The sequence below is a fragment of the Chroicocephalus ridibundus genome, chromosome 1, assembly GCF_963924245.1.
Source record: "Chroicocephalus ridibundus chromosome 1, bChrRid1.1, whole genome shotgun sequence".
Taxonomy (NCBI): domain Eukaryota; kingdom Metazoa; phylum Chordata; class Aves; order Charadriiformes; family Laridae; genus Chroicocephalus; species Chroicocephalus ridibundus.
Window position 1 is genome coordinate 62,909,465 of NC_086284.1, and position 143,742 is coordinate 63,053,206.

At 40.7% G+C, this 143,742-nt stretch overlaps 4 protein-coding genes across 13 annotated transcripts; 3 read left to right on the forward strand and 1 right to left on the reverse strand.

Moving 5' to 3' along the window:
• The first annotated feature begins 351 nt into the window (after positions 1 to 351).
• On the forward strand, positions 352 to 14,960 carry BIVM (basic, immunoglobulin-like variable motif containing). 3 transcript variants are annotated; one of them, XM_063337297.1, is made up of 11 exons: positions 352 to 487; positions 1,775 to 2,377; positions 3,843 to 3,969; positions 4,637 to 4,732; positions 4,839 to 4,943; positions 6,854 to 6,948; positions 8,187 to 8,319; positions 9,481 to 9,552; positions 10,436 to 10,519; positions 12,443 to 12,539; positions 13,457 to 14,960. In XM_063337297.1, the coding sequence occupies exons 2-11, from the start codon at positions 1,888 to 1,890 to the stop codon at positions 13,745 to 13,747; spliced, it is 1,590 nt and encodes a 529-aa protein (XP_063193367.1). In that variant the 5' UTR covers positions 352 to 487; positions 1,775 to 1,887; the 3' UTR covers positions 13,748 to 14,960. The 3 variants fall into 3 exon arrangements, with proteins under 3 accessions (XP_063193367.1, XP_063193388.1, XP_063193379.1); XM_063337309.1 differs by having other exon boundaries at positions 357 to 487; positions 1,879 to 2,377; XM_063337318.1 differs by lacking the exon at positions 9,481 to 9,552.
• An 806-nt stretch (positions 14,961 to 15,766) lies between these two features.
• ERCC5 (ERCC excision repair 5, endonuclease) lies at positions 15,767 to 30,490 on the forward strand. 2 transcript variants are annotated; one of them, XM_063337276.1, is made up of 17 exons: positions 15,767 to 15,891; positions 16,253 to 16,373; positions 17,013 to 17,188; positions 17,702 to 17,817; positions 17,916 to 18,005; positions 18,804 to 18,864; positions 19,784 to 19,927; positions 20,856 to 21,063; positions 21,340 to 22,290; positions 22,696 to 22,928; positions 23,305 to 23,424; positions 24,115 to 24,328; positions 26,123 to 26,267; positions 26,529 to 26,651; positions 27,123 to 27,323; positions 28,252 to 28,336; positions 29,672 to 30,490. In XM_063337276.1, the coding sequence occupies exons 2-17, from the start codon at positions 16,286 to 16,288 to the stop codon at positions 30,224 to 30,226; spliced, it is 3,510 nt and encodes a 1,169-aa protein (XP_063193346.1). In that variant the 5' UTR covers positions 15,767 to 15,891; positions 16,253 to 16,285; the 3' UTR covers positions 30,227 to 30,490. The 2 variants fall into 2 exon arrangements, with proteins under 2 accessions (XP_063193346.1, XP_063193354.1); XM_063337284.1 differs by lacking the exon at positions 26,529 to 26,651 and having other exon boundaries at positions 29,672 to 30,350.
• Positions 30,491 to 32,030: 1,540 nt separating this feature from the next.
• LOC134516758 (protein-lysine methyltransferase METTL21E-like) lies at positions 32,031 to 51,802 on the forward strand. 7 transcript variants are annotated; one of them, XM_063337326.1, is made up of 6 exons: positions 32,031 to 32,229; positions 33,963 to 34,047; positions 43,930 to 44,004; positions 46,623 to 46,780; positions 49,307 to 49,424; positions 50,337 to 51,802. In XM_063337326.1, the coding sequence occupies exons 2-6, from the start codon at positions 33,978 to 33,980 to the stop codon at positions 50,759 to 50,761; spliced, it is 846 nt and encodes a 281-aa protein (XP_063193396.1). In that variant the 5' UTR covers positions 32,031 to 32,229; positions 33,963 to 33,977; the 3' UTR covers positions 50,762 to 51,802. The 7 variants fall into 7 exon arrangements, with proteins under 7 accessions (XP_063193396.1, XP_063193445.1, XP_063193424.1 ...); XM_063337375.1 differs by having other exon boundaries at positions 32,034 to 32,229; positions 33,963 to 34,022; positions 43,930 to 44,008; XM_063337336.1 differs by lacking the exon at positions 32,031 to 32,229 and adding an exon at positions 32,928 to 33,023.
• A 63,776-nt stretch (positions 51,803 to 115,578) lies between these two features.
• On the reverse strand, positions 115,579 to 126,970 carry SLC10A2 (solute carrier family 10 member 2). Its single transcript, XM_063346356.1, has 6 exons — positions 126,462 to 126,970; positions 123,257 to 123,375; positions 122,036 to 122,124; positions 119,730 to 119,905; positions 118,727 to 118,884; positions 115,579 to 117,622 (listed from the first exon to the last, which is right to left on the reverse strand). Exons 1-6 carry the CDS (start codon positions 126,881 to 126,883, stop codon positions 117,489 to 117,491), a joined length of 1,098 nt encoding a protein of 365 aa, XP_063202426.1. The 5' UTR covers positions 126,884 to 126,970; the 3' UTR covers positions 115,579 to 117,488.
• Positions 126,971 to 143,742: the final 16,772 nt, after the last annotated feature.

A 143,742-nucleotide genomic window follows, 5' to 3' on the forward strand; every position in this document is an offset into this window, starting at 1 on the left:
GGGGGGACGCAACCATGCCCCCAGCGCCACGCCGAACTCGACCCACAACTTGCCCCCGCCCCATCCCCGACCTGCTCCTCCCTCCCCCGCCGGCGGGCCAGCAGCGGGCGAGCCCACGAGGGCGCAGACGGGGGGGGACGCGCGCGCGCACACACACGGCCACAGAGGTGCTTCTCACGGCGCCGAGGCGCAGCCGCCGCCTCGCCGGGACACGCGCGACCGGTTCCTCCGAGACAGCGTGAGGGCCCGCAGCGGGGAGCACAGGCCGGGGCCACGGCCGGGCCGCCCCGCGCCCGCTCCCCCCCCCGTCGGCTGCGGGAGTTGGTGCGGGCCGGCGGCGGCGCTGAGGAGGCGGGGGGCGGCGGGGGCGCAGGTGAGCCCGCCGCGTGGCTCCCGCCCCCGCCCTCTGGTGCGCCGTGTCTGTTTCCGGCGCGCTCGCGTCCCCGCTCCGCCGCCGGGGGAGGCGACGCAGGCGGGCGCCGCGCAGGTAACGGGCCGGGAGCGCGGGCCGCGCCGCGCAGCAGCCGCCGTTCCCCTCCCCACACCGCCGCCGGCCCTCGCAGGCGCCGGGGAAGGGAGCAGGCCCACCCTCCCGGCCAGCCGCGAGCCCTACCCCCAGCCCGGGGCTGTTCACTCTGGAACCGACCGGCGGCGGCGCCGGGGGGGTGGAGCCGGGCCGAGGCCCCGATTGGCACCGCCCCAACCCTGCCGCCCCTCCCCGGTGCTGAGGCCGGGTGTGTGGGCCTCCCCGGTGTGGGCGAGTCCTGGGGGAGCTGGGGAGAGCGGGTCCTGCCGGCGCTGCTCGGCGGAGTCGGGGCCGGGCGCCGCTTGGCTGCCTCCGTGGCCGGCAGTTGCGGAGTGCGTGCGTGTGTTTTCCCGTTGCCTTGTAATCGTTCAAGTAGAGCCCGGCTCGCGTTCGGTTGGAAGGCCCGCTTTTGGCGGAGGAGGATTGGCGCGCTGTCGGTTCGGTTCGGTGACCAGAAGTCGAGTGTCGCAGGAGGAGGCTCTCAAGTGGAGCTCCTGCCTGCCAGGTTTCCCATCTGTGTCTTCGCACCGCAGACATGCAAGCTGCTGAGATGATGGAGAATGCATACTGTCAATTTGCTTTTCAAAAACAGATCATTAAAGCCAAGCCAGCCTTCTAAATTTGTTTTTTGATAGTTCTTAGCTACCATAAACAAAATCTGACGCGTTTCTTTCTCATATCATAAAAATAAAAGGGAACCCTCAACAGCCGTGCAAGGAAAGCAGTGGAACAGATTGAGGGTAGTGTTGTCAACTTACAATCAGCAGAAGTAATAGTTACTGTAATTTTTTGTAAGCTTGAATTCCACTCACAGCAAAAGTATGCAGGATTCTTCAGAATTAAGTGACTTTAAGTTGCTGTTTCTGACTTATTAATTTGCATAAATTATTTTGTGCTCCGCATACGCAAGGTATTGTGACTACAAAGAAACAGAAGTGATCAACCATAACTGTGTAAATGTAGGAAGGTGTTTGGTTTGGGTGGTTTTTTTCCCCCACTCCTGTATTGGTTTACAAGTCTACTTGTGATGCCTTAATCATGGTATCACTGTGGTGTATGCTGTTGGCACCTCACAAATAATAAAAAGTGCTGTTTGAAGAATTCTGGAGGTGCTTAGGAAAAGACATGGTGTATGGTGTAGTGTATCTTAAAAGGTATTTCAGCTTTTATTGGATATGAGTTCAAAAATAAGCTTTGTGTGTTTTACGTTGATAGAGACACCTGTACTAACTTCTTAATTTCTTTCAGGTACCTCGTGGGTAGCTTGCAGAGGCAATGGAAGCAATGATGCAAACTCTGTTGTAATTAAAACGTAAAGAAAAAATATTTTTATCTGTACCATACTCTTTCAGTATCATTCAATGCCTAACATTTCAGAAGATGAAAAGGAGAATGGTTCTGGAAATAATGGAAACACTGAAAACAAACCCGGGAAAGAATCCCCAGAAGCTTCTCTTCACGATCCGGTGAAGCCATACTGCGTGTCAGACGCCTCCACTGCATCCTTGGTGTCTAGGGGAGATGGGCATTATCCATGGGGATGCCCTGTGACTCATACACGAGAGAAATTTTATACCATCTGCTCAGACTATGCTTTTTTAAATAGAGTAACATCTATTTGTAAAAGCCAAAGTGCTTCAGTTAGTGCCTGTCTGTCAGGCAGCGCTGCCTTAAATGTTGGAAATACCACACCGAGCTTACTCAGCATTCAAACTGGTGCTTCAGAGATAATCTACAGTGAAGATACTAACTTGGAAAGCTTACCTGGTGATCTTGGAAAGCTTCCACTGGCATGGGAAATCGACAAATCGGAGTTCAATGGCATGACGACAAATCTGAAGAACAAAGCAGGTGAGGTGGTGAAGATTTGATAATGTGATAGGAAAAGGCTTCATGTTCACAACCTGTTCGTGGAGGGGGCTGCTCAGCACAGGTATCTCTTGAGGAAGTGCTATAGATGAGCCTGCACGTCATTTCAAACAATTTGCTCATCAGGACAGGAGAGGTGTAGGAGGCGTGAAAGTCAAGTGTAGCTGCCTGGGGAAGTGGCCCTAAACCAAGGCTGGCTCCTGCTTAACTGTGTGTGGTTTTTTGGGGTATTGTTTGGGATGGCTTCTGGTTTGCGTATGTTTGTGTTTTCTTTTTTTTTTCCCCGCTTGGGTTTTTGTGGTCTTTTTTTCTTTCTTTTCAGTAGGAAAGTGCACTGTGCAGTCGTTACTTTTATCTGTTAAGTACAGGTCTGTCACTTGCAGAAATGTTTCAAGGTACTTCAAAAATGTATTTTGCAATTAAAGATATGTTTTGTTTATGACAAGAAGTAAATTAAACCAGTACAGTTACCTAGGAAAGCAACTGGTTTCTGTAACAGAATTGTATTTATTTTGATTTGCTAGATCTAGACAGTGTTAGGGAGCCCATTTCTTTAAAACTGGCTTTTTTGCTGCCTCCTATGTTCTCTCTCTGCCTAGTCACTGTGAATCAAGCACTTGCATACACACTTGGTTTTCTTTGTCGTGTAATCCCTCTGCTTATCTAGAGAGGGCTATAAATTTTTTTCTTAATGGCTTGGCTAGCTAGTCAAATTGCTGTTTTCTGTACCTTAGTATAAGACCAGTTTAGCAAAACTTAAAGACGTGTCTGGTAAGTTGCTGTTTTCTTTTCATGTGTACATGTAGTGTCCTTAAATAAAAATATGAAACAAATGATAATATCTTACAGGATGGGCATTTTTGCTAAAATATATGTAGTATATTTCATTTGGATATGATGGTTTCAAAATGGGACAGAAATACTCCTGCTCTAGCATATGGCCCAACTCTTCTTTTTCCACTGCCTCAGTGGCTTACAAAAAGGAAAAGACCTTGGTGGGTATATTATTATTACTGTATTTGCATATAAGCTTTCATCAGAAAGTGTAGCTAGTTACAGAGTTTGGCTGTGGAAAAACAAGTGTTTCATTATATTTCGCTGTGCATTTAATGTTGGAGATGGGAAGTCCATGTTGGTCTGAGAGTCTTATTTCTGGGATGAATGATTTAACGCATTAGAATAATCAGATTAACTGCTCTCGCTAAGCAGTCGGGCAGGTCATCATTAATTCTATTCAGATGTTTATGGAGCTAATGGCAGCTTTACAAACCTGTTGACAGACTTGATTATGTATTTGAGCTTTTTCCTTCAATTAATGTTTAGCTCCAGTTTGCATTTACTGACACAATCAGCATCTCTATTTGAGGTGTATGCTATTACTAAAAATATTTAAGAAGAAAGATTTGAAAGGTAAAATAGGCATTCGTTTCTGAAATTTGTTTTGCAGGCAACATGAAGAAACAAGCGGCAAAGAAAAAATCTGTTGACAAAAAAAGCAAACAATACAGGGAGTGTCCTCAGCGTTCTGCTCTTGAAGATGTGAAGGAGAGGAAAGTGTTGGACCTCCGGAGATGGTAGTATTTATTAATTGTATTTAAAATTATTCCCATACAGTTTCTTGGTAAACACTGTTGCTGGTTATCTGATTTCAAACTTCTTTATGTCTTCATACTTTTTTTTTTTTAGTAGAAATGGGGATATGTTAATCGTACATACACTAAATCTCACACTTTCTACAAGGGGAATGAGAGCTTCCTTCCCACCTGTTGAAACTATAAACCCATTTTTCTTTCTAAACATTTCTTTCAATAAGAATTTTTTTTTGTGGGGGTTCATTGATAAAAAAGAATGCAAATTCATTAGCATGGTCAGGCAAAAAGTAACCTTAAACATAGTACTGCTATTTCTGACTCCTGATTTTTCTTTTCACTGCATAATACTTGATCAGAATCCGTCAGTTCTATACAACCTATATCATATGCATATAGTTCACTAAATTCACTTACTTTACTGAATACAGTAGTATCTGACAAACTTAAAGGAATTGATTAATGTATGTGCTGCCCCCCCCCCTTTTTTTTTCTTTTCCTAAAGAATGCACTTTTTTATATACAGGTGACATAAAAACATTTAATATAAAATGGCACTTCAGTGGCTTGGCATACAGAAAAGTAGTTCAGCTTGCTCCTGTAATTCAATCAAGAATGCTGACTAATGTGTTTGGGATTTTGTTTGTTTTAGGTATTGTGTTAGCCGACCTCAATACAAGACTTCCTGTGGAATTTCATCGTTAGTGTCTTGCTGGAATTTCTTATATAGTACACTAGGAGCTGGAAGGTAAGTCACACATAGACCGCTTTGCCTCCAGAGAGTCTAAAATGTGTTGCTAATTACTTGATTAAACAATACTTTTTTTTCCCTTTTTTTTTTTTTCCTTCCCCAGTTTACCACCTATTACTCAAGAAGAAGCTTTGCATATACTGGGCTTTCAGCCCCCATTTGAGGAGATTAGGTTTGGTCCCTTCACTGGAAATACTACTTTAATGAGGTATGCTTGGTCCTTTTGGTGCAGCTAAACTGTTAACGTATGCAAAAATAATATAGAGAGATATAACAAGAGATAGAACGTTCAAAAATACAGTAGTAGTTCATTTATTTGAAAATAAAAAAGTGTCTGACACACGTTAATCCTCTTAAGTTTTAGAATAATGTAGCATACCTGGGTACTCTGACAGTGCCCAAAGAAACTTTTCAAAGAGTGTTTTGCACTAGCCATTTTGTATAGTGCCAATTTGCTACACAGATGAGGTGAATGTGAAATTCTATTTGATATTTGGTTCCGTTTGTTTAATGGTTATATAATACTCTAATTAATCCAGTCTCCTGGTCAGGAAATTTTTTCTTTACCCTAATTTTCCAGCTTTTGAGAATGTGTGTTAAATGCTTGTTAATGTCACTGAAACAGCCTGAAAAGGCAATTGATATACTAGTAGCTTTATGTAAAGAATAATTTCAGAGTTGAAAATGAGGTAGAGTGCTGCACCTCCGCTGCAGTGACCTGTTCAGGAGGAGGAGGGGCAAAAAAACCCCAACAAACTCCCCAAAAAAACCAAACTAAAAAAAAAAACGGGGCTGAAGTCAGAGAACACCTGAACTTGCAAATTCTGTTTCATTTCTGCTCTGCTGTTTCGTGATCTTGATGAATTTGTTCTGAAATCTTTGTTGTGTGTTTTGTTTTGTGTGGATTTTTTTTTTTTTAATTCAACTCATAAGGAATTTTAGGATTAAACAGGGCCAGGAACATATTGTAATGAGTGTTGAACATCTTGACAGGGCTTTGGTGTGTTACCCTTCTGTGAGATTTAAAAATTTTGCGCTGTTCTTGACTGTTTTCATGAGTTGCATCTGATATAGTTAGTATTTTTTGAAGGCAATATATAGGGCTCGGCACAGAATGCAGGTGCTGGATTTGAAAATGTGGCAGCAATCTGTTCTTCGATGGTAGCATACTGGCTAGATCATTGAAGAGTGTTATGAAAACTTCCTTTTATGCCTTAGGAGATGTGGATCTAGGTTTTATATCCCTTTATGAGTGTGTCAGGGTATAGCAACCCTTATAGACAAAGGTGATAAAATGTTCTGTCTCTTTACGTCAACAGTCTTTATAGATGAAAGTTAAATTTGTAATTCTTCTTCCTCTTCCTCTGTGAATGCCTTATGCGCTGCAGAAAAGTTACCCCTTACTACGTTTTTTTTCTGCCTGGTCAAATAATTTTTAAGTACTCAGACTGGAAAACAGGAGGGCTGAGAGCCAACGCCATCACCTGTCATGGCTTTACGATTGAGGTATCTTCAGAGATGTGAATTTGAACCTTCTAATGTGGAAAAGTAATATCTGAGACAAAATCTTCTTTGTGGACCTCTCCTTACTGCTGCTGTGAGGAGTTGCAGTAAGGGACTCCTGTAATGCTTGGGTGTTGTGAAGCTTATGTGACAAAGCCTAACACGATATGCAGAAAATCTCACTTGAAGGGTCCTGCCTTTTGGTGTCTTAGAAGATTCCCTTCGTGTAGCTTTCAAATCATGGTTGAAGCTTGGCACTTCAGCATTTTAATGTCTTTCTAAAGGGTGAGTAACTGAAAGCTCAAGGTGACTGGACTGAGCACAATAGAACCAACATTTCAAATCTAGCCCTTTGGTTATTACGTATGTATGTGGGGTCTGAAAAAGCAAAATGAAGGGGGCAGCTTTAAGTATTAATTTATCTCTCTAGGATATGTTAAGTTTTGTTTGCTATTAGGGTACCATGGTCACTTACAATCTATATACTAACGTCGTAGGTACTTAGTAGCACACAGAGGCTTTTTTCTAAACTGTCAAGCAAAGGAAAAGCAGGAGGAGAGAAAATTGCATTTAATAACTCTTGAGTTACTACAATCTTTAAGCTTATTTTTTCAGATGGTTTAGGCAAATAAACGATCACTTCCGTATCAAGGGATGCTCATATGTTCTGTATAAACCTCACGGGAAGAACAAGACAGCTGGAGAAACTGGTATGTAGCTAATCCTAAAGCATTAATCTTACAGTATATAAACTGAAAAAAATCCTACAATGTGTAGCATTTGACAGGACAAATTCTGTAAGTAGTCCTTTCAGTTTGAAATAAGCTATCAAATAGCTCCAAATCGCCTGACTTTTCTGGTTTTACTTGATTTCTTATTTTGCTAAAACTTTCATTTGTACTTTTATTTTGATAAAATATATTCTGTGCCTATATATTGTGCTATTAGAGATCTGGAATTGTAAGGTATCCAGGAGGATGCTGCACTTTAAGTTCTGTGTTGGTATCCTGGAAGATCTGTATTAAATCTGTATTAAAAACTTGTATAAAAATTTAGAATGTACAGCACAAAAGTACTAATGTATCTAACAAATGTTTTATGCTTTTAAAAAATGCAGTTTTAAGGTTAGTAATCTCATGCATTCTGCCTGACTTTGACTCTAAACATTAGATGAATATTTAGTTTATGAAGCTGCATTTTAATGCCTACTTTTAAGTGTGCTACCTAAAGAAAAATTATACCTTTATACACAGTTTATTAGCCTTTGGTATAGTCTGGGTAATTATTTTCTAACTGGAGGGTTCTTTAAAAGGATAAAACCATACTGAAAAGTTTTTGGGGAAATCACTAAAGTGGAAATTTTTTGTTGTTGTTCTTGGTATCTCATTTGAGAATTCTGTCACGTTTTAGAGCCTTTTCTAGTCTTTTCCTGGAACTGAGCGCTGCAGTCAAATTACAAAATATTGTATGCCCAAATATGGAATGCATTCCTGAGAGTAGGAAGCTCATGATACCAAAACGTTTGAAAGTGTTGATACTACATCAGTATTATCATTGATGTGCCACATCTGACTTGGTGCAGTGGGACTGCGTTGTGTTGCACCATGTATTTCCTAGGTTAAGAGATATTTTTGGTGTTTTTTTTTTTGTTTTTGCAGAACAGGTGATTTTTTAATATGACTTTGATCTAAATACAATGCATACTTTATATTGCATTTCCCTAGTACAGACTGTGTGGCAGATGTTATATTTTTTTTCTGTACCAGGCAGGAAATTAATTACAAAGAAGTTTGAAATCAAAACTGTATTTTGTGCATGCCTGTCAGGTCATGTCCTCTAATTTAAAAAGCAGTGTAACTATTTTATGTTATCAAGTAGGTCTTTTCTTGCTTAATATGTTATGCAAGATCCAAAGTGCTCAGTACTGTAACCTGGTCTTTCTTTGTAGCTGCAGGGGCCCTTGCAAAGTTAACTCGTGGACTAAAAGATGAATCAATGGCCTACATCTACCATTGCCAAAACCATTATTTTTGCCCAATTGGATTTGAAGCAACCCCAGTAAAAGCTAGTAAAGCGTACAGGTAAGATACTGTGTTTATGCTTATTTCAGTGGAGGAAACGTACAGAAAAAATTACTGCAAGTTGATACCACTTTTCGCCCTAAATAACATGAGCAAAAGAAGACAATCCCTGACAAAATTAGCAGATACTGATAGAGGGGAGTGCCAGACAGTGGAAAGAGTAGGTCCCTGGTGTAAGGTGAGCCTTAGTCTTGCAATGTGCCTACCAAGCCGTCTGCCTTTTGGCTGCGTTGAAGATGGAGAGTCACGTCAAGCAATGGAGAGTGCTAGCTCTGCTTTTAGAGTTCAAAATGGTAATTGTGTGGAGGTAATAAAGCGTAATCATCAACATCTAATTTGTTCCCAGTGTGACACTGTGACCATGTGGATAATGAAAGCTTTAGTATGTAAACAAAAGAATATAGAAGTTTTTTATTAAGACTGTATTCACTGACATGAGTGTGAGTGAGTGAGAAGTGCGTGAGAAGAACTTGGAAAATATGCCTCAAACAGAAGTCCCAACACATCAGTCTACTTAAATTTAGCAAAAGGTTAATGGCTTGCTTACTTGATCTTATTTAAGGTTAAGGCTTACTAAGTAAGAAACTGCACTGGGAGAGCAAAGTAAAAAAAAATAAAATAAAAAAAATAAAAATAATTTGTTTACTAGATTGAAAATGCAGTTTGAGAAATAATATGGTCTAGTGTGTGGAAACTTAACATGCCTTATATCTAGTTTGAGTTTATATTGTTTAGTGATGACTGAGAGCAGAAATGTCAATACTTTACCCATGGTTGAAATGGATTCTTAGTCACTAGTGATGTTATTTTTCAGTCAGTATTAGATTTTCTTCCTAAAAACAGATCTCTTCTAACAGTGTACCATGAAGTAGTGAGCTTTTATAGCCTTATTTTTGACTGGAGGTCAGACAGAAGAGCATCCTGTTCTCTTCGTATCTTCTAATATCTGGGGAAAATTATGTTTAAGTTTGAGAAGCACTGTCAATAGATTCTGCAGTAGTTCTAGTTTGCCTGTTTTTGCATTCTAGTTACAAAATAGAGCTTTTCTTTAAAAATCAAGCTAAGACTATTTAAGTTCCAAAAGAAATGGGTAGATAGGTTGCTAGGCTGAGCTTAGGAGACAGTTCCTAGGTCACCCACAGACTTCCTGTATGATCTTAGGTTGCTGGATTTGGACTCGGGAGACCTGGGTTCAGTTCCCAGTTCAACCACAGACTTCCAGTGTGACTTTAGGTAAGTCAATTAATCTATCCTGTGCCTTGGTTTCCCATCTGTACAATGATGGCGTACCTTGTTATCTTAACAGGGAATTATAAGTAAACAAATCATTATAGGCAGTGAGGCCATATGCTGTCTAATTCCCTAAACAGAAAAATCTCGGGTTTTGTTACAGTAGAAACTGAAATAGTCTTTCACGGGGTAATTTTACACAGGAAGTCACAGAACAGTCCTCTGTATGTCATCGGTCTGTCTTGATGGCTGTCACAAATTTTCCCCTGAGAAGGTTACTGCAGGTTTTGAGTTTCTTAGAAGTTTCTCACAAACTTGAACAAGTATAATTTGAGCTTGTGGTGGTGTTTTTGTTTTGGTTTTTTTTTTTTTTTTTAAATATGTGGTACTAGATGCTTAGGAGGAAGGGATTGAAGTGACCATTGTTTTTACATGGGTTACCCTACAGATGCTAGTAACAACTGTCAGCTGGGGTGTAGTTTAAAAATAGTAGGAGAGGATCTTTCCTGACTCTGTTATAGACATCATGGATAGGGAGGAAGATGTTTGTTCCACCTTCATGTGGCTTTCCACAACTCTTATTTCCATTGTTATGTATATATTTATATTTGCATCTTACACTAGACTGCCTCTCATCCAAGAAACACTATTTTTTTAGGAAGATCTGTCTTTTTCCCCAAATAATAAGCAATAGCTTCTATCTTGCTTCCAGGCCTTGTGAAACAAAAAGTTTCCCTGTATGCAATTGCAAACAATATTTATAGAGCAGGAGGAAACAATTTTGAATGTTGGAAAAATCCTAAAAGGAACAATAGAATGTTAATCTCTCTTTTTCTTTTTAGTATGCACAATAAATCTTACTAGGATTGTATCTTCTATTGAACAGAGGTCGTGGCTTGCAGCAAGAAGTAGAATATTGGATCTTAATTGGAGAGCCGAGCAGAAAACATCCAACAATACACTGTAAAAGGTATGTTACTTAGGAAGAATATAAAAAAATATGTTTTCTTTCAAAACAACTTGTATTTCTCTACTGAGAGTCACCAGGTGACTCTTTGGTTCTTTTAAATGAATATACTATAGTTCTAACAGAAGCTGGCGCTTTAGTGAGAAGCTTCATGTTTTGACCTCAAGGCTGTCTCTACAGTTTTATATCACGTGGCAGGACACATGTGGGCTGCTCTGAAAGTCAAAGCCCGTTTCTCCTGTTTGAGTGTGACACAGCTCATGTTAGTCAGGAAGAAAAAGACACCTCAGCTGCCTGCGATTATGCCAGTTGTGACTTACAAGCCGAATGAACCTTGGAGGAGCTTACGCTGCAGTTGAGGGTGTTCACAGGCTTGTCTGGGTGTGTACAGGATATTATGCTGCTACCAAGATCTCCTAGCCCAGATGCAAGGTACAGCCTGTACTCTGCTGTGTTATTACTTTATCTATGCATTAAAACAACACATTTATGATGTCTGGCTCATATGAAGTTGGTGTCTAAAACTAGGCATACAGACAAGGAGAGTTAGAGGGCACTATGTAGAAATTTCATCAATCAGCTATACTTGTCATGATAAATTAATAGAACAGCTTTCTCAGTTTTACTTGACTTATGAGTTCATAATGCTTAATATTAATTTCTGAAATGAGAACAGTGCAAAAGAACAGTATTTCTCAAGAAACCAATTCTGTGGACAAAACATAAGCTTCTCTGACACCCCCAAGTTAATTGTGGAGAGATTTTTTCTTGATAAAACAGCTGTGAAAAAAATAATAAAAAAAATCACACAACTTCTGCTTTATTTCATCTTCTTTATTCTCTGATTATTTTGAAAAATTCTTTCAAAGTCCTTATCTGATGGTTTCATAGCCAGTCAGATCTAAACCAGTACCTAAACCCCAGCTATTTTTTTTTCTGTTTTGATTTGTCAGTGATTTGACTGTCAATAACTGCAAATAGCTGCATATTTTGGACTAATGAGATTAAGTGCAACAAAATAAAAATCACATTATGCATGTGGATGCTGCACTGAGAAATGGCGTACTGTACATCCCACTAACAGAATTTTGTCCTGTGGTATATAAACTACAAATGGCACAGGAAAAGGTTTCTGAATATAGAATACAAACCTTTGTAATATTACTTTTTTGATTGTGGAGACATTCTTCCTCCTGCTACGGTCCCAGTGAGAGCTAGCAGAAAGTTCTGTGCTTAAGGCAGGAGGGAAAAGGTGGGGGTGGAAATGGATTTTCTGAATTTGGAGGGTGGTGTTAAACAGTTAATTAGACATTGACAGAAATTAAATGTTTAGGCTTAAAGAGGTCTGAAATATGGGGATATTTGTTTCAGTTGGGCTAGAAGGAGCTGTGAAATTCTGAAGAGCTGAGTGAATGGGGAATGATTAAATTGATAGTTTATTACGGATGGAATTAAATAAAATGGAGTAGCAAGTTATGGTGAGAATTGTCTGGTAAAAAGAGATTTAGTGGGCGAAAAAAAACCCCAAGGGTTTGAACAGAATAATATAAAAGGGTAAGAGACGATTAAATAAGTAAAAGCTAGTGTTTCTTCTTGCCTAAGCCACACTTTGCTTCTTCCTTTCACAAACTGATGAATTGGTAAGGGTAAGCAATGCAATTAATGACTCATGGTTCTCTCTCTCATTTTGGAAAGTGTTTGCCAAGAGCAGGAATAATCACCAAGTGCTTGGATTAAAAGTGACGCTTTTATATCTAGCTTGATGTCTCTAATACTGAGGCTTTTATATCTTTACATGTTTAGCTTTAAATCACTGGTAAGACTATTTAAAGCTGCAGATCTGTATTTGCATGCGTGTGTACATGAGCCTTAGTGGTGCTGAGGCTTCGTGAATGTCAGCTGAGTAGTAATGATCTTATTCTGTAGGTGGGCAGATATTGTCACTGACCTAAACACCCAAAATCCAGAATATCTAGATATTCGACACCTAGAGAGAGGATTGCAGCATCGAAAAACAAAGAAGGTAGGTAAACTTACTTAGATGGGAGGAAATTCATAGTAGATTTTTGTCGAACTTATTCATCCTTCAGCACTGTAAGATAACTTCACTGAAAGAAATTTGTTATCAAGTGTTGCTAAAGATAAAAAACAAATGTACCAGAGTCCTTTATATTTACTTGCAGGACAAGATACAATACAGCAGTAGCCTGGCATATGCTAGGATGAACCAAGGTATCTGTGTGTACAGTATATTTGGTCACAATGTTTAACCTTGCTGCTTAAAATGTAGGTGCAGCAAGTATAGAAATACCCTACAGACAAATTACAGACATCCTTTTGGTGCATGGCCTTCTAGTGACATATAAGCAGGAAAGAAAGTACAGTAGAGCATCAAACATAAAAGAACGCATGTATATTTGTTGTGTGGACTTACTGTCAATATATACAGCTTCCATTCCTATAGATAAGACTATATCTCGTGGGTAGGGATGTATTTTTGATTTGCAGATTGAAAGTCTATGAGAAATAATAGGCTGAAGAGATGATTTCAGATGTGGAGACCCTGTGGAAGACTGTCAGCAAGATGAGAAGGGACCAAAAGAGATAGCTTGTGTCAAAGTGGCTGGAGAGTAAAAAAGACTAGCAGAAGACAAGTTATACTAGCCCATGAAAGTTAAAAAGGATAGCTTAAAAAGATGAGAAAGGAGGCAGTAATTGAATCTGGAAAACAATAAAAATTGATTGAGCTGAGTTGTTTGTTTGTGGATATGGCTTTTTGGTGGTGGGGTTTTTTTTTGTGTGTGTGTTGGTACAGGGTTGGGTTTTTTTTATTTTTTTTTGAAGAATTCTGTTACCTGACAAGATGTTCATTTCAAATATCCATGTATGTTAGAAAGGTGCCTGTGTGCATTTAACAAAGAACCTTTTTACTTTGATTAGGTTGGAGGAAATCTTCATTGCATCATTGCCTTTCAGAGACTTAATTGGCAAAGATTTGGTCCTTGGAATTTTCCATTTGGAAATGTTAGACAGAATAAACAATCTCAAACACAAGGACAAGGAATTTCCAAATCTGAGAGTGAAGACAATATTTCTAAGAAACAACATGGGCGACTTGGTCGATCTTTCAGTGCTGGCTTTCATCAAGAATCTACGTGGAAGAAATCTAATCTTCGTGAGAGGAGGAACAGTGGGTATCAGAGTTATAATGATTATGATGGAAATGATTAAAATTAACTTTAGATAATAGAGTTGACATATTAAAGTTAGTTTTAATCAAGGCATATTAGGGATCTTTAGTCCTAGAATACATATGACTAGAAATTATGGTATAAGATATAGCTTCATAATTATTAAGTAAATCTGATGATACATTTGCAATGGATGAGATCTGATGTATAAAATGACAGATAAGCACAGATTATTGTACCTTTGCAATCAAAAGTAAATATGACAGCAAAATCAATCATTTCTTTTGAAATAATTGTACTATGTCCTGATCTGTGAAAACAAAAGAACAGATTGAAATTAGTCAATGTAATAAACAGACTTCATTGAAAACACAGTATTCAAAAGCATGAAAACTTATGATATGACTTTATGAAAAGGGTTACTCTGCAAATGGTGTAGGGTTAAAAGTAGACATTGATTTCCTTTTTAACACTCCATTTTATTAAGGCTGCCCATATCCAGTGAAAAGGAAAAAAAATTATATAGGTTAGAAAACCATGGCAGACTTACGAAGTGAATGTACATTCTCCATTTAGTTCCCAGTAGACTTCTGTCAGTCAGATAATCATATTTTGTCAAGCAGGTCTCAGTTTGTTTTCCTGTAGCTGGATGCCTGTTTTAGGCTGAGAGGAATTGCCTGTGGCAGGGAAAGTTTGAGGATGGACCGTCTTTATTGCTTTTGCTCTGTGGGTACAGTGGCTGAATTCTTACCCTGGAGCCTCTTGAGAGCATGGACTCCCTTAACGTAAGCTTGTGAAACTCAGTATAAAAAAGCTGCATTTATCATTAGCCAAATGAGCTAGCTGAACACTGCGTTCTGTTGGCAGTTCTTCTCCTTGTTCAGTCTTAAAACCTCTGTCATTTTTCTGCTGCTCTTTTCGTTTTGTATGAAGGGTATGCAAGTGCCGAAAATTGCTGGCAGCCCTGATGATATACCTCTCAGCCAGCAAAACAATTCAAGCTGTTTCAGGTGTCCACGTGCAGTCTCTTTTTCTTTTTTTCCCTGATGTGAAATTTATCCACTTGTTTGCCCAAACACATCTGAACAGTTGTAACTTTCTGTGTACAAATGTTCATACCTGCTCAAGGATTAATTTTTTTGACATAAAAAGATTTGTCATGGAATGCAGGGGTTTTGTATAGGTTGCTGCTTTTGTTAACCAAAAATGGGAGACTTTTAGACTTTTGTTCATTCAATAAAATTTGTTTTCTATTTTGTTGTTTGCTTTTCATTTGTCTTGGGAATGGTGACCCTATGTTTAGTGAAGGTTTTCAGGAAAGTAGGTAAGCCAAGGATCAGAATTGCAATTCCTGTTTAGCGAAATAATCCTGGAGGTAGGATCTCTTTAAGCCTATGCAGCCACTGTGACTTTAACTTCTAGTATGTAATTTCTCAAAGTCTGCAGGCTGATAGCTGAACAAACTCCATAGGTTTGGAAAACTTATTTTCCGGATTAACTACTTTCAGGCTTTATATTTGCAAGCTGAATTTGGGCTGAGGACTGGAATTTCTTTAGCATAGCTGAGCTGTGTTCTTTCGGCTACTTCAGGCTTGCAGTGAGTTATGTAAATGCCTTTTAAGTTTTGCTTAATGATGATCGTTGCCTCGAGGAACAGGGAATTTCCTCTCTGACAGTAGCCTGCTGCCCTTCTTAAGTAGGGATTCCCAGCTGGGAGGTGGGTGCAGTGAGGGGGATGTGGTGGGAGCAGAGCGGCGAGAGCACAGAGTTGCAAGGAAGATCACATTTGGGGGGGTGAAGAAAACACGACGTTTTTCTGGTGTTGGTACCTCGCTCTCCACAGGGCAGCCGAGGAACCCACAGATGGCCGCCGGCCTCCTCGCTGGCATCAGGCATCAGCGGGGTCCGTCCGCCTGGGGTTGCCCGCGGGGGCCCATCGAGAAGGGGGGCGGGAACCTCAGAGCACGATGCCGGGGCGAGCGGGTCAGTCCGGCCGGGATCCAGCGCCCGCCTCCGCCCCGCCAACTGCTCTTCCCGTCGGGCCGCGGGGCGGGGCGGGGCCGGCGCATGCGCAGCCTGCGCGGGGAGGCCGCGGGGCTGTCAGGGGCTCGGAGGCCTGAGGCGGCCCGTCCCAGTTCCCGTCCCCCCGCCGGGCTCCCACCCGCTCCGCGCCCTCCGCCTCAGGTGAGTCCCGCTCCCCTGCCCTCCCTCGGTCGGTGCGGCCCCGCGGGTGTCCCCGGGGCGGGAGGGGCTTGTCTGAGCCGGTGGCGGTCTCCGCTGACAGGGGAGTCGAGGCTCCCCAGACCTGTCCGGTGGCCGGCCGGCGAGCTGCTGTAACGCTGCGCTTGAGCGGAATTTTTTAAAGTTGGGGTTTTTTTTCGCGTACTGAAAGCTGAGGGAATGCTCCGGAACTGGCCCGGGCGGCCGCCGGGTGGCGGGGCTCCTTTCCCCTTTCCTTCTGTTTGCAGTGATAACGCGTCCTCGTTAATAAAGCATACGTGGGCTTTTATAGCTTTTGGGTTATTCCTTCTTTCGTCCCTCGTAGGTTCTTTACTCTTGGAGTAGCTGAGAAGGGACAATGGGAGTTCAGGGACTTTGGAAACTGCTTGAATGCGCTGGGAGGCCAATAAACCCAGAAACGCTAGAAGGGAAAATTCTTGCTGTCGGTATCCTTTGAAAGTAAAGCTGAGGAACCAAGTTTGTGTGGGAGGTTATTCTATATCACTTATTTCTGTGTGATTTATGGTACTTTGCTTTTTTTTATTATTTTAAATCATGACAATATTGCAATAAGTAGATTTTATGCTTTATAGTATGTGGAATGCTAAGCTCTCTATGTTTGTTTGGGGTTTTTTTTATGTTTTAAAAGAGAGATTTTTAAAATAGGTTCCTTACACAAGTGTTGGGCTATAGGATTTTGTGCTTTGTAAATAAATGTGCTGGTGTCAGTAGGACTATAAGATGAAAAAGTTTTAAATACTTTTGTATCAGCTTTCCTATCATACATACTTGGTTAAATGCTGGAAAGACGTGGAAAGAAGTTACCCTCCATTTATTTGTAAAAATAACTGGGGAGGTACTAATTGCTGCACAGTTGTTTCAACTCTACTTTTTGTCCAGGGTCGTAGGGGCAAGAATTTATTCTTCTCTGAAGTTTTCAAGTATTTGGATAACCTTGGCTTCGATAAGCGAAGCCTTGGAACAGTAAGCAAAAGCCACTCAGTCAAATATGTGTGTTTTATAGAAACTATTAATATGGTATACGTGTAAGATAGCACACTTTTTCCTCTTAACGGTTCTTTAAGATATCAGTATTTGGTTGAACCAAGCAATAAAGGGAGCCAGAGATCGTCGTGGTAATTCCGTACAAAATGCTCACCTCCTCACTCTGTTTCATCGACTGTGCAAGTTACTGTTTTTCCGAATTCGGCCTGTCTTTGTTTTTGATGGAGAGGCACCGCTTCTGAAGAGACAAACCTTGGTAAGTACCTTTGCCGAGTCATTGCAATGCCAGATAGGATACCTCTGCTGATACGAAGTAGCCATTTTCCGTTTCCTTCTTCCTGTGCTTATGCTTCTGAGCCATGAGGATGGAGGGCTTGGAGTGCACTGCTGTGCAGCTGCTCTTTGCAGTCCCAGTCTTGGTTAGCTGTTGGACCGTGAAGCAGCTGCCTTTTGATATATGCAGGTTTGATTTGCATAGAAACCAGATTGCAGGGAGGTAGATGAAGGCGTAAGTCTGGGCCTTGCTCCAGAATGGACCTGAACGCAACTCTTGCAAGCATTTGTACCCAGAAACTAGAAACTGTTCCTGAGTCCCACAGAGGAAACTGACATAGAGAGATTTAGAGGATCTGAAGGCTCTGTCCCCATTGATGTAGGGTGAGTTAGAAGTTGCTCGTAGACTCAGCATACAGATTAATAACTTTAATTCACTGGATAAGTATCTACAGCATCCAGCAAAATCTAGTTGGTGTTAATCTTATTTTCACAGGCTAAGCGAAGACAAAGAAAGGAAATTGCTATCAGTGATTCCAGGAAAACTACAGAGAAACTCTTGAAAACGTTTCTGAAGAGACAAGTTATCAAAACTGCTCTTACAGGCAAAAGGCAAGAATATAAATTATTTTCCCCTTATTTATAAGTGGCAGTTAAGTTTTTGTGTAGCTATTAATCACGGTTCTGGTTTTTTTTTTTCTTTCCCTAAGCAATGAAGCTTTCCCCAGTATTACACAAGTTCGAAGAGAAGAAATTGATGATATGTATGTATTGCCTTCTTTAGATGAAGAGAAGAACAGGTAGGTAAAATTAAGAAAAATAGCTTAAATGGCTATAATAAACTCAGATAAAAGTATAAGCCACATTTTTTGATGCTGCTGAAAGGCCTTTGGCTTGTGAGACTCCATAATATATGAAGTACATTTCTTTAATATTTTATTTCAGTTTCTTTTTGGTGAGTTTACTTTAGAGCTGTGGATACAGAAGCCTTCTAGTTATTTATGGGAAAGTAACAGAAGCAGCTTTCTGCCCACAGATTAAATGTCTGCACGGGATTCGTGTTTAAGGACGAAAGTGCTGCCTCAGTCTCTGTGGCCATATCTATACAACTGAATGGAAGTGATTGTTCAAGTTTGGGTAGCTGGCGTGTGGCAGCTTGATTCTGGTTTGTGTCCTCTCATTCAGTAGTGTAGATGTGTTCAGCAGAAGTAGGCTTTCTACGTACTTGTCAAGCTTGTGACATATCTAAGTAACACTGAGGGGGGAATGTGGAGCTATCTATTAGGTTACTCTTTTCACGTCTTATATATACTTTTATATACCTTAAATGCTGACCAAATAAGAATCGGGTAATGGTTTAAACAGCAACAGTTGTCTCAGTCTAGTTTTAACTGAGATACGTCTGCTGCCTTGTGTTCTCTTCAGATCCTTTTGACTTGTGTATGTATTTCTATGTGTGTGCATGTATGTGTGTGTATATTTATCTGTGAATTTTTGTACTTATCAGTGAAGGGATGACTAAAGTCCCTTTGCTTAAAATAGGAATTTTATTTTCCTAGTTAAATATCTACATCTTTTTTTTTCTCTTTGATTTTTAGCTCAGAGGAGGAAGAAGAAAAAGAATGGGAAGCGAGAATGACCCAAAAACAGATGTTGCAGGTAAGTGCAGCCTAATTGCCCTGTTACTGTGAACAATCCTGTCGTTTACGTGCTATGCTTAAAAAACAAACAAAAAGGTTAAAAAAAAAAGTGTTTGGAGGTGTAGGTCTTACTATAGCATTACTTATGAAGTGAACAAGTTAATTTTAAGTACTCAATGAATTCCTACTAATGAGGAAATCCGAATGCAATTTTCTTCACTAAAGTCCATCAGAATAGGAATTTCCTATGGTATAATTTTTTCTTTATCTTCTGACTACTTTCTCTGGACACGTGGAAAAGAAATTGTTTTTTGTAATGATATAAGTGAGATGTATGCATTTGTGCGCATGCGTGTGCACTTATAGGACAGCATATTCAACAAAACTCCCACGCTTCTCCAAATATGAATTGATGTTGAAGCACTTTGATCCTTGAGTCTTCATATATAAATTCTATATTCTCTTCTGATGTGCTGATTTCATGGGAAGAGGAGAAATATATAACGGAAGAAGAAGGTGTAATCAATAATAAAACTTTCTCTGCTTTCATCAAAGTAAAAAAAAAAAACAGGTAAAAGAAAACCTCTTGGAAATACTGTTTATCTTTGAAGTACTCATTCAGAAGGAGAACCTCTTTGGAAGGATAAAATCAGACTAGCTGAGGCTGTAGGACCTGCTTCTGTGATTAATACTAAATATCTTTTTGTAAAAAGAATAAAACCAAGTTTCTTACATAGTGTACGTCAATAACTATGTACCTTATTAGGTAGTAGTTACCTTTTTGGGTTTGTTAACTGTTTCCTTCACAGTATAGGAAATAGCAACGAAGATTTTTGTGTGGTCTTTTGTTGTTGTTTGAAATGATGCTCTAAATATTTTATTGTTCTTGCTGTGCTGTAATATAAAATACATGTTTATGTAGTTTTCCATTTTTATAGGAGGAGTTATGTGAAAATCCTCATTCTGTAGATATTGAATCGGAAGATTTCAACAACCTGCCTCCAGAAATAAAACATGAGATCTTGACTGATATGAAAGAATTTACAAAGCGAAAAAGAACGTTATTTGAAGCAATGCCAGAGGTAATATTTTAAAATAGTTTTCAAGGCATCAGAATAGAGATATTGCCATTAATGCAGATGAAGACTAGATGAGAGTATCACATCTGGAAAGTTTTACCCTCAGGCCTGTTTAATAAGAGACATTACATTGAGGGGAAAAAACCCAATGAGATAATGACTCTTAACAGAGCCATCCTGTGTGCGTGTTTAGAGTCCTATCTCTTGATTTCCACTAAAATTGGCAGAACTAATTCAGTTTGGTAAGAATGGAAAAAAAGCCATGCTGTGTCTCATGTCTCTTCATCAGTACGCTCAAGATTCCAGTTGCAAGAACATACTACTGGTGTGGGTAAACCAGGCAGAATGAATGCAGCTTGAATTCCAAATGCTCGGGTTGTTAGGGGAGCTGGCAGCTGGGGAAAGGCTTGTGTAACTTAGGCAGATATGTTACTAAAGCCATTCATAGACAATCAGGGAATCCTGCAGTGCACTTCTACAATAGCTTTTCAAAGCACAGTTAGATTTTTTTAAAGCACAATACATGTCAGATCAAATTATAGTTTGTGCCCAAGTATGAGCTGAGAACCATCATCTAAAAACTGTCCACATGTGGATTCTGTTACAATTGTATGGTTTTTAAGATGGGGACCAGGCCCACAGCCAGCTAAGTTTTGTTGGTCACATCATTGAGATCTCATTATATCTAGCCAGTATTCAGAACTACTTAATGGTACCTTTTAGAATTGTTGTGTGTTACTGGGCTAGTGTTGCTGTCACTAGAGAGCGCAGCAGTCAGTAAAAGACAGATGTTACCAGCTTAAAGGAAACTCTTAAAAGGCTCTATAGAGCATTGTAAATAAACTTGCTTAAAAGGTGCAGCTAGTGGCATTTTATTTAAATTGACTTGGTTGTTTTATTGTTTTTTTTTGTTTGTTTGTTTTTTTTTAAGGAGTCCAATGACTTTTCCCAGTACCAGCTTAGGGGTTTACTTAAGAAAAGCAACCTCAATCGGTGCATAGAAAATGTACAAAAAGAATTGAACCAACAGCACTCAGGTGAAATCAAAACACAGTATGAAAATGAAGGTGGTTTTGTGAAAGAAGTGGAAACTAGGAGGGTAGTCTCTGAAGATACTTCTCACTATATCCTTATAAAAGGTGTGTCAGGTCTTAATTTTGTAAAACCATTCATTCAGTGTGTGCCATCTGCAGCTGTCAGTTTTAAGAAAAACCTGAAAATTGTTTACAGGCGCATGTAGCCGATACTTTGTACGAAATATGCATTACTGTTAGACATAATTAACTGATCTATAGATACGTAGAAAATTAGTTTATTAATCTTTAAGTAATGATGTTCAGTATGTAAAATGGAATATTAGTGTAAAGCAGTTTTTTACTAAAAAAAAATTAAACGAACAAAAAACTTTTTTTCAGGAATTCAAACAAAAGAAGCTACAAGTAGAGACTTGGAAACTACTGCAGGACCCTCATCAAAAATGCTTGAATTTACTAAATTGAAGAAGATCAATGAATCTCCTGCTAACACAAAGCTTGTTACATCTGACAAGTTGCAGACAGAGAAAGATAACAATGTGGTGACAGCACCACCCTCTCCTCGGACTTTGCTTGCTATCCAGGCAGCTATTATAGAAAGCAGCTCAGAAGAAGAACTGGGGGATAAAGATACAGGACGACAGAATGTGGACCAAACTGTAACAGAGGAAGGCAGTGTGTCTCCCAGAACATTATGGGCAATTCAGCAAGCTCTGAGTGGTGATGATACAAGGGAGGAAGCTGTTACTCTTAGAACAGATGGAGTGCTACCAGAAAGATCAGAAGTGAAGGATTTTCTGCTTAGTAGCTCAGATGAGGAAGATGAGATTCCTGAAATTACAGAAGGAAAAAAAATACCTATATCTGCAATTCATTCGTCAGACCAAGTGATTATGCAAGACGCTAAGTTTGAACAACAGAGTCAGGAATTGAAAAAAAATCTTATTACACCCAAGGACACCAGTATAGCCAGAACTGAAAATTATTCTTGTATTCATGATACTGGAAAAGTCAAAGAAGATGTAGACGAAGAAGATAATGGTGCCAAAATGGATTTAAATTCTTTGGGAGTTAAGGATGTAAACTTGTGCATGCAGAAGCCAAGCTGTTCCCCTGTAAAAACTAGTATAGGGGCTTTGATTCGTGCTGAAACAACAGACCTTTCTAAAAATGAGGAGAACTTGACAAGTTCTGAAAATACAGAGGAAGTAATTTCACAAACAGGAGAGAATGTATCTGAGGTACAAAAGGATATTAGATATTTTGCAGAAGCAAAAGGTCCTGAGGAGGAAAAGGAAGGAATATCACAATCTGAAGACAGTGATTCTGATGGTATGTGCTTTTTAATGGTGTAAAAAGATAAGAAAATAGGACCTTATAGTACTTGTAGTCAGTTGAAGTTAACCTTTTCTCCTTATAAGAAATGCTTTAAAATACACCTATTCCTACGTATGTACGAGGTGTGAAGAAGATCTGATCTATGTTTTCCCCTTGGTGTTAGCTTTGTCATTGAAACCTGAGAATACAATACGGAGAGTCAGGAAAACGTGCTGTTATGTACGTTGAACTTACCTGGTGTATTAAGGGTCAACCACGTGATTTCTGTAATTTCACAATCCTTGTATCTATTTACTGCATATAGAAAAAAAAAAAATCACTGCCCAAGTTAAAAATGCATACAAATACTTCTCTTTAAACAAGCAGCAGGAAGCTGAAGTCTTTATTTTCCTTTAATAGGAAGCTTTATTGAAGTGGATAGTGAAATCAGCAATGAGGCTGAGTTTCCTACTAAATATGATGAAAAACTGGGTGATGAAACAGAACTTCCAGAAGTGGAGACAGACAACCATGATATTGTCACTCAGGACTTGCTGGAGGAGTCTGATGAAGTGCAGTTGGCAAACGATCAGAATGTTGAAAGAGAAGATGATGGTAAAGATGCAGCAGATGAGTGGCAAGACATCAGTTTGGTAACTCCTTGTTTTGAGCTAATAATGAAGTGTTCTGTCCCCAAGTAGTTTTTAAGGGAAACTATTGGACAGCTTGTTACTGTTTCATTGCTTTCTCATATATGTATTTAATTCTGTGGGAACTGATTTTTCTTTAAAGCTGATGGTTAACCATAATCTCTCTGAAATCAGAGGGAAACTGTAAAGTTTTAGTGCTCTGATGAATAGGCCTATCTCTGGTCTTATAGTTTACGGCATTAGAGAAGCTATGACAATTTCCAAATGTGACGTAATGGAGCGTATACTACTAGAATAATTATGATTGGAGACTTAGTGCTTTACTTTTCAGCAATTCAGGTATACTTAGATATGATGAAAATCTTGTTTTATGTTTCAGGAAGAACTGGAAGAATTAGAAAATGACCTTTCTGCTGAGCAGAATATGCTTCAGGCTCAAAAACAGCAGCAGGAACGTGTTGCTGCTTCCGTAACAGGACAGATGTTCTTGGAAAGCCAGGTAGTATTTGTTGAAACATTTTGATTTGATATAGGATGATGTGGTTTCCCCCTTCATCCCAGTCAAACATTTTCTCAAAAACTGCTAGTAACTTTGCTTAATTATAGATGGGGAATATTTAACTGAGGTTAAATGATGTATTCCTTAAAAGAAAATTGTGTAAAATGCATCAAAATACTTGTATATCAAAACACCATCCAAAGGATGACTAGTCTGCCCACTGTTTCCTGCTTGATGTGAATGTTTCTGATATGCTTTCATACCACTTTCTGAGCTAACGTGATGACTGGTTGGTGGTGTTTTGGTTTTTTTGGTTGTTTTTAACCTGCATGTTTATGTCATGGAGCCCACATAATTGTAATGCATGGACTTTTCTCCATGTTAAAGTAGTAGTTACAGAAAGCACAATAATTAAGTATGCTTGTGTAATTAAGATAGCAGATTCTCTAACTGGGTAGTAATAATGTGATCAAGTAGTGCTTGACTTATGTGGCACTGTCTGCCTGAGAGGAGTAAGTGGGTTTTCCCCCTTGACTTAACTGTGCTTGGTGCTCGTTAGCAGAAATTTAGATTAGCTATGAAATATTAAATACCTCCCGAGTATGAATCTAGTAGTTCTGAGTCAAGTGGAAGTATAATAGAAGTTCATTTTTCGGATGAAAAATGAAGTAATTTCTCTCTGTCCTACAGGAGCTTCTCCGTCTGTTTGGCATTCCATATATTGAAGCTCCGATGGAGGCAGAGGCACAGTGTGCTATATTGGACCTTACTGATCAGACCTCTGGGACAATCACCGATGATAGTGATGTTTGGTTATTTGGCGCACGACATGTTTATAAAAACTTCTTCAGTCAAAACAAATACGTGGAATATTATCAGTATGTTGATTTTCAAAACCAGCTAGGTAAGCCTCTGGTATTGATTTGTTAGATACAGTCTTTAGTAAGACAGTGCTGCCGTGTATCTATCTGAAGTTGTATTTTGTACAGAATTTTGTGTTTCTGTTATTACTACGCCTGTTCTTTAGAGAATCTCTGAAGGCATTCAGTTGGATTGCTGTTTTTACTGCCAGGTGACCCCTCTGAATTTGCAGCTGTTAGTTAGACTTGCGTTCAATACACTGAGTTAGTGTGATGGTCATCAAAGCTGGAGTAACTACAGTACCAGTTTCTGGGTAAATGTCAGCATGGCTTTTCTGAGGTGGTAGGAAAATTATATTCTGATGCCATCAAATTTGTAGTCTTCTGGAAATGGAAGTTAATTTTGGACATATTGACACATAATGTGTTAGAAAAGGATCCAGCATATGTATATGCTCTGTAAAAGGTTTTTATTTACTTAATAACAGCTTTGTTCTTCTTTCAGATTGCTTTTGTACCAGTCTAATCAAATTGTTGCTAATTATGTTGAACTATTAAACTTCAGTGTTTTGTAGTGTATTAAGGGAAATATGAGCCAACTTTAAGTTTTTCTTATGCCTTGTTTAAGCAGAGCTTTGTTAATGTCAGTTTTGACATTTTCAAATTTGAGAGAGACTATAGATTTTTGAAATAATATTTTAATGTCTTCAACATGTAAAATTTCATGGGGTTATGTGGTGAAAAATACGTTTTCGGTTTCTTCTTCAGCAAATTCAATGAAACTTTTCCCTACTTATACCTACTTAGGTATGCTACTGTAGCTTACTTGGAAAGGATTGCTGTAAAAGCATGAGTGTGATTTTTTTTTTTTTTTTTTTTTCCAAGCTGTTATTAATGTCATAAACTAGAGCTTTTATTTATTTGTTTATTGGGGAAGAATAGTAACCATCAGTCTTCATGTCACATTCCTCCACAGTCTTGTACTTCTATTCCTTTTCCATGTGTTGCACAATTCTTCTTTCTTGACAGTTGATGGATATCCTGGCTAGCATGCTGATGGTCTCACTGTGTGCGCTTAGACATGCGTCCCTCCTTTTCTCCACTGATTTTTTTTTTTTAATATTTTTTTATTATTGTTTTTTAAATCTAAACTCCTGAGGCTAGTCACTGGAAATCACAGAATGGTTTGGGTTGGAAGGGACCTTAAAGACCATCTAGTTCCAATCCGTCCCCCTGCCGTGGGCAGGGACACTTCCCACTAGACCAGGCTGCTCAAAGCCTCATCCAGCGTACCAAGTAGAAGTGGTCAGCTGAGTTCTTTCTGACTGTTTCAGGGGCTCTTTTGGTCTGCTTAGTAACTGCACTGGCACAAAGCAAAAGGCTTCCAGTTTGGGAACACTTTTAAGAAGCGGAGGCATTGATGTTAGGGACTAGAATTCAAACAATGTTTTTATTTTTGATTTGGGGGTTATTAAATTCAGGTCAGCATTAGATGAGAACAGGACAGTAACTGGAGAAATATATGTAAAATAATATCTCTTAGCTCTTAGAAACCCAGAATTTCCCAATGGTCTTTACACTGTAACATTTTAATTTTGGCAAGATGTATTTGCCAAGTTAGCCCAACTACTGGTGCTTGAGCTAGCAGTAGCATATTGACACAGCTCCAGAATATAATTTAGCAAATACTGATGTTGAATTAAATGTAACTTTATGTAGAGTTAATGCCCTTGTGTTCTTTTGGTTTTTGCCTTTCAGATAATATATTTTTTTAAATTTGTAGGAGAACAGATGCTGAATCCACTGGTTTTATTTGGTTTATGCATTTTCTTTTATAGGGTTGGATCGAAGCAAGCTAATTAATTTGGCGTACTTGCTTGGAAGTGACTACACTGAGGGCATCCCAAATGTTGGCTTTGTAACAGCGATGGAGATTTTAAATGAATTTCCTGGGCATGGCTTGGAACCTCTCTTAAAATTCGCGTATGCTTCATTGTATTTTGCTTTTTTGTGTCTCCATAATATGAATATTAGTGAATCTACTTTTCTGCTGCTTAAGCATAAAACAAAACATATGGCTATCATTAATGAGATTAAGTTAACTGTAAAATATGTGACTCCATTATATCACTATTTGAAATGGCAGGTAAATAAGGTGACATGTTGATACAGCAATTACAGTGAGACTAATGAAGACAATAGAACAGCTGTAGAACTGTGCGACTGCCTTTGAGTTCATTGCAGAGCTGGATCCGTAGTGGAGTGGAGGTTTATTCTCCCTGATTTTGTGAGAAGGTGCTGTAGCTTGCTCATAGAGAAAAGAGACTTGATGAGTGAGGAATGGATGACCTGGAAAGAAACAGACAGGTAGGCTGTGGCAGAGAACAAGATTTGAAGAGGGCCAAGCCAGTTGTATTGGCAATGGCGAGGATGGTTAGAAATCTTTTTTTCTGTTTTTTATTTATTTATTTATTTTTTTGTTTGTTTTTTGTTCTTGCATACCAAAAAGCCTCCAAAAATTATCATAATGTGTGGAACATTCTCCCCGAGTGAGGCTGAATCCTCCCCAGGTGAGGCCTTCTGTTTAGCAGTTTATGGGGAATCCAGGTGATTGCTGCTGTGGCTTACAGTGGCTGCATTTACTGTGTGTGTTTTGTCTTTTCTACTTTCAGATTGTATGCCCCTCTGGCCATTTCTTATTTGGAAATTTCCTACCTCATCTCACGTAGTAACTCAACTAGGGACGCTAATTGAGGCTAATTGAAATTAGCGTAGTGGCTCTTGATATTCCAAATTATATTTTAGGGAGGTAAATGAATACTTTCCTCTGTTTTTCAGTGAGTGGTGGAATGAGGCTCAGAAGAATAAGAAATTGAGACCTAATCCACGTGATACCAAAGTCAAGAAGAAACTGCGGGAGCTGCAGCTTTCTTCAGGTTTCCCAAATCCAGCAGTGGCAGAAGCGTACCTGAAGCCTGTAGTGGATGAGACAAGGGGTTCATTCGTCTGGGGGAAGCCTGATGTGGAGCAGATCAGAGAATATCCTTTTACTCCATGTCAGGATTTGTTAGCTAAAAGTACTCGGGTCAAAGTTCATAAGGCTAGTTATTAAGTCAGTAACAGACTGTCAAATTCTTAACATCTCATTTGTTGGAGGGGTGGCCCCCTGCCCTGTCTGCGTACGCTCTCCTATAAGGGTACCAGCTCTGGAATGGAAGGGAATGCAGCCGTGCATGTGTGGCGCTCAGGGCTGCTCTGCCCTCCTGAGGGCACAGGCTGCTTCACTTTGCACGCGAAGAGAGTCTCACAGCTGGACTGACTGGTTTGCTGTGATGTTACATTTCTGTAACTGTGCTGTGCCTATTTCTAGACATAGGGCAGGATTGTTTGTGCACTCCTGATGTATGTTTCCCATCTTTCACAAGTAAGTTTTAAAACCTAGTCAGAAACGGTGATTCAGTCTGTGCTTTATCCCTAGTTATCCACTGCATTTCTTGCAATAAAGTCTTTTTCTTGCATCCCTTGCAGCTTGAGCTGCAGTGAATTGTTGAAAAGTAGATGGCAATGCATGCAGAGCTAATGGTGTTTTAAACAGTAAATGAAACTTCCAGTGTGTGCAAGTGTAAAAATAAGGTTTACTTATAGGTATTTTGTCTTATGGCAGCACTGTGTAGCCAAAATGAGTTCTGTCTTCACTGAGACACGCTTTTGGAAATGTTGACATTAGAGAAAAAGTTCTGTAACTAATAGAGACATAACAACGTGATTAAGATGTGTAGCGTAATACTGCAGCCATCCACAGAAGTCAGCTGTAATAACTTAGAGTATGTTCTCTGGTTTTCTAGTAGAAAGAGCTTTGAAGTAGAGTAACTTTTCTTCAGCCGTTGTTTATTTGAGGAATTTTCAGTTTGTGTGTTTACAAAATACTAGTAATATCCATTTTGTAAAGTTCCTTAACTTTCTGCACATTCTGTCAGAATCACTTTGGCTGGACCAGGACAAAGATAGATGAAATCCTTTTGCCTGTGATAAAACAGCTGAACTTGCAGCAGGTAAAGTATAAAACTATGTATGGTTTAAGTGTAACTGGAAAATTTTAAGAGAAGCATTTAAAAATGAACAGCAAAGCTTTAATCTAAAGTACATTTCTCAAAAGCTGAGATTTGGCCAATTTTTTTTTCCTCTTAATATATATATTTAAAAGTCATTAAACTTACTTCTCTAGATTTCATTTCTGTGTGATTTGGGTGTGCTGTGAGGAACTCTACATAATTCCAATTGTTGGTTTCAAGTTTTAGTATCTTTCGAGCACCTATCTCTAGTCCAGGTTGCTGTTTGTTCTGGACGCATCTGAAACTGCAGGTACATCAAGCACCTTTAGTACTTCTAAAAGACAGCATGCCCTCTCTAAAAATGATTTATAAAAATGTCCCTGAAATTTTGGTGAAGTGAGAGTGACTATTTGGTACCATCCGTCTCCTTTGAGGAGGAGTGCAGACTGAACCATTGAGCAAGTGCCTATTAATATTATTACTCTAATTTTCTAAATAAATGTTGTGTCAACGTTAATAAAACTTAAAAGTGAATAGAGTTGCATGCTGTCATACTGTGAAAGTCAGTTGTAAAACTGACCAGCTAAGGTCAGATTCTTTTCTCCTTTTGCCGTAAGCAAGGTAGATAGGCGGTCTTAAATGAGTGTTCTAGGTTCTCTCTGTCACTTAAAGTAGTGAACGGTACCAAACCCCCTAGTTAAATCCACATATTTTTAGGTTGACTGGAATATCCTTTGGCAGCATCTGTCTCTCCTAGACAATTTTAGGGAGAATACAGAGAACTAGCTTAGTCTGTACAGCAAGCTTAGCTGTGGTTAAATGCCACAGACCTGTTTTCCGTGACTACATCTACTCTTAAATCTTTATACTGTAGCAGCATGTGTTACAATAAACTTGAGTCAAATGACAGCATTTTGCTGCGGTAGCACATGCAAATGTAAAGTGCACTTAACAACATTTGCTTAGTAAACATTCTGTTGTTTTAACAGCTTGAATCTAAGGATGTGTTTGTAAGGACATACTTAGGAGCGCTACAGAGATTCTCTGTATTAGGGTTGAAAATAGCAACATATGTCTAAGCAGCAGCACAGTGTTTGGAAGCTTTCACTGGAGTTCGCAAATTATTTAGTTTCTGTAAAGATTCTTGGTACATAATTTATAATTAAGTATAGGTATTACTATAATCATCTTATTTTTCACATGTATTTGCATGCATATTAATTTCATTAGTCCTTTGTCCTGCTTTAATTTGGGATGCTTTATAATATAGCTGAGATAACTGAATTCCCATCACAAAAACATTCAGAGGTGTTTTCTCTGTTTTATTTTTGATAGACTCAGCTTCGAATTGATTCATTCTTCAGGCTAGCACAGCATGAAAAACAAGCCATTAAAAGTCAGAGGCTGCGCAGAGCTGTGACTTGTCTGAAGAGAAAAGAACAAGAAGCCGCTGATGAAATTCGGGAGGCCACTGCTGTTACGGAGACTGAATTTAAACAGCATGAGCAAAGGAAAGGGGAAAGTACTGCAGGCTGCGCAAACCATCAAGCTGTGGCAACAGAAGTCCAAAGTGGAAAGAGAAGAAAACATTCAGATTCCAGAAAAGAACATTTGTATGGAGGTGGTTTTATTGGGAGTTTGCATCTTTCAGAAACTTCTAGTGACTCCTCAGTAGAGGAATCGGAAAGCAGAGATTTAGGCAAAAGCAAAAAGAGGAAAAATGTCTCTGCAATGGAGACAGCAGACTATAAAGAGAAAAAGGGGTGCAGTAGCTCAAGTGATGAGGATGAAGAACTGGGAAATGTAGTCATGGTGACTGCCAAACCTGTGTTTGAGGCCAGAAAAAAGAAATCATGGAGTAAGAGAGGAAGACAAAAGAAAAAGTCTTAAAGAGAAAAAGGTCTTAAAGAGAGACTCCGTGTGTGCAGATTTAATGATTTAAGCTTGTAAATATTCTAATGAATTTTTGATAAAAAAAATAATAAATTATCCCTATTTGTCACATATTTGTCATGCATTTTGTGTCCAGAACTTAAATAGGAGGGATTTTAAACAACAACAAAAAAAATTGACCACATTTAGTCATAAAGACCTAGATTGGACTTGATAGAAGTTCCCAGTTTTGAGATTTTAAAACTGAGCCAAAATGTGATGGCCGTTCATTTGCATCCTACCTGAGGTTGCTGTTAAAAACCACATGCAATCTGTTTCTTCCTTAACTTAAATGAAATTTTGAAAACTACTCGGTTTATTTCTAGGTGCTGGGAGAAGGAAAATCGGTTCAACTAATGTTTTCCTTATTCCCTTCACTATGCCTGTCTTGAAAGCTTTGTGCTCAAAGTGGTGTTGCTTATTGAACCATTAATGAGATAACGTAAGCCCTCATAAAATCTCATGGAAAATCACACAGTCCTTGTATGATCTGAGGTGCCGTAATTGTTTATGTTCTGAATGTAAATGCCCAAAGATAGAATTTTTCTGCAGAAGTGATGTTCAGAAATACCCACTGGTTGCAGCACTTAGTGTTTGATTAATTTGGGAGAGAAACAATGTGTTAGGCTCGTGCTTTCCCCCACCTCACCTGTCTCTCTGGATTGTAGGATTTATTTATAGCTCCTGTGGATTACGATGGAAAAACACTGAATGCTGCCAGTCGTACTTGTGTTCTTACATTACATTTTAGTCCTCTTCCTTGCTTCTTTTGTCTTCTTGTATAATATTTCTACTTCATTTCTCATTGTTTCAAAGTCCAAGTAATGAAGTTTTGTATGAAATACTAGCTTCCACTGAAAGGATGAAGGGTAGAGGTGAACTGGTTAGGATTTGGTCCTTACAATGGTAGGGAGTCTAATACTTCATGTACAGTGTTTACTAGGCAAAACCAATCCCTTTTGATATTAATTTTGTAGAATATTATCATATTTCAAGAAAGTTCTCAGCCTGGACAGCCAGTTTACAGCAGTGTTTTGTAAATCATGCATTAGTATTACTGAATTTTGTTTTGAAAGTGTAGATTGGGTCTCGGTGATTTGTTTGATAGTTTCTAAATGCAGAAGAGCTGCTATTAATTTCTTCTGCCAAGTCTGGTAAAGTACAGAGACCTCCAGTTCTCTGTAGGGCTTTGTTTAGTATTTCAATGGCACCTAGAAATCCTAGTTACTAAAAACTGTGTAAAATCAGAGACGGTTCCCGTCCCAAATTGATTACAGTCTAAACTAGAGAAGTCTTAAAGATACTGGCGTTTGTTCCCATGGCAGTAAGTGGTTGTGATCCGTTGAGCGAATGTGCATCTTGTGTACGCATAAGAGCAGTGGTAGGTGTATATTTATGCACATTGACAGCTGCCTCATGGATATTTGGCTGTAAAATGGGCTAGGATTTTGGGGGTTGTGTACCCTGTTACAGCTCTGCGTTCCGGCGTGCGTGTGCGTTTATGTACCCCTGCCACAAATGCGCCTCTGCCCCTTTGCAAATTGCCCTCCATGCCTGGAAGACGCCTTTGACTCTGAAGAATGATATTTAGCTCTTGGGTTACTGCTTAGTCACAGCGAGCGGTTACCAACACTGTGCCACTATTTTATTTTTGTGGAAAAAAAAACCAAACCCAAACAAAAACACCTTAAATACCCAAAGTTGGTTACTTTGTTGGTTGGAGGTGCCTTGACCGGGTGTTGGGAAATCTGTGCCGCCTTACATAAGGGAGGCGGCGTGTGGTGCCCGGGCTCTGCTCCCGCTGCAGCTGTCGGGGGTTTATTACTTGCTGCTGCTGTGGGGATGTTGGCAACGCGCGACACGCGCCTGGGAGCACACTTCTGCCCGGGAGGGAAACGGCCGGGCACATAAGGGCTTTTTCTGTTTTGCGTCCCGTCTTTGGAAAGCGGCAAGAGATAGAGGTAATGTTGGCCGAAGCGCGGTGGATGCCAGCGGTGCTTTCGCTTGTCTGTGGCTTTAAATTACTTCGTGCCATTTACTTTAAACGGCATAATTCAGCAGCTGAGCTGTTCTGCACCGCTTGGTCGCTTGTAGTACCCCTGAATTCATATGTAAAAGTCAGGCAGGTTGCTGCGTGGTTCAGTGTTACCTCAAAGGTTCTTTTTAGAAGGAAAAAAAACAACGTAGAGGGCCACAAAATACAAAATTTTCCCTTTTAGGGTGTTTTTTATAATGCAACATTGCTTGTCCTTCAGAATGCAAAGGGACTGATTATTAACCCGTTATTTTTATCTACCAATGGGAAGAAAATTTGTCTTTTTTTATGCTTCCGAGGTGGCTGACAAGCTGACGGATGTGTGTAACATTTACTGCTTAATGTCCCAGAAAGTTTCTAATGCTACTTGTTATTCTGAAGATGCAGACGAGGACTTTGAATGCTGGTGAATCTCTCTTCTGTTCCCCATATAAACGTGTTACTATTGCGAAGTTCGTAGATAGACATAAATTTAATAGCAGTATTTTTGTTCTACAAGATTTACGGTGATGTGTAGAAGCCCCCTAAGTTATTTTTCACCTTCGAATAGGTTAAGGGCTGCTGGCACTGCGATGACAAGGTTAAGCATTAAACCTGGATACCTTTTGTAGGGTGAAGTCAAGCGAGTTTGGTGCGTCCTCTCTAACAAGACGGGGCTGTTCTATACTGTCCTTTTTCATCTGAAGTCGTGAGAGGAAAACCATCCTCAGGCTTTGCACTGTGAGGAAGTTTTCTTGATAGTCAGTGGTTTTACATTGTTTTTTGGTGGTTGTTTGTTTTTTTTCTTTTCTTTAATAGATAGAGATGCTCCCTTGATTGCATCTCTATTAGGTGTTTAGACATCTATAGATTATTAACTCTATGCTGCCTATAACCATTCCTGCAAAAATCAGTCAGATTTCTCTATAACAGTGCAAGAGCTTTAAAAATTATCAGAGCACTGATTTGTTTTTTTCTGCAAAAAACAAATTTTATTTTTTTTCTGTTTTTCTCAGTGTTCTTCTCATCGTAAAATACCAAGAACGGGAGACTGTTGGTTGTCTGTCTGCTTTTTTGCAGACAGCTGAAAACCGTATTGTCCTCTGTCACCCTTTTCCTGCTACTTTTTTTCTCCCGAGTCTGCATCTTGTGTGTCTGTTTATAGAGGCACATATGTATTCTGTCCTGCGTGTTGCCTAGAGCTCCTGCTTCCCGCTTATTCTCATGTGCAACTTTTACTAATAGGTTGTTTCCTTCCCTTCCAAGCCAATTAATTCAAACAAGATTAGATCCCTTCAGTGCAATTTTTCTTCTCTTTCAGGCATTTGTTGCTACTTTTCCTTTCAGTCATTTATAAGCCTACCAAAACCTGATTTGAATTGATTCTAATTTTAAAATTTCATAAGATAGCTTTAAATGTTTATCAAAGCTCTTTTTTCTTTTTTGTAAATCTGCTTGCTTCTTCCCTTCAGAGAGTAGAACAGTTGAACTCATTTGCTGCTTCTGGTTCTTTTATGCTTTCAATATTGCTATTTATGTGTCTGTATGTCTTTATTATCAATAGAAGTAACTTATAGCGTAATACATGTAAAAATGAATTTTTACATGTTGTGAAATGTTATGTGGGGGAAAAGAAATGAAGTCATTTTGTTCAGGCAGGCTTGTGTTTCTCTGTCCCAGGTTTTGTGGCGTAGTATGGACTTGACATCATCACAACATAATCATCTACAAAATGAGCTGGTAAGAGAATGGGAAAAACAAGAAGGTAAAATTTTTCTTATTTCTCTCTATTTTCTCGGTGCACTTAGCAATATTGTTTAAGCGTGGGGAACAAGGTGTCTTGCTGACAACGAGCTGTCCTGTCATTCATTTTTTCCTGAAGAATTGTGTTTATGGCACTTGTACAGAAAATACAACAGATAGCGCTGTTGGAGTATGCTAGCTATGCAGTGAGTATCTGCCGCGCCGGCATGCTCCTGTCCCAGCAGTTTCCTACCAGTGCCTGGCATCCTGCCTGCAACCGGTTCCAGGGAATGAAGCCGTGACTATGATCAAGCTATTCAGGAGAGGTTTGTTTGCGGGGTGTCAGTTAGGGAGAATTGGTTATTACAAGCTCGGTTTCTGTCTAGACAGCGTCCAACCTAATCTTCAAATACCTTCAGGGGCTGTTGGCAGCTCTTTCTCGTAAGAAAGTTTGTGGCTGCACGGCTTTTCAAGATCCTAAAGCATCATGAGTTATCTCATTTTTAGGGGTCGCCAGGAGAAGCCAAGGTTTTAGGGAAAGTGCGTATGTTGTTTTGCGGCGGGGTCTAGTTACGTTCTACAGCTGAATGCAAAAGAAGGAGGGGTTTTTATTATTATTTTGGTTTTCATAATATTTTTGTTTAAAATCTCAGCTGAGTCCTGGTCCATATAGAGCCAGGATTTTGGGCTCCTGCTTTTTCGAGAGAGCTCAGCGTCCAGTTTTGCTTTGCTACTTGTTCAGCGAGGCAAGGCAGAGCTTTGAGCGTGACTGCAGTACTTCAATTACGTGCTTACTGAAACTAATGCTTGTTCTTTTGCTTTTGAATACTTTTTTTATAAAGTACCGCAAATTGATGACCTTCTCTGGAAAGCTGACATTGCAAAAGGAGATGGCTGATAGGGATTGGTATAGATTGCTGTTCCACAAAGCACTGTTCAAGTGCCTTAATCCTGGAGTTTTCCTTTAATACAGTTCCCTTTCCATTTGTGTAATTCTAACTCGAACAAAGGGCTCGAGTTGATTCTACGCAATGAAGTGCATTTGTTGGTGGAAGAAACATCTAGAAGTATAAATATTAAAGGTAGAACTACTAATATTTATAACTATATATATATTGATAATATATATAACTATATACATTATAATACATTAACTATAATATTGATAACTGTCATTATGTATTCCATACTATACGAGGGCTGAGGTAAAGTTGCACAGGCATTTCTATGCTTCTGCAAGCTTGGCTGTCTAACCACAGAATGGTAGGGGTTGGAAGGGACCTCTGGAGATCATCTAGTCCAACCCCCCTGCCAGAGCAGGGTCACCTAGAGCAGGTTGCACAGGAACGTGTCCAGGAGTATCCAATCTGGATACTCTCTTCTTGCAGGATTCATAGCGGGGAGGAGTGAGTCCGCGTGTATTTTTATTTTTTTTTTAGCTTTTGAATTATGAAAATAAATTGAGTTCTAGGACATTAGGTCAATGTATGCAAAATTAGCCTATACGGCAGAATCATAGAATGGTTCTGATTGGAAGGGACCTTAAAGATCATCTATTTCCAACCCCCTGCCATGGGCAGGGACACCTCCTACTAGACCAGGCTGCTCAAAGCCCCATCCAGCCTGGCCTTGAACACTTCCAGGGATGGGGCAGCCACAACTTCTCTGGACAACCTGTTCCAGTGTCTCACCACCCTCACAGTAAAGAATTTCTTCCTAATATCCAATCTAAATCTACCCTCTTTCAGTTTATAACTGTTATCCCTCATCCTATCACTCCATTCCCTGATAAACAGCAAAAATTCCTATAGGTACATTAATGGTAAGAAGACGACTAGGGAGGGTGTGGGCCCCCTCAGAAAGGAAACAGGGGAGCTGGTGACAAGTGATATGGAGAAGGCCGAGGTTCTCAACAACTTCTTTTCATCCGTCTTCACTGGCGAGGGCTCCAGCCACACTCCCGGAGTCACAGAAGATAGTGGCAGGGGTTGGACAGAACTGCCCATCATAAGTGAAGATCAGGTTCGTGACCATCTGATGAACCTGGAAGTGAACAAGTCCAGGGGACCTGATGGGATACACCCATGGGTACTGAAGGAACTGGCGGATGAGGTTGCTAAACCGCTCTCTACTGTATTCCAAAAGTCATGGCAGTCTGGTGAAGTCCCCACTGACTGGAAAAGGGGAAACATAATCCCCATTTTCAAAAAGAGAAAGAAGGAGGAACCAGGGAACTACAGGCCAGTCAGTCTCACCTCCATGCCTGGTAAGATTATGGAGCAGATCCTCCTGGAGGCACTGCTGAGGCAGAAGAATAACGAAGAGGTGATTGGGTACAATCAACACGGCTTCACCAAGGGCAAATCGTTCCTGACGAACCTGGTGGCCCTCTATGAGAAGGTCACAACATCAATAGACAAGGGGAGAGCAACTGACATCATTTACCTGGACCTGAGCAAAGCCTTTGACACTGTCCCGCATGACATCCTGGTCTCCAAGATGATAAAATATGGGTTTGATGGACTGACAACTCAGTGGATAAAGAACTGGCTTGACAGCCGCACCCAAATTGTGGCTGTCAATGGGTCCATGTCCAAGTGGAGGCCAGTGACAAGGGGAGTCCCTCAAGGATCAGTACTGGGACCGGTCTTGTTTAACATCTTTGTCCGCAACATGGACACTGGCATAGAGTGCACCCTCAGCAAGTTTGACGACGACACCAAGCTGTGTGGGGCAGCTGACACACTGGAGGGGAGGGATGCCATCCAGAGGGACCTTGGCAGGCTGGAGAGGTGGGCCCATGCCAACATCATGAAGTTCAACAAGACCAAGTGCAAGGTCCTCCATCTGGGTCGGGGCAATCCCAAGCACCGATATAGGCTGGGCAGTGACTGGCTTGAGAGCAGCCCTGAAGAAAAGGACTTGGGGGTGCCGGTGGACGAGAGGCTCAACATGAGCCATCAGTGCGCACTAGCAGCCCAGAAAGCCAATTGTATCCTGGTCTGCATCAGGAGAAGCGCGGCCAGCAGGTCGAGGGATGTGATCCTCTCCCTCTACTCCACTCTCGTGAGACCCCACCTGGAGTACTGCATCCAGTTCTGGAGCCCCTACTACAAGAAAGATAAGGACATGCTGGAATGTGTCCAGAGAAGGGCCACGAGGATGATCAGAGGGCTGGAGCACCTCTCCTATGAGGACAGACTGAGAGAGTTGGGGTTGCTCAATCTGGAGAAAAGAACGCTCCGAGGAGACCTTATAGTGGCGTACCAGTGTCTCAAGGGGGCCTACAAGAAAGCTGGTGAGGGACTTCTTAGGATGTTGGGTAATGGTAGGACTAGAGGGAATGGATTAAAACTAGAGATGGAATGATTCAGACTGGACGTTAGGAAGAAGTTCTTCACCATGAGGGTGGTGAGACACTGGAACAGGTCGCCCAGAGAGGTGGTGGAAGCCCCATCCCTGGAGACATTCAAGGCTAGGCTTGATGGGGCTCTGAGCAACCTGATCTAGTGGAAGGTGTCCCTGCCCATGGCAGGGGGGTTGGAACTAGATGATCTTTAAGGTCCCTTCCAACCCTAACAATTCTATGATTCTATGATTCTATAAAGAGTCCCTCCCCATCCTTCTTGTAGCCCCCTTTAAGCACTGGAAGGCTGCTATAAGGTCTCCCCAGAGCCTTCTGTTCTCCAGGCTGAACAAGCCCAACTCTCTCAGCCTGTCCTCATAGCATAGGTGTTCCAGCCCTCTGAGCACCTTTGTGGCCCTCCACTGGACCCATTCCATCAGGTCCATGTCCTTCTTATGCTGAGGACTCCAGAGCTGCAGGCAGTACTCCAGGTGGGGTCTCACCAGAGCAGAATAGAGGGGTAATCTTCAGATCAAATGCAGAGATATATTCCACTCAGCTAAAAGAGTAACTGTATTGATAATGATAGCAGGTGGTTCTTTTCCATATCTAGAAAGACTATTTTAAGAGGATTAAGGAGAAAGGAATGGAAAATGGGATATCTTTAAAGTTTCATCTGACACCAGGCTTTGGCATATTAAATTCCATGCCAGATTCTGGAGGTGAAAGGTGCTGAATCTGCTGCCTGGAGACTTACCTGCTCAATCACCCTGAGCCTGTGCCTTTCTTGTTCTCACCATTTTCCTCTACAGCCTTCCCCATTCCCATTTCATTAACTTCACGTACCCAGCCTCAATCGCTGTTGCTGGGGTTTCTTATTCCAGTTCAGTTTCTCTGCAGTTTCCAGTCCGAGGTTTTTATATTTGGCGCTTTCCCCTTTCCTTCTTCATTGGCTTGTCACAAGTTCTCCAGGTTAAAACTCCTTGTTCTTGTTCATGATTCCCATTACCACTGGTTCTCAGCTTACAGGTAGGTTCTCACCCAGTCTGATCTTTCCTCTGGTGTCTTTATCCAGTCTGTTCTTCTTCACACCTGCATCCTTAGATGTCTCTCTCTTTCCTCTCATGATTTCTCTTGATCATTAGCTTTAACTCTCTTTGTCTAAACTTTTCTAAGATCAGATTCTGCCACTCCCATCTTCATTTCTTAGGATAGTAAGCTATTTTACCACAGTTACATTATTTAAATTCACTCCAGAATAATTTTATCTCTGAGACAAAAGGAGGAGAGCAGGTTTGCAAGGCGTACTTGTCCTTGAAACTCCGTCGTCTCCCTTCACTTGGACAGGGCTCAGTTTTTAATCCATAAATATCTGAGAAAATGCTGACCTGGTAACCTTCACATAGCTCCTGGCATTTTAGAAGGGACACACTCCTTCTACTCACCCTGCTTGACATATGTCCTAATTGACGGCAATTCCTGCCATCATTTCAAGTCTCCATGTGGAGTCCAGAAAGGTGCCTTAAATGGGACATAGCTGGAATGGAGGCAAGGGAGGTGCAGCATAACTCTGTAACTTAGAAGTTAAGATATCCAGCTGGGAAGAGGGACTGACTTAATCTCTTGTTCCTAATTCCTGGGTTACTTCTAAAGACACTTCTTACCTTTCTCAGTCCCTTCCCCACTGACGCTTTTCCATTGACTTCAAAGACTTTGCTATAAAATGTGAAAAACATCCTGGCACAAGGGTGTGGAGCCCAAGCCTGCCGCTTCACACCTGAGTCACCCAGTTCATAGCTGGGCTTTTCCTTGCTGCTTGTCCGTCTAGCATGATTCTTGCAATCCTGGTTTTCCTGATGGTCCACCTCTGGTGGTGATGGAAGCCGGGGGGAGCACGGAACACACACTTCAGGTGAGTGAGCTGTGAATTTGAATCCTTCTGAGGAAGGTCCAGCACCCAGTTCCTCCCTTTTCTGTGAGCTTAAATTGCTGAACCATACTTTATATTGTGGACTTTGCAACTAACAGTGCTGGTTAAAAAATGAGCCTAATTATACTATACATAAATGAAACTTTGCGATATCTTCCCACCACCTGCCTTCCCTTTCATCTTCCTCTTTTTTTGTCTCTTAGCTTTGAATTATGCTGCTATCTTCAAAAAAAAAAAAAAACCACAATGGCAAGCAAACAAGTTCTTCCATTAATGCTCATCTCAAAAGCATTAATGCCACCCCCCCCAAATTCATGGAAGTCACACCATTAGTTGCCTTCACTGCAGGATTGACCTGAAATGTCATAAGTCAAATTCTACTCCTCTTAGGCAATAAGCTGTCTTCAAACAAAAAAAGACTAAAAGAGGTAGCGTGGAATAAGACTTGAGTATAATCCAATTAAGGAATGACTAAACTGCACCTTCAGACCAAATCAAAATAGTCTAAAAATACCTCTTCTCTGAATTTACCTCTTGGCTATCTTATAGTAACTTATCTCTGAGCCTTTGGTTTGAAAGTGGCAGCATTCAAATACTACAGTAAACATCAGGTGTACTAATTTGAATTAACACTTCCCTGTTCCTTTTCTCTCCCCCCAGCACATAGACCTGCTTTTGCTGAAGATGTTACTAAACTCAAATGGAAACTTCTTGTGTATGGATAGAATGGAAGTTGGAGGCAACACACAAATAGCCAAAGCCTGTGTCTGTAACATATTATTCTCTCCCACGTCTTTCCTGTTTTCACATCTTTCCCCTTTGCTGTAGCTGCATTTCAACAGTAAATTAAATATTTCTCAACTGCCACGCAAGAAAGGTGGCGTGTTTGCATGGATTGGTGTTGTTAGGTTACTTTCGGGTCCTTTTCTCAAAGAAATATTTTTGAAAAAAAGAATTATTGTTAGGGGAAAATAGACAGGCATTTTGTTGGGTCCCTTCTGTTCCGCTGGCTGTGGTACCTGGCATGTTCTGGCGCGTCCTTACAAGGAAGTAAGAGCTTTCAGTGACACAAGGCCCTCTTGACTGGGCAAGGTAAGAGAAGTGAAAGATTAGACTAGACAATGGCTTACAGTGTTTAAGTTACTCATCCAGAGCCTTCCTATCCATCAGGAAATTGGCTGTTGGCCTTTTATAATGTACATTAGACCATCTACTTTAAGAACACAGTCTGTTTTTGCAGCCAAAGGGAAATCATTTAGTTATCTTTAGCAATTAAATAGCTGCTGTGCCTAGACCCGAAGATGTTTTCAGCGACAGACAAACACGATGAAGTAGCAAGGGAAGTACTTGGCACATTTGAATTCGTTATGTGTTCATGAGATAATCTGACTATGGTACTTCTATTTTCAGCCTTCTAATGGTTTTGGATGACCCGTGACTTGGATGGGGCTGGGATATCAGTGGTGTGAATTTCAAATTGAAAATGCGCCTCTCAAGCTTGGGTAAATACATAGACTGGATACTGCGAACATACCCCTCTCCTGTTCTTCTCTCCTCATGCTCTGAGCTAAGTGCTTCTTGTTTCTTGGCTGAGGAGAAGCTGCCCGTGGGTGGCAGTTTTGTATTTCTGCATTTCAAAGTATAAAGTTTCAAGCATTATGTTACCGTGACGTAGTATCTCAGATTGATCAATATAATATACCTCGTCATTGCCATCACTTCGTCAGGTTGAGCTTGTAATGAATGTACTGGAATGCCTACACTTGGTTACATGGTCATTTCCCTCTTGGTAGGTAGGGATGAAGTAAGGAAAAATTAACTGTGTAGTTTAGGTAAGTACTGGAATAGTACTTTGCTTTATATTCTTAGAAAGGTATAGGTTACATCTGACTTCTGGAAAGTCAAGGCCATGATTAGATTTCCCTCCTGACACCTTCCTTTAAGGGTCCTTAGGCTGGAAAGGAACGGAATGAAATAGAAATAAGTGTAACGAAATGAAGATACTAAAGTGGTACCACCTGGAATGTGCGGACTATTCTGTGATTCAGGTTTGTGTATGTTTCCATGGAGTCATTTGAAATGCTTGCAAGACCAGGGCTCTGACCCTGAGGTGTCAGTAGCTCAGTAGAAATTGTGAGACTCCATAGTCCCTTAGAATTGGGTCCTAATGTAGATTTGGGGTAAACTTCTTCTGAGCCATTGAAAATACCCAGATGCATTCACAGGGCTACCTTCTGATGATTCCTATCAGTGTAGTAATGTAACTCTTCTTCAGTTATCTCTTACAGAACTGGTTGCAGATCTGTTCCCTTACTGACCTTTCTGCAGGTATCTTCTTGACGTTGGGATATACAGATAGCTATTTCATATATGTATATGTAACATAGGTATTGTATATTATATATATAATATATATAAAACACATCTTGAATCTTTACTTTGGATGACTCCAGTTCCGTGTGTCCAGAGTAGGGAGATCTGAAGAGTCCTGGCTATCATGAATTCTTGAAACTTCCTCTCATGCATTGCTCAATCAGTAATGTTGGCACAGGTAGTCCTCCTGTGTTCAGCAAACTCAGGCAATTGGTGAGAAGTCTTAGAGGAACCACGTACATCTTCACAACTGTTGACACATGGTTCTTAAAACTATTGCAAGTACAAGTCTAAATGGTAAATTTTAAATCTAAACTCTACAGGTGAGACTATGCTCCTTCTGAAGAAGGGAGAATATGTTGCTGTAGGGCTGAACTTTGTCAGGTCAAGTTCATGCTGAAGGCTTTGATTTCATTCCTTTTGCCAGTTGGAGAAGATCCATCAAAGCAGGAGAGAAGCAGAAGACGGCTGGGTCTTATTTCCTTATCACCTTGGGCTGTGACACGATTTGACCTCAAGAGATTAAGAAGGGTCAGGCCAGAGAGAGACTAATCTGTTCCCCTTTTATTTGCCATTAATGTAGGCAGTATCATTAGTTAGGCAGTGCGAGGTTTAACGTATGCTATTAATTGATGGAAGATACCCAACTGAATTTTAAGGTTACTGTTTCCTGATGGAGCTGTATAGTCTCAAGCATGATTTTATGTGACAATTGGTATAAAGAGAAGATGCAGCAGCTGATCATGCAGCAAGTTTCTAAACAGGTTCTATATCTACTCATTCTAAGCAAAAAGTGTGCCAAGAAAGATAGCCTGAGGCCTATTCGTGTGATTTTCTTCACTGTTAAAGAAAAAGGTGCTGCAGTTTGCAACTTGTTTTATTGTGACCTGACCTGTGTTCCGTTATTTTACTTCTGCTTCCCTTCCCCACTTGAAGGACATCTCCAACTCTGTCTCAGCAGAACTCATGTCCTATTCCTTTTCTTTAGGTTTTGTTTTAATATAAACCACTTCATTTGACATTTGAATGTGTCAGCAAAATCCTCTGGTTCCCTACACAAGATTTTGCAGCTTGACACACGTTTCTCTAACCTGCCACTGACTTCACAACTCCAGTCTTCCACATGATCTAGTATGTCTCTTTGGAAAACTATGTTCGCATTTCAGTTGTAGTAATGATGATTGCTTCGCCTTTGAGAATTATGTTTATGCTATTTCTTAACGATGCGGTTGATATAGTGCAAGACGTGTCAGCAGTATATGACTTTTCTCCCTCAGCCCTGATATTAAGTTAAAATCAAGGGAGTTCAAAGCATGCTCCAAAGATGTTAGACTTTTGTGAAATATTTCAAAGAACACCGTGAGAAATTAACCTATTAGGCAGAAAGTCTCAAGAAACTTAAAGGCATTCAAATTCCTTTTCAAGAAGAATTTGGGGCATCTATAGACGGGAACTTCTTTGTGAACACAAGTTCAAGACCAAAGGAGTCTGTTTCACTAACAAAAATTATCTCAAATTCTGTATGTTACCTGAACAGGATCAGACTGCCTCATCTTTATGTAAACAAGGTTCTAGCACTTGAAACTCCAGTGGTTTCTGCGTATACATGCTCATGCAAGGAGTTGAATAGTCTGAAGAAAGTCATTTTGTGTATATACCACTTCCGTGCCTCTCCACACCACAGAAGAAGAGTGAGGAGCAAACTTACCTGGTGAAACCCAGGCAAATGAAGAAGGGAGGAACCAGTCCTAACAGACCTTTAAGTTCTGACAGTTTAGCATGGTTGCTTGAGTAGTATTGCTGGAAATGCCCATTATGCACTTCCATCCTTACAAGAATTGAGAGCCAGCTCAGTCAAGCCTCCTCTTCTCATCTGACCCTATTCTAAAGACGAGGCAGCTCTTGTCATCTTAAAAGGTCATTAAAATCCATTCAATGGGTCGTAATTCCAAGATTTTTTTCTTCCTGAACAAGGTAATATAGACTAACACAGAGATAAACGCTTCAAGGAGAATAACTTCCTATCAGCTTTTTACATCTGCTATCAAGAAACTAGTTTGATCAAAGTACCAGCAGAACTTTCTCAATGTTTGCAGGTGTTAAAAAGACTTCATCTTGCTTGGATTTTGCTTACTCTGATAAGAATTTTCTTGTTGCTTGAAAGATTTCCCACTAGTTTGTTATTTTTCTGTTCTGACTGTTACAGAAGGCAGTTACAGAAAAATTAACTTCTTTCCTTTTGTGCCGTCCCACAGGAAGTTTAGTTATTCTGAAAGATATAAAGCAGAAAATAGAAGAGTGCCCTTTGCAGTATGAAGGGAAACTTGTATGTAAGTAAGTAAATCTGACTAAAAGTCTGCACGCCTTATTTTGTTAGCACTCTTCATCAGAATCCTGGTCCCAATAAAATTTCTCATTAGGGTTTTGAAACCTGTCTACCATATGGTGTCTCTGATGAAACATACACTCTTTTTGCTTATCCACAATAGTAAGATCTTCTTAAGGGAAAGAGAAAAATATAAAAATTACACAAACTTCTCCAGATAACTTACCTGGGGGATTACCAAAGGGATAAGATGGCCAAAGATTTAAGTGGTGTTATTGATCAGAAGATTTGGGATTATTCTTTCAGGGACTTGGACAGTTTAGCTCAGGTGGGGAGCCGTAGCCTACAAATTCTTTTACTGTAGGTGCCATGCAAGCCTTAAGCAGGAAGATTGCTGATAATGTAGGGAATAGGTGGGAAGTGTTTATTGAGCACTAGAGGGGTAACTGTAATGCTGCTGAAGTAGTATAGATCTGGCAGAAGTTTTATAAGTTAAGACTTTAATAAGTTACGGCTTCTCATCAAGGTTGGATCCAAAACAGATGTCAAGGGAGGAAGAATCAAGAAGAATGGTTGTAATTGGGGGGTAATCAAAGTAATAGCTTTTTACTTCCACAGCTAGTACTGATCACAGAACAAGATCAGACTGCTCTAAGCAATCAGAGAAGATTAAAAGCAGGCTCTATCTGATATGCCTGGAAACAGGATGATATATTAAATACACTTACGATTTGTGTAATAAGACAGCTTCATATTAATTCTTTCATAAGTAAAGATTAATTTTGCCCTGGAGCAGCATTTCTCTGGCACTTAACTCATGTTTGTGCAGAGTTCCCTGCTTGCAGGCACAATGACGCATGTGTTTTCCCTCAACTTAACATTAGAGGCTTGCAGAAGATGTAATGGGCTGCCACATGCTACTTACTTCCTAACATCTTAAGATACCATAGTTTCAATGTTGACTATTTAAGTTACCTTTATAAAATTATACTAGTATTTTTCCAGTAGCATATACATTACATTATTTTTAATTTTGCCGTATCCCATGATTAGGGTTCCTGTTCCCCAGTAAATTCTTGGAGTACTGTGGGTAGGTTAGTTTTTTGTTGTTGTATGGTTTTGTTTTTTTTTTTTTTGTCGGTTGTTTTTTTTAACTTTCAGATTATGTCTTAGTGTCAACATACTAAGATTGAACATGAACATTTTTGCTTTTTCTTCCTTGTTTGTTGCTATTCTCTAGTTTCCTCTGATGCTTAGTGTAAGTTGAGTTACAAGCTTAAAGCATTGGCTAATGGAGCCTGAGCATCTTCCTTATGTGTTTTTTGTTTGGTATCATCTCTTTCTTTGTTCACCCCTGCTTTCGTTCCTTGGTCCTTCTATCACAAGGAAGGGAGAGAGACTTTGTCAATAGGATATGGCAATAAAAATATTGTGGCACATAGCAGAGCAAGTGACAACATTTGAGCCATCATGGACTGTAACTGCAGTGATTTGAGTGGGAAGAAAATGTGAAGAATCTTTGTTAGACTAATGTGTTTTATGCTGATGAAAACATAAAAGTTTTCATTTTTAATAACCATTGGGCCTGCAGTTTCTGTGCAGATCCTGATCTTGATATCTGTGATTTCAGTGATAACTGCAGGCTTGATACAGAAACTCTGCTTTGGACAAGATGGTAACACAGTTATCTAAATGTCTAGCATGCTTTCTAGGGCGTGTAGCTTGTAAACATGTTTTGCTTTAGCTAATTTGCCAAGAGATCATAGTTGGCTGTGAAAGCAAATTTCCTATGAAAACTTGGAATGATTCTAGACTTTGCTAAGAAAATGCTCTGGGCAACTTCGCTTACTTTTTTTTTTTTTTTTTGGTAACATTGTGGTGCAGCTTTGTGTGATGATGACAAAACTGAAACTGGCTTGGTATTCAGCTAAAAAAGAATGAATCCTCTCCTGTTAGAAGAGTTATCCAGGATTATGTTAGCTATGATGAACATCCTTCACTTAGCAACAGGGATGGCATTCAGGATATCAAGCCAACTGGAAAGAATCCCTTTGACAGGGCTCTGTTGGGGTGGGCGGATAAGCTTTCCTGACAACACTAGTGCTTTCGCTCCTGTCTGTCATAATTTGCGTTGCTAGGATCTGTTTCACAACTTTTGTGACAGACTTATAAATGATACTGTGGCTCCTTTTGTTTACTGTCAAAAAGAAGCATAATGTGGGGAAAGTGAACAGTAAAAGGATATGGGAAATAATAAAAAAAAATCCGGGCACATAAGAGCACGAGTATCTATGCTAGGGCAGCTCTTCTTGAAGGGAAAAAAGACGTTAAAAAATTTCTTTTGGATTGCTGAAATGGAAAGCAATATATGGTATCATTCCACTTTACTTTTTATGGACTTGGCTTCTTCAGCAAAACAAGAAATTATGTAGTCATAAACTGAAAACTTCAATTAGAATTCAGGAGATTTCCCATGTATCATGCTAACCATTAATGGTGAAATATATTTTTATTCGCAGATGTAATTCACATTCTTGCTTCCGAATCAGGTTTTCAATATAAATTTGTAGTTTCATTATCAGTCCACTCAGCCTGTTTCAACTTTTATACTTTTGCTTCCAGGGGAAAAAGAAGATGAAGAGATAGTTGCAGAAATCATGAGAAGGCGTTTTTTTCCTGCTTTAATAACACATAAGGCCTGGGAAGGCTTTCACTTTGCTGGCCATGAGATAAGAATTACAGAAGCCACTGATTGTTACGGGGCAGTCGTCTGGCCATCGGTACAATATTTATGTAGTACTGTTATTTTTTTTAGTTTTGGAGTCTTCTAGAACTTTTAATCTGTTTTGCACAATTAATATGTTTTGTTGTATGCTGTAAACCCAGGGAAGACACTCTGTGCTTCCCTGTCTGCCTTCTGCAAATCCCAAACCTGAATTTAGCCTGGTTTCATCTGGATTCCTGGTTCTCAAAGCTGAAGTGGTATTTCTTGTTTGTGCTCTTATCACACAAGATGTATGGTCTTGTGTCCCCTCCTCATCGACCAGTAACTTTTGATCCTATTACAATCCAATTACAAGCATATTTTGAAGGAAATATGGCAGTTGTATGATGATTACATTTCTGTACATTTTATAAATACAGACACTGTATAGCAGGTAGATCCAGGTTGCGGAAACAGCTGTGATACGAGCTCGCAAGGTATTAGCGCTCAGAAGCTACTCAACCTACTTGCGTGAGAAACAAATTTACCTTGTAAATACGCAGACACGCAACAAGGTTCAGCTGGAGCTTTCAGTTTCTTAAAAAGCCAGAAATCTAGTGGGAGAGAAACATTGTCCTTGGCTCCTGATATGAGAACCACCAATATGCCTGCCATACAAAGAGCCTTCTTCAAGGTTTTGAATCTGTGCAATGCAGCTGACTGACTGTTTTGGAATATTTAAGAGTGAAAGAAACCACTGTGGTCAGGGAGGTGTCACGACGCACCATTGACGCTTGTGGCATTAAGAGAACATCCCTGAAACAGAACAATCTCCAGAAGCTTCTCTTGGGGGGAGAGGACTAAAACCCAAGAAGTTCCATTTCTGTCTCAATGGTATCAGCCTCCTAGGATTGTACCATTTTTAAGAAATACTGCTACAGTTCAGCTGAGGAGAGTTAGTATACTCTGCTCTTTTGTACTCCAAGTGATTTTCCTTGTCTTAGCAGACCTGGAAAAGTCATTTATACTTTATCTCTTGGCAGCCTCAGCACATGTCTTCGAGGAAAGGTTGGCTGACTACCAATTATTCTCACAAAATCGTGAGCGGTACTGAAAAGCATATTTTTTTTTTTCTCTCAGAAGGTTTAGCCAGTTTTGCTGTGGAAGGAAGGCAACCCTTCTGTCTGTATCTCCTCATGTTCTGCTTTCTTGTTCCATCCAGCAGTATTTGAACTCTTTCGAAAAACATCAGCCAAATTTGTTGAGAGGGCAGAAACTTTGAGGAAAATAAAGTTTCTGCATGTTTCATGGAAAGGAAGCCAGATTTCAAAGTTTCCCTAATTTCGCCCACAGAAATTTTAATCCTGCCAGCTAATTTCTACGTCAGAACACAGCAAAATTTTGAGGGAAGAAATTATAGGAAGATATGGACTAACAGGAAATCTTAATATAATGCGATTTTTAAAAGTCAGTCAAACATCAGAGGCAATCTTTAGGAACCTGGCTTTAATTAGTCCTGGTGCTCACAGACTTATTTCTACACCAAAGCTTTGTTGATTATGAGAAATATGTAAATTTACATAGAAGACCCTACTCTTTTTGCTCTGAATGAAGAGGTAGAAACCAGAAGCTTTGTTTGAATTTCTAGCATGTCAACATTGGGTCCATTGGGTCAATATTCCTCCTGCTCCTTTCCTTCTACTTCTTAGCTGATTAAAAGTTAAACTAAGAGCATAATTTTGCTGTGTCAGTCTGAGCCACTAATAATTGTCTTTCCAAATGGTCGTCACTATTGCAAGAGGATGTGGCAACCATCATATGTATTTGTCAATGGAGACTATATAATTATCTAAGTCTGGGAAAAAATGTGTGAGGCAACTATATTTGTCAAATTAGAAATTTCTATTTCAACAGTGAACTAAAACTCACTGGTCAGTGTGGGACAGGACAGAAGAGCTGAAGAAGCTTAGTCACAGTTTATAAATGCATACATAAGGAGCCTTTTGTAGAGGGCTCTGTGGCTTCGTTTGCTGTAAAAGCTAGCTATGCTTAACAAGGTAAGCACAGAGGACCTGAAAACAAATTGAACTCACAGAAAAGGGGTAAATCTATTGGTCCCTTTTGAATCATTACGGTAATTAATTATTGTTAGAAATAATTAACTACCGGAAGAGCTTAATGAGAGTGGCTGTGGATTTTCTCTTACAAGCAGTCCTTATATCAAGATGTCTTTGTGAAGGACATGCTTTAGCTCAACCAGAAGTAAGTGCAGTTATAAGCAGGAATTGCTGACTGGAATTTTATAGCTCATGTTATGCAGCGTGACAGATTAGATAATTGCAGTTGTTCCTTCTGGCTGTAATGCTTTGCAAACCTATATTGAGGCATGTTGTGGCATTTATTTTGTCAGCCTAAAGAGCTCAAAGATCATAGTGAGCTGTGATCCTTTAGGGACAGCACTTGAATGACTATTGCTCATTTGAACAGACATGAAACCACAAAAGAATTTTTTTTTTGCATGCTTTTAAATGACAATGCGGTTTTAGTGAAGGGGTTTGTTCATTTATTTATTCAGCATGTTAATGGATTCTCTCCCCTACAGGCTCTTGTTCTGTGTTATTTTTTGGAAACTAATTCTAAACAATACAATTTGGTTGACAAAAATGTGATTGAAATTGGAGCCGGAACTGGGTTGGTCTCCATAGTAGCCAGTTTACTGGGTAAGTACATGCCATTGCTCTTACGCTCTTGCAAACATCTCTTGGATGAATACTGGAGGGCAAAGCAAGTGGCTCAATTCCTCTAAAATACTATTGTTTGAAAGCTTCCAAGAGCAAGAAAAAGGCTTGTTTGGAAACCTGTTCTGTTATTTTTTTCTGTAAAGCTGTGAGTGTATTGGTGCAATAAATGAGGTCCCAGTAGATGATGTTGTCACTAACAGTGTTAAACAGGGGACCAAAATAAGAAACTAGTGGCCTCACAGGATGTGAGTGGCAACCAGATGAAGCCAGATGTAGGTATGACCAGCAGGTCACCTTCCTTTGACCAAACAGCTCTTGGATGCCAGGTCACCCTCTTTCTATTTTTGTTCTGCATTTTCTTTCAGCAATTGATCCTTGATTTTTCTGCTACAGATACTGTTGTGTTTTCTCTCATGGTAGCCTATTCTTTCTCAAGAGTAATCCAAATCAGTAACTTCTGCATTTTAACAGAATCTTAGCTTTCTGTAGTCTGAGAAATCTTGTGACTATGTAAAAATGAAAGAACCTGAGTCAATGCTTAAATCTCATGCTGACTTTTTTTTTTTTTTTTTGAGTCAGTACTGGTATTTTTCAATCCCTATTTGCTCACTGTACTTTTAACCAATATGATATCAAGGACCTGTAAGTATCTGATCTCTCCCCACCCATCCCTGGCCGCATTTAGTTGGCAATCTGTAGAGTAGAACTGCCAGGAGCCAAATAGTTATCATACAAGCAACGGCTAAGAGCTATTGGGAGCATTTACAGTGTTCTGTTGCCCACGGTGAGGGCTACCTGGTAAAATCACTTGTGCAATGGCTTTTGTGAACGGGCTTTTACTCAAGTCTTGAAGTATGTTCAGAGATTACCTTTGTTTTCTCCCTGTTACAGGTGCACTTGTGACTGCCACAGATTTGCCAGAACTGCTGGGAAACCTTCATCACAATGTTCTACAAAATACAAAGCTGAAATGCAAGCACCAGCCTTGTGTTAAGGAATTGTCTTGGGGAATTGATCTGGAAAAGAACTTTCCTAAGCCTTCCTGTCACTTTGATTACATTTTGGCTGCTGATGTAGTTTACCACCATCCCTTCCTGGATGAACTTCTCCTGACTTTTGATCACTTGTGCAGGAATGACACTGTTATTCTGTGGGCTATGAAATTTAGGTTGGAGAAAGAGAACCAATTTGTGGGCAGATTTCAGACACTGTTTGACTTAGAGGTGATTTCTGATTTCCCCAGTTTGAACATAACCTTGTACAAGGCAATGAGGAAAGGCAGGATGAAAGCCAGACCTTCCAAAGTGACAGTCTGAAAGAGAGATACAGGGGGGTGACAGTTCCAGCTGTTCTGCAGCTTGTTCTTTTTTTAATAATTTCCACGTTAGTAGCTGCTACCACCTGCATAATGACATTTTTAGAGATAGCTAAAACAAAACATCCGGTTCCTAGTGCATCCCCAACGAATTCATAAATTGAATTTTCTATGTTTTATACACAGAAGAAATGTGTCTTTGATGTTTGCTTGACTTTTATGTGCTAAGTTGACAACACTAATAACTTTCACAAGTCTTACCATTATTGTCATGGGATGTGTAATGAATATTTCCAATACTTTCAAGTGCAGCTTTGGACAGTGTCTTATAAGATCAACCAATCATTTAGAACTTAAGAGTATGATAAATCTTCGTATTTAAAAGCTGTGGTGTTAAATCTGATCTTTCCCCATTCCCACTATTGTGTAAATCTTTCCTTTGAAAAGCCTTTATAGGACATTAAATTAGCTAAAAAAACCCCCCATCTGGGAAATATACTGTCATAATAAAGGGACAGAATATATGTGTTACTCTTTGATTTAATGATTATTCTTTTTTCCCTTTCCAATTTTTATTTAGATTCAGGGATTTTTCAACAGACAGCTGCACACATGAGGCAAGAGGGAGTTAAATGTTTTGTTGCTTGAACAAAGGTCTTGAATAAGAGGAGTACAGCATATCGGCAACTGCCCTTTGCCAAAGACCTTGCATTCTTGGAGGTCTGCCCCTCCAGAAATAGACGGTTATCTGGACCTCAGGGAAGAACAATGGAAAAACGACAGTGGCCATCAAGACAGGAGTTTTGCACTGCCGGCTGGTGGTGACTGGAGGTAGAAAACTAAACCAGCCTGACGTGGTGTGGCTGAGGCATGGGCAGGCTTAGATTTCTTTTTTTTTTTTTTCGTATGGGCAAACAAAATACTTTTGTCCTGGCCATTCAGTACTGCGTGTTCCTCCTTTCAGTGGTCGGATTAATGTGCTTGAAAGCCTATTGGAGAACTGTCTTTTGGGAACAGTAATAAAATAATTCTTTGGACACACGCTATTTTCTGGTTTTGTTTGTAATTGGGTATGAGAGAACTTCTAGTCCCTTGTGGGCTAGAAGAGAAGCAAACCCAGCTCATGTGCTAATGACCATGCAGAGCTTTACCACCCCTGCTGTAGCAGGCAATTGCTCTATTAATATTGAGGGCTCAGGGGGCTGTCAGTCTTTTATCTTTTTAGCTCCTCTTTGTACTCCCTCCAGGAGATTTTTATGTATCTTCAAATTTGAGCATTCTTTTATGGTGACTTCCAGAACATACTAGTGTTTGTACCACTTCTTGTGACAGATGCAAGTTACTTGTTTACTCTGCTGCCTGGCACAAGTATGGGGCAGACCTATGACAAATGACTGGTATAACTGGAACATAGTCTTACTCCCAGCCGAACATTTGATTTTCTTGGGAGAAAGGTTCCCATCATTAGAGATGAAATGGTGCAGAAAGGAGAGTCTGAGCTGCCGAGCTCTTCCAGTGGGAGCTGGGGATCCCATGTGTGAAAGGAGGTGGTGAGGAGAATTTTGCAGGGAGGATGGGTGAGGATGCGGCAAGAGGGACTGGAGGTGGAGGGAGGATTGCAGAGAAAAGGAGAACGTGAGATAGAGGAAGAGAAAGAGAAGAGGTTGCAACAGTGAGACCGATTTCAAAAAGGGTTAGGAACCCAATAGCACAAGGGTAGACCGTCTTTCCTGCTACTGACTGTAAGGAGGGCATCCTTGGAGAGGCATGAAGGATGACTCTGATAATAGTAGAGCAATCAGTATTTCCTGGGCCAGGCCAGCAGAATCATAGAACAGTTTGGGTTGGAAGGGACCTTTAAAGGTCATCTAGTCCAACCCCCTGCAATGAGCAGGGACATCTCCCACTAGATCAGGTTGCTCGGAGCCCCGTCCAACCTGACTTTGAATGTTTCCAGGGATGGGACATCTGCCACCTCTCTGGGCAACCTGTTGCACTATTTCACCACCCTCATTATAAAAAATGTCTTTCTTATATGTAGTCTAAATCTACCCTCTTTTGTTTTAAAACCATTGCCTCTTGTTCTATTGCAACAGGCCCTGCTAAAAAATTTATCCCCATCTTTCTTATAAGCTCCCTTTAAGTACTGAAAGTCCACCATAAGGTCTCCCTGGAGCCTTCTCTTCTCCAAGTTGAACAGCCCCAACTCTCTCAGCTTGTCCTTATAGGAGAGGTGTTCTATCCCTCTGATAATTTTCATGATCTTCCTCTGGACCTGCTCCAACAGGTCTGTGTCCTTCTTATGTTGGGGGGCCCATAGCTGGATGCAGTACTCCAGGTGGGGTCTCACCAGAGCAGAGCAGAGCAGAGGGGCAGAAACACCTCCCTTGACCTGCTGGCCACGCTTCTTTTGATGCAGCCCGGGATAGAGTTGGCCTTCAGTTGGGTGCAAAATGAGAAGAAAGGAAGCCAAATATATTGGCTCTACTTTCTGGTATTCCTGCTGGGAGATCACATGTGAGATTTTTGGCTTGGAGGTTATTAATGAAAATCTTCTAATCCTCATCAGTTATTTTCATGTGGCAAGATTGCTAGGTAGAGGTAGTATCTTTTGTTGGATCAACCAGTATAACTAGAAAATTAGACTCTCTGCCAGCTGGTATGGAGTATTATCTCTACTTACAGATGTTATACTTATGCCCTTAGATTGTTACAGCTTTAGAAAAACACAATTACAGAATGGAAATAATTTTTCCACAAAGCGTAATAGAAATAGTTCAGTTTAAGTGAATAAAGAAACAAGCATGGATCTCTGCCATTTCTAGATTTCCTCTGCCCTTGTCCTTCCTCCTAGCTTCCTAGCAACCATCAAATCCACTGCAATTGATGCTTTAATCCCTGCATCCCAAAGGGCATCTCTGTTTAAAGATGTTTCATGGATAAATGGATTGGCTCTGTAATTAATGGATAACAGTGAAAATATCTTGTGAACTCCAAAGTGATGAAGGCTAAAGAGGAAAAGGAAGACTACAGCAAAGTCTTTATAGTGCATTCACTTTTAAATAGCTGTTCTGCTGACTAGCCCTCATATTTGGGCTGCGGGCTGTCCCCTGCTGAGCTCAACAAGAGATGTGTTCATAGTACGGATTCAGGATTGGGCCCTTTAGGCCCAACAGCTTATTAATATTTACTGTAATGTAACATTAGTCTTCTTTCTCACAAGTCTGTCTAGCACCACTGTGTGAAGCTTCCTGGGAAAGCTCTAGTGACTGGCTGCTCTATTGTACAGCCACCTTTTGTCCTCTGGTATGATGGGCAGGTTATTAGCCATGACCAATGGAGGCTGGAGGTCATATGTGGCATTTGCCTATGGAGTTTATTTCTGCCCTTTGAGTCTCACATGAATGTCAAGTATTAGTGACTCCTAAAGTCAGTCATAATTTTAATAATCACCTACTCTTTGTTCTGATATTTCAAATAAAGTAGCAAGTTGTCATTCAGTGCATTATGTTGCTAATACACATGGCATTTACATCTGTAGTTTTTGAAAGGTGGAGCAAAAAAAAGGTTAGTTAAATTTGTGGGTGAAAGAGCTCCACCGATGAGGAATGCCAGAGAGGCTGCCTAAGCTGACAGGCTTCTGCAGTGTCTTTTAGAGAGTTACGGCAATGACAACAATTGAAGAGATAAATCAGGATGTATGGTATGGGTTCAATCAATTCCTTAGATTTTTCCGTATTCCAACCCAAGAATAACTTATTGAGCAACAATGTATATAAGCAACTTGACAGCATTTGTTACATTTTCCACAAACAATAAGCTTTTCAAATGGTAATGTTTTCAGGAAGGGTTCTTCTTGTTTAGAGGATATATAAAATCATTACAGTGATTTACTTTGCTGCTTATTATGTAACCTCTCCTCTTTTACAAATCATTGCCTTTTCCTTCTCAATATTAAAGTAACAAACATTTTCAACATTTTACGGTTTCCATGTGGTCATATTGAGTTTTTGTCTCTGTCTTGTTGAATGGTGGTGTTGCAACTCTGAGTGATTGGGTTGAATTTGCATTATTAAACCCACTGATTTGGGCTTTTGCCTCCTGTAACAACAGCAAGAAAAAGCTGTAGCTGCTGCACATTTAGAAAAAACATTCAAATGACAGCACACACGTACTTAGTAAACCCTGTTTTCATTTAGAAGCAGTAATGGAGGCCCAGCCGAAGCAACGCAACTGCCAAAAATTACCCAAATAATTACGCATGGTGCAAATGGCAATTGAATGATGAACAACTTATATTAGCTATTGTATAAGCACTAATCAGTGTTAGGTGAACAAAGAAGACTAGCTGCCACATGTGTCCTCCTTTAATGGCGATTGGTAGTAAAGATCCATACTCCACATTAAAGATGGGGAGTATGTCAGCGCATGCAACACAATCATCTGAAGAAATACTGCATTTAGCAAACAACAGAGGATCCTGAAACCTGAATGGATTTAGAAGACGCAGATTCAGCTAACACCCTGTGAACTCTGGAGACCTGAAAGGTACAGGATTTTTGTGCACTCATAGTCACTGGTACTGCACCAGTCAGCGTGAGGTGATCTCAAATAGGTTTAGTGAGAAAGAAAAATAGCTGCTGTCATGATGTCATTGCTTCATGGATGCGTTTCAGAAATTGATATGTTCGTTCTTATAATAGCTATGGTGACGTCAAGGAAATATTGTTACACAGGTGTAAAGCAAAGAGAGAACTGAGCTAAATGGCAAGCGAGACGTTCAGTCACAGTGGAGAGTGCAGTACAGAAGTTCTTTCCCAGTGAATATAACATTTCCTGTGCTCTCACTTGTTAGAATTTGCTCACATTAAGGAAAAATTTAAATTAGTGTTATTATTTCTTAAAAATATGTTTTTCTGTGCCACTTTATAAATAGATTATAAAACCTCTTACAGTATTAGCATTCAGCAACAGGCAAGAGTAAAATCTCAAATTTTCCTTTCACATAATTATGCCAACCAACTGCACCATACACAGACTGTATTGGCTACCGTGGAATTTCAGAATCATGAAGGTTGGAAGGCACTTCTGAAGGTTACCTAGTCCTACCTCCTGCTCAAATCTGGGCCAGATTCGAAGTCTGAACAGGTTGCTCAGGTTCTCCAGTCAGTATATGAAAATGTCCAAGAAAGGAGATTCCACAACATCTCTGAGCAGCCTATCAATTTAAATTTTTTTTTTCCCACATGTCCAACTGGAATTTCTCTTGCAACTGGGCATCTATCGCTTGTCATTTTGCAGTGCACCTCTGGCTTCACCTTCTCTATAACCTTCTTGTGAGGTAGTAGAAGACAGCCATTAGGTCTACCCCTAATCTTCCCTTCAGGATGAACAAACCCAGTCCTTTCAGCCTCTGCTTCCTCCAGCCCCCGAATCATTTTAGTCCTCCTCTAGATTCTCTCTAGTTTGTTAAGATCTCTCTTACTAGTGGCTCCACAACCAGGCACAGTACTGTAGGTGGGGCATCATGATGACACTTAGAGGGAAAATAATCACTTTGAATGATTTTCTGGCTACACTCTTGCCCATACAGCTAGTTTGCGTCAACTGCAAGGCCACACTACTGTCTTTGTTCCTCTTCCATCAGGACCTCCAAGTCCTCTTCTGCAGAGGTGCTCTCGCTAGCCAGTCAACTCATGGCCTGTGCTGATGCATGTTTTTAATCTGTTGGACTTCACATGGATTTTGTTGGCCTGTTCCTTCAGCCCGTCAAAGTCTCTCTGAGCAGCAGCTCTGCCCTTCTCCCACTTTTTAACAGCATTCCATTTCAATATGTTTTATCCACTGGCCACTGATGGAAGCACTTAATGGTATCAATCCCTGTCCTGACTTCACCTGCATTACTCCTGCAGACTGCTAGCTGGTCTTTGAACTTTTGCTCACTACCTTTTGAGTCTAATGATCCACTCCTTCTTTTAGCCACTTCGTAGTCCATTAATCCACTCTGCATCTCTACAATTCAGCTACAAAACCTCTAGAGGAAAAAATGTGATAAACCTTATCAAAGGAAAAGCAAATTATATCCACTGTGGTCTGCTTATGGACAGGACCAGTCACAGACAGAAATCAGGTTGTTCAGGTCCGTAGAAAATTTGTATTAGTTGTTTGCAAACATATGTACTTGGAAATGTCTTCTAGGAGGGTTTGTTCCATAGTCTTCCTGGGGACTGAGATGAAGTAGACTGGACATAGTCGTCTTGAGCCTCTGTTTAAGTTCTTTTTGAATATGGGCTAATATTTGCATTTTCCCAGCCGTTGGGAGCTGCCTTTGACTTCTGCCTTTCAGAGTTGACAGACAGCAACCAGCAACCTTGGCATGCTCAGAAGCATTCTGCCCAGTCCCACGGAATTCTGTATGCTGAGTTTGCTTAAGTGGGCCCTGACTTGATTGTCCCACCCTAATACTACCTCTGTCACCCAACTTTGTCACTAAGTACAGAGATATGGAAGTCCTGAGAGCTGACCTTGCCAATAAAGACCAAGGCAAAAGAGGAAGGGGTTAGCTCGGCCTCTTTCGTCTCCTGTGTCATTCAATTCCCTGTCCCATTCAGCATTGTATTCATATGTTCCATGTCTTCCTTTTGTCATTGATGTACCTATAAAACCCTTCACATCTAATCCAGCTGAGCCTTGGGCTTCCTAACTCCACCATTGCATGTTTGAGCAATGGCTCTGTGTTCCTCCTGGGTGGTCCATCCTTGCATCCACTTTCTGTGTGCTTCCTTTTTTCCATTTGAGCTCAGTCAGGATATATTTCTGTTTCATACTAGCTTTCTGATGAGCATGCTCAACTTTCTACATGATGGGATAGACCAATCTTCTTTGAGGAGGTTGTTTCTGAAGATGAGTCAACAGCTTGGCCCCTTTGCTCTTCAGGGCAGCCCACCATGGGCTCCCCACTACTGGCTCCTTGAGCAATCTGTCTTCTCCTTTCCTGAAATCTAATGTCTTTATTCTGCTACTTGCCTTCCTCACTTCTCTCAGAATATTCAACCACCATCTCAGGGTTGCTGTAGTCAAGGCAGCCACAGGCTATCATATCCCTGATCACTATTTATGAGTAGCAGATTCAGCAGAGCACTTTCCCTATCTGTCCAGTTCAGCACCTGCAACAAAAAAATTGACCCAAAAGCACTCCAGAAACCTCTTGAATTGCTTGCAGTGTTGCAGGTTGCCTTTCCAACGTGCATCAGTGTTCGTTTTTCGTGAGAATGAGGAACCATGATCCTGATATTTCCTTAGACTATTTAAAGACTTTGTCCATTACCTTGTCTCTACCAGATGGTCTGTAGCAGATGTCCCTGTTGGTCTCCCCTCTGATCCTCCCCATAAGCTCTTGGCTAGCCCATTGCCTCATAGATAGCAGGGTGCCATGCACTGGAACCTCTACCTCACATAGAGTGCAAATACCTTCCACCATCTCTGTCCTCTCTTCCTGTCCTTCTTAAAGATCTGTGGACCACAGCACTGCAGTTGTGCTGTCTGTCTGAAAGAGAAGGCTCTGAAATATACCAGTGTGATTCTATTACTATAGAATGGTAGAATAGAAGAATGGTAATTGGAAATCGAGAGACAAGTAAATCAGGATTACTTACGAGACGCTGCAGACTCTTAGGAGCTATCCAGACAGAAAGTCTGAATGCACTAAAATCCTGAGCGCTCATGTTCCAGGAGGTCCATAATTGCATGAATTTTCTACAGAATGTTATTAATCGATTGTTAGATGTAATTAATCTCTAGTATCGGATTATTGCATTATTGAATTATACAGGTTATATATTGTCAGATTATTATTATGAATTAGCTATAGGCCGTCCATCCTCTGTGTTATTGACTACTCACATTCACAGAATCACAGAATCACAGAATCTTCAGAGTTGGAAGGGACCTCTAGAGATCATCTAGCCCAACTCCCCTGCTAAAGCAGGACTGCCTAGAGCACATTACTCAGGACTGCATCCAGGCGGGTCTTGAAAATCTCCAGAGAAGGGGACTCCACAGCCCCCCTGGGCAGCCTGTTCCAGTGCTCTGTCACCCTCACCGTAAAGAAGTTTTTCCGTGTATTTGAATGGAACTTCCTATGTTCCAGCTTGTGTCCATTGCCCCTCGTCCTGTCACTGGGAACCATTGAAAAGAGTCTGGCACCATCCTCCTTCAACGCACCCTTTAGATACTTGTATGCCATAATAAGATCTCCCATCAGCCTTCTCTTCTCCAAGTTGAAGAGTCCCAGCTCTCTCAGCCTTTCCTCATAAGGGAGATGCTCCAGTCCCTCAGTCATCTTAGTTGCCCTTCGCTGGACTCGCTCCAGCAGTTCCCTGTCCCTCTTGAACTGGGGAGCCCAAAACTGGACGCAGTATTCCAGTTGTGGCCTCACCAGTGCAGAGTAGAGGGGGAGAATGACATCCTTCGACCTACTGGCCACACTCTTCCCCATGCAGCCCAGGATTCCATTGGCCTTTTTGGCAACAAGGGCACATTGTTGGCTCATGGATAATTTACTGTCTACCAGGACCCCCAGATCCTTCTCCTCAGAACTACTTCCCAGCAGGTCCACCCCTAACCTATACTGGTGCTTAGCATTCTTCCTCCCCAGCTGCAGGACCTTGCACTTGCTTTTGTTGAACCTCATTAGGTTCTTCTCTGCCCAGCTCTCCAGCCTGTCCAGGTCACGCTGGATGGCAGCACGGCCCTCCAGAGTGTCAGCCACCCCTCCCAGGCTTGAAAGCTGTTCATGAAAACAGAAAGTGGTGTTGTTCTCATGATGCCCGTGATTATTACACCCATGTATGTAGCAATGACTGTTGCACTCTAAGGTGCTCAGCCTTGGCATCAGAGTAAAAGGTTCATTAGATATTGGCTGCATTCCTGCCAGGAGTCAATCAGCTTACAGTAGTATTAGCACTCCTGCGTTAATTGGTAGAAGTGTATGGGCACTTTGGGTAGCTGAATGGATTTCTTGATGGTGGAGACCATCTCTGTTTGGAACAAATGATTTTTTGTGATTTCTTCTACTGATCTCTCAAAATAAAATTGTTAGCAATGTTCCCCCAGTGGCCAGAACAATCACAAAAAGTGGTCCTGATGCCCTGACAGTGAAACCCTGGAAGGCTCTGCTGTCAGGCTTATGTGAAAGGTAAGAAAGGTATGTGATTCACCAAATCACAGAATCACAGAATGGTTCGGGTTGGAAGGGGCCTTAAAGATCACGTAGTTCCAACCCCCTGACATGGGCAGGGACACCTCCCACTAGACCATCTCATGCTCAAAGCCCCATCCAGCCTGGCCTTGAACACTTAAGGTCCAGCATAGTTTCATAGCATTCTGTTCCAGTTTAATGAATCTTGGACAGTGTTTTCTTGGACAATTGATTTACAATGGGAAGACACAGAAAGAGAGACATGGTAGGTCTGATTTAGAGAATCGGAGACTACAAACAGAAAGAATACTTTCTTGCCCATCTCTGCCTGATATGGATGAGTGTTGAAATATTTTGAAGTGCATTCCATAAACACAGTCTGCCACTTTCCAGACTGGAGTCCTTCATCAACGAAAGGAAGCTTTTGAGGAGTGTTTTAGTCTGATTAGGAAGAAAAGCCTCATAGTTTCAGAGACTCATCTGGGATTTGGGTGGTGACAGTGAATGTCTGAGGACCCCTGCTAGTGCCCTGCCTCCCAAGATGGGTGGTACCCAACGCTCGAGCACAGGTGCCTGAAAGACTTTGGCTCAGACTATATGGCGGATAGAGTTTCTTCAATTTTTGCAATCTTGTTTTCCTAGCAACATGGTAGGCAAATAAATAATTTCAGTCAGAGTGTATTCACTGAAACTGAAATTTTCTGCAAACCCGGTGTTTTGTACTGTAAGCCAGCTTTGTCAGAGAGTCCCAGCTAATTCTAATTAGGAAGATGCAGTGGGAATAAATCTGTTGAACAAGCTGTGCAGAAGGTTGTAGAGATAAGAAATCATATGGAAATTATTGCTGAGCTATGTAAAATAGCCCAGCTTTATTCAATACTTATTTTCAGTTCAGTGCCTATTTTTCAGTAAAAACCTAGCAGATAGTCCATATAGTAGCCATAAGCAGCTGAATAATAGAGGCAGGAGAAAGTTCATACAAGAAAAATTTTCTGACACAGCCTGTGAAGAGAAATCTACCTTTTAATAAGTATATAAGGATCCCCACTTGTAATTGCATCACTATCTATATGGAATGTTTAAAAGCTATCTGGGGAGCAATAACTTAGTAAAGTCTAGTCAGGGAGAACAAAGATCTCCTTTGTGAGTTTCTTGTTGTTGGTCTCACAACAACACCAAACACAGAAATTCTCTGTTTTCTCCTGTAAATGTAGTTAGTTCCCCATAATTTTTTCTCTCTTCCTCACAGGTCGTAACAGTTGGGGAAAAAAGGATGGCAGAGTGTAGAAAGAGGAAGAAAGTCTAGATCTGGGATTCTTTTTCATGCATATGGCATTATCCACTTTTTCTGCCTAATAAAAGTTTGATATAAAATGTATACGTGTTTTAGAGAGTGATCTGAAGCCTTCTTGCTGCATCTTCCCAGACGAAAACCCTTTGTCATTCATGCAAGGTTAAGCTTACCCTTGGGTCTTTGGGGTCTGGCCCTATGGTTCCTACGTTCCTGGATGCTGAACAGTTCATTCTCAAAAACAAAGTGGAGATTGTTCTCGCCTACCTCCAGGAGGAAAAAAGACCTTGAACTTCAGTCTTCATCTTCTCAAATAAGTGCTGTAACCACTAGACAATTAGATAAAATTGTGTACCACCACTTCCCACACTGGATCAAGAGACATCTTCCCTTTCTTTCAGTGGGCGGAGATACTTATTTTAAGTAGACTAGATCATTGACAAGGTGTTTAAGTTCTGTGTAATATAAATGGAGAGATGGAGGCACTGATGTTAAGTGCATTTGAAGACTCAGCGGATGTCTGGAGGCATTGCCTCTCTGCTAATTATCTAGGGATTCTTGATAATAATACTGAAGGGACTCCCCTTCCCTCCTCTCTTCTTTCTGACACCATAATCTTCTGTGATACACTTTTTTGGAGTGCAAGCATCTAGGTATTCCCAGATTTAAGAACTAATTACTACAGAGAAATACTACACTTGGTGTAGTATCTGAGGTTGCACAATGCTGTTTGTATCTCTGCTGAATCCCAAACCCTGTTCTTCAGTCTCTTTTTACAGGGCTGCTTCTTATGAGGGCTCTCTGCAACAGGAGGGCAATACTTCCCTTGGTGTGCAAGGTCTCACTTGATCTTGTCTCAGTATTTGGATGGAGTTCATGTCACCCTTCTGCTGTTCCTTACCATCCAGGTTGACAGTGGCAGGTGTCTCTTCCTTCAGCCAGAAAGTTCTTTCCAATAGGCTAACAGCCTGCACTCTCCTGTGAAATGTGATCCCCATAGAAATGTGCTGAATCTCTGGGAAGTAAGAAACTGGAATCGTGCCACTTTTGCATATTCAGGGTGACCTTGTGTCAATGGAGATGCACAGCACCACCATGGTCTGAGCCTTCCCTCCCAGTGATCCGTCTGTACAGCGGATCAATGCATTGAACAGTGGCTATGTCTGTCGCCAGTATATTTTCCCAAAGCCAAGAGCATGGTAGTGACTGGGCTCAATGATAAACAGAGAGGTTGTGATAACATCTTACAAGCATTGGATGTAAAGTAGGCTTTTAATAATGGGAGAAGAAAACTGTTCAGGAAGACCCTGGCTGTACTTGTCTACAGCTGAAAGAGGACTTGCCATTTTGATGCAAAGGTGGGATGAGATCCTTGGAAAACCGACTATGAGAATTAGAAGTGGACTCTGTCACTGTTTAAACAACTTTACTGCTTCCCTTTTGGGTGTTTATGAGGTGCTGCTTGGAGCTTTGTGGTACTACTGGAACATCTCAGTTTGATGCTGCCTCTGTTGCATTTGTCCTCCCGTCCTTTATTCAACCAAGAACCCTCTCATCTCTCAGGGGTGTTGGCTGCTGGGAGCACCTGCAAAATGAATGAACCCGTAGGCAAGCTCTTGAAGAAGAAAGAAGTAATATCTACCCCTTTTAAAGATGTAATCTCTGTAGGTGCTCTGATACGTGTCCTATCCAGGCCTAGAAGGATTTCCTGGAAATCTGGCTTTGAGATGAAGGGACAAGAAACAATGCTTTTAGGGCTAGGGGAAGGTACTTCTGCGGAGTGGAGTGAGAGTCTGTGTGTGCCCCTACAGATATTGCTTGACTGACATACACAAACTCAATAGCACCATATTGAAAAGGATCAGCTAGAGTTGCTTTTCCATGACCTGGTCTCATCTTAAACCCAAACTTTTTTCATTTGTGCCTGTCAACAATCAAATTGCTGACTTTATCAGTATATCAGTCCTTGAAAACCATTAGCCCTATAGTATTTTAGAAGCTTGGAAATCATAATGAAGAGTGCCACCTACAAACATTAGTGCTGGGTAAGATGGTAGCTCGCATCTCAAGCCAAATTTGAAGAGGTTGAGCTTGCTGGCTTGGCAATGCGTGTGTGCGTATGTGGCACTACATGGCAGGAGCTGTTAACAGAGTAGGATTTGTCATACTATAGGGTATATAAGGGACTACACCATTACATCCCTTCTCCCACAAAAGCTCATCAGTCCAGCATGGGAAAGATTTATCACCTGTACAAAGCTGTTGCACTCATCAGAAGCTGAAACACATAAAGCTGTTGAACTCTAGCAGCATAAAGTATTTAGCTGCTTAGTGTACACATTTCTGCATTCTTCTTCTGCCACACATTAGCTGTTCGTTCTTCTAACTTTAATTTTTCTTTTCTATATTTTACAATATTTGATTTTAGCAACTTGTGATGTTTTCCGTGTTTGATAAGGAGACATAAAATGTATCCCACCAAACTGGAAATGCAGAGATGCTGCTAAAAGGTTTTATAGATAGATAAACAAGCCTTGTTAAATTAAAGGCATACCAGGTAAAGAAATGGCTAGATAATGAATTCTTTAAACTTCTCTCTCATGACTTAATTCGAGATAATATAGTTAGGTAGTCTTCAGCTTTGATCCAGAAGTTCAAGGATTCAATTTCTGTCTCCATTTCCAGACCCACCTGTCACACATAGATAATAATCAGGGATAGTTTTACCTCTCCTAAAATAAGTTTAGAAGCGTGAAAGGCTCACATTAGCCACTGGAGGTCACTGTAGCTCTACAAAAAGAAAGAGACCCATTAATTAACAACTGACTAGCAAAAGGTTTAAAGATTGAGCGTTCCGAGATTTTCTGTGTTTACGGTGTGAAAACTGTGGGATAAAAACAATAAAATCCTATTGCAAAATGTGACATATTTTGGCACATATTTTTTAAACTTGTGCATGTTTAGGATTTATTTTGAGCAAATACTGTAGGAGTCCACTTCCCACGGGCTCCTTCTTTACATGATTTCAAGTGCTTGGTGTGAGAGAGTAGGCACTGGGCTAGTTCCCATCCTCTCACCTTTCCACAGGGAAGAGATTTTCCTGTCAGGAAATATCTGAAGCCTCTGCTTCCCTTAGCTGGCCATCTCTTTGGGAGACCTAAACCATGAGGATATAGGAAATGCAGCTTAGAATCATAGAATCATAGAACGTGTTGGGTTGGAAGGGACCGTTAAAGGTCATCTAGTCCAACCCCCCTGCAGTAAGCAGGGACATCTTTCACTAGATCAGGTTGCTCAGAGCCTCATCAAGCCCAGCCTTGAATGTCTCCAGGGACGGGGCCTCCACCACTTCTCTGGGCAACCTGCTCCAGTGCCTCACCAAACCCAGCTTACTGGGTTTTGTGATTTCTTGAAATTTTGCCTGTGTTCTTCTCTGTGCTCTCCAGACAGTGAAGTGGAACACCTGCCGTCCAGCAGGCAGATGACGTGCTCAGCCACAGCAAGCCCTGCTGCACCCAGGCTCTTGGGGCAGGACCCAAAAGCAGCACTCCTTACTCCTGGTCACTGATGCATAAGCAAGCATGGTAACTGGCTACAGCTGCTCTGTCACCAAACTGCCTTGACATAAACTTGTTACCTGCTGCACGTATAGCAGTGACACCATGGAAGGCTGCAAAACCTACCTGAAAAGGTCGTGCAGCAAAGCGCTTCAGCACAAGCTTGTGCTCAGGCATAGCTATGACCCTGACTTCAAGTGATGTATAACAAAGGGGTTGGAGAATGTAAAAACTTTTTAAAAATGCAGAATCAGTTTGTTCTTTTACCTGGGTGCTTATGAAACTTCCTGTCTCTTGAAGTGTAACAGCTGCTCCTTGGAGATGTTTCATGGGAAGACATAGATCTTGCCCCAGAAAAACCTTCAGCTAAAGACAAACAGGATATGAAAAGCACAAGTGAGGGAAGACGCAGAGGGACTGAGATTCTGGTCCAGTAGATCCACATCTACCTAAAAGCGCTGAGGTCGAGGTTCATCCTACCTAAGGTACAAACCTTGCGTTCCTTTTACAATTTAGCTCTGAGCGATCCCCCATCTCCGCCTCCTTTGAACTATGCAGAAGGAAGCATATGAGTGAGCAAGGGCTAACACCTTCCCTGTATGGAATTACCCATCTTTATGAAGAACCATGCCCAGTGGTGAGTAAGACGATTTGTGCTATCAGCAGCACGAGAGGCTTGGCTTGGAGCAATCTGCCTGTTTCACCGGGAAGAAGCTCGTTGTAAGCAAGGCAAGCTGCGAAACCAAATAGCAGAAAAGCTCACAAATACGGCACATTGCAGAAACAAGCCATGGTCAGTCACGGGTCTTTCTCTGAGGGAGGTGGTAACAAGCCGGTTTAATAGAAAATTCATGCGCGCTTAAGTGTTGGTTGCTTATTATGTGTATTGACAGCTGATAGCTTATGCAAATAACCCTCATGCACGTGTTTGGTCACTGATAATGCAAAGGGTGTGTAATAGGCTTGGAAGAAAAGTGTACTGTGGATTAAGAGGAATGATGACCAAATCATGGAGTGGAAACCTCAGTCAGTGTGTCACACCTGTAATGGGCTCGTGCAGAGAACCACAGCCCTACAAGGGCAGGTTTGTAATATGTCTGTTACTGTACTGCAGCCGCTGGTTCTATGTCTGTATCTCAATATAGAGGCAACAGATTTGGAAAGGGCTTGAGATTTTGATGTTTCCATTTCAGATCATGTGTTGCCTCATTTTACCTGGTGACGGAATGTCCAGAAAGCCTCTTCATTTCCTGTTAGAGATGTTTGAAATGATTGTCAATAGGGCCTTCATGACTGTTCCATCAACCCCTCCTTTAGGAATATTGCCACCCAGGCCACATATTTTTAAGGCTGATGTTATCTGTTAGAGTTATTTGGTATCTTCATGGACTCGCACAGCAACTCTCACTTGTCTAAGGAGCTGTTAGGACATTAATATTGACATATTTGACTTCACTATGTGCGTAAATGCAATCAATACGTCATTTGAATTGAGTCCTGAGCTGGAGTTTGAAGGACGATTGAGAAATGCTATTCCAGGACAGTTCATTACAGGTGTCCCAGACACAAAAGATAGCTAGTGTAAAAATGCCTGTGAAGACATCTGGGGAAAATGGGAAAATAGGGGAATAGGCTCATGGCTGGTGTCATTGCTGGGCAATGGTACCACAAGATGTACGGACCCTCCAGCACAAAGGGTGTACCAAATCCTTGCGTGTCACAAGGCTTGTCTCGACAGAATTATAGACAGAAGGGAGAGGCTGGTACAAAGGACACTATGTGAGGGTCAAGGTGTGTGCTTTCTGCTTCCAGCTGGCAGAAACTAGGGAGGTTTAAAATGCTGACTTTGAAGTTTGATCTGATTTATTAGCCTTCTGAGTTTGTTTCTTTGAAAGTCAAGTGTGGGAAGAGACCTTATTTGAAGGCTGCAATTTTCCTTCCACTGTGTAAGCCTACATTTGAGTCACTTCAGAGATGAGCAGAGAGCAGTGGCACCCAGTTTGCCAGGAGCAACCTGGCAAAGGCTGCCACGAAAAGAAGTCTGGGCTGGATGCGGAGGGTGGGCTGAGTCTGGATGCTGTACCTGGGTTTCCCAGAGAGACCTGGAGAAGAAGGGACAAGGAAGCCTCCAGATGCGGTGGTGATCTCCAGATGGGGGGACCATGTGTGTGCATGGGTCCAGGTGGCGTGTGCAGAAGGGAGAGACACGAGGGAAGTTGGGCACTGGTGCCCCTGCTCCCTATTGAGAAACCTCCTTCATTCCTTTTCAGAGAGAAAATGGAAATCATACCCTTAACAACTCATCAGCCAACTCAGTTGTTTCCAAAAGGTTTTGTGTTTACATCCTTTTTCTACAATTCAATTTGAACGTCAGACAAGGAGAAGGATTTCAGAGGAAGAGAAGGTAGTTTCCAAGGGATTTGCAGCAAGGATTTCACTGTAGGACAACTTCGCAAAGGGAAATTTTTTAGAAAAGTTAACATTTGATCCTGACCTCCAGTGTAATTTGGAAAATCATCTCTCTGGCTCCTGATTAGAAACTGTGGCTGACAACCCTATAAAACCAGCCATGCTTTAAATAGGAGGCCTGGCATCTGAAAAACATTATCCATCAGTCTGTCCTTAACACCACATCAGCATCTCCAGGAGAAGCAGGACCAAACACAGGGTGATGTACCTGCAGCTCAACTTCACTAATTATCTGTAACTGCCTGAGTGATTTTGGGCAAGCCCCTGCGGTCCTGCCCGTTTTCCTATCAGTCAAATATGGTTTTCCTGCAGAGTCCTATGGTATCTGCCTTCTCTCAGGCGCTCCAGTATTTCGCGTCTGCTTACCAGTTCCTCCCTCTGTTTTCCCAGGACTGCTGTTTGACCTGTTACCATATGTTTGACAGGGTTATCTGACAGACATGGCATAAGCTGCCTTCGCCTCCTGGATTTCCCTAAGGAGCCTATAATGTGTCTCACTCTCCTCAAGGCTGTGTGGCACCTCCTGTTTCACATGGACCTGTGTCTACCACAGTGGCATGTCTGAGAACAATAACCAAAACCTGTGTGTTCTGCAGTTTAGACTTGCTCACGGTCTCCCTGTTCTTTCTATCAATACTAATCCTAATGAAACGATAGCTGTAACTTCTACCCAACTTCTAGCTGGGGATGAGCAGATTAAAGCAAGTCATCTTGGCGTACACTTGTGAGCCTGATTCAGTGCAAAGCTTGTGCTATTATGGGTCATGAAACATAAGAGAGGGGGATGGTAGTGATAACTGGATGTGTCAATCCATGCCAACGGTTGCACCAAGTCCTTTCTTGGCTCCTTCATGGCAGATTGCCTCTGGAAGAACAATTCAGTCTCCTGCTTTCTCTTCCCCTTCGGTAGGCTCAGTCCTGTGTAAGCTGTTCTGTTGTTTTCTTTTATTTGTCTGAACTTTCTGAGAGTACGTTGTCTCTACTGTGATAATCTTTTGAAGGTTGTGGGGGTGTTACTGTCATGGTCAGAGCCGTGCTCAGCTCCAAGGCTCAGGCACACCAGTCACACAGGCTGCATAAAGTTCTCCTCTTATCGAAACGGGAGACTTTATCTGCTCATGGCTGCGGATGCTCAAAACATTGCCAACAAAGTCAGGAATGCTGTAATAGTCTTTGCCAGGACACCTCTGTGGTAAGACTGAACCTGTTTCCATGCTTCATGCTCACGCAGAGGTGCAAGGATTGCCCTCAATGTCTACCAGAGCAGCTCTGTACGAGACAAGGGAAGGGGAAACCTCCTCTGCTGTCCAAGCCTGGCTCCCTTTCTGCTGGGACACACATGCCAGGACAGACTGCCAACCTCCCTGTTCTACCCCTTCTCTCCACCTGCTGGGGCTGTCCTGAGGGTTTGGGCTTTTTCACAGCCATTAAATGCTCTACGGCATTTGGATCTTGCTCTGCTGGAACTTACTTCTGCTGGGAGCTTGGGGATGTGGCCATCCTCTGCAGCACCTTGCACATTCCTATTTTTAACATCATAAATTAAAAAAAAAAAAAGCACCCCACCCTGAAATGAACAGTTTGTCAGGTCTGAGCTATCCACCAGTGAAGACACATCCTTCCTCCCCCTCAGCTTGAGAAGATTCGGCCATATGGCAGCGAGTGTGACAAGGACCCAGAAAGAGGGTGCAGATGGACACGTACGTGCAATCACTCCTAAGCTCATGTCGTGTGTACCATTGCTTTGGTAGAAGCTCCCTTCCCTGCTTTATTTATCTTACATGGGCAATGGAGGCATTTTCTCTGATTGCTCGTGGCGCTGTGTGTTCTTAAGTCACTGAGGGTGGGCAATTAGCAGGGATTGTTTCTAGCTGTTGGGATTTTGGTTGCGTTATGCACAATTTTGGATATTCTTCTGCAAGGTCCTCTCTTAGAATGAAAAGATCACAAAGGAATTTCATGTTTTATTTTCATTCCTTCTCAAAAAGGAACAAACAAACAAATGAGATCTTTCCGTGCTTTGTTAAAAACTGCTGAGGGACGTATCCTGGACTGCTACTCTCACATCCCCATGGTAGATACTACAGTAATGCATGATCATACATATCTAGCCTATCTTTCGCTACACTTTGTACACGGTGAATAATAATGTCTGACTGTGGGCCACAGTTTAGAGAACATAAAGTTGGGCAATTTGCAGTAAAATTTGGATTTAGACACATTGCTTCTAGTCTCCATCATTCCCAGTATAACAGACGGTGGAAAAAGGCATTAAAATAATAAATTGTCCACTGAAAAGGCTGTAAATCCAGACTCTGCTATGAATTTAGCACTGCAGAACTGCCTTAATGAGCCATGGGCTGCCACCTACTGACATGCTGTTCGGCAGGAGACTGAAAGCAAGGCGGCTGTAACGTTAGAAATGTTACCGGATTCACTGGCAAGCCGCAGAGGTATGAAAAAATAGGCAAGGAGGAAAATCATTAGTCTGTTCGTGTTCAGAGCAGGAAATAACAGCTGCGGCTCAGGGAGGTGGTGTTGTCATACTGTAACTGCTTAAACATCACATAACTTTGCGGTAAGGTTTTTTTTCTTGGGATTTATTCACTGCTGCCCTTCACCTTGCAAAATGGGCATGATATTTGGTCGGTGCGGCCACACCAAAGAATGGGTACTGCAAAGAACAGAGACAGGTAGGCGTTCATTTGGCCCAGTGCAACTTGAAAGAGTTCAAGTCTGAGTTAATACGCTCAAATGCAGAAAACATGAAGAACCACCACTTTTACATTTTAGAGAAGTCTCAAGATTGTGAGGGCTTGATTTAGCACTGCTGAAATCTTAAAATTATCAATTCTGTAACTATCCAAGCAACTGAGATGCAACCAGAATTGATGAAGGAATTGTATTCTGAGCTGGGAATCCGAAATGTATATATTACAAAGGGAATTGTTATTATTTAACATTATAGATGTAATCACCTTAATAAAGAAATAATTATATAATATACAATATCGATTTCTTATTAATAAACATTTAGATTTTAACATTTAGATACTAAAAGAAATGCAAAATTCCCCTGCTGAATGGGGAATTCAAAGAATTATGATGGTTATAACACCAGAGGAATTCAGCTTTTCATGAAAGAACCAAAGCTTTAAACAGCACAGCAAAGGCATTTAAAATGAAAGTAAATTATTTTTCACTGCCATTTTGAGTCTGCCATTATGGGAGGTACCGATGAGTGTATATTTCCCAAAACATTTGCACGGTGTGTGCAGGAAAGGGTTAGATCACTATGTCTGGACTCTGGACTGGGATTTATGTTGCGTAGTTACATTGTCATCTCCATTTTCTGCTAGATAACAGGCTTCCCGAGCGCCTTAAAATAGATGCTTGGAAATGCGGTTCATCTGTCCTGCTTTAAATGTCTGTCTAAGGATGAGATGAGTCGTGTTCCTCGCCATCGGCGGTGAAGGGAACTGACACAGCAAGTTCAGAAGAACCCACCCCTTCTCTCGTCTGAGTCCTGAGAGCAGACAGGATTGGAAATGACAGCGGAATATTTCCCAAGTACTCTACACTTCCTCCTGCCCTTGAAAAGCTATGCAGGCAGAAGGGAGATTCAGTTTCTCTAACCAGGTCTACGTGGTCTCTGACGAGCGGCTGTGAGAGCAATCGCTAGCATAAGGTGCCTGCTGGCCAGCCCAAAATCTTTGTCTACTCATTTTTTGGGCAAGCAGCCCACAGACAGCTCATTGGGGTGGTGGGGATCTCATGGTCTGCTCTCCTCATGGGGTGCTCTTCCCTTGTACCCGAGCAGCGCTGGCAGCTCCTGCCTGCGCAGACTTTGGCTCTTGGTTTAGGGTGGCGGTGGGCCAGCTCTCAAACACTGTGCAGACACATTTTTCCTTCTTTCAGTTCTCGGCTTTTCTGTTGTCAGGGGAATCAAAAAAGACCAGCCTGGGTGATAGTTCTTGTGAGTAGGACACACAGTCACCACGATCCCGACTGAAACAAGCAATTATTTCCCAGGTGAGAACATTTCAACGATAAGCTGCCTTAGGATAAGAGAGCAACAGGGGCGCAGTGGGGGATTCAGTCCATCTAGATGAGAACATGCTTCAGAAACCTGCAAATCTCAATGAAAAACTAATGAAAATTTAGCCTTATTTTTTTTCCCCCCTATAATCGGCCTCCTCACATCTTACAGCTGATCAATAATTTGCTTTGACATCTGAGTTGCAAAAAGAAGGGGGGAAAAAAGGGAAACTCATGGCAATATGCCACCTAATTGTATCTACAACACAAAATCACTGCTTCAGCTGTATCTGACAAACATCAGGGAAGCTTTAAACCTAACTATGCATGAAATTTCTAACAGACTTACCACATGTGTGAAAATTGCCTGCAAAACATTAAAAAGGATAAATTCTACACTTTATTGTGTTCTAATTAAATAGACAATGAGGCACCGTATCTGTTTTTTTTTTAAAGACCTAAATTCCTGCATATCTCATTATAATAATTAACAATACCACCGCAAGTGAAAATCAGTTTTGAGAGAGCTGATGCCCAAGTTGTCATGAAAGAGAATAGTGAGGAGAATTGCTTTCTACTTGGAGAAAAGCAAGCTGTGAGATTTCAAAAATAATTATCGTGACTGTGAAAAATCTGCTTGGCAGCTCATTTCATTTGTGTCTCAGGGTTGCCATTCTTTCTTTTCAATGATTTCTTGCTAGGTCTAAATACAGACCTCCAGCCTGAAGTTAATTCCCCACTTCAACTTTTAAACTCACTTTTGAAGAGAGCTGGGAAAGAATTATGTTTGGTGACTTCCATGATACTCGGCACTTAACTGCACTTCATTTTCACTCCTGGATTTAGACTTCAAAGTGCCACGGAGCTGCTAATCCATCCTCCAGTGTTGGCCATTTATTCCTACTGTAAGTTCTTGTTTTGCTGTGGTTGGTATCAAAAAATGCAGGGGCATCAGGAGCGTGTGTCCAAGGACTTCACAGCCTGAGGTCTTGCTTTTGTGACTTTTTGTGCGAATGCTTAATTTTACTCTCCTTAGTAGTCCCAATGTATGCATTAAGGTATATTATTTTTTACTAAAAAGGGAAAAAGGAGGAATCCTTATAAACAGTTTCAAATGTTAAGTCTTGTCATAAAGAATCCTTTGTTCCTTTAAAATGTAGAAACAGCACGTATAGTGCTTGCCTAGTTTGTTCTTAATGTGCTGCTACAGGGAGTGTCTAGGGTGTTCCTATAAGGGGATTTGGACTGAGAAGTACTTATTATGGGCTCCTGTTAGGACTACACACTTGAAACAAAATTAAATATGCTCTGTTAAATTTTGTCTTGGGTCCACCCACTGGGGAAAAAAAAAAACAAAACAACAAAAAACCATGGAGGGTTATAACCCTCCAGAAAGAATGGGCTTGAATGGAGATGTTGCTGGTATTTTTCTAATCTAACTGAAAACACATTATTTTGTGAAAGACATGACATTAAGCAATTTACTTTTTTCCTATGCTGCCTATTTTGCTTGCAAAGATTACCTTTTAAATGGTAATCCTTGACGCCATGTCTCTTCTGAAAATACACTTCTAAGCATGTGCATGGCCAGGAGCGTGGCAAAACGTGGTCAAGAGGAAGCAGAGGCTAATGGGGAAGAAGATCTTCCTTCTCCCAGGGAGAAAGAGGGGCAAAAAAGCATCTGGAGAGGCAGGGTTTTGGAACAAAAATTATCTCTCTAAAGCTCTAGTTGTAGAACACGACACTTGTCAAAAGAGGACCTCTTGCTTTTGTTGTGCTTCTTGGTCCCACGTGTTTGCTGCCTTCGTTTGTCTTTTGCTACCTTGACAGTGGTAAGAGTGAAAATCTTTTTGGTTTATATAGGACTTGTTCTGTCTGTTGACCAGTCAATAACTGCTCCATGAGATTATTTTATATTTATATTTGCATACATTTATACTGTACACTTTTGGGGACTTTTTTAAGGGAATTGACATTACTCCTGCTATCTCTACTTCAGGGGAAGTTGCCTCCATAAGCATTAACGTGGGATAATGCCCAGTTTTTCCACATCTAACTAGAAGAACAGGGAAGATACGACTCTCAACCCTTTGGCCTGGAGACAAAATATCCCACATCTTGGGCAAGTGCTCAGACTGCCAGGCAGTGATACAAAATGAGGGCACTCATCATTCCCCCCTTGCCCTGTTACAGATGGATTATGGCTGGGTGATATGTGAAGTCTAGGGTTTGGTGTCCTCAGCTGAGGGGTCCACATTCCTCCTTGGTGTCCTAGGACTGTTCCGCACCAAGTTACGTGAATGGTGACACATGACAGCTGCTGTTTTGAAGCAAAACAAATTAAATGTCACAGGGAGCAAAATTCTCTTTAGAAAACTCTTTTTATTCTTTTGAACATGTCCTAATTGCTTGTTAGTGGGCATAAATGTACTGAAAAGAGACCCTGATTATAACATCTGAAGGATGAAACCCATCCCTGGTGCTCAGACGGCTCTGAAACACTGTTTTCCTTGCTTACAGCTCTGAACTGCTCTCCTCTACTGCTACTGTATTTATTGTTTAACTGAGACGAGTCCATTATTTAGCAAAGCAACTTGGGAGGCAGTTTTTAATAAAAGATACTATACAAAATAAAGTTTATTGTATTATAAAGCTGTATGTTGCAACCTGAATGTTACTACTGGAAAATCAACAACAAAACCCAAGTGAATATTTGTACATTCTACTCTTACCACCATAAAACGGATTTTGCTCTTTAAGTTTTATGTACTAATTTGCCTCCTCATCACGTACTAGTCAAAAGTAGCAGGCCAGAAAGGCACTGCCATTTATTTTCCTGGACATTAGAGAAAACTCCATGTATCTACGTACTTCTGTGCAAAGTGTATATTGAGGTGTTAGTGGCCATTGCATGAGTTTGATCCCTCGACGACTGACTCTCTCCATTTGTGGAAAGCAGATTTGTCTCTGTCCTTCCATTTCTCCTGCCATAGCTCTGGCACACCTCTTAGACTTCTGTCACCCCATGCCAATCACAACCTTTGGTTACATGAGTCTGTCACTTCAGTAAATACAGGAAAAAAGGCTGAAAGAACGGCAAAGCTCCTGAAAATGATGTGTACGAATACATTGCACTTTTGATTTCAGCTGTTTTCAATCTGTCCTCTCTCAGCAAAAGTAAAACGACCTTTCTCTGACTGCTTACAATAATTATTGATTCTTTATCTGAAACTTTTGCAACACTGTAAATATTTGAAACATAAATATATGTTTCAATATATATATAGTATTTATATCCATGATATAAATATATCCATGATTTTCAAAATAAATGTGCATCTTAGGGCATTAGAAAGAGTGAAGACACCTTTCTCATACTGCTAAAAAAAAAAAGTTAAGGACCATTAGCATTTTTACTGCAAGAAAGCCTTTTATTTTCTTTTTTATTTCGTTTTATTTTCCTTACAAGACTATATACATTGTGCAACGACTAAGTATCTGTTTATTACTTTTATTTCCCCTATTTTGCAGCAGCCAGGTGGATACTGCCACCCCCACTTTCTACCTCAGCTACCGCTCCGTTAGCATGGAGTGCCGATGAGCCCTGGGCCAGCTCTCAGGACAGACGACTGCGCTTGGGTTCCATAGGCAGCGTGGCTCCCCAGGGACCTCCTCAAATCCCCCAGCTCTGCTACTCAGCTTCTGGTGTCTGGACCTTAAGTGTTTATATTTAAAATTCACTGTCTTTCAATCCCTAAATAAATGGGACAAACAGCTACATGGTTTGGTCCCGAGTTGGAGTTTGAAACGCTTTTAGGAGTCTAGGCTATAAATCCTTGGGCTGGATGAATGGAGAGTTTATCAGGGAGAAGATTAAGTTTAAACCTAGTGTTTCCATGTTGATAGCAGCATTATTATTGCCATCAAGCACATGCTCCGCATATCTCACTAGTAAGTAGCTCTAGCATATCATTCAGCTTCAACGTCTGTTCAAAGGATTTTTTTGTTGTGCTCTTGTCAGCTTTGGATTGACCTTCCTCTCTTTCCCTTAAGTTTTTTGTTTGTTTGTTTGTTTGTTTTTTGTTTAAGGGACAAGTTTTAGAATAAAGATAAAGCTAAATCTACTCAGGCCATATCATGCCATGGTGCACAAATACTGCAGATGAAGATTAAGGTATGTGATACAGCCATATTTTAAGTATATATATATCTCTCTCAACAGGTTAATATTTAATATTTGTTTTGTCTTAGATGTGGCTGTTGCAAGAGGAAGAGCATCAGTGTTCTTGTTGGCTGAAAGTTCATTGCAAGCACATACTTATGCATTCACTCATTCTTTCTCTTGGTCTCTGCAGTTAACCTGATCCAGTTGCCCGTGGTGCTGCCTGGTGGCCAGCCAAGGCCTGGGGGTGCAGACCTGGGCTTCTGTCCAATGTTTGGATGATCTTGCAAGGATCATGCAAAGAATATCTGCAAAACCATTTATTTTTTTCAGATTATGCAGCCTGATGTCTTCAAGGATTTACATCATGTCCTCTTTTTTGGCCTCCAACAGTGCTGCTCTTTCTGAGACTTTTCAACAGTGTCTCTCTCCCTCATCCTTAGCACAGGTGGCACTCTGTCTTAGTCCTACCAGCAGTGCATCTGTTGTTTAATACCAGTTGTGCACTGCAGCTATTTCTCTTATCACATGCTGAAGGTTGAAATGACTGGACCTCTACAAACTCACTGTTCTTTGGCTGATTCCACAGATTACGCCTGGTCAATGTCGTATGCAAACGATCTTCCTGCTGCTTGTTCAATATCACATACAAACGATCTTCCATGCACCTTGTGATCAAAGCACATTCACCTTCACCAGCCACATAGCGGTCCTAACAAGTAGAACATGATGGAGCATTTATTGACTAATGAAAATTTTTTTAAACATAATACCTAAGTGGTGTTTTGGTACTCCCAAACACAGAAGACCAAAACAGTACTGACTTGCATAAAGCAAATGAATGAAAGTCTTCCCAGTCTGTCTTCTTAATTCTTAGTTGGTCTTTAAAAAGAAGTTGAAAGATATTGGCAAAGATCTCTGCATGTTGGGTTTTTATAATCTGGCATCCTTAAGTGACATACTACATACTTTTAAATTATTGCTATTCTTGCTTGTTTGGAGCCCTCCAGACATTTCCCACAGGTCTTTCAGTATTAACGCTCTATCCACCTCTCATTCAGCCTCAGAATTACACAGAGGGTGGGTTATCCCAGGATTTGACTTTAGGTATCTACTATAGGTGCCCAAATTAGGAATCAGTGTAGACAGTTCAGGGAAAGAGCTCAGATGCTGCTTCTCTGTGTAGACAGCCAAGGTTTCCAGCTTAGGAACCCGCCTTAGACTCCTTCAGATGGATCATGTTGCAGCAGGATGGGGCTGTGCACTGTTTGCTTTGAAGTTATGCAGTGGTCAAACATGTTCAACTATACATCGTTATCTACATATAAATCAGGATAACAGTTTTCAATCGTGCAAATAATCAGTCCTCTCTTGCACATTTGTTTAAGTGAAAACCTGCAGTTAGGAAGGGAGACTGTTGCATTTTGCTTGGCAAAGTTTTGGTGATAAACTTTGGTGGCCAGTGTTACAAATATCATTGTAGTCATATAGAATCATAAATTACAACTTGAATTGAAACTATACTTGCTGAATGATTTTTCTTCAATATATGGGACTTCAGATGGTTTGAAAAATGGACTGAAATTGCTTTTGGTTGAACAACAACATTGATCCTCATAAGATGGAAAACCTCTCATATCTCCTTTTAAAAGCCTAGTGTGTTGCCATAAAACAAATTGCTTCATATGAATGTCTTAGTTCTATGATAAATGATAAAACTGAGGAATTTTTTTTACGATACAGGAAAATATTTCGCTTTATCCAAAGGAAAACACCAAAAGGACAAGCGGAAAGTTCATCAAATTGGCAAGAAAATTTGAAAAAGAAGAATTTTGTGGTCGCCAAAGATTACAATTTTGCAAATTCTGGCTTTTGCTTTGGTTGCTTGTCTCTATATAATGCTTCCATCAAGTGTGATTTGTCTAACTGTGATAATGTCAATAGGTATAGAATAAAAAATGCTGCAGAAAAGTGTGATTTGTGCATATATATGTGTGATGGCTTCATGACTTCATATATGTTGGGGGTGGGTTCAGGCAAAGAGTTTGACGTATAAGCTTTGTAATGATAGTGTCTGAGCCATCCCCTCATGACACAGTAGTGCCTCATCCAAGAACAAACGGAGCTCTGCACTCATGGCTTGCTCTGCGGCAGCTCCCTTGCTCCTTGCCTCTCTCTTAGCCTTGGCCTAGCTGTGGGTTCAGCTTTTGCCACTCCTGCTGCTCTTCTCTTGTTTCTGCAGCAGTGCCACAGTGTCCTGGGTTCATCTTTTAAGACCTCAGGCCCTACCTGAAGCACGCAGAAGTGGTTACGGTGCAAATCCTAGGTGCCATTTGGGATTGTCCACGGTACCTGAGACACCTGCCTGGGGCTGGCAGATACGCCATGGGACTTAGGAGAGATCTGTGCTCTTCCAAAGGGGCAGGTGCAGGCCAGGTGGGTACTCCGGGGCATCCGAAATAGTGCTGGCTACCAGTGCTCAGGCAACTAAATCACACTCTCAGACCCCTTCTATAATCAAGGGGGAGCAATAATCATTTTTAGAGAATGGTTCAAAATACTAGGTAAGCTGAATCATGCTGCTATTTCTTTTTCTGTCAACTGCAGAAGACTCTTCAGATGATAATGCTCCTAATGCTAAGCATCTCAGTTTGATTAGGTCTGGGTTTGTATATCTAGCTGTTCCAGATGACACCGTAACTGTGCAGAAAACCATATGCTGATTCTAATTAGTTTCTGATTAGACCCAGGCAAAGTGTTTTTCTCTGAATAACATATTTACAAAAAAACCCCTACCGTTTCAAGGTGGCTGAAAATAATTCATGATATTTGTCTCAGTTTTGCCAAAAGACTGAGTTACACAAAAATGACAGTAAGCTGTAAGGAAAAGTCAGAGGAGTTACTTGGATCTTTTTCAAAATGGTTGTTCCCACATTTGTCTGCTGGGTGAGGTTCTCATACCGACAGGAGCAAAAGGTGACAGACTCAGCACTGCCAGAGGAGGAGACGTGTGCTGCCTCTTCTTCCTCACACCTCTGCGGCTTGCCTGCTGGTCGTCATTCAAAGCCTTATTCGTGTTATTCTTCAATTCCCAATTAGAAGCCTGTTAGTCCTTCGGGTGGGTTGACTGGTGGACCTCATGCCACTTAACACCTCTTCTCTCTGCTGCTGGTTTGTTTTTATTCACTCTCTGCCTTGGAGGAGATGTCAGCTCGCTGGGGACAGGGCTGGCCTCTCCGCACCCAGGCTGCACATCTGCCTCGCTCAGGATGCCACAGACAAGGGTTCACCTTCTCCCCCTGCCTAAAGATTGTTTCTTCTTGTCTTTCCCAGAGACGTGGGGTGAATGTGAGGGTCCTCTGACAATGTTGCCTCAGCCTCTTCTGCTGACACCACTACCTTTGTGAATTTAAGCCAAGAAAAAACCTGGTTTAGAGAGAGGATTGGGGCTGGTTTCCGTTTCCATCTTACTGAGCCATTCTCGTTGCACTTTGAGTATTTCAGAATAGTACACGAAGCAGAGAGGCATCAATGGGAGGGATTACAACACCATCAGGAAGAGCCCACAGCTTGCTCACTAGGAAGCTCTCCTGGAGCAGGGCGATCCCTCACGTGGGACCCGCATATCCCTGATGTGGGTGCTGTAACCGTCGGGCTGCTGGGCACAAGACGTGACGCCTCATTCAGCAGGCTTGCGTGCGTGTCTAGCCATCTATTTTCATTCCCTTTCCTTTTTTTTTTTTTTTTTTTTTTCTCTGGAGAGCAAATGTCAGGATGAGAGCACATTTTTCAGGGGTGTTGTTTTGCTGGCTTGTTTTGACAAGGATTGGCACATAGCACGGCTCCATCGCCGGGAACGTGTCTGTGTGTGAAATAACAAGCGGCAGTCATTGCCGACACAAAAGGCAGGGGTAACCTGAGATGTCTCAGCCTAAGTAGCCAGGACTTCCAAGGCTTAAAGAAGCACCTAATTCTCTCCATTAGCTGCACAGGGAATGAAAAGCAAGCCTAGCGGGTAAGGACTGCTTCCCTCAGTGCTGATCCCATCTGGCTGCAAGACGAATGTCTAAGGAGGGAGGGCCAAATGCTCTCCCCCTGCACTTACTGTATGCACTGGCAAACACCAGAAAAAGGAAATGCAGTGACATTAAAATACAGTAATAAAGTATTAGTAAGAGACCTTGGGTATTCAATTCACTTGGGAACTTGAGTAAATTGCCTTTTAGAGGCTTTCTGTGTATCAACAGGGATTGCTGTAGAGGGGATGTTTAATTTATTTACTTGCTGTATTAAATTAGGTAATTTACACAAATTATCAGCCATAAATTGGCCATGGAGGAAATCAACCTGATCTCTGTGAATTAGCTTATCTGTGACCTGTTTTAAGCTACCTGATAGGATTTGATGCATAATTAATTAATGAAACAGGACAAATGTTGTCACTCTGAATGAGGTTCTAGCTTACTCATCTTACGAGTCACAGCTGTAGGTGTTCATCTCATTGGCCATGCATTACTCCATGATGTACCCCTCATCTGAAACTCTACTCGCTCTCTCAAAAAATCTATAAAATATTCTATTTGATACTCATCGACTCAGTTGCTTATTTCTATACTGTTGAACTCATTTCCTCTAAGGTAATTGAGTCAATCAGTTTCTCATTATTTCACTGATCCAGCTTTCGCATTTTAATTTTAGATATTCAGTAATTTCTAGTCTATCAGCTTCTAACTTTGATGTACACATCTGTTTATTACTGTATATTAACATTTTACTTATTATTAATTTTGTTGCAGTTGCTGTTTTATCACTACCAAACACCTAACCATTACTTGTGAAATTGCCCTGTGTCTTGAATTATTTTTAGAAAGGATTTATTATTAATACATATAAATAACCTGAAGTGTGAAATAGACATACAGTTATTTATATAAAATATTATGGACACTAAAATTCAGTTTGAAGGAAAGTTGAAATAGCTATTTGATGGTTGTTATAGCTATAGAATAGTCAGATATTTAAATGTCTATATTACAATGACATTTACAAAATTATTGATAATTATTAACCCATGTATTCAGCAACTAGAAGAGGGACAGGTACTTAACAGTAAGGAGAGAAAATCATGTTATACAATATTTACTACATAATTTTAGGCATAAATTGATAAGCATGTGTAAGAAGTGGGTGTGAAAGGGGGAAGGGAGTGTGAAAAGAAAAGCATTCCTACCACATAGTGTCCTCATTTTTCAAAATACTTTTCTCAAGGAAGTTGTTCTGCCTCTTTTGACACTTTGACCCCTTTGTCTTCAAGGATGTGGCTGGGAAAATTAGCACTGAAATGATAATTTTCAAGGCAACCTTGAGCTAGTGCCAACTTGCTAACTTGGGCCCAGGAGCCGTCCTTTAGCTGGAGCTATATGGAGTTAGTGCACTCTGCTTGGAAGCTGTTCCATGGTGACTCGTGATACAAACATTTTTTTATTTAAACACTTTGATCATGCTGTTGTCCATGAGACACAGGTGTCTGTAACTCCGGTGGTATTGGCCAACTTGAATGTGTGGTGCTGTTATATCCGGATTGCACAATCGTTGAGAGGGACATGCAAACTAATGCTCCTTTACCACGGTATTCCAGGGAAGGAACCCCCTTCCTGTGCTCTAGGAGGCAGCATCCTCATCACTGCAATGTCCTGGGGACTGAGTCTTGCCCTGGCCTGACGTGATCCCAAGATGAAGGGTCTTACATTTGACATTGCTCACTCAGGTTCTGCCTACACTGCTGTCCTTTGCTGCTGAACTGAATAAATGCAAACATTTATTGACTTCATCTGTTAACTCGATGTTCGTGCTTTACCCTTCTGAGTGCTAAGATGCTGCTTGTGAATTTAATGCAGAGGGTGAGACTGTTGCTGGAGCCACAAACATGGTGAAAAATACAGCTGCAGCATGAAAAACTAGAAAATCAAGGAGGTAGTGACAACAGGCTGGGCACAAGTCAAGCCAGGTGCTGGGAAAGGTCAGTCAAGAAGGGAAGAAACCTTGGGCCAATGAACTTGCATAAATTAACTTTTGGCACTACATTCCCTCTTGGGACTTTAGACACTGTAACGCTAGCAGAATGCAGACAGAAGCTTCAGTTCATAGTCTCTTCTTTAAAAAAAAAAAAAAAAAAAAAGGTTGATCAGAGAAAAAGGCCACCTGAAGTGTGCAAAAGGGAAGAGGTAATGACTGCTGAGGGATTCTTTCCTCTCTCTCTGTTCTCTCTTGTGTGTCGGAAATTTCATCCCCGCAAGACATACTTCCTTGTCACAGGTTTTACTTCGATGCCACCTCCCCTGAGGACAAGCTCTATGGACAGTCATCTGATAGAGTACCTTCTGTAAAAAAAGGACACCATTCCCAGGCAAAATCTCCTCCTCTGTTCTTCAGACTTAGCGACATTTTATGATCACCAGACCCTTCACAGAGTCTTCTCAGAGCAATTTCTGCCCTTGCAAAATGCCACTTATCTTACAATTCTCTGATCCAACATAATGCAGTTTTTGCCTCCCTTGTTTTTCTGCAGTTCTTGGCTACTAGGATGGAGATAAATAACGGGCTTCAGGTCTACCATCCAACTCTCAAAGCTTGGAAGAACTGAGGTGTTGGCACTGATTCTAGAAATTGAAAAGTATCTTATTCATATGCATTCTTGGTTTTGTTGGTGAGCATAAAATGCATCGATTAGCGGGCACTTCCAGAGTACTCTTCTCCTACTTGTTAAGGAACAAGGCAAATTAAAAGTTAAATTGAGCTTCATGTATTGTGTATTAATAGATCAATTTTCACCTAGTACCGGTGGAACAGAGACAGCACTTAGATTGTTTGCTAATGTGTTTCTAATATGAGACAGCCCTTGAAATGCAACATTGTGTTTAAAAGTGACCTAAAAGCCTTTTAGAGAAAATTTCATGTAGGATAAAAATGCTGATGAAGTGTGTATAAATATTTACACATTTGTTAAGAAGTTGAAATTCAGCACTAATTTTAGCACTGTGGTAACACCAAAGAGGGCAGGATAGTTTTATGGTTATTCTGAACTTTACTTTGAGTGAACATATGGCAAGCGTCACTGAGCTCCAGGTCCTCCGCTGTCCTTCGAGAGCAGTATATGTAAATATGAGATTTGTGACCCTGCACTGAAAGACTGTGTCACTGGCAAATTGACACCAATGACCCAAGATGAAATGTCTTCCCAAATTGTCATTCTCTCTGTGCTTTGTGTAGTTTCAAGAATACTGCCGGTGAGAGGGCAAGAATGAGAAATCAAAACATGCAGAGTAACTTAAATCCAGCATCATGAGAGGATCAGGTATACATATGTACCATGGAGACATCTATGTCTGGGTTCCTCAGGTCAACTTCCTTTATAGGCACCAGGGATGAACAAGCATCTCCAGGTTAAACAAGGGCAGAAGAAGCATCTCCCATCCTAAAGAATATGTCAAGCATAGAACGGACAAACCATATGTGAAAATATGTCTGCTAACTAGTCACTTGGGGTGACTAGCTTAGATATAGATTGTAGACACTGGAAAAATCAGATGAGGATGAATCCCTCTACGTATGACTTCTAATTTTTCAGGGTATGTACATTATGGCAATACTTACTCCTCCAGGTGCTTTTGATCAGTCCCAAAAAAAGTCTGTCTTTTCTGCTGAGGTAAGCATATGCGTAGTTTTTCTGTTTTGAGCCTACTTTAAGTATATAAACCTTGCACCATTCCAGTGTTGTCCTTTATTGCATTAAAATTTGTCATTTTCCTCGAGGAGAGAACTGAGCATACAGTATAGAATTTCATTTCATTACGCTTCTAGATGTGTGTATCAGCAAAAGCTTGTTTTATAGAGCATACTTTATGCAGAGTTGAGGGTCATGAAATATGAGATGGTTTAACATTGCAGTGGAAACCATATACCACATTTGCTATGTCATTATGCTGCTGAAGGAGAATAAGAGAAATTAGTTCACCTACTTACTGTTTATCAGGTACACAAATGCTGCACTGTTTACTGCTTTTCTGAGCTAGATATATGTTTCTACATCTTTAGAGGAAAAAAGGATTGAATCTTACTGAAAGTTCTTATTTTCTCAAGTCAGGTGAAATGTGGGTTTGTGGCAAGCTACAAAAATATAATTAGAGGAGGCAATACACAACCCTACTAGGAAGTTTAGATCCTTCTGCTACATAGATATGTGATTTTGTTACAATAGACAAATCTCTTTGCAATGAAAGCAGAGTAGTTTCAGGGCAATTCAGATGCATTTCTGTAGCAATGATGAAAAGGTCGCATGGCCCGGTGAATTTTTGTTGCATAAAACATATCAGTGCATTTTTACCCAACAGGAAATAATTTTCATGCTGTTTATCACCAGTGTCATGCAAACTATCAGTCTCAGTATCTCATATTTTCCAGCACCGATTGCGTGAGGACTCCAAAGCTCAAGCCTCCAGTATTTCCTGGAAGCAAGAAGCTTGGGGAGAAAATGAAGAGATCCATCATAAGCCTGTGCAGCTCACTACGGTTCCTGCATTATCCTGCACTTAAACAGGGGCCTTGAACTCCTGACAGCATTATGAAGCAATGTTCATCAGTTCTTTGCTCTGGGCAGCACTTGTTTCGCTAACTTGAATCACCTCAAAGTTAAGTGCCTGGACTCCCTTTCCAGTTAATGAAGAGAAATCGCCACTTTCACAGTGTGATTCATCTCTGCTGATTTAGACATCTCGACTGGGGCTTGCACTCCACCCACCTGTTTCTATCGGCTCCGTGGCTAAATAAAAGACATCAAATGTACTCATGTGTATGGGTGGCTCCTCTGCAGCCTTTCGTGAAGAATAAATGTTCACCAAAAAAAAAAAAAGAGAAATGCGGAATTTTTTTTTAGTTGAGTGAGAGAAGAACACCCTTTTCAAAAGTGAGAAAAAAAGAGGCATGAGAATCAGTATGAGAGAGAGAGAGAGAGAGAGAGAAGATGGCTAAAGCAAAGAAAAGGGGAATATTACCTAACATACTAGACAGCAATCTCACTCTGGATCTGCTTCCATTTAGTTTAATGGTAACACTCCTGCCTACTTCATGGAATAGGATAAAGCCAAAGGCAAAGACAGCATTGCAAGTGAACATATATCCATTAGGGAATTAAAGATCACTGTGATAGGAATGTTTACAAGGCTGAAAAATCAGACCAGCATTAAACATTAAAATTTAACTTTACTAAATTAATTAATTAACAGAATACTTCTTGATAATGGCTAAATCTCACACAATATTAATCACCATTTTGTATACAAACAGTATAAAGTCTTTAACTCTTATCCTGAATTAGCTGTGAGTACACATTATCAAGGAGCTGACGCTGTTATCATGGATGGCTACAGTCACTGGTGGTCCTTTGTCACCAAGGTGGAAGTGATCAGGCTTGAGAGCCCATAAAAGATATCAGGGATGAAGTGGGCTTGTCTTCTACAATTTGCCTTGCTTATGCCTCATGTTTTTCTGCTATTGCCCCCTCCCTCCCCCCAAAAAAGGCTCTTCTCTGCTCCTGATACTGTTTATCTTGGTTTTGATTTTGCCAGTCATCCTTCTTGTGTATTTGGGAGGACGTTCTGCCTTCTTACTTCCCCTTGTGCTTTGTCTAGCAGCTTTTTGTCACATATTAATCCTACATACAATGACACCCATCTTTCTTTGTCCCTAAGGTGATCTTCTTGCTTACGTACTTGAGGTAAAATGGTTTCACATTCTGTCTGACTATGCCACCACCATGTTACAAAACACTTAAATACTGTTGCCAGTTATACTATTTTGGTGTTTATATTCATGATCAAGGCAAGTTAGTATTTGCTATACCCAGATCAGTACATTAATAATTTGTAGTGGGTCACAGACCTCTCTAGTGGCTACCAGCGAGTTTCTGATAGGCACCAGTTACAATTAGGTGTTCTTACTGTGATGACAAAGAATTAGAGGGATGAAAGGAGAGACAGAGCTCAAGCACAGAGATGTATCTCTCTTATCACCTAAAACTACTGTCTGAGCAGCTGGGTTCAAAGTAAAAGTCAGGAAAGTCACAGGAAAGAAGTTCACATATTAAAGCCCTAAAGGAAGAGAGACGTTTCTGACATACGCTGAAGCTGTTGCCTACCCCAGGCCAAATGAAAGCGTGGAGCCCTGACTTCTCAGCATATCAATCAGAGGTGCCTTGGACACTCTGTATGGCTTTCTGTAAAATCTCAAATCTAATCCAAAGTCTGACTTTTTGTTTTGAAGGAGCTTTGAAGCTTGCTTCTAAACCTAGCAACTTCTTAGTTTAGGACTACAGTCAACAGGCAGGAGGATCATTTCCCTAGAAACGTCAGATCATCTTATTTAAGCCTTCTGCTACAGTGACCTCCTATTCTTACTAATTTGGAAATACCGTAATATTACAGATTTCTTTTTAGTTCCTCTCAATGTATACCAATGTACCTGCAACCAGCTGAACACCCGGAGCCTCTGTCCTCTTCCCTTTTTCTGCTCCGGGCTGATCCAGGTGTCAGCTGGGTCTAAACCAATCCACACAACAAAACATTAGTTTTCATCGCAGGGACTGATGCGTCAAATTCCAGATCTCACAGGGATGAAAGCCAACAAATGAGGTAGGACTCTTCTTTTTAAGTAACTCATTTAAAGTACTTTTCGATGAGGTTAGGGCACCGGGGTGCTGTGTTCGTAACTACCTGATGTGCAGTGACACTAAATTAAGATTCTTATGCTTTTTAACTTCTCACTCCTGTGAATGGTACAAACTGATACAGTCCTTAAGCATTTCATTTGGATCAAAGGCAATGCCTGTAATGTATCTGAGAATGTAAACCTTGGGCAGTTCTGACCTCTAAATTCTCTAAATTCCAATGAACAGTAGCTCTAGGACTATTTTGTTTCACGAAGCAGTACTCATTTATCAGTGATTATCTTGAACTTTATCCCTTTTTGATTTTATAGAGTTAACAGTTGATGAAATCTGAATAGTACAGCGCAGGCAGTATTGCTGGAACTCATGTAATGATTAGCTTGACAACATACCCTTAAAGTGAACAGCAGAAATTTGCTTCAAAATATATTCCTTTTTTCATGCATCCATGAGAGTAAGAAGCAATAATAAGTAAAGAATAATTTTGTGAAATGAAGCTTCAAATTAATTCTATACTTTCTATAATTTCTGAATGGGCTGTGTGAAAATCTGTCTTGAAACTCAGGGGTAGTTCATGCTTTCTAACTTTGGGTACTAAAACTTTAGGTACTCAGCCTAGCTTAGGAAGTAGTCTCCCTATCAGTCTAAATATAAACTCCCTTTAGAGAGGGAGAGGCTGATTTAGGGTGTGATTTAAAGCAGAAATATAATTTGGAGTGCTCTGAGGCTGCATACGGGAATAGAGCTGTCTCATGGTATCTCGCCACGGCTTGTTTCCTCAGCAGGGGAGCCACTTGGCATGTACAAAAGCAGAGGCTGTGGCAGTCAGCAGTGCAGGTGTTACTCCCACTGACTAGGGCTCTGGAGCAAAACTGGCTGAGCTTCAACGTGGAAATACCTTTATCTCCCCATTGTGCATAGAAGGATCTTAGGAAAACCAGGCTTGGTTGGAAATGCTAAGTGAGTGCCTAAAAGCAGGTGGTGGCAAAGCCCTCCACTGTGTCAACGGTTTTCCAGAATGACAAGGTAAGTATTTGTACTACGCCTGTTTTGCTAGTATCTGATGCTTCGTGCATCCCAGTACAAATTTTAAAAGGAGCAACTGTACCTGCCGAATGAAACCCCAGCCTTTTGTAATCGCTTTGCCCTCTTTTTGTAGAAAACTAGACAGCTACATCAAAAGAGCCGTCTTTGTCATGTAGAATATTTTGAGGGATGATGTGAACTGTTACAATTACCATGAGATAAAGGTGTAGCTGAAGGTTTCAGTTTTAACATAGTTACATAGGCTTCTCTTTCATACCAGTAGGAGATCGAGATTAAATCTGTCATGTTTTCTCTGCATTAATGCTGCTATCTAATTTTCTTTTTTTTTGGCACAAATGTATATACTAATAGTACATTAAATGTTAGTCTTCATCCTTTTTTGTATTTTATTTGAAAGTGAATATAATTTCAGGAAAAGTATTATCAAGTTAAGAACTATGTAGTACAAGAACTTTAAGTACCATGATTCATTGTTTAAATGACCGTAGGCCTCATTATTACTTAAGGAGGTCCTGCATATTCAATTTTGAGGAAGAGCATGAAGGAAGAAGGTTTATGGGAAAGTCAGCCTGTTGCACTGAGTCATACGCAAACATCTTCCGATCACACCTCATAATGATATCAGCAAATTTCAAGGCCTGGCAGACAACACAAAAGTGAGCAAGTGCCACAACGCGCTTGTAATATCTAGAGAGAATGGAAAGTTTATATGAGACTGGGAAGCAAAGTGAGCTAAAATGCTCATATTTAGTAGGCCAAGAGAGCACCAATTCTCACACATGCAGCGCCATCCCCTTGGCTGAGATGTGGGAGTGGGATGAATGATGCATTTGCTTCTTTCAGAACATCACTGCACCATAAAAAAGCAATTCTTTGCTTTCTTGACAATTCAGAACCACAAAAGGCGCTATCGATAATTCAGAGCTTCACTCAGAAATGCCTGATGAGTTCTTGTGTGACAGCCAGCATCCCTTCTGGAGGCATCCCCTGCCCACCACGCTGTGAGGTTGGGGCTAGCTCCTCACGCTAAAGCCTGTTGGGCCTTTTCCATTCGTCCTTTTGCATGCTGCTGGGCAATGCGGTCGGGCAGAGGTCCTACAGGAATGCCTGCTGTGATCCGACACCTCCAAATGGGATCAAGGAAGGTGTGAAGTCCCCAGGAGCCAGACCCCACGTTTGGCTGCCTGGGGGCAGCCTGCCCTGTCTCTGCCCAGAGCTGGTACACAGCCTCGAGCCCATCCTTGCAGGAAAGTAGCAGCAGCCTTTCTTTCAGATAAAAACTTTCACCCTGAGAATAGCAAGTGGTGGAGTTCTCCCTTTTAAATGTTTGTGTGGTTTTTTTTTTTACCTTAGCATTCCTTCCTCTGCCTGTCTTATTCTGATAACGTTTTTTAGACTTACGGCCAGAAATGTCAAATCTGTTACCTAAATTGCATAAATTGATGTTTCCATCTGTTGCTGTTTGAACACTCAACGTACATTTACACGTGTAAATGTCTATTTATATATGATCAGCATATTTTTAAAATTTACTAGTGATTTTCAAAGTGACAATCTTAGTGCCAGTGTTTGAGTGGTAAAGGATTTTAGTGATGAAGAACAGTGGAATCATACTTGAATGATTTTTGGGACTTATTTTGATGTTTGTTTTTGCTGCTGTAGATTTTTTCATGAGTTCATTTTTAAACTATTCATAGTCAAAAAGAGACACGAAGGAAGAGCTAGAGTAGAAAAAGACCATAAGCCCTCACAATTCATATTGTATCAGCTATTAAAAACTATCTCCAAGCTTTCTAGGCTTCAAAAAACGGTTACTTCATTAAATAAGAAATGTAGACTAGACATGATGTTTCTTGCAGTGGACACAGAATTTCAAAGATATCTGTTAATAGTAAAATTCCAAAATATGTGAAAAAAAGATTTGAAGAAAGTAAGAAACAAGTGATATTAATTTCTAGAAATGATTTTGAAAGTCTTAAACTGGAAATGAAGAACCAGCTTGTTGTGTAAAAGCTTAAGAGCTTTTACAGATGAATGACCAGCAGAAAACTTCCAACAACTTTTTTGGACCACATGGGTAAAATTAGGAAAGCATTCTGTGGAGAGAAAACAAACATAACTCCTTCTTTCATCTGAAGAAACGGACAAAGATGTTTTACTCTTGCAATATATAAATGATTCTAATTGAGCTGAAAGTGGTTTGGTTTTGTTTTTTTTTTTAAATAAATAAAATAACAAAAAATATAAAAATGAATGAGATAATTTAGGAATTCTGTTTGTTCTTAGTTCAAGACTGTTGCAGATTATCTGCAAAGTCTTATAGAACTAAATGTTTTCCAATGCATTGAAGACTAAGTGTTTGAACACTGTACATTGCATTGTGCTTGGTAGGAAATCCCTGGTGAGTTTATAAAAGCTAGGTAACCAATTCAGGAGATTATTTTAAAATATCATTTGGACTCATTGTTTCAAGGGTACAGTATGAAAAGCTAAACTGGTTTTTAAACAATTCAGTACAATGAACTTGACTTAAAAAATGTCCTGGAAGTTTCAAAAGAACTATATATAGCATTGCAGGAGTACTGTAGCACAATTCAAGATGATTTATTAGGATCACCAGTTCTAAAGCTTATGGGCAGAAAGATAAAAACTTCAGTACTGACACCTTGAAAGCCTTCTGGGACAGAGACAATTAGGCCTATAGAAGTTATAAAAAGAACTATGGGTCAGGAAAATGCTTTGATGAGAATGCTTCCCTGTCATCTTCTTTCAAAGAGAGAGAAAATGTGAGCTTTGAAAATGAATGTGCTGGCACCTCCTAAGAAAAAAATACTGTTTCCTCTACCTTAAGGTTACACGCTGCAGCTTTGCCAACTATAGTAGAAGGAAGGGGACACAGTTGTAAGAAGGAAGTGGGAATAGCTGAACACTACCAGCAATGACATTGTCTCTTTTTCTTGAGGTCAGAGAGAACGTTTTGGCAAAGGTAAGAAACTGTCCCTCTGGATGCTGGGAATACAAGATCCAGGAAGTGCCAGCACAGTTCTGTGTGGGAAATGTACAGTCAGCTGCAGGGGGAATTTGGTAGAAAACAAAAAGGTGGGGATGTTAAAAAGCCATAGAGCTTCAGAGGTAGTAAGCGATGATAAACTTCTTAACAAGCGATGGAACAGAAAATACATACCAAAATCAAGAACTGTTAAGAGTTCTTCACCTGGATGTTATACATATATTCCAAGTTTTAAAAAATGCTGTGTTCATTTTTACATCTTCTCCATCTTGATTGCTGATCCATTTAATTTCTATTTTAAAAAACCCCACCAAAACCAACCTCCCAAAACGCAATAGCTATCATAGCAAAAGGATGATGATGTCTTCTATGTATGACTTATCTTGGAATTAAGTCCAGGAGAAAAAAAAAAAAAGAAAAGAGACTTTGCCTTGTGAAATGATTATAGGACTGATTACATGAAATGACTAGAGGTCCCCCTCTGTAATGGGGGACTCATAACATCATGATCCATGCTCTGAAGACTATTAGCAATGCGATAGAATTGGTACTATGCACCTATGAATGATGGTTTTGTTAACTCAGGGCAAAAGTTTATGTTTTTAAGTATAAGTATTCTAAGTATATTTTCGGATACATTTAACATGTGCATTGTGCACCAAAATCAGTGGTAAGTGCCTAACTTCTGCTCAGAGAAACCAACGGAAACTGCGGCTGCTCAGTATCAATTAAAAACCAGGTCACTTCCTCAAAGAGGCTTAAATATTGACGTGGGCCCTTGATTTCAGATATCCATGTTGCAAAATTCTGAGTTTAATACAGATTTATAAAGCAAATATTGGCCAGTGAAGAATTTATCTCTATGCTCCTCACTGCTTGTTGTTGCTGCTGCTAAGTGAAAGCAGCACCAGCTGTGTCTCTAAGCAGATAAGATTATGATGAGCTGCAGTAGTTTAGTAAACTCTTTCTCACTTGTTTTATAACATACAATAAAGTATGTCGACCAATATTTTACTGTTTTGTTCTCAGGAATAGCCTTACACAATTCATGAGATTGTTTTATTAGGATTGTTACAGGTCAAGGATAGTCATCAAAATTGGCAGAAGGCAATGGACCAAATTCTTCTGTTAATTGCACATATGCAAACTTGCTAGGTACGGTGGTGTTGTAAGGATGCAGTTAAGATGAAAATGTGTCCTTATGTGTCTGACAAATGCTTTTTAGGGAGATCAATAGCAAAAGATGTTTGTCTTGTATATGATCAGTTGCAGGTGATTTTGAAAAATCTCAGAGCTCTTGGTGTTTTTGCTGAGAGGCCTTTGGACATAGACCTACTCTACCTTATCACATTTTTCATATATTTTTTAGGCTAAACTACAGATCACAGCCTCCGCAAATAAGGCAAAAGGTTGGCTCTGATGCATATAGTGTAAAAAATTACTTGTTATTTAAACAGCCTCAGTTTTGAGTAGCTATTTTGAACCTGATAGAGGTCCAGCTTCTTCAAAGATATTCCTTAAAATGTCCCCTGCTCCACACTTAAACAGACATTTAAGAGTCACTATGGATATGTAAGCTCTCCGCCTCCCATTCCCCAGGCTTTGCAGCAATAACACTGAAGCAGCAGCAGCAATTGCACGCAGTTGTAGCTGAACTTGGGATGTGAATGAGTCCAAAGGAGAATGAGACCAGTATTTCTGACGGGTGAGGAATGGAGAGACAAAATTCCCTTGCAAGTGTCTGTACAAGACGACTTGCATCCGCTGGGAGTTCTGCATTGAGTCCTGACACTTGTCATGCTATTGAATTAACCAGGTAGAAAACACCTTGAGTGACAATATATGGGTGTTTTAGAGACTGTCAGTTCAGGGAAGCCGAGGAAATAGAGGTTCACAGAGCATGCAGGGCAAGCAAAGCCTGACTGCATGTCACCACACAGGACGGAGTAGTTGTTAGCTGGTCAAGTCCCCATTTCTGATTTATCCAACACAGAACCAAACATATAAGAGTTTAGTGGATTTTGGGGCGTGTTAGTCCCATTATGCACAAAAAGTATATCATTATAAAGAATCTGCAGCAAATGACATGAATGAAAACATTAATATAAAAAAGAATAAAGTAGCAACATGAAATAACATATTTACACTGTGTCTCCTATTAAAATTTCTTTGTCCTGACTGCATTGTCAACTATCTCTTGCACGGTTTCTGTGGCTCAGCCTCATAGTAGAGTGTAAATCAAAGCCATGGAGTCTCTATATACTTCAAATACCAGTAGTTTAATTGCATAAGCCCTTCAGTCACTCAGGTAATCTCAAGTGGGACAACCCCTTCCATTGGAAATCTGACACCAGTACTGCAGCAGAAGGCTGCCTACCAAAAAACGACTCCCTGCAGACAAGTAAGATGGAGTGTGAAATTTCCTAAATCTCACCCAGGTGTCACAATGGAAGCACAGAATCCTACATAACCCAAATGCTTCTAAACTGTGATACAACTTAATTGTGAACTTTTTCTTGAAATTTAAGAGAAAAGAATTAAGGCTCAGGGAGGGTTCCATTATGTTACAGTTGTCTTGTATAGGCAGTGGGAGCATAAGAGACCGCAAAAAGCATTTCAGATTCTGAAAAAAGATTTCTGCCTATAATCATGCTTCAGGCTGTCTCTCCATGCCTTTCCATTGACAAATTAAGTAAAATAGCCTCAACTCGGATACCTGCAGTAGACTAATTCACGTGACTTCCTCTCTAACAGCGTAGGTTTTCAAGCTGAGATAGTAATCTTCTCTCTCTCTCTAATCAATGAGTCCACTGGACTTGCTCCTGTATGTCCTTCTCTTCCTTCTAATGAGGATTCCCCAGAATGGATAAAGTATTCCAACTGTGGTTTCACAAGTACCAAAAAGTCCTTCCCTGGCTCTGTTGTCTACAGTTTTACAGCCAGAATACTGATGGCCTTTGCTGCAGTTGCTGATGCCTGTTCTCCTTGTTGTTCACCAGGCCTCTGAGGTCCTTTTCTGCAGAGTTACTTTCTAAATGGGTGCCCCCTAACCTGTGCTGTCTCATGGGTTTTTTCCCACCTGAGATGTAGGACTTTACATTTGCTTTTCATAGAATCATAGAATGTTTTGAGTCGGAAGGGACCCATAAGGATCATTGAGTCCAAATCCCTGCTCTTCACAGGACTACCTAAAACTAAACCACATGACTCAGAGCATCGTTCAGACACTCCTCGAACTCTGACAGGCTTGGTGTCATGACCACTTCCCTCGGGAGCTTGTTCCAGTGACCAACCACCCTTTCAGTGAGGAACCTTTTCCTAATGTCCAATATGAACTTCCCGTGACACAGCTTCATTCCATTTCCTCGTGTCCTCGTGGTCAGCAGAGAGAGGAGATCAGCACCTCCTCCTCCACTGCCCCCTCCTTGAGGAAGTTGTAGACTGTGATGAGGTCACCCCTCGTCCTTCTCTTCTCCAAGCTGAACAAACCAAGTGACCTCAGCCGTTCCTTATAAGTCTTGCCCTTGAGGCCTTTCACCATCTTGGTCACCCTTCTCTGGACACACTCTAATACTGTGATGTCCTTCTTGTATTGAGGTGCCCAAAACTGCATACAGTACTCGAGGTGGGGCCACACCAGTGTGGTGTAGAGTGGGACAATCACCTCCCTCAACCAGGTAGCAATGCTGTGCTTGATGCACCCCAGGACACGGTTGGCCCTTTTGGCTGCCAGGGCACAGTATTGACTCATAGTCAACTTGCCATCAACTCAAACCCCCAGATCTTTTTCCACAGGGCTGTTCTCCAGCCTCTTGTCCCCCACTTTGTACGTATAACCAGGATTACCCCATCCCAGGTGGAGAATCCGGCACCTCCTCTTGTTAAATTTCATATGGTTGGGGATTGCCCAGGTCTCTAGTCTATCCAGAACTCTCTGTGAGGCCTCTCTAATTAGGAGTCCACAGCTCCTCCTAATTTAGTATCACCCTCAAACTTATTTAATGTACATTTGACTCCTATGTCCATATCATTTATAAAAACATTAGAAGTTTTTCTGAAATTTACAAAGTTCCTGTCAGCCTGTTTCTCCAGATTGTCCAGGTCCCTCTGAATAGCAATATATTGACTGCTCCTCCACATTTGGTGCCATCTGCAAACTTGCAGAGAGTATGCTGCTATCCGTGTTAAAGAAGGCACTAAAGTGTTGGTCCTGGTAATCATCCCTGAAGGATGTCACCTTTAACTGGCTGCCAGCTGGACTTTGCACCACTGAACACAACTCTTTGGGCCCAGCAGCCCAGCCAATTTCCCACCCACATTATTGTTCACTTATCCAGCCCATATCTTACCAGTCTAGTGATATGGAGACTATGTCAAAGGCCTTGCTACAGTCAAGGTATGCAGCATCACCTGCTCTTGCCCTTATCCAGAGCACCAGTCACCTCATCACAGAAAACAATCAGGTTGATCAGGCACAACTTGGCCTTGGTTGTTGGCCATTTGCAGTCACCTGATACTTCATATGAATGGAGGGGGCTGAGGTGAGGTTGACTATCTTGTAGTTCATGGATCCTTGCCAGTGAAAACTGAAGCAAAGAAAGGGATTGGGGAGCACAGGCTTTTCCCTGTTACCTGTCACAGTCTCCTTAGCCTTCCTCTTGCTGCTGCTGTTCTTATAGAAACCCTTCTTGTTGCATTCCTCCCCCGCCCCTGAAGATCTTCTACAGATTTTCTACATAATGAGCGGACACTGAATCTCTTTTGTTCCATGCGTTATTTACAGAGGAGAAACACCAAGACAAAACACAACCATATAGCTGGTTTGTTATAGGATACAGTGAATCTCACCTAAGGATGTCGGGGATTCTCTCAGCGCAGGGAGCTCTTTAGGTGGTGAACATAATATCTCAGCAGGATCTCTGCAGCCTGCCTGCCTTAATTCTGGCTTCAACATAAGAGGCATAAACTGGGAGCAATGACCATCAGTGCAATGAACTAACTGGTACAATTTAAAACAAAATTGAAACAAAATTAAAACAAAATTGAGGTGGGAGTTCATGCCAGCTGTGGTAGAATTCTATAAAGGTGTCTTTTTTTATGTTAACAGCTATGCTGAAAACATCCATGTACCACATAAAATCTTGTAATATCAACAAGATGAATCTCCTGTAAATAAAATTTTTAACTTCTCTATCAGATGGAAGTATTCTTTCTGTAAAGTTGTCCTTCAGATAGTAACCTTTCGGTCAGAGTTTATTGGGTAATAAATTCCAAGCATTATATTTACAGAGATATATAGACAGCCAGCATTATGCTTTGCAGTTTCCGCAGTTACATCTGCATTAGCCTTGTAGAGTGATGCAGGCTCTATGCCATGTTGTGTGCAATGACTCACGTCCCTATACCTCAAGGCTGACCCTGCCCAGGGTTTGCTTCTTGTATTCACTGCTGCTTGAGCTTAGCTTTGGGCATCCGATGGGCTCTGTGTGGTCTTACGACATCAACATTTTTATCCTTATGTGATTTTTCAGTTCAATTGTGTCTGAAATAATGCAAGTGGTTGTGTTGCAGCCCACCAGGGCAGTGGTTTTATAGCATGCAATGGAATATCTATGTTTCACAGGCGCTTGGGAAGTCACAGGCGAAAATAGTTCTAAAAGCTGCACAACAATGGACAATCAGGTATGAAAGCAGTGTGGAAATGGAGTTTCTTAATGTCAGATACATTTTTTCTTTTGAAATCAGACTTTGCTTTATTTAGCAATAATTACAGGATCCTTCTATTTTTCACCTGACTCCACCTCTACTTTCATTTCAAATGTAGTTTTTATGGAATCCTTTTACAGCTCTTACTAGTGACGATGATTTTCAAATGCCATCAGATGCTTAATGTTTAACATGCTTTCTGATGTCCTTAACCTTAGAGGTTATCAGATTAGATATTCATTCCCTACAAGGGGGAAAAAGAAAAGGAAAATTTGCCTGGCTGATGTTAAGAGTATTAAGGCATGACCTGTCATTACTTAGGAAATTGCAAAGGTAATATTAGCTATTACTTTTACATTATTACTGGAGTATGAATCTTTGCAAAATATTATTTCTTTCAGAAATTGAAACAACGTTCCATAAAAGTACTGCCTTATCCACTGCACAGCTTGAAAACACAAAGGTCTTCAGGTTTTGCTGATGACAGCAAACTTTTCTCTCTGTGCAACTCTTTGGGAAAGTACAAAACATATAGATACTAATAACCTGTTGACTTGGTGGTTCTGGATAACTGAAAATGCTGCAAAGCTGCATGAAAGCAGCAGCTGCTTTCCATCTGGAAGGTGCATAAGGCCTGTCTTTTAAGTATATACCAGTATCTCTGATTGTGTAATTAGTGCCCCTAAAGATCTGCTTACGGTTTTTCCTTTAGCTTCCTTTGTGACTATTTTATTATAATATACTTTTAAGTAAAGTATCTCTACAGTAAACAAGGAACACACCAGTGTTGACTTAGTGCTTTTCTCTTAGGAAGGCAGAAGGGTGTATAACAAACATTCATTCCAGATCTGTGGGAATCGCCCATGAGGACCTTGCCAAGAAATGGGAACAGATAATTTAGGTTCTGTTTTATTTTTAATTTCTTCACAGAAAGCTGAAACCATCCAAGTGCGTTGTTGACATAAAGGGATTTCCAGAAGGTGCTTGCCTTTGATCTCCTGCCATACTGTGCTATGGAAGTTATCAAGCGTTCGCAGAGCTGCTAGAGCAAAATTTGCCCTCTGAATGCTCTTATCCATCAGAGCCGTGTCCCATATCTGTAACAGCTGTCACAGTTTTCTCACAGAGTTATCTCCATCTGAAGGAGAGCAGGTGTTATTTCTAGCACTCCTTCGCGGCCTGGCATCAGCAGTCTCTCACTGTCACCGCAGGACCATGGCAGTGTTCCAAGTTGCGCGTTTCCCACAAACACCGGATGGCGGGGATCTAGGGATTAACAAGAGGGCCCACACCTAATTTTCTGATATAAAACTGTAGCACTCGGGTGCTTTGTTTCACCCACCTATGTTCTTTTGCCTCCAGTCATACTAGAGGAATATTATAGCTCAAATAACCATCATCCCAAGGACAGTAGGTCTCGTTTTCACTTGCTTTGGGCATACACTGTGGTATCATGAAAATCATGTTCTTAGCTAACTGAAAAAAATGCTTCCTTTTCAACACCTCTTTCAAATACAGGAAACAGATGGCTCTCTCCATGCTTCATGACTGTTACCACTTGATGTGAAGTATCTTCAGTGTTTGAATTTGACACATGCAAGGGCACTGCTCTGTTTTAACACGTCTTCCATATCTTGAAGATATTTAGGGATGCTACGAGACATCAGTTCTGAGCAGTTCCTTAGGCTACAGTAGCCGTATTCTGTAGTCACTGTAAGAGAAAAGAAATATCCAGTCACTATTATGGAAAATACTGTGCCTAGGCCAGTTATACATCTGTGTTGCCTGGCTGCCCGTTCATGAAAAGTGACTGTCAAAAAGGAAGAAGCATCTCTGTCTCACCTCTGTTACTCAACCGAATAGATCAGAGCACCATCCAGGTTCATGGCCCCATTCTGCTAGCCGGAGCAAAATCACATAGGAGGACCTGATTCTTCTCCAGATACCTCTAGACGGGTCCAGGTAATTTAGCTTACTTATCTTAAGTTCCCATTTATCTATTTTTGATGAATCCTGTAAGAACATAATTTAGTCAGAAACAAAAATTTTAAAGAATTTGAAACAAACAGTGTCGGACTAATGAGCCTACGAAACCCCACAGTTTTTTGATTTTGGATCTACCATTTCTTTGCTACCTACCCATGCTCCAAACTGCGGCTTACTAACTGTTTGGAGCTTCTTAATGAATATGGGACATTCATTACAAGATCTTGAGCAGTGTACATAATACTTTCTATACCTAATTATTTTCAGCAACGAAGTTTGTTTTTCTAAAGATTATGATTTACAGAATGAAAGATGCATAGTAAAATTTCCTCAGTTTTCAGTTAGTATAATATAGTAAGATTTCACCAAGTATTTTCAAGGAAGCTTATGCTACTGCCTTTCCACACTGAAGTCAATTATAGTCTTAATGGTATCTTAAATGCTAACATTCAGTATCCTAAGTCAGAAAAATAATTAGTATGGAAGTGACTCATAAATACACCACATAAATTAAAGATCCCCATCAGCGACATACTGTTACATACCAAGCCTTTGAAAAAAAAGGCAGAATACTTATAAGTCATCATTATGGTTTTGAGTTGCAGAAATGCAAAGCAATAAGCCTATTTGTAATGCTTATTTATTCATTTCTTTTCCTCCAGAGACTTTTCTTCCTCCATTGACTTCGTGGACAACTGAAGGAAATACTAAAGGAAAAAACTATTTCAGCTATTGTCCAAAAGATGAACGGTAAGAGTATTACCATCTCCTTTTCCTTCAACTATGTTTTAAAAGCAGAGTACATTAATAGCCAATTACATAACTTTCAAGTCTAAATGTAGGCTGGTATTTTTGTCTGGAATTCTTATTCCCGCATTCCAAACATTTTGGGTATATTCCTTTCTCCACTGATTTTCAGCTTGTCAGTTTACGTTAACCTGCCACTTCCTTCTCCGCTCCAGAAGGCTGTTGCTGTGAATCCCTCTCTCTGCTGCCTTCCTCTCCCTCTGTGACATACGTGGAGTTCAGGCTGTGACCTTGGCGTGCTCATCTTCCTGAGCCAGGCATCGTTTGTTTGTGGGTGTAGTCCTAAATGACTTGGCAGGTTGTCCCAGGAAACATTTGACTAAGCAGTAAATTGAACCCGGCTCCTAAACCTTCCTTCAAACCATTTTCCTAATGTCTACTTGTCTTTGCATAAAATATCCAGGCAGACCACATTGCCACATCTGCCTTTTTGCAAAGAAATAATGGCTTTGTGATGGTGGCAACTGCACGTGCATCAACTAGAGATACTATGTGTTCTCCTTTGAGATATTCACTTCTATTTGAAAGACTATGCATTAGGTTGAGTACTACAGTGGCCCACCTAAACAAATAATTGATATCTGAAGCTTCCTGTAATTGGGCATTCTACTGATAGTAAGGATTATAAGTGATGATATGGACAATGCAATAAAACATGATGAAAGGTAATGAAATCCTGCACTTTGTCTTAACAGATTTGCTTGCTTACTTTCTTTCGATGTCTTTAACAGGACTAGAAGCTCAAGATGCCCAGTCTACTGTTTGTAACTTCTGATTTCACCCAAACATGATGTGCCTTTCAAACAGGCAGAAGAATACTGCCCTAACCCTAAAACATGCCACTGATACTGTGAAGTGAAGAAAACCCATTTTGAAATGATGCTTTCATAGTTTATATTGAAGAACGCAATGGTTAAACGAATGTGATTGAAAGGGGAGCAAGTAGTGAAGCAGCTCATTTCAAAGCACTTTCTTTTACAGCCTTCAGTAGTGTCATGAGCATGTAATCTGCCTTCTAACTTCAATGCTTTTGTTGGGAGAAGGTGGGGAAGTGAAATTTGACTTTATAATCTGATATGCAATAAAGGAATAGCCCATCCTGGGAATAAACACTTTCCAGACCAGAGGTTCCCAAACCAAACAGTTCCTTGTTTCTGCCAGAAAACACACCTCTTCTCAGTCCTTTAATCCGTTTCTGCTTTCCTGTATCTCCATCATTTAAATCAATGCAAACAAACAAAAAAATTATATATTTATTTTTCTTTGTATTATCTGAACAGGTTGGCTGTTAGGAGAGAAAAGTGCTCCTTTAGAAATCAGAGGGTTGAAGTGCTTTAATTTCAGCTCTCATGATTAAGGTTGTACAGTTTAAAATTTGAGGGTAAATGAGGCTGGCATTCTAGAAAAACTCAATATAGATCAACTCAGGTCCAATTATTTTCTTATTGCTATCCTAGAGAAGAACACCTGGGTTACCAAAATAGCAAATAGTAGTGGAGCCTAATTGCATATCACAGCAAAAATTAAGAGATAAGCTAAGAGAGAAGGAGGTTCTGGTCTCAGTCATGCCAGTGCTAGAGATTGATTTACTAAGGATTTAATCCCACCACCTGGTTTAGCCCTCAGTCATTTGATTTTGGTTCCCATGGTGGAGAACATCTGTATAATGCCCACCATAGCCCCACAATGTGACCTCATCTAATCTTTAGCACACTCCCATCAACCTGTAAGGGAGATATCAGGAAAAGGGGTATCACTGGAAACCCAGGTTCTCTTTATTTGATGATTCAATTGATCCTTAAGTGGACAAAATCCAACAGAATTACCAGATGAAAAAATTGAACAAGTCAAACACGGTGTTTTTACACTAACTAGGCAGGATCTCTTTCTAGAAGCCTTCATTGCACTTTTCTCTTTCCCTGGCCTATCTGGGGCATTAGGAGCTTGCTTTAAGAAAACCAGTTCCCTCAGGACTAAAATTATGAGTATAGGTTACATGCCGGAAGTAGGAAAATTTTACCTACCTCATGTGAATTTTCAGTGACATCGAATAGATGCATACATTTTATGTGTGTTTGTGTATGTCTATATTTCTGAATATTATGTACACACATATGGCAATATCTAATTAATGTAAAGAAAAAGAAAATCCTCTTTAGAAAAGATGTTAAGCCATATAAAGGTGTGATATATATATCAAGAGCCAAGTTAGAAAGAACTTTTGCCATTTAAATTGCCAAGTTAAATACGGCACAATTGAAGTGAACCTGTCCCTCCAGGCATGCATAAGCCTACACTTGGGAGCTCTTGGAAGCTGACTTAGCACCAGTTGTATCTTATTTAACTTGGCCATTTAAAGGGCTAACCCTTTAGCAACTTGGCTCACACTGGCCGTATCACACCTTTACATGACTGACCTTCCCCTCTCAACTTTCCCTCATTTAGTGCACGCTGAATGTTTTTGATCAGATCTGATTTATGTTATTTGGGCCAATTAGCATGAAAGACAAAACCAAAATCTCTAAAGGACAGGTCTGCGAACATAAAATATAATTGGATGGAAATAGACCTGTTCACATTCTTTTTGCCATAGCTCAGCATGTGAGTGTTAAGTGCTAGCTGACTCTTTTTGCCTGCCGGCTGTGCCATCCTACAAGGAGCTTTCCCCAAAGCCTGATAGTTGAACCTTCTGGGCTGTTGTGCAGGGCTCTTCCACCACACTAAAAGAAGCAGCTTTCCCCTATTTTGGGAGAAGATTTAGGTTGAATGCACTTATAATGGGAAGTGGAGAGGGCAGCTGGTGCCTTACTGAAGACTTTTGCTGCCTTATGTCAGGGCATGCATGTGGTAGAGCCAGATGGTACTACTAAAGGTGCAAAGAAGTCCAGGTCTTTCTTTTTCTGGTAAATACATGCCTGAAAGAGACTAAATTGGGGCATAGGTATCTTGTGGAAAAGTCTCAGTGGAGACTACCACAATGAAGAATAAAGAATTCATTAAAGAAAGGAATTTGTTTTAACATCAAAATGCTGTTGCCATATACGCCATGGGAAACCGAACTTCTTCATCTCATAGCATGCATATTTGAAGACACTCCCAGGTAGACTCCTATCATTTGAGTCAGCAAATTCAGAATCAATGACAATAGAACCAGATAGAAATATTGTGTTGCAATCTTTGCAGACTATTACCTATGATAATTAAATGCTTAGAAGTCATAGTAATGACAGCAGTATAAAGGCTTAGGCAGATTAGATAGAACGCAAAATGACTTCCCTGAGGTGCATACGTCAATGAATACGTGGTCTCATACCATCTCCTGATCCAGTATGAAGTTTTAGTCTATGCAATAAAACCTCTCCATTCAAGGTGATGTGTGGATGGAACTGCAGGGGGAGCAAAGGAAAAGAGGTCAAATACGGCCCCCAAGAGCACTGGGGTGCATAAAGATGGATTTATTGGTGGGAGGAGAAGGGAAAGAATGTGTCCCCCATCTTCGCTATGGTAGTGTCTGTGTAGCACATACAGTGCACAGCATCCTTTATGCCGTTCTGCAAGCACCTAGCCCTCCAATAACATAATTTGCACATGGATGAGTGGAAAAAGAAATGTACAATAAGATCTGCTAGCCAGGAGATGCAATTTAGAATAAATTGAGTGATGCTTCATATTCCTGCCTTCTCCAAGCCTCTCATATTAATTTAGGTCTTGATTACATGTGACTTGTCCTGCTGTGAAACGTGCCATGGGACTAAGGTCTCAAGGGTTATAACCGCTTCTTAAACATGTTGTGTGGAATTTGTAGTAAAATTGTATTCCTTTTTTCCATCTAAAATGTTTATAATGACTAGTTACAGTTCAAAACATTATTAAAATTAATGAGTAATATAATAGGGAAAATCACTTAATAATACTCTTGTACTAATTCACCTTTATCTCCTCTTAGCCTCTCCTGTTTTCTTTCCTGAAATCAGATGAAGTATTTGTTGGCTGACAAGTTATAAGAGTATAGGACTGGAAGGACTGGAATAATCTGATTAACAACTGCCTTGAGTTCTAAGAAGAGGTGTTTTGGGAAGCTCTTACAGGACATCAACCCAAAATGTCACCATGCTTTATTACGCCTGTAATACATCACAGGCAGTGAGCAGAAGACATGAGAATACTACTAGTGATGCAAGTCCCTGTAAGAGAGAAAACTTATTTAATCAAACTGCCAGAGGTACCTAGCAGATGGCCCCAACACTGGGCTGCGAGGTAGCACAAAAAGGCTAGCACCTCCTTCCAATCTTACCTGGAGAAGGGAAAGAAATATTCCTCCTGTCACCAAATATTTAGTCCTGAAAATGTGAACACGAGGTACCAAACACGTAAATGAGATCAGTACCCCAAGGAATTACAAGGTACAGCTCTTCATCATGTTTCTAGCTATTGCTAGCCTTCATTGAGAAGGAGGTATGTGAAAAAAAAAAATGCAAAAGAAATAATTTCTACAACTGTTATTAGATCAACAGAAGATGAATTGTCGGGAAGCATAGAAAACATTGCACGTCTTGATCTAAGTAGAATCTAGAAACATAGTAAATGGACAAATGAGGTTGTGTACCATGTAAAGTTCTACATCTGAGACTAGACTCTTGTCTCTAGTCAGTGGGGAGAAATAAGGATCTCATTATTCTCAGCTTAAAGATGCCTAAAATTGATCAGATAAACTACATTTTTAAAGTTGTCCTTTCTTTCCTTTCATCAAAAAGGGGAATCTAAAGAAAATAGACCAAATAGAGACCATTAAACTCAGGAAAGGTAAATCTCAGTCTATGTAAACAGGCTGTACCTTTTTCAGAAGTGTGACAATGAAGATTTATTTCTGCCCCTTCCCTGTGCTAGAGTATTGGAACATATTAATGAAACTGAGAACACAATTGCAGAGAAAATTCAGGAAATTGGAAAATACAAACAGAAATATTACTTGAAATCAACTGATTCTACGTTCTAATTTTCTCTGAGATGTAGTTTCATTATAATAACTTTAGTCATCATCATCTTCTCTCTTCTAGAGAGTGCTTTCTCTGAGTCCCCCCATAATCCAAGTAAGCAAGAGTGCTTCTAGGGAATCACTCTGTACAAATTAGTCTTCAATAATGTAACATCTGGAACTTTAATCATCACTTTAATAAAACTACCTGTGTTATAAATAAGCTCTGGTTGGGTCTGTTTTTCTGTGAAAACACAGATAAGGATACAAGCAGGGGACACCTTTTATTAGAATAATTTACCGAAGCCACAGCAGTGAGAAGTGTGGCACTGGAGTCCTTTCTGCCCTGAGAGACTGACAGCCCATTCACCAGGCTGTATGAAACAGGCCTTATTGTGGGATGGAACAAAAGAACATTGACAGCAGTGGAAAACTGGCACAAAATCCATCTGACTGAAGTAGCACAGAGAATACAGTAAACACAATGTTTGAGGAAAATACACTGAATTTTGTGCAAACATGCTCTTTCTTTTCAAGACTGACCAAAAATGAATTTACTCTATAATACCAAACATTGCTTTCTGCCTTTGAAGTGTCTGTGAAGGTGGCTTGCACAGCTCTCTGAGAAGTGAAGAGAACGTTGAGAAGGCTGGATGGCCACATGCTGCAAGGACGTAGAGCGAGTGCAGAGGATGGGGAAGGTATCCCTTGTCTGGACAGAACCTGCTTTCATAATCATTTTGCCTCTAGGGTTACAGCACATCATGGAGGGTGGCTCCCACTAGTGAGCTGAGTGGGAGAGGACTCATCAGCTGTGGCAGCGTGGTGGGATGGGCGGCACGGGTCCCACTGGGCAATGCTGGCAGAGGGGTCTTCCTTCCTTCCTGCTATATGTGTGCCAGCCAGCGAGCTGCCTTTTTATTGCCTGGGTGTAAGCCAGAAACTTGGGCTTCAGGTTTGAAACAGAAGTATTTAGGTGCACAGACAGGCAATTAGGAGCTGCCCACGGCATTTTGGAGGGGGGAAAACGTTAGCAGTGTGTGAGTTGTGATGTGCTCGTATAAGGGTCTAAAAATTGTCCCGAGACCAACTTAGTTAATACTATATACTGAGGCTATGGTCCTGTTTCCAGCAAAGCCCAAGGAAGTGGTGTCCAGTGGTGTCTCCCACAAGAAGAACGAGGGGGACATTTCCCAGTGCCTGGGACGTAGTCATTCTGCAGGGACTCCTGGCTGTGCAGGGTGAGCATCCATCTGTAAACAAGCAGGGGAAGCCTCCCGGTGCATGCAAAGGCAGTGCTGGAGGGTGTTTTTGTCCAAATCAACCAAGGGGCCAAGGCAAACTGGACAAGGACACGTCCAGGAGACTAGTAACACGCTGAATATTGGCTTCTTGCTGGTCTCTGTGTTGGTGTTTTTATTGAGGCAGGTAAATAAAGACCCTTTAATAGAAGCACATGCAACTTGACAGTATGCCATTAGTGTACCCTATATCTTTCTTGTTCAGAGCTAAAAATTAAACCAATTAAGGTCTGGTTTTATACTCCACCTTGGTATCTCATATCTCTGATGTCAGTTTTCAAGAACAAGATATGCAAAGAAGCAATAACTTTTTCACACATTTTGCAGTAGATAATATTTATGGTCTTCTGTTCTTTTTATTTGAACACGCTATGCTGGCATGTGCTGCTGTGCAGGGAAACCATCCAATCTCAGGGACTGATTATGCAAAATGAAACTCTGGAGCTCAGCTCTCCTGGTCCCATCATACATCACATTAAATGCTGATATTTGCACATTTCTGCGTAAATATTTCACATGATTTCAGATGTTTAGCTTCAGGACACAGAGTGAAAAATAAGAGGCAAGACAAAATAATTCAGGCCAGTTGGGAGGAAGGAAGAACAAACGCAGTAGGAAGGTAATTTTTTTTCGGTTGAAATAGTAAGTGGCAGGTCTGAGATGACCTGTGAGTTTAAGTCCACAGTTCCCTGGGTTTTTTAAGACTATTGAGTTTGTTTAGTTTGGTGGTATAGGATGGGCATGGAATTCACCCCACAATATCTGCAGCCAAAACCTCATCGTTTTCAGAAAAGAAAATAAGCTTTTATTACAGTGCTTCAAGAGATGGAGTACTCACTATCATCCAGGCCAATATTTCAAGGGATCAATTAAAATCAATACAAACTACAATAAAGGATTTCAGTTATCCGTGTTAAGATCTAAAATTAGTCTAAAATCTGAATTCACAAATTCCAATTGTCTATGCAGAACCTTTCTCCATGCAAAAGTAAGACCTACCTGCGTGGGTTTGATATCAGAGTTAGGGATGAAAGAGAAAGTCAATTTGTGCAGTCTACTACTCAATGAGAGCACAGTGAAAGAAATCGTGTTGAAATATTTTATATTTGCTTAGACTGCTTTCTAAACTTTGGCCTAAGAATACACAAATTATATTTGCAGCAATTACAGTACACCACTACTTAACGACACAATGATGGTAGAGAACAATACCATTCAGCTGTTTTGACAAGTCATTTCCTGTGAAAGCTCAGTCTGTGGCATAAATTCAGTGAAACAGTGTATTACTTAAAACCTTTTAATGTATATCTTACTTTTTCTGACTCAAACTAACCAATGAAATTAATGCAGACCGAGAAGTTAGGGACTGTACTGCACCCAGTAGATTAAAGTCTGTTAAAAAGTTGCAGAGCAAACCTGACTGAAGTGTTCATTTAAAAGAACAAAATTAAGCAAATCTTTGTGTGTTTGCCAGAGTATAGGCCGAAGGGGAAAATAAATTATTTTCTTTTAACTCTTCACAGTTTAGCAGTCGCCCATTGCTCACTTGCTAATCCAAAGTGCATATCTTTTAGTTGAACTCCTGTCTCATATATCCTGTAATTTATCTGATAAGAAAAGCCATTTTTATCTTTGAAGTTGTAAAGATGAGACTCTCTGGTAAAAGTCTATGGCACACCCTATTTGATTCAGCATGTTGTTAAAGACAGAAGGAATATTAAACTTTGTGTTCTGATTGGAAATCTTGGAGCTGTTACTTAGTCAACTGTTTTGATGTCTAAATCTTGAAGGTACATTTTCAGAAAGAAAAGGAGGAATATTGAAAAATGTTCCTTCTTTGGCATTTCTTGATGTCAATAAGAAAAGTACCACAAACCCTTTTTCTCCAAAAACTGTTCCTACTAATTCTGGTCCCTCTTCTCAGTCTTATTTCAGAGCTCTTCTTGGTTGGATTGCAGTGCTGCAGTCAACATTTCTGTTTTTCCTTGTGGTATACCCACTTCTGTTTCTACCTGCTGGGGCTCCTACTCCAGTCAATATTCAGTGTAGTTGCTCAGCTTTTACCCACCCTTCTTCTGTTATCTGTCTTCCTCATTTCTTTTTTTTTCCGTATAGCGTCCTCTATGCATATACCTAGTCATGCATTCACATGCATATTCCTGTAATAGATAAAACCTTTTTTTTTTTTTGTCAGCTTTCCGCTAGTGATCTAGCCAATCCGCATGCAGTAGGACAGAAGAGAAGAGCTCTCCTGTGGGAAGATTGCACCTCTCTGGCTGTGTCTAGACATCATTTGCTGTTAAATGTCATGTGATACATGGCGTTATCTGCCGAACGCTGACAGAGGGTTGGTGTGTACAATGATGCCTTTCTGGATGTGAGGTTTACCTCCTGCAGAAACCAGAGCAAGCGCTGTCCATAATGGGACTAGGACATGCTCAGGAACATCTCAGCATGAGGTAGAGGTGCCTTTACGCTGCCAGAAGGAAGACTGCCCTGCTATATTTATGTACTGCTAAAGGAAAGAGGACCAGGGTGTGACTGATGTCCATATTGCTGGGGGGATGTCCTCTGCTATTACTGATGGGTACTGCAGAAACAAATAGCAGCATGGGTGAAGTGCAGCCCTTTGCTCACTCAGACTTACTTCCTGGCCACCTTGGTGTTTAGGAGCACATCCTTGTGCCCAGGGTAACTTACACCGACAAACTGGAGCATGTAAGAGGTTGAAGTGTCAGGGCTGACGCTGGTTGTTGCAGACACACACCACTCTGAGATGCAGCTGTGTTGGTCACTCTTTGCCAGTGTGACCTTCTCTGTCCATCCGCCATTTGAGCTGTGCTCGTAATTACCGTCTCTCCGGCCAAAGAGCTTCTCTCCCTTGGGCAGCCCCAGGGGCAGGGGATGGTCCCTTAGGTGTCTTGCAGTCCTGTGATGCTGCACCACTGATGTCAAAGTGCTCTTCTGAGGGGATAAAACACATGCCTGCACATTAAATTTTGTGATTAAAGTCATAATCCACATATTCTGCCAGCTCAGTTCACTTATTTCAGTGGGGAGTCTGGAAACAGTACTCTGCTGCGTGGTGTCTGTCTGCTCCCCCTGGTGTCTACGCACTGTTCTCTTGTGCTCTTGGATCATCTTTATTTCAACCTTCAACTGAAAAGCAGGAATGTAAGCAGTTGCATCACCTCCAGGGAAAATCGTCATGTTGTTAGGAGGACAGGACTTCTGCCTTTGAGAATGGCCAGTCGCTCAAAGACTTGACACAGTGGAAGCCAGTCAAGAGCAGAACTACAAGGACAGCTTGGTGCAGAGGCTGTGAGCTAAGGATGCTGTGATAAGCTGAGCGTAAGGGCATAAGTGGCATACAAAGAATTAAGTGATTGAGCTTTCTTTAGAGAGTTGGGAAATGTCATTTAAATCTCCTTAGATAAAAGAGGAAATTGAACTCTGCCCCCCACCCCCCTGCAGCAAAAGTGAATTGGCTAATGTACAGTGAGAGGAAGAAGGCAAGGGAATAGAAAATGGGTCACCAACAACTGCATATATACAAAAAAAAAAAAAAAAAAAGCAGCTGAAATGCCCTGTTGCTCAAGGATGCGACTAGGTTTGCTCTGAACATGATCATTAGACTGATCCCCTGCGGAGAACTGGGTGGGGGAACTCCTTATTTCTAGGGCCTGGCTGGGCTTTGGGGTAAACTTGTTTCTGACCTGAATGGTGTTATAAAGGAGACACTTCCAGAGCCTGCATGCCTGTGTTACTTGAACTGTCTGAGGAACTCCTAAATAGAACTGCAAGGTGCCTCTGGACTTCAGGCACTGTTGCTGAATAGTTTAGTGTTACGTACGAAAAACAGTTTTGTGCATTTGCAAAGGTGTTGATGGATCTGACTGATCAGCCTTGCAGCACCAATCCTTCTCCACCTCCTACCTTGTCAAGACGTCCTTTCTTCTCATGTAGAAAATGCAGAAGTGAGTCTACATCACCATATACATTTGAGTCACAGATTTTTGAAAAGCGGGCTTGAAGGCAGCACGTCACCTCTGAATGTGGCCCTGTAGTTCTCTGCAGTTGAGCACAAATAGCTCTTGCAATACAATTAACCTTCTTAACACAGTAAAAAGTAGAAATTCTCCTTGAAAAATTAATCCCAGGGATCACTTTCATTCCTTCTCATAGCCATTAACTTATTTAACAATAAAAATACACAATGTTCAAAGTGCAGTATAAATGGTACCAAGATCAAATTGTAAAAAAAGAAGAACATTATATGAAAGACATAATATTCTTTTGGGCTGAACATGCTCATTTTTTTCTATAAATGGAGGCCCTATTCCACAAAAGTAGAAATTGTTCTAATTGAAGTATCTGCTTCGTTAAAGCTTAATTTATCATTAACAGCATGAGTCAGAGCTGCCATAGATCTACAAGGAAACAACAGGGGAAAATACATGGTCTTTACCCTGAATTCTCTGGTCCCACTAAAGCCAGACAATTCTGAGCGGTTACAGAAAAAAATGGGTTTAGGTACATACTGTTACATCTATACCAGTAAATAAGCCAAGAGGAGGCAAGGGCTGGAGGACTGTCTCGTGACTGTCTGCACCCCTCCTGACCGGCACTCTCGTGTGGTGCTGTGCTAGGTCTGGTGAGGGGGACTATTTCCAGAAGGGAGCCTGAAATGTGTCCCTCCTGCTCGTGGGGAAAGAGAGCTGAGCTTTGTACATGTGAGATGGCCAGTGCCACTTGGCTTTGGGGTCAGAGACTGCTCCCTGGATTATTTTATTTATTAGCAAAGGTGTAGCCTAAACTTGCATTTCTGCTGTCACGTTAGCTTGGACTCGTGCCTGAGCCCAACCTATTCTCTTGTCATAGAATCAAACATAGAATGTGTTGGGTTGTAAGGGACCTTTAAAGGTCGTCTAGTCCAGCCCCCCTGCAGTAAGCAGGGACATCTTGAACTAGATCAGGTTGCTCAGAGCCTCATCAAGATCAGCCTTGAATGTCTCCAGGGATGGGGCCTCCACCGCCTCTCTGGGCAACCTGTTCCAGTGTCTCACCACCCTCATTGTAAAGAACTTCTTCCTTATGTCTTATCTAAACCTGCCCTGCTCTAGTTTAAAACTATTGCCCATCGTCCTATCGCTACATGCCCTTGCAAACAGCCCCTCCCCAGCTTTCTTGTAGGCCCCCTTCAGGTACTGGAAGACCACTGTAAGGTCTCCCTGGAGCCTTCTCTTCTCCAGGCTGAACAACTCCAGCTCTCTCAGCCTGTCCTCATAGGAGATGTGCTCCAGCCCTCTGATCATCTTTGTGGCCCTCCTCTGGACCTGCTCCAACAGGTCCATGTCCTTCTTGTGCTGAGGGTTCCAGAGCTGGATACCGTATTCCAGGTGGGGTCTCACAAGAGCAGAGCAGAGGGTGAGTATCACCTCTGTCGATCTGCTGGCCACAGTTCTTTTGATGCAGCCCAGGATGCAATTTGCCTTCTGGGCTGCAAGAGCAGATGTCCACTAAAGTGGTGTCCTGTGGCCTTGCTCTGGACTGGAGGGAACCAAGCAGGGGAAACTAAGCACAGAGAGTGGGAGTGGCTCATCCTCCTGCACTGCCCTCATGGATGGTGCAAGCACAGCTGGTGCAGTCCAGCTGGCTGGAGAACAAGGGGTGAAATGTTGCTCTCTGCTCGCCACCACTTGACCCCAGCTTCCTTTCCCAGCCCTCCCTGACTCCTCACCACCCAACTCATGCAGTTGAACCCCCTGCACATTTAAGAGTGCTGCAATGCTTCTGGGTAGGTGCCTGCAAGGACCTTGAGGAGGATTTGCTGTCTCTGAGCGAATGAGTTGCAGTGACTAGTCTGACCATATTCCAGTGACACTCCAAATACCATAAGTGATGTTGGTGTTGTAAACAACCCAGCTGGTTTGTTTTCTGACTGTGTGAGGTTTTTATTTTGTCTATCAAATGTTTTTTGTGGAAAAATTCTGAAAAAAACAATAGAATGGGTGAAATGGTACAGAATAGAAAGAAAGCAACTCCTGTGATGACTGTCCCTCTATGGACAGCTAAGCATGTATTCAGAAAATAATTTTCTCTGAATTTTCTCCTGTCCCTTCTATCACTACATTGTTCATTTCAGCATATACTGGTCTGTCTTTCCACGGAGATGTTATTTCCCTTTCAATAGGCAAAATATTTGAAAGCAGCTTGTGTTTTTCCTTAGGTTTAATGATTACTGGAAATGATTGCATGGACACAAGAACCTCAGAGCTCCAGTTAGCTTGGCAATGACAGAAGAAGGTGCTTAGGGAAAGGGTGTAAGACACAAGGGCATATAACTCGGCACCTTCCAGCAAACAACTATTAAAGGACTTTCTGAGCCAAAACCTGTACCTGGAGCATCATATTAAATTTCCAGCAGTGAATTTATGATCCATGAATTAGTTTTTTTTTTTTTTTCATCTCTTTCTCAAGCCCACTTTTAACATATTGTGCATTAATTTTATCCATTTTTTTTCAAATGATCACTGGATATCTTAAACATGAAATATGCATTCATCTATGTAAGCTGTATGTTTTGTTCTGTTTCCTAAGTAGGTGTACTTTTATGGAAAATTGGTCCATATCAGATGTGGGTTATTTTATGAGTTCAGGGTATATTTTTAAAGAAAGAGCCTTACATGGAAAGAATTTGTGTTCTACCTACAGCAGATTTACTACTGACATTAGAAACACATCACCAGCACAACCTGTAACCCTGACATTTTCATTAATCCCTTGCAGTTAATTCCACTTGTGGGGAATTAATTGTACCATCAAATTATTTAAACAGGGACTTACCATCTCAATATGACCTCCTTACATCTATTTTGAATTCAGATGGGGCAAAGTGGCTTTTAAAAACTGTGATGAAATGTCCCAAATGAGTAACACATAAACTCATTGCAGAAGAAGGAGACAGAAGGTCTGCAGTCATATTTAAAAGAATGTATCAGATTACTTTAATGATATCTGATCAGCATATCTAATCAGCATATCTGAAGCAATTAAGTTACATCTATAAAATATGAAGCAATGTTAAATTTGTATGAGATGGAAACGCTGGGTGTGTAATTGCTAATATTTCTCATGGTCAGGAACAATTGCAGTGAATGAGAAACTGTGTACGAGCTTTGTGTGCTGTGAAAAAACAACTAGATTCTGTTTGCCTGGAACAGAAATTATGTCTTTTCATAACAATATCTAAGATAAGTAGTAACCAGGGAATATACCACTTAAAGGAACTGATCAACTCCCTGTTGTGATCAATAAGAATTTTCTTCAGTGTTGAGGTTTCCCTTTCTGTGGAATATTGAAATATTTTCTGTGATTGGAAAAGATTTCTCAACTGGTGGGTTATCAGAAAGTCAAAGGTCCAGTCCTTGTGGCTGAATCCCCAAATAATTGAAGTCCAAAGACGAAGATCTGTATTTCAACTTATTATTTTTAATGTGTCATGTTTTCTTAAATCAATCGTTATCTGAGGGAGGAGGCTGATTTATGATCTTTCAAATGTTACTGGCAATGGATTGAGTCATTTTACATTGTCCATTATGAGCAAGTAGAGATATCACTAATACTTTTTTATATGCTCTCTGTTTACACAGACATGGCTTGGAATGTCCTCACTGAATTTTATTCCTAGCCTTTTCAAAGTCCCATGTAATTCTGTGGAGAGATGCAGGAGTGGGAGAAATTTATTAAGGAGGCATACTTTGGGTAATTTCCAAGAAGCAGCTGGAAGTAACACTTTTTTTGTTTGTTTGTTTGATGTTTTTTCTAAATTCTGAAATATTTTGCAATATATTGCAACGGTGTTCTTATGGGCTTGCAATTATCCCATGCGAAGTGCTGACCCTTCATCTGACTGCGGACGGATTTGTATAGATCAGGGGAAACCCTGCAAGTAAAGATGACTCACACAGAAGTCACAAGGAGGGTTTAGCTGCCTACAAAAGTGCCCAGTGACATTTTAGATGCTGTAGGGCCACAGGACCGACGGAATACCTGTGACTTTCTGGGCTGGCAGCGGAAAGCAAGGCAGGACACCCCAGGGCGTCTCACATCACACTAGGTGCCTATGTTTAGGCAACTGAATTTCACACCCGATTCTGCATAATCTCTTTGTTTCCTTCCAGAATTCCTCCAGTCCTAAACCAGGTATCTGAGAGGTGTGATGGCTTGCTTGCCAGAGATATCTGTCTTTTCCTACTGACAGTACTGACTGCTTGTCAGGGAAGGATGAAGGTCAATGCTGGAAACTTACTTGTAGATGGCTAAATTTAATGGAAATTAAATGGAGACAGTAATATCATTCCACAGTGCATATCTATTCATGAAAACATATTAGGACTCCTTCAGGGCTTTCAATTACCCATCTTCTGCAATTCCAGTTTGAAGACTGGCAAATATCCTGGCGAGTAACAGTTATTTTTATATTTGATATTTTAAGTTAATGTAGTGCTCAGCTTAACTGAGATATTAGTGCTTCTGGAGCGTAATGAATATTCCTTAGGAAACAGAAGCAGGCATTTAATTCTACTGCCCTTCATTGCTGGCTTGGAAAATCCAGTCAGACTGGCTTGTTTGCCATTTGGTTGTGGTACGATTGCACTATATTTGCTTTAATTCTGGACATGAGCAAGTGACAGAGTTAATCTGGAGAGAGCAAGGGCATTCTTGTCAAATACCAAGCGGCAAAGGTCTATGCCTCAGGAGATAGAAAATACTGATTATTGTTTTAGATTTGCATCAAGCGTACAGTATGTTAATTGGTTGGACAAAAAAGTAAGCTCATTTCTTCTTTCTGAGGCTGACAAAAATAATACTGATTGGCAGAGTTTATAGTAGTGGTTTTTGAACATCATAACATGATTAGTCTAAAACAAGAAACTGATTTAACATAAATTGCAAATCAATATGCCTGTTAATGCTGTTCAAATTGCACTCTCTTCTGACTAACACAGCACACTATATGACAGAACCAGTGCTTCTACATGTCTTCTGGTCAGCTGAGAAATTAGTTATATGTTCACAGGAGATTATAGTCACCATACTAGGGAACACATCTTTGTACCCAGATTTATGGCTACAGACTTTGGTTGGGCAAGGGTGATTGTTGCATCCTTGCAGCCCTTATACTACATCCTTGCAGACCTTGGGTAGAGCTAGGCATTAATTCAGCTGTCATTTCAACTTTCAGATTATGTCTATCCTTAGACACACTTCAGCTCATTTTGACTGCAATGGCTTGAGAACCAGCAGTGCCCCCAAGTTAAAGCTCAGGGACTACCCAGGGTCTTTGGACATGAATAACTATCTAAAAGTAGAATAACTGTGTTAGCCTAGAACCTACTAAGGCATCTGTAGGACTTGTTAGCCTGAACAGTAAATCCATGGTTACCAGTAAGGGTAAGAGTTAATTTGATTGTTTATCTGTTAGTCTGAACATCACTGCATGGTGCTTTTAAATTGCACATCCTGCAACGCCCCATCCACAAGTTGTTTCAATGGATAGAAGATTGCCTAAAGAACAGTGGTCACTAAGTGATACTGCCTGCCTTTGAAAGGGTTTTCATGCTGGAGAACATGAGAGGGGATGATGCTGAGCCAGTTAAACAAGCTGATCTTGTCAAGCCGGGGTTTTTCATTTGGCAATACCAAGACAACTGCAACTGCAAGGCTGGATGCCACAAGCCGCCTTACACTTAGAAGCCCATATCTCAGCATTTACACGGCTGACAGCCAAAGACACATAGTATCTTTCTGGAGACCTTTGGGGACATGCTACAACTTCCCCAAAAGTCCCTTATGTTGCTGTGAGATAGCCCACCCCAGCTTCACCAGTGATGAATGGACATTGATGCTGCCCTGACTTCTACATCTGGAGATTTAGCAGCTGTCATGACAACATAAGCCTGCTCCTGCCAACATTAACAAGCCTTGGGGGTTTTATTTTAGTTTTGGTGTGCTCTAAAGGCCTATGTTCATTAAGACCTTTGAGCTGGCTTTGCTTCGCAAAAGCTTGGGACATATGACCCTTGCTAGAGGTAATTGTAGTGGCTGCAGAAACTGCATCCTCCCTCCTTCACCTGGAGCCCTAAGTGCACATATACATTAAAAAATGTGTATCAAATATGCCATCAGACATCCCATGTTCATTTAATCTTCATCAGGTTGCTCAGAGAGGTGGTAGATGGCCCATCCCTGGAAATATTCAAGGTCAGGTTGGACGAGGTCCTGAGCAACCTGATCTATTGAAGATGTCCCTGCTCGTTGCAGGGGGGTTGGACCAGATGACCTTTAAAGGTCCCTTCCAACCCAAACTACCCTATGATTCCATGGTTATTAAACATATTCATTTTACACATAATCTGAGGTGTTTTTCTTACATCTCAAAGCCATAAACTTCGTCTGCATGTTAGGTTTCAGTCTCAATTCTTTCCCTCTTAAATTACTCCAGTGGGCAAAATTATAAATACTTTCTGACTTTATTCAGTTTAGTGTTTATACAGTTGCTTTAAATACACACACACACACACATAGTATAAGCAAGACAAACTATTATTCTTCAATACATTTTCAAAATCTGTTTAAAATATGTACGGAAGCATTGAAGTTTAGCATGGGGAAAGAGCAGCAGCTTGGTGCGTAAGAAAGACATGATCCTAACTAACTTCTGCTGCCCATTTATGATGGTCGCAAGATAAAGACAGTAGCCTTTTAACTACAGATGTTACAAATAGCAACTTGTCCTTTTCTCGATGAATGTGCTTTTGCACATTTATGATTCCTCCATAACAGACTTCACTACATTTTTCTGTTTAATCTTCGTTCCATAAAACATAGTATGCCTTGTTATGTGCTAACTCCCGCTAAGTGTTAAACTCCTCCTTGGAGGTTATGACCACTCTGAACTCCCTCTGAAAACAAAGCAGCTTCAAGCGTCCCAGAGCTCAGGAACATTTCGAGACCCTTTCCCCCACATATGGTAGATAGAAATAATTTATTCTTTGTTTAATACCGGCATATTTCTGCAGCAGTGGAAAGCCACACGTCGAGAACTTAAAGTCCACAATTTTGGTTGTGTTTGTACAAAACCTGCCACCTTAACTCACAACACCTCGGAAGGTCCACTTGAATATGACAGAGAGGTGTATAGTTTCCATGTGTTGATAGTTGGCTCATTCTTGAATTTTTTGGTCAGCCAACCTCTCACTCATTTCATCTGAAGTTCTCTGGATGTTTTCTTTACATAAGAGCTACAGGACTAATGTTACTGAATGTATCCATAAAAAATTACAGCTGCAAAAAATTTACTGCACTGTTTCTCTTAGAATTGTACTCCTTTTCTCCACACACTTAGGACAGCTTTCCATATGTACTCTTGAATTTTCGAAGACAAATAATGTATATGTACATCAAATTATTTCTGTCTGTGGTTCATATAATTAAAAACTTAAAGTTATCAACTACATCAGTGTCTACATGTCACAGGCACCTGTTAAGTTCAAATTTATTGAGTTCATAAAAAAAAATATAACTCTCTACAAGCACTATTGTCTCACGTTAACAGTGGTGAAAGTAGTCTTGGATGAATCAGGGACAATTTTGTTCCATTTTCAAATGCCTTCCTTTCAGTGCAGAAGTTGATTTCTTACACTTCCAAAAGCTCTACCTACTCCTTTTTATGCAGCTGTCACACTAAAATTGCTCTGGGCTTTGTCTCTCTGTTCATGTTTCCAGCACCTAAAAGACCCAGACTGAAGATGCAAAGATGTTACTTTCTATTACTTTGGGCAAAAAGTTAGAGTCATAAGGTACCTTGCACTTGTTAAAATTATAGTTTTAGAATAAATTAATGTTTCAAACAATTAGTACAGTGCAATGACTTTATTCTGCCCAGACTGACCTAAATGAAACTTTATTTCATTATTAGCTTGTTCCAATTTCATGGTTGATTCAGTGAAAGTCCTCCAGCCTTATCAGATCTTCCACATCAACTCCTGTTGCTGCTCAGGCGCTTTTACAAGATTTCTCTTTGTTTGGTGTGGGGGCCGAGACTAGCAGACAGATTTGAAGGATCATGCGCTGGAGTTGGTAATGCAAATATCTGCTTGGTTTTTTTAGCAATAGCCCACCTTTATTCTGCCTTTCTTTAAATAAGCCGTAATAAAACATTAAATATTTTTAGGGAATTAGCTTCAAAACTGGATTCTACAATTGTGGCAGAAACTGTGTTCAAAATCAAAGTAGAAATCTTTCATAAGTTAATCATTTGTAAGTCTTACTGTACAATATCAGCAAAACTTCTCCTTTTGTTAAATATTTCCATATAGCAACGACGTGAAAAAAAATGCTTTAAGTAAACTGTGTATCTTATAACTTTTCAGTTGTTGGGAACAGGGGTAATTGTCTATTTGGTCTCATTTGATACAAATCCTCCATTTATTTTAGCATGTGATGATGTTGATTTTGAATCCTCTTTTTCCTCTGTTTTCTCGACATCTGTCTTTGTTTTGACCCGATGTCTTCTGTAAAGACGGTAGCCTGGGAATTGGTATATATTTAGTATTAAATAAAGAAATTGTAACAATTGCCTGAAAAAGACACTGTAGTAACGTGTAGCCATGCAACATTTTCCTTCCCTATATTGCTAAAATATCCCAACACCTCCAGACAGTTTCTTTAAAGCTATGTTTAATTATTTTATGTCAACGGCACTCATCACTGGAAAAGTACATTTAGAAAATAGCAAGGAAAACATTTTAAATTCTGCATTTGGTGTTTGACTGCTTTGTGTTCCTGTTGTGTGCGGTGACTTTTAAAAGTATCACCTGTCTCCCCTGGGGAGACTCTGGGCTCCTGGCTGGGTCTGTGGGACTGACCCTTACTTGTACGTGAGCCCAGTTTGGCAGGAACTGGGACAAAACGGTTTGTCTGTCCCCACGCCGTTGCCTGACAGAGAGGTGGGAGTCAGGGCTGCGCCTCACAGGCTGTGTCCCTGGGGCCGTGCTCCGGCATCAGGCAAGACGGCTGGTTTGGGAGTGGGAGCTCAAGAGTCACAGCTGGTTTTAGGTGTGAGCCACAAGGGACAAGGTCCCGACCCTCGTCAGGTTGGTTGTAGTAGCAGCAGTGCAACTCACGAGAGGTGTACGTGGGAGGAAAAAGAGACCTGTACTTCTAATGGAAGGTGTTTTCTTACATTAACTTTGAAGCTAATGCCTGTTCGTTCAATCTCTGGTAGGAGGGAGAGTTTGTGCATGATTGTGGGGATGGCCCTGATGGGCAGCTGTACACCCAGGGATCCTGGGGCAGTGGGAGAAGATGCATTTGCCCTTCTTCAGCCAAGGGTAGTAACAATCCTGTGCTCAATGTATTCTCATGTGCCCAGTTGTAGGTGGTGGAGATCCCCTCCCTTGTGTGGATAAAAGGGGGTCTTCCAAATCTTGAACTGAGCCTTGTATATTCCTAGTCATGTACAGGGCATAGCATGGTCGCGACGCTCAACAATCATTTGGGTCATTATTTACTTAATTATTTTCCATTTGATTATTTTTATCCCTTCTTGTTTTCTCCATATCTGTGAAAAATGAGACTAATAATAATAATGATAATTATAATGCTATAATAGAAAAAATATATATACTTTACCTCCTAAAATTAGTAGTGCAAACAACAGCTGGAAAATGCTGTAGATGAGTGGGAAAGTAAACATCAGTTCAAGTTGTTCAGGAGTGAATGAGAGCTGTACTATAGTTGAACATAGCTGAGTGTTTTGCATGCCGGTTTCCAGAGACACTGTACGACATCTAAAGGGAATAATAGAAAGACAATTGTGAAATAGCAGCCCTGTGAGTCCTTATGCTTTTTAGTAATTTGGGTAAGAAAGAAACATAAAGTAATGGATAACTAAGAAAATGGTATCCTTCAGCTCACATAGTCAACAAAACACTCCACAAGTCATATGGCTCTTACCACCAGAACACACAGTTTTATGGAATAGAATCATAGAATCGCCTCCGTTGGAAGGGACCTCTAAGGTCATCGAGTCCAACCATCAACCTAACATTGCCAAAACCACCACTAAACCACGTCCCTAAGCACCACGTCTACTCATCTTTTAAATACCTCCTGGGGTGGTGACCCAACCACTTCCCTGGGCAGCCTGTTCCAATGTTTGATAACCCTTTCTGTGAAGAAATTTTTCCTAATATCCATCCTAAACCTATGGCAGCTCAGCAATTGTAAAGGACTGTGATGCATTTTGAAGCTGTGTATGTGGCACTCACTATCTCCCTGTCTTGTAACGATATTCTAAATTATAGGCTGCTGTGTCTTCATGAGAAATTTTACTGCAGTCCTGCCCCACTTATGTCAGTCCTGTTTCACTCATTTAAAATGTAGGACATGGGCACACAAGGGGAAGATGTACAAAAGATATGAGGAAATAGTATAGTCAGAATCTGTAAATAAAAATGTGCACAAGAAGGCTTTTATCTACACATAGTATCACAGAAACAGCATTGGGGAATGAGTGACTCTGTAGCATAGCTAATGTTTAGGGAGCATTCTCAGCATTGATTAATCATTAAATGAAATTTCTTTCACAGCTGAAAAAAGGCTACAGCTCTCTTTGTCACAGAGAATTCCATACCTGTGCCAAGACAGACCAGCTATGCGGGCCAGAAAGAATCCCAGAGAATAGCCAGCTGCTGGAAATATGGTGCCAATGATCCATAATTTGGGTGAGATAATCCAGGAGCCTTTGTAGAGTATTCCCCCAACGACAGCAATGAGCACGATGAGGACTGCTCCCACAATGGAACCGACCTGTGAGGGGAAAGAGGAAGGACTGTGTGAATAAGAGACCCCAAAGAGATTTAATTGCATTAAACATAGTGTCAAACCTGCCTGTGAGTATCTCTGAGTCACTGAAACATCTTATTAAACCTAAAACCTAAAGTTTATGGCAATGTAATTCACAGCAGACAGATTAGACAGCTGCCATTTTTCCCAAACAGGAGATTTGTGACATACTTTGATGTGTGACTACAGATATAGATCATGGCACAGCAATAATAGGTATCTATAGCAGATACCTGTAAAACTAGTCTCTTGAAGCCTTGGCTATAATTGTACTTAGAACTGGAGGTTAAAAATAATTTCACAGGTGTGATGTGAGTGAGGAATGGTGCACACATTAGGAAAATTTCCCCAGAGTTGTTGGGAAACTGACAGCCCAATATCTAGTACAATGCACTTTTCTTCCTCACTTCTTGAACAGTCTCACTCTGGGGCTTAGGATAGTGTATGCTAACTAGATGCTAGATTGTTAGTGATAGGAAATTATTTGCCAAGTGGAGGAGTAAATCTGTAACGTGGCTGAAAATTTGTGTTTGAAAACTCCTGTGAGCTCCTATAGCATTTCTACATGGACATAGTCGCTGTGTTCGTCTTATTTCCTGTGGCTGAATGTACTGAGATCTTCTCCGCTGCTTGCCAAAAAAAGGGTTAATTCACTCTCTTCTCAATATCCAAGTGAAATGTCTGCCCTTATGGCATATGTTGCCAGGGATTTCACCATCAGACTTCTGGGGCTAAGCTTAGGAGAATCCATTTCTCAGCTAAAGTGTGTATTCCCATTGAGCTGGCTTCATCAGTCTTTGGCTGAAGCCTTTTCAAGAGCACTGAGTGAACAAATACTTTTGTTTGACTGAGCTATTAACCACATGCACCTTGGAAGAAGAAACATGGTCTGGCCACGACAAGCTCTTCTATTTCACCTGGCACACTGTCTTTGTGCTCTTATCTCCATTTCTCACTATATGGACCTTAATCTGACAGTTACGGCTCAATCTTCACTTGAGGCTTCATTGTCCTATATAAAGCAAACTGTCAACGGACCTTACTGTGTGTTGCTCACCCACTTGGTAAGAAAGAGGATGAAACGGTGTTTTGCTGAGAGAGCAAGTAGAGTTTCTTTTCATGTGAGTGCAAGTCTGTGCTTTTCCCTTAACTGATTAAACAGGAATAGTACAGTTTTGAGTCCAGCACTCAACAATATACAAGTTCATAAGTAACCTGTGAGCACGTTTAAAAATACAACACAATAAGCTAAGAGTTTAAGAAAACAAATTGACTTAGAAGGACCTTATTTGTGTTCTATCCTTCCTGAGCTGCTAGATGAGTTTTCTTTAAGAAAATTTAGAAAATATATGTGTTAACTAAGAATGGTTGAAAAAGGCCAAGGGTACTTTATACGACTGACAATTGCTTTAAACTTAAACCTAATGTTCAGAATGATTAATTTGGTGTTAACGCTAATGCAGCTAAGTTGTTATTGTTGTTATTGCTGTTGTTTTTATAATGATGATGATGGTGAGAGTAGTTTGTGCCAAAACCCCCATATTTTTGATGCATCTGAAACTATTTTGCAAAGATAGTTGAATTTTGTGAATAGTTAGGTTTTTTTAACAGTTGGAATATTTTCAATTTTTTTTTTTAAATAAAAATTTACTTCACTCTGAAAAAATTGCCCTCCAAAAATCAATAAACTGGTTTAGAAGTAGAATGCTTTTTTTTTTTAATCCAGAATGTTTTCATTTTTTATTATTTTGCATAGAAAAACAGCTTCCAGTTGACCTGAATGATTTTCCTTCCAATTTCAGTTTACATTATAAACTGAACTCAATTACTAACATAGTCGTAGCCAAAGACAAAAGTAGGCTCTTTGGATAATGATGGTTTCTAATAATGTATGCAACTCATGCATGTTTGTGCAGGGGGAAAGCAATATGTTTCTGCAGTGTCTCATTTGTTTTCTGCTGAAAACTTCCTGGCCCTTAAGAAGTCAGATAGCAATACTATGAATAGCAATGCACTGCTTCAGTGGTGCCACTGATTGCATCATTTGGAATAATTTGTCCATAATTATTATTGCTTCAGCCTTATATATCCTACCTTAAGTATGACTTTTGCTTTACTTGGCCATCTGTGGTTAAAATACATTCCGAACGAAACGGGAATTACAAGAGCTACCAGTGAAATCCCTGTAAAAAATAAGAGAAAAGAAAAGTTAAGCCCACGTATCGTGCAGAAGTTCATGACAGGAGGACAGACACCGTGTAGAGCGGCTGGGGGTACAGAGCAAGCCTTCAGAGGATGTTTCTGGTATGCGCACCCCAGAGCACACATGCACCCTCTACCCACACCTGCCCATTTGCTTTTCTATAGAGTCTGTTTCCTTTGGCAGTCTGTTGAAGTAATTGCCATTCTGCTGAGCTACACGCTCATTCACCTGCATCAGAAAGGCAGACAGAATTTGAGTGTGCTAATCATCACTACCCTGTGATGTGAGTAGCTATATTAAATGTTCATTTTGTCTGCAGGTGTTTCGCTACTGTACCATATCAACAACCAGTTTAGAGCTTCTTTTGTTTTAGCCTTCCCCCTCCAGTATTTATTTTGAAATCACAAGCAATGTATGTGATTTTTTTTTTTCCCTGGGACAGTGGGAAACGAAACTGAAGGATATGGAAGTGACTCTGATGGCTTTTAAGATTAGCACAACATGGAACTGCATTTGGTAAGCGCTAGGGCCACAGCTCTGCAAAGCACTGGAGCGTGTATTTCCAAATACTTTGACTATTTTCTCTTTGTAGCTGGATGAGATTTTTGACAGGAAGTCAAATGAAGCCACTCCTGGCTGTGTAGATTGCAGCTTTTCAAAGAGACTCAGCAGTTTTAATCACTTGCTTAATTATCCACGTGTGCTTAAGTACTTTGCCGGATTATGGTCTCAGAATTTAGCACTTTGCAGGATTGTGCCTTAAAGCTGTTGCAAACACAGGGGAAGCGGCAATTCCTGTACGAATTTCTCTATACTCTTATCCCAGTACCACATAGGTCTCCAAACCATTTGGAAAGAGAAACATGCACAGTCTCATAATAAATATCTGTACAACATCTGTCATGACTTCAAGTCTTTGTTCTGCAGAGCTGTGGACGAAGTGAAGTGATCTAGGTAACATGGAAGTTGTTGAAAAGTAGGAGGATGAATATTTTTAAAAATCTGGGGTCATTTCTTCATGACTCTGCAGGATGATAACATAACGGTGGTTGTTACTCGAGGGAGGACAAAGGACAGAGTCAGAAGGGAAAGCGCTGGTTCACTGGACTCACCAATGCTGTCGTAGGGGAGTACAATTGCGTCAGAATCGGTCCACATCTTGGTGTAAACAAAGAGGCAAAGCGGCATCATTCCCATTGCAAGCAGTGTGGAGCAAGTTGTCATGCTGATGCTGCAAAGACATCGGTTAGAGTGACAGTTCATCTCATGCTAGCCTATAGTCTTTCTCGTTTTCTTATTACGACTTCACAGCTTATGAAACGTTGGGCAAGAAATGCTGCTGGCTACAGTCAATTTCTCCTGTATATCAGGTTAGAAAAAAAGCTAAATGGAAGGAATGGCTTCTGCTGAAAAGGACGGAACATAAAATATCGACGTGTTCTGCAGCCACAGAACAATAAGTTTCAGTGCAAATGAGGCAGTCGGACAGGCAGCCGTCAGAAAGGTCTGTTGGCAAGTCTGTCTGCATGCTGCCTGTCTGGCTGGCTTCTGAGAGGGTGACAGGCTGGACAGGGTCAGATGGACGTAAAATGGAGCTTTCCATTATACCATCAGTTCTAGAGTGTTAAAATTTCACTCCAAAGCCAACAGCAAAAAAGAAAAAAAAAAAAAAAATCCATCCTCTAGGATGCGTGATGTAATAAAATCCCCTTTTCTGGCTTGTTTTGCTCTAGACCAAAGAGTAGGTGCTGAGAATTACTCAGTGAAGCTGAGTATAAGTGTTGTTCCTTCTGTGGTTTGTGCAAAAACATTTCTGCTTTAAGAATACAAAGTCTTGAAAGCATCAGGCTGATACACCTTGCACTAAAAGATGCATTCTGCTACAGGAATCAAGAAGGCAGAAAAGGCAAGACAGCTAAAATAAGGAGGAAATTCTCAGAATCTGGTAAAATACATAAAAGTATGCCTACAAATCACACTCCTCTGACATAAAAATAATGAGAGAGGGTTCTGGTTAAGGGACTTTGGAAACTTCCTTCTGAGCCTCACTTCTGATTTCTCTTTTGTGTCTTTTGCCCTCAGAAAAGGGACTATAGACCCCCTCCCGCAAAGTGGGCAGATCCAGAGAAATCTAGAACAATTAGTACAAACCCCACAGTAATATCTGCATTAATTTTAGTTCCTGTCACTCTCTGTTTCAGAGTCATTGAACAGAGCCTTGTAGGAGCCTCTGGCAAGAGTTCCTACGCACATAGAGAGAAAAGACCCATGGGCTACAATTAAGGTCAGGTGAAGCCCCAAATGGATAAAGAGCTTATTTTTCTTCCTCCATATTTCCTACCACTTCATACTGTCCCTGTATCTACATCCTGCTCCAAAGTCTGCATGTTCTCTAACCCCAGTCCCTGTCAAAACCAGATGTCCCTATGGGAAGCTTTAGAGGGTATGACCCAGGTCTGAGTTACTAAGAAAGGTATAAAACCTCATACTTCACCTTCCTGTGATTGTATGAGCAGTAGAAAATAAATTCCTGCTCCAACGTGGTCTATTTGCCCTGGGATGTTTTGAAGCAGGACCGTAGACGATGGTGATGGGTTGTTACGTATAAACATAAAATATTATCAGTTATAAAGAAAACCTTGTGTGATATTTCTATAATACTGTGCTGACTCCAGAAAACAGCCAAGCTACTTATACTGCTATTCTTCTGTCAAGAACTGAAGATACTGTACCTCCCATATCCTCTGGTCCCTGCATTATCGTCACGAAGGTACTGGCCAAAAGTCTGACTTCTTAAGGTAAAGGTCTTTACCTGAAGAACAACCTTTTATAGGTATTTTCAATTTACTTCACCAGTAAGTTCAATCTACTTCGTCAGTATCATGGGATGTAAACCCTGCTCATATTTATAGTATCGTCCATTCGGATTTTTACCATTGATTTCAGTGGCGCCACTCAGAACATACGGAGCTGAGAAAGCATAGTTCAGCTCAATGTGTTCTTCCAAGGAAAGATTAGGACAGAATTTCAGACTTGTTCTGGATATCTTTCCATCTGTGGTTCCTTAGACCCATATTTATTGAAATTAAGTGTCTTACAGTTCCTCATATCATAGGTCTTTCCTCCACAGTGAGGAAGTTGGTGATTAGCAGAGCTGACCTCATACATAATTTGAAAGCTGGTATTACATTAACACCTGTATGTGACAGAAAAGTTCACTATTTTCAAAGGATGGAAAAAATGTCTTATTAAAGCTACAAATATTAACATTCTTAGTTTATTCGCCCTAGCTCCACATCTTTCTTACTTCTATTATTTTTTCCATTTCTAGTTCAAACTGGCATATGATAAATTGGATGAACGCTCCAATTTATGTTACTCTATGGGAAACAGAGAAATGATCCTGTTTATTTTAGAGCAAAGTAATCAGGATATAAAAATAAAAAGATGGCTCATTTTTAAAGGCTGTTAGAGTTAATGAACCCCCCACGGAATTTGCATCAAGAGTAGGGTTCACTTCTCCTGCATGTTTGATGTCCTAGGCCATGCCAGGTGCCTTACATATCTGTTTTGGAGTTCAGAGCACCCTGTCACCAAGACCCTCACACTTCACCACAAAGGAGTTTTTTCATTGCCCCCAGTATGCAGCGCTGCCTTAGTCAATGGCTTCTAGCCTGTAAAACTTTCCCTCAGTTTGAAGACTTTGCAGAAGGTGCCAGGAGCAGATAGAATTACTGCAACCGATTTTCAGTTGTATTAGTTCCCAAAGAGAAAATCTAGGCCTGTCTGTGCATTGTATAGAACACAAAAGGGGGGAAAATATTTTTCCACAGGTGGTCTTTTTCAAGAAACATTACTTCAAGAACTATTGCATAGCCACTATTTTGTACAGAGGATTCATATCCTAAAATCCTTTGGATTTTTTTTTTTTTGTTGTTGTTTGCCTTTTTACTGCCTGTTTCTCTTGGGAGAAACAAAGTCACAAAAGCATTTCTACCTTGGACAAAGATTTCATAATCCTTAGACAGTCTTACAGTCTTACAGTCTTCATTAATGGTATTTTCTGCAGAATCTGAAGATTTACAATAAAGACATTTTCTAATATACACGATGCTGTTCTACTATAATCTTCCTCGTGAATTCTCAATGAACCAAAGATATCTGCTATTCTGCTAATATTTACTGCTATTACAGTAACTAAACAAGCTCCACCATGCACGGGCCAGGAAGGTATGAAAAAAATCAGACAGTTCTTTTCAATATGAATTTTACAATGTAAAAATCCATGTGAACTACTCAGAGAATGTCTGCTCTTACCTTAGGTCCATGTCTCCATCCACCCAGTAGGCGATGACATTGGAGGCTGTGCCCCCTGGACAGCATCCCATGATCAGCACCACGACAGCTTGAATAGGAAGCACGTTAAAGGCCAGGGACAGCAAGAAGGCTGTGAGAGGCATAATTCCAAACTGGCAAAGGAAACCCACAAAAATACCCCAGGGTCTTTTTATGTGGCCCAGGAATTTCTTAATGTCCACATTGCAACCCATGGAGAACATCACCAAAGCCAGCATGATTGTTAGAACAGTACTTAAAACTACGCTCAAAGTTTCATTAAAATTATCTTCTGGTAACACACAAGACGTGCCACTGCAAATAGTAGCATTTGCTGGACAAGCTGTGGAGTTTTCTGCCAAAGACCTAGTGTTAAATTGCTGGGAAAGAAGGTAAGTCTGCATTTTGAAATGCAGAACCGCTCAGTACATCCGAGTCAAACTTTCAAGCCTGTGTAAACGGTTGTTTGTCAGTGACTCCTTTTAAATGATCCAGGAAGCAATAAAGTGCAATAAATACTGGAACACTGTTGCCGTTCTTGAAGGGTTTGGAACAGTGCTGATTCATACAGTTATAAAAGTTGAGCTTGCTTGGTATGGTGAAAATTAATCATTTATTCATATGGTAATGAGAAATCCCACATCAAGAGGATAGTCGTGTTAATATTTAAGAGTGTAAAGGAGGCTTGTGGTGCAGCTGAGCACACGAAATGACAGTCACAGGAGAATGAGAAGGTTTAGCCTTCATTCTTTGAATTTCTTGTATGCCTTCAGGAAACCCACTAGTGCCTGCACTGCCGCTGGCATCACAGGCGTCTGTGGCGTGGAAAGGAGCAACCGAAACACAAGAAACCATGAGTAGAGGTCCTGAGCTAGGACTTGAAGCTGCAACTCTTGCTAAGTGATGCAGCATTCACCATGACACATGGGCTCGTTTGAATCCTCATTTGATCGTATTTCTAGTATAATAGAAGTGACAACTGGTGTACAGTGATAACTCTACCACAGGACTGCATGCATATTTGTGTCAATTTTGGCCCCTAAATGCAACTTTTAGGTAATCTTTCTGATTCTCAGCTTTCACATAATCCTGGAGATGGTCAAGTTCCCTGGCTGCAAAGTTTCCCGTGTTGCAGTCTGATAAAACGTCACCTGTTTTGGCTCTGGCACATGGAGAACTGCTGCCGCCCTGACATCTCCACGTCCCTACAGCCTGGGCAACTGGGTGATCACCCGGTGGCTGCTCTTCCCTGTTTGTGTCTTGCATTGCTCCTGGCCACGTCCACCTCCACACTGAGCTCATCAGACGGGGAAGAGAGGAGAGGGGAAGGCAGGGAGGCGGGCAAGGAGAAGTAGGATGTGCTTATTTAGGCAGCGTGGAGATTAATGGTCTTCCTGGCACCTTCTGCCAGGCACAGCTGGTGCAGTCATGCTTCGCTTCAGCTTGGGCTGGAAACAGCAGGCAGTGAGGAGTGCAGGGTGGTGAAGGTGGAGGAGGAAGGAGACGCGTTTGCTGAGCTGATTGTGGGGAGCAGGGAGCGGGGTGGCGGGGCCAGCTTGCTGCTTTGGAGCCCTGGTACCCAGCCAAAGCCAGCCGTGTTCCCTTCAGTGCGGCAACGCATTCAGCATCCACAGTGAGGGTGAGGGTGCAGGTCACCTTTTTTGCCTGGTGTGGCATGAAGGTTGGGAGACAGATTTTTCGTGCCTGGCTTTGGTGTGCCTCATCATTCTCCATCATCCCCATGGCTCACATGGGATGAGAAGCTGAGGCAGGGACCTGAGACCCTTCTGGGGTGTGACAACTGTAGGATGAGGTCTGGCCGTGCTTATGCCTTGTTTGTACATGGGAACAAAGGATCTTTGTGGAGTCCTCGATGTATCTGCCTCCTGCTGTGCGTCCTTGTTCTCCCTCCCCTGCCTCAATTCATGTCCTTCTCTCATGTATGCTTTCGTGTAGAACAACATCATAGATCAGTCCGCACTTAGATATCTTTACCATGCTTATCACCCTACCTGATGGATGCTGTGCAAATATTCATGCACTAAATATCACAATAACTTTGTGCCACTGATACTCCGTAAGAGCAAAAGAAGGCAGGAGAGCAACCAGATGAGGTCTTCATGCCAAAACAACAGCAGAAACAGCAGCAACAACAAAACACTGGAAAGCTGGGATAATTTTGACTATACGGCATACCTGAATCTCAGTCTCAAATTTCTGAAAGCTTACCAAAGTCCTTGGATCTTTTGGTTGGTCAAAGGTTTACCCCTCAGGCTTCCTCCAAAATTTGGAATGTTTTCAAGGGAAGAATTTGGATGCTTCTTTATCTATACCCAAGCTTTGGGGCAGAATTAACTTCAAGTGTAGATCTTAGACTAAAATCAAGTCTGAAACATAAAGTGCAATTGGTGCCCCCCAAGCATCTTTCATTTTCAATACAGAACTATTATTTACTAGGGTAACATGCTAAGCCGTTCTTATCTTCAGCAAGCAAGACTCCCACTGAAAGCCTCGGCATTTTGTGCCTAACCTCAGTGTGGAAAATTATAGGCCTTGCTATTTCTTTTTTCAGTTTAAACGGTGAACCGTAGAGGGGGAGCTGACTGCTTTAGAAAGGATTTCCCAGCATGCTCAGATGGCACCTGTTTCTTTACAAGGGGGTCAGCTAAATGGCTGTATCTCCTAAGTCTCTGTTGGGTGCCTGATGGGATAATGTCAGAGTAGCTTTATCCTCCCAGGCAGCTGGCAACTCCTACCCTGTGATTAGTGCCACATCTGTGTGACTATGATATGTCTAATAGAACAACAAGCAAGGTAATAAGGAGTAGATCAAAGGAAGAGAAAGCTACAAGATCTTGGTTCGGCAGAAAACTTATTCTCCTTATTATTACACTTGCTTTCAAACAGAATATTTTAGGAGCTCTTATTTTTCAATCCAAGCCTTTTAAAGGGCTAGTTAGGTTTTAAAAGCACACTTGTATTAACATTTTCTAGAAAACCTGTATCAGAGTCTGCATTTGCACTTGAACTTGCTTTTTGTTGAAACTAAAATTTTTGACGAGAGCATCCTGAAATCTCCAACAAGCCTCGGGGCCAGGGGTGACTTTCCTAGGCCTGTAAATGTCTGTGATGCTGTGGGAAGCCACAGGGTGAGTGGTCTGGGAGAGGAGGTGAGCGATCCAGCTATTTCTCAGGCAGAGCCTCAGGCAGGGTCTTGCTTTCGGCTCCTCCCTCCCCCTGCCAAGTGCGTGTCTGAGCTGTGAAGGGGTGCTCGATGCCATCCACCAGAAATGGCACAGAGCAGGTGTCCCTGATGTTGGTCTCCAGCCTCTGCTGAGGGAGGTGAGTGTCCAGATTTCATATTGGAATTTGACTTCTGGAAATGGAGTGGAGGGGGAGACCTTCCTGCACAGGCTTTGGGCTCGACTGAGGAGAGGTGGGACATCAGCTACTCACCTGCGTGGCCTTGGGGGTCAGGAGGTTGTGTAAACTTAATCTGCACTTACTGCTAGGTTTGCCTTCGTTTTCTCTCCTCTATCGTAAAAGGGACGGTTCCCAGTCATTAGTTCATCAGCTAACTGTGTAAAACCTTAGATCACAAAAAATCCTTTCTGAAAACAGAACTGAATCCTTCTGAATTCAACTTATTATTAGGCTGACAATGCCACAATTTGGCACAGATGCTAATATCTATTTCAAGAAATCCTCATGTGTTGTTAGGGAACTAAATCCACATCCAAGACACTGAAATATTTACAGGCACAGTTAAAAATGTGGTATGTTGCAGGAGATACAGTGTTATGAAGTAGGCAGGCAGCTCTCTCAGGAGTGCTGGATTTCAAACGTTCCTCCAGTCTGTTTTGCTTTTTACAGTGTGCTTCTGGGATTTAATCCACATGCAGGCTAGTGGGAGAAAATAGATCAACAACCCCAAATTTGGCTGCTTTCTGTAAGTTTCCCTGACATCCTCAGGGAAAGCAGCATTTCAGAGGTGGTTGTCAGAGGTACTGAGCTGTACAGCTTCTGGTTTGTTGCCAGTTTTCCACCTGGGTTATGGTGCTAAACTGGTGAGATGGACTATGTACTGCTCTGTGAACCCAGCTGGCATCTTTTGCCTATTCCTGTTGTGCGTGTTATTCAGTGTAATTTTAAATATTTGTTACTGATGTTCGGAGGAGAAAGTGGCAGCGAGCCTGGTGGCATTTTGGTGATGATTAACATCCCTGGTCTGATTCTGGACACTGTCAGCATACCTCAAAAATTAAAACAATCAATACTTAAATAGAGAAACACCAGCCTAACTGTATGTTTGCATCCCAAAACTACCAAATTGCTGTATTCTGAATTGTCTTCTTGAATTTTTGTGGTGATGAGGTTGCCAGCTTGTGCAAGTGAGTTCAGCGTCATTTCAGCAAACAAATCCAGGCAGATGAAACCTGTAAGGATCTGTCCCTGTGCCGACAATTAGATAATTGATTTATCCATTAACTCGAGAAGTTATAAAACATGAATAGCACCAAGTGCATACAGAGCCCTACACTGGGAGAGACAATTTAACAGTTTGTCTTTTATGGCTGTCTGGTGCTTATTTCTGTGATGTTTCTCTTAATGAGACTTATGAATCTTTCCTGTCTGCTTAATTCAGACTCTGAGATGCTTCTTAGTACATTTACGTCTTGGTTAGACGAATCTTTTTTTTCAGATAACTGATTTCCTAAAGGCAATTGCCTGCTTTTTAATACATCTTTAAAAGAGGGACAGCAGTTATACCTAGTATTGGTGACCTTGTTTATAACTTTAAACTTTAGTGTAACTACAGATGGAAGATTTTTTTGTTGTTGTTGTTTGGTTTGTTTTTTTAAAAAAAAAGTTGTACTACATGATTGGAAGTTTATAGAGGGCATTAAGAAAAGAAAATCTCCATGGATTAGCAGGAGAGAAACTTATGACATTAAAATACATCTAGCTCAGGATATCTTCATAAAGAATAGTGAAATGTCAGCTGTAAAGCTGACTTGCTGAATCTTTACATTTACATTTTTACATTTCACTGTCTGGTGCATACATCTACATTCTGCCTGTTACAGCTGAGTCTCAAATGAAACATCGAGGGCAGGGGTGCTCTTGCATTTGGCCGTTGATGAACTCAGCTGGGAAAAATAAAACCCTGATGTGTTATGTACTTGGATTACGGGCAAATTTAGCTTGCTGGTGTACTAGCCCTGAGAGATGCACCTTACACCCTCGGCTGAACTCCTGCACACACCGAATAGCTGATTTGAGCTATTGAGAACCATAGCATGGTTCTGCTATGACTTGTCAGAACTAAGTATTATGCGTACAAGGGGAAATACCTAGTGCATTTGTATTTTCTGATCCATTTCAGCCTTGCCTATCTAAATCATGACAGAAAGTGCAATCTTTCAGTGTGCTCATCTTCAGCAGCCAAACACAAGCATTTTCAATAGAACCGAATATCTTATCCCAGAAGTGCATAGTTACTACGCAACTGCAGGTAAGAGCATGCAGAAGCCTTAGACTTTAAAGAACTTATCTCTTTTTTGATATGTGCATGAGGGGAAATCTGCACTTCCGTGCTGTTCAGCAAGGACTGTCTGCTACAAGACAAATAAGTCTGCCAAAAGCGTAAGCCAGCCTTTTGGCTGCCCAACTGTAAGGGTGACCTCTGACATTGATTAAAAAGCTGCAAGACAGATAATTTAATACTAAATAAAAGAAATGACTTATGCTACCACCTATAGAAGTGCAAATTTTTGAATGATTCTATTGGGTTGGAATACCTTAATAAAAGCATGTTTTTCATGTTCCTCAGCAAGGATTGACTTTGGACTTCAAATATTACGCAAATATTTCAGTGCCTTTACTTGTCCTTTCAAAATTGTAATTTTAATTAGCAGTAAGGCTGAATTTGGGATAAGTGGTCAAAAAATATTAGACGCTTAAATTCTAGATCAAAGGTCTGATTGATTTTAAAATCTGCAAGGTTAAAGAAAAATGAAGTTGTTATACGCATTTTTATTCTCTTGGAACCAAAATTGACTCTTCTAATTTCAATCAGAAGAGGAAACAACTTATGCTGTTACTTACTGTTTGTTGGTTTATCTTCTGGCAAACAGCAGGAAACTAGTGTTTTTGCCTGAAGTTCCGCTGCCCTTTCCTATCATCATCTAAGCCTGGAACCTGGCTCCACCTTTTAAAATCTGTGGTTTTATAATTGATAAATGACTTTAATATTTTTTCTTTGACTGAAATATTATTATTATTATTATTATTATTATTATTATTATTATTATTATTATTATTATTATTATTATTAAACAGGAATAATTTTAATTTTCTTTCTGCTATTTTGAGAGGTAAATTTAGAGCACAGAAGTCACAGAATTAAAGTAGAATAAAACAGATAGTAAGTGTATAATGCCCATGGATCCATTTACTTGTCAGTGGATGGGATGTAGCTTATCAAGGAACTAAGTCAGCACAAAAGAAGCAGCTCTGTAGATCAAAGCATCTGGTGCTGAGGTCTTTAAAATTTCCCTGCATGTGATTTGGGTATTTTACTTCAGAATAGGTTTAGTCTGTTACCTAATCTAGGTGTCTCTATCATGTGTTCCTTGAAACTGTCTGAAGGATCAGTCACGGGTTTGGATCCGTACGTCCCTACTAAACATTGGAGCACATCTGCAAATGTGTAGTGGGTTTTTTCAATTAGTTATAACCTGTTAAGGGGAAACAGTTTGCACACACCAAAACTGCTCTGCAAAACAACCTGACACATAGTGAATGGGAACAGTTTGGGGATTTACTTCAACATTGCTCTAGTGCTCCGGGCCAAAACAACAAAGGGGGTGCAGCCTCAGAGCATCCACATTGTCTGCACTGGGGTGGCTAATGTGCTATGGGAGTTGTGTGTCCGGCTGGTGTGGTGGTCAGATGGAATATCCTAGGGCATCAAAAATACCATTAGACACATATGTTTAGACAGCTGCATCCCAGTCTGGATAGCTGTGCTGGAGAAGGGGAATTGAGCTTGAGGGTCTCTGCTGAGAATGAGGTAAGTCTCCTGTGAACACCTCTGAAACAGACAGCTACACCAAGGATGTTGACAGCCAGATTTTATAGAGCACATCCTTTAACGAACACAGAAACAAGAAAATTGAGGAGAAGAAATGTTGCTAAGTTCCTGCTTTTGGTTTGCCCAGGGAGTTGAATAGGAGCAGAGAGCCATGCAGCTGGAATTGCTTCATGTAAGCACTGAGCAGTGCTGCTGGGAATGGGAAAAAGAACTGAAGAAGAGAAAAAGCAAAAGTAAAGCTCTGGAGATTTTTTATGGTTTTCTTTATTTGTTTGTTTTCTTTTGTTTTTCTTCCCATTCTTAAGCATATGTTTTGCGTTGAATTAAGGCTTTGTTGAGGAAAGCAAACATTCATTAACTGAGGAGGCTATGCCCCCTTCTCAAAACTGGGCTGGTCTCTGTGAATATGGGAGATGCAGCTCCTTAGCGTTTCTTTTTCTGCTTTACAGCAGAGATTTGAACTCAGGTTTTCCACATCACGTGTTGGGAGGTGCTGGTCTCAGACTGTCTTCAGAGGAGCGGCTTTACCTGTACATCTCAGTGGGCAGACGTGGGACCCACATATGCCATCTCTTCTGTCGGTACCCTAATTACCGGGGACTATTCTCATGTTCTGCAGATTTATAGAACCCAGAAAGTTCTGTGTCAGGTCGAAATATTTTTTTCTGGTGAATATAAAAGAATAGTCTCTTCGTTAAAACTGCCTTGGATCCACCTGAGGTAAAAGGTGGGGAGATTTAACTAATGCTGATTCTAGAGCTTTTTGATTGCATATGATGAGGTGTGAGGGAGGGGAATCAGATAATGGCAGTTGTTACAAGCATAAGATCCCACTTGTGCTAGATGCAAGGCCACAGTGAGAACCACTTCCCACCACTTCTGTTTTTTTCTGCTAATATTCCTCATCTTCCTTCAACATACAGGAAATGCCAACACTACAGGCACAGAAATGAAGAAAAATCAAAATGCAAAAGGGTATGCATTGTATACATAAATGACATATAAGAGGACACCTGTTCTGAAAAGCAAGTCTAGAATCATTACCCTCTTTTCCTCAGGGAAAAATTTTATCTGCATGTCCATCTTCTTAATTGGATTTTAATTTGCTTAGAACACCCATCTTCATTACAGTGGATAATACTGGCCAGGATTGCACAAGGTTTCTAGGCCTTTAAAGCTTTCAGCTCTTGATAAGACCGATTTCAGTGACTTGCTTGGCTGTTTGTTTTCAGAATACCTTTTATTGCCAGGAGACATGTTTTAAGAGTTTTTTTTTAAGATTTACCTTAGTATCTACAAGGTCAAATATAATCGTAAAACCTTCAAGAATGCTCTGTAGATGCAACTTTGTCTGGGAGCTGCTGGATTCTCAGCACTTGGGAAATTTGAGCCACCTCCCTCGATATTGGAAGTTTACTTTAGCAACGTGCTTTTGGAAATTCAGACAGGTGGCTCTTTGGTTGTGGGAGTGGAAAGTACAGAAGATGTGGTGCCCCTGATCTGTGTACTGTAGTGCTGACGCAGCTGATAATAGGGCTGGTAAAGTCTCTGTGTGAATGTCTGCGTTGAAATGTCAGTGTAGTTCTTGTTTGATGCTTGGAGCTATACAAACAGAAGAGGTGGCAGTAATGAGGTTTCATTATTTAATAGAACCTGAGTAATGTTTTGGGCCTTCAGTTAGCTGTTTGGCTGAAGATGCAAAAGCTTGATAAGATTGAACAAGTAGGCTTTGGGGTCTAGGAGAATCCGTAATTAGATGCTTGGTGTCTTCATGCAACATCCATCAAAATGGGTGATCCCACAAAAACAGTACAGCAGGTTGGGAGTCGTCCACAGCCATCAGTCGAAAACGCCAAGGGATAGGTCTGTGACCTGCACCTGCTCCCCTTCTGCACTGCCTCCTAAAATACAAGAGCTGGAATAGGACCTGGAGCCCAGGTCTCTTTTCCCACAAGCTCTGTTTGCTCATGCCCCCTCTCCATCCCGGTGAATATTTGATTTTACTGCATCATCCCTGCAGGAAGGCTGAGGGAGCACTGCCTGGGAGCAGCCCCTGGGCTGTGCCCAGGGCACTTTGCAGATGGCTCTGCTGGGATCTGGTTGATGCAAGCTCAGATCCCTCCGGGCAGAGATGGGCAATTTTAATTCTGCTCCTCCTTCAGCTCACGTAACTTTTTTAACCAGTGGACCTCGGGGTAGAAAAAAAAGCAGAGATGCCAGACATGCTTTCTGCATGTTAGTGCCCATGCTTTACGCCTGTCGGTGGAGCTGGGGCACAGTCAGGCATAAATGACAGCTCAGTGAAAGCCTGAGGATCTCACCCGGAGTCAGGCTCCTGCAGTGGCAGCCTGTTAGCGCAGCACCTGCAGATCTTCTGGAAGCATGCATGCTTGCTAGTGTGGATATCTGTTTCGAAAATGCTCATCGAAATTATCTCCATCAGTTCTGTTTTGAAATTATTCCCATGAAAATATAAGCCATCTCTTATTGCTTTAATTTCTGATACAGCTGAATGTCTCCTATTTGGAGTATAAGGAATCAAAAAGGTGGATTCATTCCATCCTTATAAAAAATGGAATTTATATATGAAGATGTAAAAATAAATATATATAAACCACTACATATATGCATTTATACATAAAATACATGAGATATAAATAATGATCAAATATAGGCAGTGATATTTTGGTTTATTTTTTGGTATAGAGAGGACTTGTGCTTTCTGACAATTTCCATATGACTGAAGTGTCTCTTCTAAAAACTTTCCTAGCCTTCTTCAGTAAATGACAACATGATTAAGGAATTACTTTTTTTTTCTTTTTTTCTTCTGATGCTGAAATAAGTATAGGTAGTTTTAGATTTCTGTACATTGAGGTCTTCTGTACCATCAGTAACATCTATTTTCTCTTCAGGAGGACTTTGTGATCAATCAAAAAACTGGTGACCTTCTGTCAAGTGGCATTAGTTAGGAAAAAACCCATGTCTTTCTGAATGCGTTTCTCAGAAATGGGGACATGTAATCTCTAAACCATGTTTTTTATGCTCCTAATGATTCTTGTGTGATTCAATGCAGTTTCTCTATCCTTTTGCCCTCTATGTCTCAGTTTGCAAATCTAAATGTATGATATTTACATACACAGTATTCCAGTTCAAAATGTTTGAAACATGTTTGAATGCTTTTAAAAGCTTCGGGTATTAACTGAAGGAACTTGCTTTCTTTGTCTTCTAATTCCTAGACATTTAGACTATGCTTTAGTGATGTTTTTGAACTCTCCTTCATGAAGTCTAGAAATTATTTAAAAATGAGAATTAGGATGCTCATGCATGGAAAAAAACATCACTGTGGGACTTCGATGAAATTCATAAGTTGGTGACAAAACCCAGTTATCTGTTCTCGGTATTATCTGTAAAAACCTTTCAAGTGAGTTTTAAATAAAAGTGCATGGGCACAAAATACTAATGTAGATGTGGCTTTTACAAGACTTAGGAATATAAAATTGATGAGTGGGACTCATTATAAAAAAATGGGCCAGCACCATACTAACCAATGTATTAAATTTTAAAAATTTTATTAACCTTCTTTTAAAGCAGTTTGTGTACTTTATGTCAAATAACAAAGTTATGGTCCAAAAATTTTTCATCTACATCTCTAAATGTGTGGGTTTAACTTTCCCCTCCTTGTTTTTAACCAATGTGACCTGGAGGTATCTTCTGGTGGAAATAAAAATATCGAAAAAGAGTACAAGGTAGATCCTTGGAGACTGAAGTAATACCGTTAGTGGACAAGCTGAAATAAAAAAGCAGCTCCAATTTAGACACGCAGCCTGGTGAAGTCCATTTACATTATAAAATATTTGTCAGAAGTACATATTTTTTTAAATAGGAAAAAAAAAAACCACTGGAAATGAAAGCAAAAAGTCTAAATTTTTTAAGTCACCCAAGAATATGGTTAGGAAAAAAAAAAAAGGAATAACTTAGGTTCAGTGCCAGCATGTGAACTAACTCCTCTTACTTTTCCTCTCTGCAGAAAAGCTGCTATTTCTGTAGCTTTTATGACAAGAACAGTCCTGTCAGGTGGCCAGTTTGTTAATGTCATGTGTGTGTACCCTGGAGGAGATGTCCTGCCCTGGTCCCTCTGCAGGGACAGATGCTCACGGCCAGGCACGGATGACACATTTTGAGGGTATTGCAGGCTGCAGTGGTGATGGGAACCAGACTTCGCTCTGAGCAGGATAGTAAGGAGAAAATCACCAAAGCAATGCGCAGGTCTCGCAGCTCAAAGCTTTTCTTTAGCGTAGGATGACTTTCTGCACGTGTCTTTTGTTAGCTACACGTTGACCTTGAGATTTGATATACACTGAGCATGCGGGGCAGATAGACCTTTATCTCTCTAACCTGTCTTATCTTATGTGTTTCCTTTGGTATCAAACTCCTCCTTCTCTGATCACTAGCAAGAATGAAGAAAACCCCTTATTAGCTTTGTAGATTCCTAGAACCAAGCTTTTAAAAGCAGTCTCTGAAGTAGGAGATAGATAAATTCGTGTTTATAAATAAATACAAATAGTAGCATGGGAAAAAAGGAGCCTCGTAAGCTGGAATTTTCAGTGCTAAGACGTGAATGCAACTAGGCTTTAGGTACACCTGTGCTTGCCAAGCTTTGTGTACCCTGATAATGTAAACAAAAGGAGCTGAGAACTTCAGGGGAAAAATGTTTCTGTGTGAATAATATCACCTATATTCAGCTAAGCCTGGGTAAGACACAGACCACGACATACCAAATAACAGACTTGCTTAGCGGTGGCATTATGTGGAAACTGGGAAATATTATTCCACTGAAAGATAAAATATTCACTTTCTAATATGGAGGCCTCCTTTCTTCACATCCTACAGGTCATCAGCGGTTCTTAGGCAATATTAATTTTCCTCTGATTCTGTGACTGAGTGACTGAGTAGTCTGAAGGTCTCCTTTTGTTTTCAGAGCAGCTTGTGCTCGCGTTATCAGCACCGAACACACCTGAGCAAATGGGGCTTGTTGAGATGTTTGATAGGCAGAACTTTCCAGGAATCCAATGGTCCTACTGTTGCCCTCTGTGTTCGCCCTTGGTGGGACAATAGCGACAAAGACAGACAGACGATGATTAATGCCTCATCCCCCGAGCCCTTTCTCCCTTCGAAGGCCCCTGTTGTCTCTGGCCCAGGACATTTTTGCACAGTGGAGAGAGGAGGGGCGAGATAGGAAGAGATAACTTCACATCTGAATGAGACATTTTCCCTTTCTGATCCCTGGACTCCCAAGAACTGCTGCAGGAACCGGGAGCTGCCTGAGCTAGAGGTTTTCTCTTCTCCTCTACAGGCTTTCCAATTCAGTACTGGGAACTACATAAGGAGGAGAATTTAACCCTTTGGTTTTGCCAGTTTGATGAGAAAGATGTCAAGTCATCCTATCCTTTTAATTTTTAATTTTTTTTACTCTTTTTGCGTAACAGGAGGACCTCTGTCATTGGCAGCAACGTGGAGTAGAGTGCAGTGGGTAAGCTTCAGCTAGGGCTGAGGAATAGGGGTGAAAACATGTTGGTGAAATTAAACTGACCAGGGGAAGGTCACTGTGGAAGAGCTTTCTGGAGAGATGTGGAAGCTTTCCTTCTTGGGCTTGAGAAGGAGCACAAACACAGAGCAAGATAAATAAATTGATAATGCCTAGGATTTTATTTTTAAAATGCTTTTTACCCTACATAAGTATAAGTAACAGCTGATTTATTTTTTTTTGAATCAAAAATCTGATTCAGTTAGCTATTTCTTCTGTCTTGAGACCGCCTTTTCCATCCCAGACACTTAAGTATGAACAGCCAGTTCATATGGCATTCATCGATTCTTCAGCAGTTAAATTGAAATGGGTATGTGTCTTCATGCTGTCATTATTCAGCAATATGTCACCATGGAGAGTCATTTTTACCTCAGGTGAAAGAATGGAGTATACTGAAAAGCCGTCTATTAGGCTGTCATCATCCATAACTTCTGATGCTTATTGCTTACTCACATGTTTTATTCAGACACATGAAGCAAATGCGTTTTTCTGATTTCTGTGGTAACATTAGTTCTTTTAATGAAGTTCAGACCCGCAGCTCTGTTACTTTTTCAAAATTTTGATATACTTTCAGAACCATGATGGCCTCATGCCTTCAATCTAGCCTGATTAGCATACAAGAAATTAAAGGAATAGACTTTACATTCCACAGAATGTTACACTGAGTGTATGGAAGAGCAATAACTGTGGAAAGCTGTTAATGGTCCACTACTCTGTTCAGCTCAGACTTTCCCTGTGTGGGAAACTACTTAGACCAAAGCTGTGTAAGGAAGTGATATGGAGAGTGGAAACATTCATAAACTAGGGAAAGAATATAAAAAGCATTTGTTAATATATTGGCACAGTCAAGCTTAGGAGACTCAAACTTAATCTCCTAAATTAAGGATAAGGATAAATAAACAGCATTCCATTACCTATTTAAAAACTGGGCAATATAGTATTTCATTACTTCTAAGGCAGGGCAAACTCACTTCTTTTGCTTTTTAATATATATTTATTATTATTGGCTCCTGTAATCACTGTAAATGACACAAATGTCCTAACTAAATGGTGTTTGAATTAAGCTCTGTGACATGCCTGCAACAGCCCATCAAACCTAATGGGCGGGCGATTACCAGCAATAGTTTGACATTTGGTTTTCACATTGAACAATGCTCGACAGCAAGAAATGGTGGAAATGCAAACAGTGATCAAACAGTGTGGTGATGAGAGACAGTGTTCAATCCCAAAGCCTTCTGACTGTCCTAGAACGATTACACCCCATGGGGCACAGAGCCGGACTCTGCATCCATCCAGACAAACACTTCTAGTGTGAAGAAATTCCAGGTTTCAGTTTAGTAACGTCAAGTCCATTGGTAAAAACTGTGGGGGAAACATCCATAGGTATAACTTGCAGATTGTGTTACAGTCTTCAAGGTAGTGCACATGTGCTTAAAATAATATTTTCTTACATCTGCAAGGCAGTTCTCCATCTTCTGTGACTGGGATAATTAGGCTGGAAGTCTGGACCACTTTAACATATCACGTGCAAAACTTGTGGTAAAAGAGGTGTGACTGACAGTAAAAGTAGCCCACCACGGTTTGTTTTTTGGTTTTTTTTTTGGATAAAATTTAGAAAGTTATCAGCAGTAGGAAATAAGATATCAAGCAGAATGACTACATCACCAGCAAATACTTAGGCTGGAAAAGATAAACACTCGACCAGCCCCCTTTCACACTCACTTGTCATAAAAAGGTAATGGCGACATTATCTCTGAGTTTATCTGGTTCAAAGTAGCTTCTCTGAATCTCTTTGAAGCAGTTCATGGACTCTTTGGGGTCTGAGAATGGCGGCTTGAAAACTACTGCTCTGTAGCAAAGTTTCTGGGTCTTAAAGCACTTTACCTCCTCAGAGAAACACAAATTCACATTTTTGCAGCCGTGGATGATGAAGTTCCCCTCTCCACTCCTCAGGCGTGGAGGAGTGTAAGAAAAACTTTTGCTAGGGCCCGCTCCACTGAGATGAAATAAACTCTGCAAATCCTCTCCTACTTGTGAGGACAGGGAGAGCTGAACTCGGATGCTTTTCTAGGAGGCACTCAGTAGATAAACTTGGAAGATGCTACCTAAGCAGTTTAATGAACAGAACATCTTAAATTGTTTTGACGGTTTTACTGAAAACTGATAGGAAATGTGAGACAGTAAGAGCAAACGTGTATATAGGTGTCATCAAATGTATATTTTAGTGTATCTTACTATAGATTGAGTGTATGTCTTACATTATTTTTTATAATACAAATTTTAAATTTTGAAATTATTCCTTCTACAGCAATGCTTTTGCCTTCTTGGGAGTCAGAGCCTCCCTGCCATAACAGACCTTTATTTGATGTAAAAAAACCTCATGCAACAAAACTATGAAGACGTATGTAGCCATGAGAAATCTGGAAACAGACCATGGTAGTTCAAGATAAGTACTTTGTGAAGAAGCAGAATTTGAGGAGGTAGCAAATGTAACAGGAAGCTGGTCTGGGGCTTTTTTCATCTTGGGAACTGTGATCACTCCACGCAGTATGAAGGCGTTGGGCTACTGGTGTCACTGAGCTGTGGAGGAGGAGAAAGGACAGACTAAGGAGACCTCATCTTGAGCCTGATATAGCATCTTCCCTACTGACATAGGTGAGACAGTAGCTCTATTAGTTGTTGTGGTCTGTCCCAGTGTGCGTTTACTTCATTATGTATTTTTTTTTTTTGCTTTTGTCATGTTAATGTTAGTTATGAACCTAACAGTTAGCTAGTTAAGCACCTTAAGTTATTTTTTAATCCATGTAGAGTACTGTTTTCTATCTAACTTCTGCTCTAAATACTTTCCCCTCCCATCTGATAGAGGAAGAAGATTCTACCTATTCACCGGAGACTTCTAAGTTGTTGCATCAAAATTTTAGCTCAGGAAAGGAAGAAACGAGTAAAAGTGAATGAAACTGAATAGCATTGGTCATGCTTTTTGGTTATAAAAGACCCTTCTTGCCAGAAATGAGGATTTTATGGAAAATTAGTGAGATTGACCTTTTGGAGTTGCTTGTCCCCCTGCCCCACCTTGACACCCCTGCACAGGGATTCAGCAATGGATGAAAATGACACCTCCCACACGCAGGAACAAGAATCACCTCGTCGCCTAGGTCATGTACCTTCACAGAAACTGTTGTTCTTTGTGTCACTGCTAATACCAAATCAGCATTTCATTAGAAAGGGTAAATCTGTAAGACTGTCATAAATCCAAGTGAAAAATGGCATCACTACCTTCCCACCTTTTTCTGCATTATATTGCTACTCTCTACAATCCTGTCCTTTTGTCTTAGCTTCTGGTGAAGTCAAAAGTGTCAGAGAAACATGCTTTTCTATGGACACTGAGATGAAGTAGGGATTCCTGGAGAACGTGTTTCAACTTAATTTCTGTCAATAGTTTCTACATATAATAATTTTGATTCTTAATGCTATGAAAAAGTTTCAGGGAAATTATTCAGTATGCTTTTTGGTTTATGAGCTCCATCATTTCTGCTGCAGGATGTTTATTTTGTAAAAATTTAACTGTGGCCAAATCTGTATAGTGACAAGACACTTGACCCTGAATTTTGTTATACTGTGAATTATATTACAGATTTTTTTATTTTTCTATATGATAGATCAGGAATACCTGACTCTAAAAAATACTCCATTGATATTTTCACAGTTCTTATTAATGAAAAATGAACACGATATTCCTACACATTTAACTTGACTCCTATCTTTACATAAAATGGCTGAATATAATAAAAGAGTTGAAGGACGCATGAAAGGCAACTTAATTTTATGGAATGTAGAAGTTTTACTTTTTTGGTTTCAATTCCATTATCTAACAATATGTTTAAAGATTGTTAAACAATTGCTAGTCATTACAAATAAAGAAACAGCATTTCTCCTAAAGGTATCTATTATGGAATAGATAACCAGTACGGAAGAAAAAAAATATTTAATTTATTTGCAAGTGAAATCAAAAGCATAAAGCAACCAGGCAGATAAAAATTTATGTCTATTAATGATTCTGTTGGGCTCCATGAAGTATCATATTTTTGGTAATGATGACAAAGAAACCCAAATAATGCACGTTTATGTCAAATGCTGTCTGGAATTGCTGAATTGCTTTTCCCCTCTCAAAAACATAAGCCTAAGACCTTGTATCTGTATAATATTTTGAAACAATCAATCATGGAAACAGCATCTGATTGCAGAAAACATGATTTCAAAATCAATTTGTCATGCTCCTATATGGATTTAGTGCCTTCCTTGTTTTGACATTTCTCATTTGCTAAATGTAGGAATGCTACTGTAATTTCTCTATGTCGTGTTACAAATTAGAAGGCTGGAATGCAAGAAGTTTCTTTGATTTTGAATTTGTCCTGAATATGGAATTATTTGGTCATTTTTTATTTTCTGATACATTTATTTTGTGATGCCTTAGAAATGATGCTGCCTGATTTCCATCTGTAAATCATTTGCGACACCCAGTTCCCATCACAAAAAATTCTTGGTAATGGCTTTGACAACATGATTGGCTTTTAAGACCTGCT

Bases quoted from the DNA above. Each gene is read 5' to 3' on its own strand.
- ERCC5 (XM_063337276.1), top strand. From the start codon at position 16,286: ATGGGAGTTCAGGGACTTTGGAAACTGCTTGAATGCGCTGGGAGGCCA. The intron at 17,189-17,701 runs GTAAGTACCTTT...TTATTTTCACAG, and splicing joins TTCTGAAGAGACAAACCTTG to GCTAAGCGAAGACAAAGAAA. The intron at 28,337-29,671 runs GTAAAGTATAAA...TATTTTTGATAG, and splicing joins AACAGCTGAACTTGCAGCAG to ACTCAGCTTCGAATTGATTC.
- LOC134516758 (XM_063337326.1), top strand. From the start codon at position 33,978: ATGGACTTGACATCATCACAACATAATCATCTACAAAATGAGCTGGTA. The intron at 44,005-46,622 runs GTAAGTAAGTAA...TTTTGCTTCCAG, and splicing joins GTATGAAGGGAAACTTGTAT to GGGAAAAAGAAGATGAAGAG. The intron at 46,781-49,306 runs GTACAATATTTA...TCTCCCCTACAG, and splicing joins GGGCAGTCGTCTGGCCATCG to GCTCTTGTTCTGTGTTATTT.
- SLC10A2 (XM_063346356.1), bottom strand. From the start codon at position 126,883: ATGCAGACTTACCTTCTTTCCCAGCAATTTAACACTAGGTCTTTGGCA. The intron at 123,376-126,461 runs GTAAGAGCAGAC...ATGTCTTTGCAG, and splicing joins GATGGAGACATGGACCTAAG to CATCAGCATGACAACTTGCT. The intron at 117,623-118,726 runs GTAAAGTATATA...ACCAATTCCCAG, and splicing joins TGCACTACTAATTTTAGGAG to GCTACCGTCTTTACAGAAGA.
- BIVM (XM_063337297.1), top strand. From the start codon at position 1,888: ATGCCTAACATTTCAGAAGATGAAAAGGAGAATGGTTCTGGAAATAAT. The intron at 9,553-10,435 runs GTAAGTCAATTA...TCTATTGAACAG, and splicing joins GACTTCCAGTGTGACTTTAG to AGGTCGTGGCTTGCAGCAAG. The intron at 10,520-12,442 runs GTATGTTACTTA...CTTATTCTGTAG, and splicing joins CCAACAATACACTGTAAAAG to GTGGGCAGATATTGTCACTG.